This window comes from Arachis hypogaea, chromosome 6 (genome assembly GCF_003086295.3).
Source record: "Arachis hypogaea cultivar Tifrunner chromosome 6, arahy.Tifrunner.gnm2.J5K5, whole genome shotgun sequence".
Lineage (NCBI taxonomy): Eukaryota > Viridiplantae > Streptophyta > Magnoliopsida > Fabales > Fabaceae > Arachis > Arachis hypogaea.
The window spans coordinates 8,184,371-8,306,266 of NC_092041.1; the positions used below are offsets into that span (position 1 = coordinate 8,184,371).

The following is a 121,896-nucleotide window of genomic DNA, read 5'->3' on the forward strand; positions in this document are numbered from 1 at the left end:
CTTTTGTAACCTTGACTGCCATGAAATAGCTCCCCCTACAAATTTGACCAAATAACCTGAAGTAGACTTTCGAGAATCAATATCTCCTGCCATGTCTGCATCAGTAAAAGCTAACTAGCAAAGGTTTCTCACCACCAAAACTCAAACTCAAGTTAGTTGTACCTTTGAGATATCTCATAATTCATTTAACAGCATTCCAATGTTCTTTATCTGGATTAGAGAGAAAATGACTCACTGTACCAACTGCATGAGCAATGTCTGGTCTAGTACACACCATAGCATACATCAAGCTTCCAACAGCTGAGGCATAAGGAATTTCATCCATTGCTTGTTTCTCCTCATCAGTGGTTAGACACTGCTTGGTATTCAACTTAAAATGAGGAGCAAAAGAACTAGCAACACATTTGGCATCATTCATGCCAAACCTTTGAAGCACCTTCTTTATGTACTTCTCCTGTGACAAATAAAGCTTCTTGGAATCTCTATAACGAGTAATTGTCATGCCCAAAATTTGTTTGACAAGACCCAAGTCCTTCATAGCAAAGAACTTGCTCAACTGTTTCTTCAACTCATTAATCCTCAAAGCATTCTTGCCCACAATCAAAATATCATCCACATAAAGCAAAAGAATGATAAAATCATCATCAGAAAATTTTTACACAAATACACAATGATCTGAAGTTGTCTTACGGTAACCATGCTCCCACATAACAGATTCAAACTTCTTGTACCACTGTCTTGGAGCTTGCTTCAACCCATAAAGACTCTTCTTAAACTTGCACACAAAATCTTCCTTTCCTTTAACAACAAAGCCCTCCGGTTGCTCCATGTAGATCTCCTTATTTAAATCACCATGAAGAAAAGCTGTCTTCACATCCATTTGCTCAATCTCCAAATCAAGAGATGCTGCTAATCCAAGTACAGCACGAATAGATGACATCCTCACAACAGGAGAAAAAATCTCCTCATAATCAACACCTTTTCTCTGGCTAAAGCCTCTAACAACCAATTTAGCCTTATACCGAGGCATAGAATTGTGTTCTTCATTCTTGATTCTGAATACCTATTTGTTCTTCAAAACTCGCATACCCTTCGGTAGCTTCACCAACTCATAGGTGTCATTCTCAAGCAAGGACTTCATTTCTTCTTGCATAGCTTCAAGCCATTGAGCTTTGCTTTCATCTTCAACAGCCTCTCCAAAGCATTCAGGTTCCCCCCCATCAGTCAACAAAACAAACTCGTGGAGAATACCTTGACGAAGGCTTTCTTTCTCTTGTAGACCTTCTAAGTGCATTTGCAGGAATTTTTAAAGCTGGTTCTTCATCTTGATCATCATCACCAACTTCATCAAGTATCGGATCAACTGTTCCATCTTCACCTGCACTTGTATCATGCTCATTATTTTGAGCTTCAACTCTACTATCTTCTACCATAGGCATAGAGGGAGTAATATCCAAGTCAGAAAAATCATCACTAGGCTGAACCATTGGCTTCTCCGCATGATCAACATTCTTCAACGTTTGGTCTTCAACAAAGACAACATCTCTACTTCGAATCACCTTCTTGCTAACAGGATCATAAAACCTGTAACCAAACTCATCCATGCCATAGCCAATAAAAATACACTGCCTAGTCTTTACATCAAGTTTAGATCTCTCATCTTTGGGAATATGAACAAAAGCTTTACATCCAAAGACTCTTAAATGATCATAAGAAACATCTTTAGCTGACCATATCTTCTCTGGCACTTCAAATTGCAAGGGAACACATGGTGTCCGATTCAAGACATGAACAACAGTGCTCAAAGCTTCACCCCAAAAGGATTTTGCCAATCCAGATTGTGACAACAAGCACCTAACTCTTTCAACCAATGTTCTGTTCATCCTTTCAGCCAAGCCATTCAACTAAGGAGTCTTTGGAGGAGTCTTCTGATGTCTTATACCATGCTCTTTACAATAAGCATCAAATGGACCTGAGTACTCACCACCATTGTCAGTACGAATTCATTTCAACTTCTTCCCAGTTTCTCTTTCAATTGAAGCTTGAAATTGCTTGAACACATTCAAAACTTGATCTTTGGTCTTCAAAGTGTAAACCCATAATTTTCTTGAATGATCATCAATAAAGGTTACAAAATAGATAGACCCGCCAAGTGTTCTTGTCTTCATCGGCCCACATACATCAGAATGCACCAAGTCAAGTATCTCCGACTTCCTTGAAGGTGGATGGCTTTTCAAAGAAACCCTGTTTTGTTTCCCAGCAAAGCAATGGTTGCACTTTTGCAAAGCAATCTTACAACCAGATAAAAGATTTCTCTTGGATAACATATTCATGCCTTTCTCTCTCATATGACATAATCTCTTATGCCATAAATCAGTTTCATCAATAAACTCAGCAGTATTAACAACATCTTTCACAATTTTTGCTTGAGTTAAATAAAGAGTAGAGTGTCGAGTACCTCTAGCAACAACCATGGAACCCTTGGTGAGCTTCCAACTATCACGAGAGAATGAGCTATCAAAGTCTTCGTCACACAACTTATCAACAGAAAGTAAGTTCAACCGAATATCTGGAACATGCTTCACACGCTTCAAAGTCAACTTGGTACCGTTGGAGGTTTCTAAACAAACTTGTCCAACACCGGCACATTTTGCAACACCTTGATGAGGCATTTTCACATCACCAAAATCACCAGGAGTATAAAATGTAAACAAATCCCTCCTAGATGTAACATGAATAGAAGCACCGCTATCAATCACCCAACTAGTGCTATTATCAACAAGGTTAACAGATTCAAACTCCTCAATAACAAGAAAATCATCATGAGTTACATTAACCTTGTCTTCCTTGTTACCATCATCTTTACTTGTGCTCTTGCCTTTACTTGTCTTGGCTTTCTCCTTCTTTAGATGCCAACAAAATTTCTTTACATGTCCCTTTTGACCACAATGATGACACTCAATATTCTTATACTTTCCCCGAGACTTGCTTCTGCTTTGATATCTACCTTTAGGACCTCGACTTTTGTTTCTCCCCCTAGACTCAGAAACAAGAACATCTGAATGTGTAGTCGATGTACCTTGTGACTTTCTTCTCATTTCTTCATTCAAAACACTGCTCTTGGCAAGATCCATAGAGATTACACCATCAGGAGCAGAATTAGACAATGACATTCTGAGAATTTCCCACGAGTCTGGTAAGGAGCCAAGAAGTAACAATCCTTGAACCTCTTCATCAAACTTGATACCCATGGAAGATAACTGATTCATAATTCCTTGAAAATTATTCAAGTGATCTGTCATTGATGTCCCATCTGTATACTTCAAAGCCAACAACTGCTTGATAAGAAACATCTTGTTATTCCCAGTTTTTCGAGCATACAACTGTTCAAGCTTAATCCAAAGGGTCCGAACATGTGTCTCTCTAATAATATGGTTCAACACATTATCGTCAACCCACTGCCTAATATATCCACAGACTTGTCTATGCAACAAAGTCTAATCATCATCAGACTTATCATTAGGCTTCTCTGTACCAAAAACTGGTTGATGAAAATTTTTGATATAAAGCAAATCTTCCATCTTTGACTTCCACAAATCATAATTAGGACCATTAAGAGTGATCATCCTACTAGTATTAGTATTAGCTTCCATTGTTCACAGAATCACAAGCCCAGAAAAATACCAACAAGCTCTAATGCCAGTATGAAAGAGCCTAGCAGCGGAAACGACACAAATGTCCAACACAAGAACAATATGGAAGTACTCACAACACAATATGGCAGCAACTATAACAAGCAAATATAGCAAGTAAAGCAATAACAAGAACACACCGAGATTTTAACATGGAAAACCCCCTCAACGTGAGAGGTAAAAACCACGGGTCATCCAGACCAATGAAATAGCTCCACTATAATCAAATGAGATACAAGAGAGTCTCAAACAAAGCACAAAAACGTGCATATAAACAGCCAAAACATCAAAGCACCAAAGCTCACAAATAAGAGGCAAGAAGATAAAATATATCCAAAAAAATAGAGCTGCTGTCGAAGCCAATTTCTCCCTCTGCAGACTTCCAATTAAAATCTTCACCGTCCAGAATGAAGAACAAGATGTGAAAAATCTACAGTTTAAATTTCATGTCGATCCAACGTTGAAAGAATGAGAAACTGCTGTTCCAAAATTGCTGCTCTGTGTAAAAACGGGAAACCTAATTTTTCTATTGCGAAGCCAATTTCTCTCACTGCAAATTTCCAATCAACATCTCCACTGACCAGAATGAAGAACAAGATGATAGGAACACGCAGTTTAAATTTCAAGCCGATCCAACGGTGAACAACTGAGAAACTACCATTTGAAATTTGTTGCTTTAGACAAAAATGAAAATTCTGTTTTTTCCCTTCTTTCTCTCTTTTGGTGGTTACTATATATCAAGGTTTTTTCCTTACCTTCTGGTCTGAGTGCCACTTCCATCTCCTCTGCATAGGTCCGAAATTGGGGATGATATTTAAGGTATGTGCTGCGGCCTTCAATTCAGTCTTTGTTCCTATCTTTCTATATGTGCCGGACTCTCTTTCTCTCGAAAAACCTCAAAAAATTGAATTAGGGTTGTGACACTGGAGTGAAAGAATACACCTCCAAAATGTTGGATTTAGGCCTCACAAAAGAGAGAAAAAAACCCAACAATGTGCCAATGGTGAAATCCAATAAAAAATCCTCCTCAATGCTTCTCTCCACTCTCCAGCAAGAATAGGATCACAAACAGAGAATTCAACACCTTTTCAGTAACTTACAATTAGACTAAAAAAAATCACCATCCCCATCATGCTTCAAACTTTTGAACGGTCTAGAAACATGAATAGCATAATTTTCACTATTGGGATTTTGATCCAAGGAAAAAACAGTGGCTGAAGCTGATAATAAAAACATGGTTGTGCTAATATATTTATCTTTTGTAAAAATTTAGCATTGGAACTTTTACCTGCGTTCAAATTTTTATTCGGCCACTTCATGAAAAAAAAAAAAAAAAAAACATTACAATTTTAATGGAAAAATGATGTTATTGGGTTAACGGATTCATTATATGGCATCAGCCTAGTTTGACACAGCTGAATATTTTCATTTCCATCAAAATCACCCTAAAATATTGGAGAAATTGATAAGTACTTTAAGAGTATATTAGTGTTTTTATTTTATAAATTAATTTTCTTCCACATCAGAATTATGACTCATTATTATTTTTAATTTAAATTTTAAAAATATTAATAAAATAAAATTTTAAATTCTAAACCTTAACACCTTAGATCCTAAATCTTACAACCCAAATCATAAAATAAAACTAACGTTAAACTACCAATGTCTGAACTCTGAAGCTCATCCCCTTAGACGATTCTCCTTTTCTTCGTAGTTATTGTTTAGACCACTTTGGAGAATTCCAGATTCTTGATGTTGTTGTGCTATTTTGGAACAGAATAAAAATATTTATTTTTTCTAAAAACAACCAAGAAATTGTCTAAAATATGTACATAGTAAAATTAAATTGAACCATTCAGATATATTGTACCAACCGTTCCCCTGTTTTTCCCCTGTTTTCTGGCATCAAATGAAAATAATAACACTGCACAAGAGATATATATTGTGACTGTTGTTGTGATGTTCATCCTTGGGATTCGCTTCAATTCAAATATATCAAACAAAGCAATTACACTTTATATAATCAAGTAAGATAAGATAGCAGAAAAAGTAGACTTTTATGAAGAAATATGTATATTTAAATGATGAAGCACCTTCCTTAGGTGGCAAGAGTCCTGAAATTCTATACAACTAGATTGAACGCTGTTAAGAGAGACGTGTCCAACTAACGCAAGTAGCAACCACGAACGCTAAATGGTTGAGGCACCACATGATTCAGATCAGACTCAACATTCTACAGTAAAAACATCCGTACTTTAAATCAAAACGAAAACAATTAATTTGTTTCCGTATCGACTGCCATGTCATCATGAATCTTGGTGAAATTGCATTGCAAGTTGCAAACATCCTCACAGTAGTCCGTAGTCCACACCGAAAGTGTGGTGTACTCACCTACACGCTGCAAAACTTCTTCAGCGAAAGAATCCGATGATCCAACCCTCTCTCCTCTTCCGGAATCTCCACCACCACATTCAACGGCTTCCTAGGGCACATCACCGGCGGAGGAAGCGACGAGCAACCACCAGCTTCCACTTCAACCGCTAATTCAACTGAAACCGGAATCGAGCACGCTTCAACCGGTGTGGTAACCCGTTTAACCGGTGACCGGCAGAGAGGGCAGTTGGAGTGAGATGCGAACCACGCGTCGATGCATTGGCAGTGGAACGCGTGGCTGCAATTCGGCAGCACACGGCCCTTGTCTCCGTCTTCGAACTCCGAAAGGCAGACGGCGCAGTCTTGCAGGGGGCGGTGCACGGCGGAGGAGAAAGTAAAGGTCGGTAGGGACTTGAGAATGGTTGGATCCAGTCGGTCGTTGAAAACAGGGGCGGTGGCGGAAGTGGAAGAAGCTGGAAGAGTGTGAGGGAAGAGATGGCGGCGGCGGCGTGCGCAGAAGTGAGCATAAGAACGATATAGGATGATTACGAGGATGAGTATAACGAGAAGAATTGCAGATCCTAGCATGACCTTGCTGTTGTGAACATACTTTTCTTCAATATCTGGGTCCAATGCCATGAGAGAGAGTTGTTATGTTGAAAGTTGAAACAATGGGTGGATGAGATGTCGGTTATAGTGGTTTGTGTTTGGATCATATCATCTTCATATCTTTTTTTATATATATATAGTACTATAATTATGAGGCTACTGTATAAGGATTATTATTATTATTACTTAGAATCAAATAACATCGTGTAATTAATTCTAGATAACATTGTCGTTATGTTCATTTCTTTTTTCTTTTTTATCTTGGAATGCTTATCTGGCACACACTTTTAATTTCTAATGCAATTTTGTAATTTTTTTTTTCTGCCACTGCTGCTACTTGATTGCTACTCATCTTTGAATTTCTTTTCATTTCCACGTGATCGTGTATTTAATGGATGATTCTTTCTTTTGGCATCTGGACAAAGAAAAATCGAAAAGGACTTATAATTATGGAGGAATCTCTCCATGCGTGTCCTAACAATACTTGCTGCTCAATATAAAATGTCGAAATTTTATTTCCCTCACATAAAAGATAATTAACACAGATATAGCACAAGTATCAATCATAAATGTAATCATTTTCATGAGAAAAGGCGTTACATCTTATTTGGTCTTTATGCCGTAAAGAATTTGGATAATTTATTTATGGATTTATAATCTAGATAACAGAAATTAGAACGTTTTATTTAAGTTTTATGGTTAGATACTTGGGCCAACTTCTACTACTACTACTACTACCATTTCCTCCTTCATTTTTGTGTAAAAATTTCGCAGAAACAAGTAACTAAACGTGATGAACCAATTGACAAACTAAGTAGATTTTCGTAGTACAACAACACTCACTGGTCACTAGGGCGTGGGTTTTTGGCGACTAAAGATGAAAAGAAAAGAAAAAGACAAGAAAACAAAAAAGATGGATAAACACATCCAAATTAATTGGTCGGATACATGTCTAGGCTAATTTTTTTTTTTGGTTATAAAAGTAAAAGTGGTGATATACCTTAATATTATAATTTTTGGTGTTTTTTAAAACTATGAAAAGTACAAATTTTCTAATTTTTCTTAATACAAATCGGGTCCAATTTGTGTACTTCTAGAAATCGGACAATCGGATTTTTGTATCTCTAATAAATCGGACGGTTCGATTTCCGCTTTTTTAATTAAACGATTTCACATTTGAGAATAACACTTCAACAATCTACATTTTAAAAAAACAACACTACCACTTCAATATTAAAAATAAAAAAAGTAAACGAATTATTCAAACTAGTTTCGTTTAATTCACAAGTTAATCGAACTAGTTCTATTGAACGTCTTATATTTACAAATTTATTTTTTTGAATAAAAAACCCATCCATTCAAAGTGATTAACCAGTTGAAGGACTCGGAATTTCGCCTAAATAGCATACTACGCATGCATTAGGAGTACAGTATATGGACTTATAATTATACAAGTGTTTTTTATTATTATTATTGAAGAATATTGAAATATACAATAGGAGATGATTTAAAATAATATTGCATCGCAAAATGCCCAATTCATGAGATGGAATTATCAAAAGCAGGAAGCTAAAGGATTCAATTCCAAGAAGCACCTTTATTCGTCAATTTTAATTTGTAATGAAAAGAGCAATCAAACGAATAAAGTATTCACTCTCTCTTTTTGAGCACCTTTTTAAAATTCATATTTAAAGTTAATGCAACAAAGATAATGAACCAAACTTTAAGCCTTTGGCATCTCAAACACATCGCAATCTACATATATATGCATCCACGACCACCAACTGATAGATTAACCAAACTTTAGAAAGAAACATCAACGATCGTGAATGTCTTATTCGCCTAAAATTAAATAACCTGGAAAAAAAATAGATTATGTGATTATTAGGCTGATATGCCACTAATCCACTTTAATGAGAGTAGCCACCCGTTGAATATTAAATCCAAAAATGAACCAATCGACATTGTTTTCTTCCCATTAATTTTTCCGTTGAATTATTTAATTTAGTTGGTTCTTTTGCGGCAAACTAGTACTAATACTGGCCAATAGCCATACAAATGCAAGTTGCACACTAAGAAACAAGAGGGTATAGTATAGAAAAGATTATTGTGATTGGGGAAAATAAAAAAATAAAAATAAAAAGAATAGAAAAGATTTTTCAAACAACACAACTTGCATTTGCTAGTGAAACAAGATTAGGATGGAAGCAATGCAATTTGATTATTATGTTACTTTTGGAAAGCACAATAAATTAGGCAGCCGCATTAATGAATTATTCAAACATTCTTTTAGAAGTCATAATCAACTACCAATGCTACCCCACAAACTCCATCCTAAGCATCCATGATGGTAATCCATGATAGATTGTTATATATTCTTGAAAATATGTGATGTGTGATTTAAGAACAAAGACAATTATTTATTTTGAAGTTTAAAATATAATTTAAAACATGTATATTGAGAAAGACAGCTTTATATACCCAAGTATTGAAGCATGAAGTAGTGGTGTCACAAATGCACATAGTGGTTTTCATATCTGTACAAATTGCTAATGTCCATCAAATCATTAATCCAATTGGACTATACTAAGAATTATGTTATGGACAACAACTGGAATTATTATATCTTGATTAAACCAACTCCTGTTCTACCCTTATTGCTGATAATAATAATTTAAAAACCAAAAACTGTTGAGAAAAAAACATCAGAGCCTGAAAGTGAGTTGACAAATAAATAATGGAGGAGTAGGGAACATTGAGAGGGTGCATCCTAAGACCTAATGAAAAGTAAGTAGTTAGAAATCGAAACAAAAGTATAGTTCCAAATTATAACAAGCCAAGAACTACGTGCTCAGGTAGGTACCCTTCTATTGTGGATAGGATACTCCTACCTAGCTATATAAGAAAAATTAATAAGCATCCTACAATGCATTCCTATCATACACTGAAATTCGTTATTTGTTTTCGTTATTGGAATTTATTTTTAGGGTAGTTCTTTGGTGGCCAAGGTTACAGTGACTAAGAGTGGCTAAATTTTGACTGACTAATAAACACATGATATGTGTAGAGTTGGGTGAAAATTTTTAGTTAGAGTGATAGGCTTTATTGTTAGTGAGTAGTAAGGTAAAAGAGTAAATAGAAGGACCAAAATAATGTGTATATCATGTGGGCCTTTGTTTTGAAAGAAAAAAATATATTAGTATTTTTTTAAGTGGATAATTCCAAAACTTTAATGATTGGGTTTTAGTGTGAAAATCTATTATAATGTTAGATCAATAAAAGGTCATGAACTATTAATAATGAAAGTAATAAAAAAATAAGAACTAAATCATGTAATATTTATGTGAGCTCTTATTATTAATGTATTTGTGGCATGATTATATGAGAATATAAATTTATAAAGTGTTAAAATTTATAAGAAAATATTTTTATTTTGAATAAAAGTAACTATTAAACAATATTATTGATATTATCATAGTTATTATTATTTTTGTTCTTGTTATTATTGATATTACTATTATTATTATTGAAAATTGGTAATTTTTAGTAGTTTTGTTCATTTTTTGGTGAATATAAATACAAAATTATTTTTAACAGATAAATTTTATTAATTTATATGTTCAAACTCTACAAATTTTGAGTGTAAATGGTAATGATTTATGTGTATGTGCACAATTTTAATAAACATATGTGTAAATTGTATATTTATTGTGTACAAAATCTCTATAAATATAAGTACAAATTATTATCGACTAAGTGCGGACAAAAAATGATAATATTTGTTAGTCATATAGCACTGCTCTTATTAAAAATCTTCATAATAGTTTTATTAATAAGATTTACTTTTTTACTTTGTGAATTCACTAAAACCAACATCCGTAAATCTTAAATGTATAATGCCATATCTTCTATAACTTATTTAAATAAACTAATTGAAAATCAATTATACCAGATTGTCTTAAAACTATGAATTTTGTTTTTTCTCTTAATATTTATATAAAATGTGGTCCTTGTATAAAATTTTAAAGAAACGAATATAAAATCTGCAAAACCACCATGATTTGTGAAGTCAATTTGTTAGTTTTTATCAACGTTTATGGTTTTTTACGATATTAATTTGTTAATTTTTATTTAACTAAAAATTCTTTGTTTTTTAATTTGTATATCCATGATTATACATATTATTTGTTAATTCCATGATATAACTTTTAAAACTAAAGAAGAAATGGACATTGACAAGCAGAAAATGTAAAAATATATAAAAAAAGAGTCATTCGTATTTTCTTAGGATATTCATGTAAGATTATGGTAAAAGATATTTTAATCATAATAGTGTATAAAATATTTTTGTATTTAGATTACCAAAGACGGATCTAAGATTTTTAATATGAAGGAGTTGAATTATAGACAAATTTTTTAACCTTTTTTTTAGATTTTTTCATTACATAAAAGTAATTTAAGAATAATATATAGTTATTGAATTGATTTTATCCAAATATAAAGAAAAAATCTTATAAGTTATTTTTTATAATATCATTTTTTATATGACAATTACATAAAAGAGACAACAATATCGATAATATAATATGAAATTATGATGGACCAAAAATTTATAGTGTATTTAGTTACAAAAATTATTAATTAAAATTACTTAGAAAAATCATAAATTATTAATTATTTGAAAGGTATAACACTGTTATCAAATATAAGATACGAATATTAAAATAAAATGATAGCTGAAATTAAATAAGTTAAGATAAAAAAAAGTTAGGTTTATTTTGTTTTTTTTAGAATGTAAAATTAAAGGAAAAATTGAACATTTTTTTTACAAGAAAATAACATCTAAGATGCACAATATAATTACCATAACATAATTCTGTAAGTCATTACTAAGATTTTATATAATAATATAAATGCTAAATATGTTATTATTAAAAGAACAAACAATTTTTTTTAAAATTAGATATAGAGATAAATACATAAAAACTAATTTGATAAGTACAAAAATTTGAGTGTATGATATTAAATTGGTTAAGTAAAAAATATTAGAGATATAAATAATTAAGATATAAATTTATTACATAATAAAAAATTAATACATATAAAGCTACTAAATTACATAATATTTTTTATTTCCTTAGACGTATATCCCATATGTAGACATAAATTTTTAAAATATTTAGATGGTCGAAGGTGCAACTATCTCCTACATGTTACAATAAACGACAAAAACAGAATAAAAATAAATAAAAACTGAAATTCATATTTTATATTTGACTGTAACTCAAATAAAATTGTATATCTACAAACATATAAATTTAAACTATAAATTTCGTTTTCGAAAAAAATAATCTATATATAACCTTCTAATGTGGTATTTTAGTATAAATTTTTTACATTTAAAATTTTAAAATAATAAATAATTATAATAAAAAATTTTATAAAAGTCTAACCAAATTTATACAGTATGATTCTAAAAATATTAGGGCATAACATTAATAAAATTATTATTTCTCTTTTAATAATAATAATAATATAAATAATAACAAGAACAAAAATAATAATAACTATGATAAAATCAACAATACTATTTAATAGTTATTTTTATTCAAAATAAAAATATTTAATTATAAAATTTTAATGCTTTATAAATTTATATATTCATATAATTCATGACACAAATATATTAATAGTAAGAGCTCACATAAATATTACATGATTTAATTCTTATTTTTTTTTAAATTATTCTCAACATTAATAGTTCATGACCTTTTATTGATTCAACATTATAATAGATTTTCATACTAAGACCCAACCATTAAAGTTTTGAAATTATCCACTCAAAAAATTCTAACAGATTTTTTTTTTCTTTAAAAAAAAATCCATATGATATACACATCATTTTGGTTAGTTTATTTACTATTTTATCCTTTAATAATTACTAATAATAGACCCATCATGCTAACTACCAACTTCCACCTAACTTTTTACATATCATGTGTTTATTAATCAGTCAAAACTTAGCCATTTTTAACCACTATAACTTTGCTACCAAAGACCTACCCTTATTTTTATTGAGTTTAGCAATGTATAGATAATGGAAATGGATGAGAAAGTGCATAAAGCAAAGGAAAAGCATGGGAACAAATATCATGTAGTAGCACGATGTTGGATTCAGATTCTCCAAATTAATCAAATAATACGGCATGTTTATCAGAGAGCCCAATGATGTGACTCATTATTCTTGCACCAACTAAACTTTTACTCCTGCTCCCTTGGTGGATTATTATCTTCAAATATACTAATAACCTTACCAACACAAGTAAAAAAAATATATATCAAATATGGATATCTTTTCAATTTGGAAAAGCGTTTTCATCTTTCTCGGCTCTACATACTATGGAAGCCGTGACACCCTTAGATGTTTTTCTATTTGAAGACGCATTTTAGGCTAGCGTTTTTAGTTTTTACTATAACATGCTAAAAAATGACGCCTAAATAAACTGGTTTAAAAAGAATAAATATTTTTTTAATAAATTTTTCATGAAACAAAAAAAAGATGGAAAATAATGATTGACAAACGATAAATCAAAAGAAGAGAGTTGAGCCCCTTTTTTTTTTCTTGAGAAAGTTTAAGAGACTATTATTTTTATTAAAATTTTATCAGCACTTAACCATTAAAAAAAATGAGTAATTTTATATTATTAGATGTAATTTTATATTATTAAAAATATTAATAATAACTAATTGATAACTATAAATTACAAAACTTGTTAGTTTTCTAACATTCTTCTTTTTTCTTTGGGTGATAAGTTGGTCAGTCACATTTTTAGACACTATATCATAAATTTCGCACATTACACATTTATACATTAAACTTTTTAAGGATTTCTATCTATTATTTGGTCTCAACCAAATGTCATATCCAAATGTGATTGTTCTCAAGGTAAATGAATTGTCACTATGCCAAAGCCTCGACCACAGCTGAGCCGCTTGTGTTCATTGTGATCGGCTGCAACTGCAATAGTGCTACAGGCCTATATTTGGGTAACATTTTTAAGGACAACATCGAAAAAGTAAATGGGCTGACCCAAATAATTGAACCATAGCCTTTGAACCAAATAAATAGTTTCAACCCAAAAATGGAACCAAAAGAATCCCAAAGGAGGAAGCCGAAATATAAAGAATAAGATAGTCATTCACCGACTAATTTGAATTGGTCAAGTAATTAGTTCACTTATTTGTTTAAAGGTAAAAATTCAGGTGCAGTCGACTTCACATTAAAAATTGTTAGATGATTTGACTAATTTAACTAAATTTTCATTTAACAATTCTGATATATCAATTTCAGGTGAAGTCGACTTCACCTGAATTTTCATCTTATTTAAATAAACATCGGAAATTCAAATACACTTCTTACATAAACCCAAGCTAAAAAATACATATGAAAAAAAAAATCCTTGACCAAAAAAAAAAAGATAATCACTTGCAAGTTGCAACTAGTTAAGTAAATTACGGTAACGAATCACAATGGCCTGAGCCGAAAGTAACGCATTCTCCAACAAAACAACATAAGTATCTGATTAGTGATTACAGAATTTATTAACCCTGAAAGAAAAATATCGGAAGGAAAAATTATTCGTAGTTTTGTTTCTAGAAGGAAAGCTAATCAATTAGCTTCGCTCTCAGAACAGCAAAATTCTCTCCCCACCGACAATTAGACTAACACAAATTCTGTTTCCACTTAACTAAATTCCTTCTGATATTTAAAAAAATAAACAGAATAATATCGCATTTGCAATTAAAAAAAAAATGACAGTAAAAGAATAAGCCTATAAAATAGGTATTATAAAAAAAATGAGTAGTCAGTTAGAAGTTAAAACTAAAATATCTTTACAACTTGAAATAAGTTTTACACTAGAGACCCAAAAAAGTTGCAATATATTAATTAACCAATATACATATACAATTGAAAAAAAAAACTAGTGATAATATTGTTAGCCAAAGAGAAAAAAAATAATAAATAGGTCTTAAAAATATTTTACGATAAATTTATAAGTTTTCATAAAAACATTAACATATCAAGCAAACTTTTTTAAAAAATGTGTTATATAGATTTACAAAAAAAATAATGGTAAATAAGTTTTTAAAAAATTAAAATACATATTTTATATAAATTTCTGAAAAATTAAAATATTGGCCACAATTTCTCCTGTATTTCAATCTTTCTTAGAATTTATTTAGTATTTTGTTAAAAGATTCATAAATCTATGGCAAAATTCATGACATGTTATTTTATCATTTTAAAGACCTATCACTTTAAAAAAAAAAATGGCAATGAATAATGACCATAAAGTGGCACCATTCATTTTCTAAAAGAGATGTTAAAAGGAGTAAATTTATATGTAATTATCTTTATGTGATGTTGATAATTAAAAGTTATTAAATAATAATTTAAATATAAATTAAATGTGAGTGTTTATAAAATAAAGAATAAATAATTATTTTAGTACTTAAAAAATTTAATTTTTGACAAAACGAATTTCAACATGTATTTTTAACAAAATAATCTTTAAAAAATATATTTTATTCGATACAATGATTTAAATATTTGGTCAATAGATTATTTATTCAATCAATAATTAATTTTTTTTATAAAAATACTAATTTATTTTTGTCTTCTCCTATAAAATTACTAATCTACTTTTATGATGTTATCTTATTATCATTATCTATCCGTAGTCTACTTCCTCCATCATTTTCATCCAATCACACTCCACAAACTCTAAATTACTCTCTCATTCACCGTTCACAGTGCCTCACGTTCTTGTTCTGCCTTTCACGATTAATCACACTTGGACGTTCGATGTCTGCCATTCTCTGGGCTTGGAGTTTTGCCGTCCACAATTTCCTATGCCTAGAGCTTTGCTGTTCACGATTTCTTGCATTTGGAGCTTTCTTGTTCGCAATTCATTAAATCTGGAATTAGAGGTAGCAATATGCACTCTATTCGCATATACTCTGAATTTATCCGATTAAATAGAATTGCTAACTTAATTTATAACGGATAGAGTTTTCGTGCGAATCGGTACGGGTGCAGATTCAATTCTACTCGATTAACTCACATCTTAAACATGTATAAATACAACAAAATAGTAGATTAATAATTTTATTGAAATTTAATAATTGACCGAAGGAATAAATCATTGACCAAACTGCCTCAAATAAAATATATTTTTTGGGAGTTATTTTATAAAAAAAATAAATGTTGAAATTGGTCTAATGACTATTTAGTATTTACTCTCAAATTAAAAAAAGAGTAGAGAGTCAATGGTTTTGACTGAGCAATCTTTGTATTGTATTGTATTGAAGGCAGGAGAGGGAAGGGCAAAAGCGATAAACACTAAACGGTGCATCATCTTCACTCTGCATCATCTTGCTAGAATTCTCAAAGATGGAGAAGATAGAACACACGTGGGTCAACACCAACGGTATTAAAATGCACGTGGCATCCATAGGTTCAGGCCCCGCCGTCCTCTTCCTCCATGGCTTCCCTGAGCTCTGGTACTCATGGCGCCACCAGCTCCTCTCCCTCTCCGCCCAAGGCTACCGCTGCATCGCCCCCGACCTCCGCGGCTACGGCGACACCGACGCCCCTCCTTCCCCCTCCTCCTACTCCGCTCTCCACATCGTCAGCGACCTCGTCGGACTCCTCGACGCCCTCCGCATCGACCAGGTCTTCCTCGTCGGCCACGACTGGGGAGCCGCTATGGCTTGGTACTTCTGTTTGTTCAGGCCCGATCGGATCAAGGCCTTGGTCAACATGAGCGTCGTTTTCCGTCCCAGAAACCCTAAGTGGAAGCCCCTTCAGAGTTTGAGGGCTATGCTTGGCGATGATTACTACATCTGCAGGTTCCAGGTCAATTTTCTACCCGAATTTAATCCTCTAAATTTGTCCTTTAATTGCATTGCGACTACTTATGCACGTTCTGCTTAGGTGAATTAGTTTTTTAATATATGTATAATGCTTCAACCTTGTTTGAGTTCTTAGTTCTCACCTTAATTTCACAGCAACGTCCGTAATTGTCTAATATACGGTTCGTATTTGGTTTAATAATCAGTCTAAGTTCAGAAAGAAATGAATATTGGTTATTTGTGCTCAAAAGATGTTGGGGACTAAATACTTAATTTGGTACCTTGTACTATGCTAACTAAATATTGTCCCTTGTGCGTGTTAGTTCTTCTTTGACTCAACTTTTTCTTCCATCGTTTTCCTGTTTTGAGTTCCAAACAATAATGAAGGCTTCTTAATGCAACCTTCACAATTAAGTTCCTGATGTTCATGGATAAGTACCTGTCGAATCGAATTCAGAATTGACCACAAGTTTAAATACACTTTTATGTCTTATGGTAAAAATTGCTAGTTCCATGCATCCGTATACAGGTTAATATGTTGTATTTGGTGTGCCGCAGAAACCTGGGGAGGCCGAAGAAGAGTTTGCCCGAGCTGGAACTTCAAGAATAATAAAAACATTTCTTGTGTCGCGCGATCCACGCCCACCTTGTGTGCCCAAGGAGATCGGATTTGGCGGTTCACCTAATCTTCAGCTTGCTTTACCTTCATGGCTGACTGAAGAAGATGTCAATTATTATGCTAGCAAATTTGACCAGAAAGGCTTCACAGGCGGGCTAAATTACTATCGAGCTATTGACCTGTAAGCTTCTTCTAACTCTTACTGTTAAACATTAATATACGTATATTGTAGCTGCCTGGAGTTAAAATTTTCATTCATGTAATGGTACCAAGTCAATTCTACTACCTGTTGAGTCTGTTCTGTTTTTTTGGTTTTAGTTTCGGTCTGCATCCACTCCTTCATTATATTCTCGAATTCCTTCCGCGAACTGTGACAGAACGTATGTTGTTTTATGGATATATGCGTTATCAATTTTCATAATCATATTACTTTTCTTGTTACTCTAGAATTAGTTGAACTTGCATCAATGATCAAGTAAAATTTGTTTATTGTGTACAGAACCTGGGAGCTGACAGCACCGTGGACTGGAGTACAGATCAAAGTTCCAGTGAAGTTCATTGTGGGAGACCTGGATGTTACCTATAACACTCCGGGTGTTAAGGAATATATACATGGCGGTGGCTTCAAGAAAGAGGTGCCATTCCTGCAAGAACTGGTTGTAATGGAAGGAGTAGCTCACTTTATAAATCAGGAAAGGCCAGACGAGATCAGCGCCCATATACACGACTTCATAAAGAAATTTTAATCTCCATTATCCTTCGTACATTCTATTTTCAGTATTTTGGCTCCAAGGATTTCGCTACCTCTTTACTTAGGTTACGTATAAAAGAATAAGATTACGCGTTAAAAACCATCCGCACCCAGTTCGAGCATTGAGTCATTCCCACATGACCTGGATCTGTAATGATTTCTAGGTGGGGTTCTTTTGGCAATTGTGTATTTATGCCTTCTGTTCTAAGTAATTCAGGAAACTGAATAGCTTTCGAGTGCGGCAAATAGACGTGTTTTTACGTTAAAATACAATTCATGTTCAAAACAAGTTAAAAAATATTCAATTAGACAAGCAAAATTCAACGATCACGAACAAATGAAGAAAATCTACTCATTAATCCTTTCATAGAGTTCATTAGAACAGTAGTGATAAACCAAAATTGTTGAGCGAGTTCCAATCCTTTTTCCCCTTTGAGGGAAGGAAAACTGAACTAAAATCAACTGTTTTAACGACACAAAAAGAAGGAAAACAATACAGAACGGTCACATGATAAATCGGAAAATCCTTCATCTTTGAGCTCCAGAACTCAAACTCTGAAGCCTCTGCTATTCCTTCTTCCTCTAGCACGCTCAAATTTCCGTCCCTTTGCACGACCGTAGGGCTTGGTGTGACTATGGGGCACACCAGGTGCTGGTCCAAAGTGCTTGACAGCCTCGCGGGCATTCTTAGGGCCTCTAAGAAGAACCTGAAACAATATCCCAAATATAATTTCATTACTTTTTATACTCTGCTAACATTATTCCTTCCTCCATAGAGAACTAGTTGATTTGAAAAGAAATCATTACTTTAAATACAAGGTAAATATTTTCAAAACAAATAAATAAGTTTCAAATCATAATTTCCTTTTATTTTGAAACCCTAAAAATGCACCTAGCAAAACAGTAGAACAGAAGTGCTAGTTATATTTTCTGTTCCCTCTACAGCTATCCTAGCAGAAATGCAGAACACAGACTAGGGCCCTAATAGCAACTGTCATAGTGGATCTTAATTAACTGGGATGAAAGTTGCTGGAGACAAATAATACGTTATTAAACAAATAGAAAATACAGTGGTTTGAGGGGGTGAAAATGTAAAGATCGTCCAGGGATCAAGCAAATTATGTGCCAAGTACAAGAAACTCAGTACTCCAAATATCACCAATCATCAATGATATTGAGTGTTGGAATAGCAATGGGGACATCCGCTAAGACGATAACCATAACGAGTAACTAATTGGTCATTACAAGGGTAAAGCATTCGTAATATGAAATCTCAAAGACAGAAGAGAAGAGCACACAATACAGTTAAGTAGAGACAAGAGCTGAATTAAAATCCATACTGTGTTCTGGCCAAGAGGAGCTCTAAGAGCAAGCTGATCAAAGGTAAGACACTCGCCACCAGCCTTCTCAATCCGAGCTCTGGCAGTTTCAGTGAATCTCAGGGCAGTTACCTTCAATGCAGGCACTTCGTACACCCTAATATCATCTGTCACAGCTCCCACAACTACAGCTATCTTACCCTCCTAATCCATCCAACAAACAAAAACAAAAGCTTCTTTAAACTAACATCTCAGGTGATAGTTATTCAGTTCAAATGAATTGAAATAAAGAAAGGGGCATAGAATTGCAACCTTTCCCTTCATGTAACGGATCAAGCGGGAGAGAGATAGCGGTGGCTTGTTGACTTTGCTCATGAAAAGACGCTTGAGGATGACGGCGTTGAAGTTACTACCAGTCCTCCGAACAAGGAAACGGTATAGCTGAAAATAGGGCAAAAATTTGAATAACGTAAACAACAGAGGAATGTGCAAGTGATGATGATGAAGAAAGGTACCTTGACGAGGAGCTTGAGATAGATATCATTGGATTTGGGGGCTGTACGCTTGGTCTTCTTCGACTTACCTCCTGCTTTCAAATCGATGCCCTGAAACGAAACAAAAATTCAGAGTTGAGGTTAAATCTACAGAGAGTAGGGTTGGAATCGTTGAGAAGCAATGTTGGACATACCATGGTGGATGGAGCTGCTTGCTGCTGAGGGAATGGAGCTAGGGTTTTGTTTTTGCTTAGGGTTCATGTTTTTATCTGCCCTTTTTTCCGTCAAATATTCAAAACCCGACCCGTTGACCCGATTCATTTCTTAGAGGGGCACATCAAATTAAATCAATCTTTGTAATTCTTTCTTCTTTTTATTTAACTGTTATGGTCCTTTTACTCCTTGTCAAATTTTACATCTCACTCTACCAACGCTTGATTTTGAGTAATACTTTTTTAAGATGTATCTGGAATTTTAACAGATACAAATTTTTTATTTTATTTTTCATAAATTAAAAAGATTATCCACTTGTATTTATAATTTTTAAAAAATAAAATATTTAAAAATATTTAAAATATAATTTTTAAAAATAATTTATTTTTATTAACATTAAAAAGTCTAATATAATTTTATAAATTAATTAATTTTATATTTAATTCTTATATTTATGTATAATATAGTATTTTTAAAATTTAAAAAATATTTTATCAAACACAATTATTTTCTTTCAAAGATATTAGAAACTTTTTATATTTTAAAAAGCTGAATTTAAACCATTCAAATTCTTTAAAATTAGAAGCTTGAAATTTAAAATTAAATTATTTTTTTCAAATAAATTATTGTATTACCATTTATTATCATTTACTATTTTATTGGTAATATTTTAATAGTAGTGAAAATTGTAAATATACTAGGGTGTGTGTATGAGTGCAATGCACAAAAAATCATATATTTGTTGTATTTATACCTGAAAAGTTTTAAAAATAAATATTTTACGTACATATTTAACTTATATAAAATAAATTTATATTTTTTGTCATTTATACAATTGCTAAACAATAGTATAAATTAAAAAATTCACAAAATACTTAATTTTTTTAAAAAATATAGTATAATAAATAAATATCTCAGTATTTATAAGAAAATATAGGTATATATTCTTTTATAAACAACTAATGATTTAGCTTATAATATGTGTCCTTCACACTCTTAGACCATATCTATAAAAAAAATTTAAAAAAATAAAAAATATAAATAAAAGGTCCAAATAACATTTCATTAAATGTATATATTAAACTAAGATAATATATGTAACATTCTATTATTCTAAGTTTTATTTTTAGCCATAAAGCAAAAGATAATAAAGCGTCACGACAGTTCTAAAGCTTATACAATAATATATATAAAAAAGAATAATAATACTAAAAGTTCGATAAATAAATAAAAGTTCGCATAAAATGAAATTACAAACGTAAAACGTTCACACACAATAACTAAAATGCATAAACACAAGAACAGAACATAATATACAATCTTATATAAAACTCCAAAATATAAGATAATAGCTAATAGATAAACAATTTTTGTGTGTTTGTGTGTGTGTTTTATTGTAGCTATGGTGACCATAAAAAAATTGCTAATTGATTGTGAATACTTAATTTTTTAAAAGGAACTTTGATTTTGAGTGATTTTGTATTAAATATGATAAAAAAATTAATGATAAGGATAAGCATTTTAAACGGTGATTTGGGAAAAATAAAATTTTTTTGTTAGAAAATAAAGAAAAAATAGATGTTAGTATATCATCTCAATTTTAATGATAGAGTATCATGTGATATATTTTGATTGTTAAATTAATAATATAATATTGTTATATTATAATTTTAATATTTTAATTTTAATTTAAATTTAATTATAATTACAGAATGTTATGTTGAATATTTTGATTATTAAATTCGTAATTAGTTATTGATAATGATATATAAGAAAAATAGAGTGGGTAAAAGAAAGTGAGAAATATAAAAAAAAAAGAAAAGAGAGGAGGAGAGAAGTATTTAATTTTGGTGGAAAATATTTGATTTCAATTGTAATGAAAAAATAATACGTGGTATATTTTAGTTGTAAAATTAGTAATATATAATAGATATCTAAGATATCTAAAATTATTTAATATAATTATTCTAATCATAATTAATAAATATTAAATAAGATAATTTTAAATTATCTAAGTTTATTTTTATTGTATTTTGAATTGTAAATTATAAATTTTAAATATGAATAATTGATATAAATTATAATAAATAAAAAAAATTAAACTTTATTTAATTGATAAAGAGTGCAACACTTTTTATTTAATAAAAAAATTTTAAAATAACTCTTTAATCTAACATTTATTTTTGGAAATTAGTTATTTTTTTTCCTAATGAATCAATATCTAATTACAAAAGATTTGCGGGTAACAAAAATTTCTCTCTTTTTGTTTTTTTAATTTTTTATTTTTCTCAAACCCATTTGACTTTGCCAATGGGTTTACACATTCAAGTTGGATCACAAAATGACGAAATTACCACCACAATAAACAAGTACAAGTTACTGCACTTACTTTATTGCTAATTCTTATTAGCGCTCCATTGATAACAGAGACAGCCACATATTACTTTTCTATTGGCAAGTCAAATATTAGCCACCAGTAGTCACTATATATTAGTAAACTATTTCTATATATATTAGTAAACTACTATTTCTATCCATAAAAATTGAAGATGCTGATATATCTACCCATAAAAGATAAAAATTACCATTTGTACCCATAAAAATTGATTTTCGTAAGCAAAATTACCCAAACCCTAAATAATTACATAAAATCCCCAAACTACCCATTTATCTTCTCTCACGCACGCACCCACCCTCACTTACTATCTTGAGCACCCTCCCCTTTCCACACACTCTCTCTCTCTTCCTTCTCCTCTATCTTCTTCAATCGTCCTTCTCTCTTTCTCTCCTCCCTCTTCGCACTTTTCTTCTTCCTCTTTTTCCCTTATTGATGTCTCTCTCTTCTTTGTCGTTCTTCTCTCTCCTCTTTGCATTAATGGTGATTTCTCCTTTTGCCGTTGCGAGCTCCATCTTCTCCTTCCCTTTTCTTATTCTTCTTCTTCTTCGGGAGGTTTTTGGCTTCAGGAAGTAGCAATTTTGAGTCATCTATTTTTTGCAACCACAACTTCTTCAATGTTGAGTTCCTTCTTTTTTCAAATGTCATATCTTTGTCTTCTCCTTCTCTCGGTGTCGCTGCTCTCTTCTCCTCATAGCGATACGTTTTCATCATCTCCTCCCTGCGTCGCCAAAATCGAATTAATGTTCTGTGTTATTTGTAACGAAAATAGTGATATTGAATCTGAGAAATTGACAATTTTTTGTGAAGGTTCTAAGAAATTAGGATTTTATTTTGAATCTATGCATGTTCTATTCTTCAATTTGATCTGAGTTTGTTCTATTTTGTGATTTTGAAGAGGATAGTGGCTAGGCTATGTTGATGTTCAAGAGGTGAGAGAGAAAAAGTGAGTGAGAGAGAGAAAGAGAAAGACATAGTAGGAAGGGAGATGACGCTACGACAGTGGTGGTTTAGGTGCTGCAGATAGTGAGTGAGGGTGGGTACGTGCGTGAGAGAAGAGAAGGGGGTAGTTTGGGGATTTTATGTAATTATTTAGGGTTTGGGTAATTTTGCTTGCAAAAATTAATTTTTATGGGAAGAAATGGTAATTTTTATCTTCTATGGATAAATATGTCAGCGTTTTTAACTTTTATGGGTAGAAATGGTAGTTTACTCATATATATATATATGTCCAAAAGGGGAATTAGCCATAACTTGCAAAGTTTAGGCCGACTAGTCAAAAGATACAACAGAGTGATATAAAATGTTTACTTCCTATCTCTTTAAGTTTAAAGCAAAAGCTTCTAAAGCAAAAAAATATACAAAAAAAATCAAAAGTGAGAGAAATCTACAACCAAAATGAACAAAAGACCAAAATGCGATCCATGATCCGCTCTGTCACCATCCGCAAACTCACCAAGGTGGGTTGCGACCTCCATCTGAAAACAACAACATATGGTATGAGAATCGGAGGTTCTCAGTATGGTAACAGTGTCTAATAGATAAGATATAAGGTTATGGAAAGCCAAAGATAATTCTATGACTTCATATCGATACAGATATTTAAGTTTAACGAAATATATGAATTAAATCATAAACAGGGTAATCTAATTTAAGGGATCTCTAACTAAACTAGTCACCGCTGTACCACAGCCTTCACCAACCTATCCTCTATGCGATTCCATCGCCATCGCCTACTGCACCTCCTCAATCTCAACAGAAAACACAGGTAATGCAAATAAGTAAAGCACAAATGATATACATATACAATAAGTAAATCAAATAGCAAGTAGATATGTGATTCATTTAGGCATAACAAAAGTTAAGCAAAACAAACAAGCACATAGAAAATACATATGATGAATGCATGTCCTATTGGCTCGTGATATTACTTGTCGGTTCAACTGCCAACCTGACACATCCTTTCGAATGTAGCCTTTTTGCCACACCCAGGGATATAGTGTCCTACTCACTTTTTCTTGGCACTTCATGGTGTGTAACGTCTAGCCCACTTATTTTTACGCTCCGTGGATATAATGTCTGACACAGTCTTTCGGGTTATAGTGTCCGAGTTTACTCTTGCAACAGAGAAGGTTATGTGAGTGGGAGACTACCACATCCCCCACATCTAAAGGTAGGCGAGAGACTGCCACAACCCCTATGCTGGCGCCGCTACCTCGACAAGCAGGATTCACCATCGTCCTTGCCGAGGCACATAGCGACTTACCAAACCAATGTATTTTATATGAGTAGGCGACTGTCACAACCATCACATCTGATCATTGGCGGGAGACCGCCACAGCCCCTATGCCGGCTTACCAAATTTCAACATATCAATAATATATAATCCGTGTCAGTATTATGGGTCCCAAACTCATCATAAGTTCTCAAATTCATATTCTCATTCCATTCTCAAATCATCATCAATGTACTACTCCATAACTCAACTCTCACTAATTTCATCCACCCGTCTTCTAAAATTAAAGTATCATCAAACCCCGATTTGCCTAGCATAAACCGGAGAAAATTCTATTCAACTATATTATAAGTTTTAGTCATTTCTAATTTAATCGCCACTTTTGCTTCTAAGCTCTACGGTTTTGTTGTAAAATAATGCATGTACTTGTGAGAAATAAGAATATTATGAGAAATCAATCTATCCTTTATCAAAGTACTCTAATTAAAATTTACTAGTTTATTCATTGTACTTTGAAGTCTATAAATAAGAATTTTAGATATAAATTTTTTATACAACTGAAAAAAGATTAATAGATCCCACCTAAGTCATAGAATTCACATCCAAAATTTTAGAAATGAAGTAGATATGGATGTGATTAAAACATTTGAGAATTCTCCCACCTAAGAAAGCTATATAAAGCTTAGAACACATTCCTACTATATATGTTCTAATAGTATTGAAACAATTTTACAATTTGCTCTATTCAAAGATGCACGTCCGAGTTATAGTTTGTGGGCCTTCAACTCCTCGGGGCGTTGATGAACCGCTGAGGTTGATCCTCGGAATAGGAACTCTGGCGTGAAACCTGCAATAAAGACTTTGACGCTCAAGTTAGTAAATTCATAAAGAGCGGAGAAAGATAAAGAATAACTAGTAGTAAGACTAGAGTTGTATTTTGTGAGATAATAATGTTGTGCCTCTGGGGAGCTAAGTGATCCCGTTATATAGCCACTATGAGGTTAGTCTTCACAACGGCTTGCCGAGGTGGTTCTCGTATTATTCGGAAAGCTTATTGTTGTTTTTGAATATTTGATTTGACACGGGAATCTCGGTTGTTGGCGCTCTTGCGAGGATTTCGTCAGTTACGTGGTGTACTCGGTCAATCTTTTCGTACCCGAGGTTGTTATTATGGTATATAGCCCCTAAACTTATCCTGTAAAAAACAGGATGAGCTTTAGATATCCTCGGCGTGTTTGTGTAAGAGGATTGACCGTGTGAGTCGTACGGTGGACGCCAATGTTCTGCTCAAGGATGTACGTCCGAGTTATAGCTTGTGGGCATTCAACTCCTTGGGCGTTGATGAACCGCTGAGGTTGATCCTCGGAACAGGGACTCCAGCATGGAACCTGCAATAAAGACCCTGACGCGCAAGTTAGTAAATTCCTAAAGAGCTAAGAAAGATAAAGAATAACTAGTAGTAAGACTAGAGTTATATTTTGTGAGATGATAATTGGGAAGCTAAATGATCCCGTTATATAGCCATTGTTAGGTTAGTCTTCACAACGGCTTGCCGAGGTGGTTCTCGTATTATTCGAAAAGTTTATCGTTGTTTTCGAATAATCTCGATTGCTGGCACTCTTCCGAAGATTTCATCGGTTGCGTGGTATACTCAGTCAATTTTTCATAGCCGAAGTTGTTAGTATGATACACAATCATTGTATCATTTTTTCTGATACTTTATGAGTGCACACTAAAAATCACTTTCTTAACTTTTTCTATAGATACTAATTTTAAAAGCCATCGATTTACGTTAGTTGTAATTAAACCCAAAGTTTGTAAAAATTGGATTCAGATTATTATGGTAGGTAGACTAAAACTATTTATTTAAAAAAACTTACTCATTTTTTCTATAAAAGATGTATATGTCGTTTATTCTCCTTGGTCCATGTTTTAATAATTTAATAAATATTGTTTATACCTTTTTCAATAATAAAGTCAATGCCAAAGTAGACAAGTCCAACTCACAAAAGAAAGATCTAGAAATTCTTTTCATATTTGTCCGACCTACATAAAGAGCGAATTTATTGGTCCGTACGTTCGAACTATATGCAGAATCTTAACTATATCTACATATTTGTCCAATAATTTAAATATAAAAATCTTAACAATTCTTAAATAAAAAGAGGAGTAACCATCTATTATTATAGGTGGTAATAATTTTATCTTTTTTATTGTATAAATATTTTATCAAATTCAAATATTTTTCGATCTCAATCTAATAAAAATTTTCTCACTTATCATATCTTGATAGACAACTTTATTTTCTAGAAGAGACGTTAATATTATCATAAAAAAAATCTAAACTTTACATTTAGATCTAAATCACCAATTTTAGATAATCAACAAACAAATATAATAATTTAGATCACGATTTGAAAATTCATTCTACACATTCAACTTTTTCTTTCCCTCAAAATATATTATTATGACAATTGACAAATAATAACACTTTCACATTGGTGGAGTTGGTGCAACGGCCTCACCATATGCATCCCTTTAACAAATGACGAAGTTAGAGTATACACAAAAATGTGCAATTGTGCGTTATACAATTCAAAGTATATCATTTTATTTCGAATAAACGGTAAAATTAGCTTTCTAAAATTTCATACATTAGTAAAATTGATTCTAAATTTTTATTTAAAAATTCTAACATCAATAAATTTTATTCTTACTTATATTTTTTCTCATATATTATGGATTTTGAAAAATAAAAAATTTAGATATTTTTATGACTTGTAATTTTTTATTTTTTTGGGTTCATTAATTATTTTATTTTATATCTTTTACCTTTCATTTTCAAACATTGAAGTTTTATAAAACTATATTTTAGATAACCGAATTGATTTACCAGAATTTTTCATATTTTATTATATTTTAAATTTGTAGATTTAAAGTTCTACAATAAATTTAAAATACAGCCATAATTTATTCAAATATTCAAATAAATGGCACAAATAAGTAAAAAAAAAAATGAAAATTGGATAAAATTAAACATATATAAATTTGATTGGGGTTAAAAAATTTGATTGGGGTTAAAAAACTTGAGAATTAATAAAATAAAAATTGCAAAAATTGGTTTTACTAATCAATAAATTTATGAAGCCATTTTTAACCATTTTCTTTCATCGGAAATCTCCATCCTCACTAATAATACATTTTAAAACTGAAATTTAATATTCATCTTAATTGCATATGTTCTCTCAAATATTTAAGATAGGTGGTCAAATTCATGTATCAAAAATCACTCTTTTTTAATTAAAGTGAGACTCATGCAATGCGTAGAGTAATAAATTAATTATATTATATCGTGTATTTTAATAAGTGTTATGTTATTTAGAGATTGATTAGATAATATATAAATTAATATTAAATTTAAATTGTTTTATACTAAAATTATTTTATAAAATATTTATTTGATCATTTATATATAATTTTTTATAATTGTTTAACTAAAATGTATTATAAATTAAAATATAGTTTATTATTTTAAAAATTTAAATTCATTTATTTTTAAAAAAAGTCTAGACTTTTTATATTAAAGTCGTATAACACTACATCTTCATTTGTTGTTTTTTATTTTTATATTTGTTTTAGTTGTCATATTTTATCTTCTCATGTAGTATTTTTTAGGTTGTAAATAATTAAAGAAAAAATTTAAAAAAATAAATGAGAATGAAACACAAAAAATATAAATTAGTTTTATAATCATGATATATTTGAATATACTTAATAAGGAGATGTGTCAAATTTAAACTCACTTGGTATAGAAAAATGAATAATAATAAAAAAGACAAAAAATATAAATATAAAACTATGAATTAATTTTATAATAATAATATATTTAAATATATTTAATAAAAGAATGTGACAAAGTTGAACTTGTTTGAAGGAATTTTCTCTAATTAGTATGAGAGATTAAGAAATAAAGAGTAGTAAAATCTTATATAGCATGTATAAGTAGATCAAATAATGTAGTAGTAAAGTAATAACATGTTTAAATTGTAAAATTTTAATATTTATAATTTTTTATAATTATTATTATTATGATACTTTTAATAGTATATTTATTGTATTTAATTAGTACTTTATATTTTAATCGAATAATAATAGATAATTTTTTAATTTTTTAAATATCTTTTAATAAAAGATGATTGGTTAATTTCTAAGTTTTGCCAAATAAATAAAATTGTTGATATAGTATTATTAGAAGAAAAAATATGAGTTAAATACAATATAAAAAAAATTTAAATATTAATTTTTATATAATAAAAATAGATAAATAAATAGATTGAATTTTAAAATTTTTTAATTAAATTTTTTATTTAAAATTTTAAATTAATTATATTAATCATATCATTTTGCATGTTAAGTGACACATATATATTAATCACAGACGGTTAACATGTGAAATTTATATAATTAAATCAAATTAATTTTAAATTTAATGAGATTTTGAATATTAAAATTTTTTGAATTTAATATTAATTTAAATTTAATTTAATTTTATAAATTTATTATTTTAATATTTAATTAAAAATATCAAATATATATTGTGATGCCATTTAATAATAAAAATAATAAAAAAATTAATATAATTAATTTAAAATATTTAAAAAATGAATTTAATTGAAAAAATTATCGAAAACCATTTGCAAAATAACAAATTTTCAAGAATGAATTTGTCATTTAAAAATTAAGTTGCAAAGACTATAACAAATGTTTATCGAGGACGAGTGAACGGTTTTTCAATTTCTCACACCATAATCCCTAAATTCGCTCCATTTGCTCCGTTAACAAGCACAACCAGGCGATGCACTCCTCCAAGCCCCCTCGCCGGAAAGTCGCTCCGGCGAACGGCGACGACTCCGGTGACAAGCTCGACCAACTCCTCCTTTCCTCTGCCATCTGCAACAACGAGGACCTCGGCCCCTTTATCCGCAAGGCCTTCGCCTCCGGTAAGCCGGAGACGCTCCTCCACCACCTCCGCCAGTTTGCGCGCTCCAAAGAGTCCGAGATCGAGGAGGTCTGCAAGGCACACTACCAGGACTTCATCCTCGCTGTCGATGACCTCCGATCTCTTCTCTCCGACGTCGACGACCTTAAGTCCTCCCTCTCTGACTCCAACTCTAAGCTCCAGTCCGTCGCGCGTCCTCTACTCTCATCGCTTGACGCCTTCGTCGAGACACGAAACGTCTCGCGGAACGTCAACCTCGCAATTGAATCGGTGCATACATGCGTGGAGCTGATGGAGGTGTGCTCACGCGCGAACCGCCACCTCGCCGGCGACAACTTCTACATGGCGCTAAAGTGTGTTGACACGCTCGAGAGGGAATACTTGGAGAAGACGCCGTCAACGACGCTGAAGAGGATGCTAGAGAGAAAGATCCCGGAGATCCGGTCGCACATAGAGAGGAAGGTGAGTAAGGAGTTCGGCGACTGGCTGGTTGAGATCCGAGTGGTGAGTCGCAACCTTGGACAGCTGGCGATCGGCCAAGCTTCAGCAGCGAGGCAGAGAGAAGAAGATCTCAGGATCAAGCAGCGCCAGGCAGAGGAGCAGAGCAGGCTCAGCGTTAGGGACTGCATTTACGCTTTGGAGGAGGAGGAAGATGATGAAATTGCCGCTGGTAGCGGTATCGGTGAGGATGGATACGGAAACGGAGGTGGAATTGTTGGTTTTGATTTGACTCCTTTGTACAGGGCTTACCATATTCACCAGACGTTAGGGTTGGAAGAGCGGTTCAAGCAGTATTACTATGAGAATCGGAAGCTTCAGTTGACTTCGGACTTTCAGGTATCTTCGATGACACCTTTCCTTGAATCGCATCAGACATTCTTTGCGCAGATTGCGGGTTTCTTTGTGGTAGAGGATAGGGTTTTGAGGACTGGCGGTGGTTTGATATTGAAGATGGAGGTTGAGAATTTGTGGGATATTGCTGTTAGCAAGATGTGTTCTGTGTTGGAGGATCAGTTCTCCAGAATGCAGACTGCCAATCATCTCTTGCTCATTAAGGACTATGTGAGCCTTTTGGGAGTGACTCTGCGGAGGTATGGGTACCCGATTGATGCATTGCTAGATGTTTTGAGCAAACACAGGGATAAATATCACGAGCTTCTGTTGTCAGATTGTCGGAAGCAGATTGCTGAGGCACTTGCTGCTGATAAGTTTGAGCAGATGTTGATGAAGAAAGAGTATGAATATTCCATGAATGTGCTTTCTTTCCAAATACAAACTTCGGATATTGTACCTGCTTTTCCTTATGTTGCACCATTTTCGACAACTGTGCCTGATTGTTGCCGCATTGTGCGGTCCTTCATTGAGGATTCTGTGAGTTTCATGTCTTATGGTGGGCAGCTTGAGTTCTATGAAATCGTTAAGAAATATTTAGACAGGCTTTTGACCGAGGTCTTAGATGAAGCTTTGTTAAAGCTTATTAATACATCAGTTAGTGGTGTGCCCCAGGCAATGCAAATGGCAGCAAATATGACTGTATTCGAGCGTGCATGTGATTTCTTCTTTCGCCATGCTGCACAGCTCTCAGGGATTCCATTGAGAATGGTGGAGAGAAGCAGGAGGCAGTTCCCACTTAGGAAAGCTCGAGATGCTGCAGAAGAGACCCTTTCTGGGCTACTTAAAGCCAAGGTTGATGGATTTATGTTGCTTATTGAGAATGTAAATTGGATGGCTGATGAGCCGCCACAGAGTGGAAATGAATATGTAAATGAGGTCATCATTTATTTGGAAATTTTGGTTTCAACTGCTCAACAGATACTGCCAACTCAAGTCCTCAAAAGAGTTCTACAGCAAGTTCTTTCTCACATATCAGAGAAGATAGTTGGGGCTTTAGTTAGTGACTCTGTCAAGAGGTTTAATGTGAATGCTATTATTGGATTTGATGTGGACATCCGGCTTTTAGAACAATTTGCTGATAATCAGGCCTCACTTTTTGCCGATGGAGATGCTGATGAATTGAAGATGGCGCTTGCTGAATCAAGGCAATTGGTTAATTTGCTATTAAGCAATCATCCAGAGAACTTCTTGAATGCAGTGATTAGGGAGAGGAGTTACAATACTTTGGACCATAGGAAAGTAGTGATTGTTTCAGAGAAGTTGAGGGATCCTTCTGATCGGCTCTTTGGAACCTTTGGTAGTCGTGGAGCCAGGCAGAATCCAAAGAAGAAATCTCTGGATACATTGATAAAAAGGCTTAAGGATGTTAGCTGATTAAGCTCAAAGCTGTATGTAAGCTCTTTCCCCTTCCCCTTGTTTCATCTTCTTATTTTGTCTTTAGTCCCATTTTGACTTTGTGAATTATTTGTTATCAACTCATTCATAAAATTATTTGGTTAAGGCCTGCTTATCTTCTCCACTTCTTTTGAGATTTTCAAAGAATTTGTTTGAAATGTATGATCCCAATGTTCAATTTTTGTGTTTGACTAAAATACTCATAAGTACTATCATATTTGTTTTGAATTCTTAATTTGGCTTTCATCAGTAGGTTTGTGAAACCTAAATTGGAACATATTCGTTGTTTTATATTTGGAAAGGCCTGGCTGAGGATTCATGGTCTTGCCAATTGCCAGAGGCTAGTAAATCTCCGAGGCAGCCTCCAAAGGAATATGAATGAGGTGGTTGGGAAATAAGGGGAAAAAATTGGATGATAAACAGCGAACCTTGTCATTATCCATACATCTCCCGTGCCCTCATTTATTACTGAGCTACCAAAAAAAAGGACCACATTCTGTTTTCATCTCTTTAATGTTTACATACTTGCATGGTGCATCTTAGTCCTAAAGTTCCTGCTGACCTTAGATTAATGCACATATCGTGATCATTGCTTTGACATTTATATCTTTGTTACTCGATGCCAATTTTGATTGTAATGCATTCTTTGACTGTTAACTCAGATTTATGAATATAGCATAAATTCATAATCATTGGTTTGAGCCTTCGTTGGTTGTGAACCTGTGATGAGATTACTTTTTGAATTCTGCTGCCATGGAACATGGATAATGAGACCCCTGCATCCAATAGGAAAAAAGGCCTTACATAGGTATTAGGGTTTAGAATTTCAAGTTGTAAGATGCTCCCCTTGTAATTCACAATGTTTAATAATGTAATTAGTATATCGATCAGTGAGCTAAATCAAAACATTGAAGCTCCAGAGCTTTGGAAGGAAATCAATTCCTAGCAAATTGGGACCCAATATACGACTGTGAGGTGTGATGCAAATCGAATTTCTTACTTCAAATTGAAACCAAACAAAAGGATGGGTTTCTATATATGGATTCCAATTGTTAATGATCAAAGAATTTAAGGGCTAATTGGAGATATCAGGTATGGGCTAGAACTTAGATGTGAAGAGAAGTCCAGGATAAGTGGGCTAATATAGTAATTTCACATGTCTTTATATGCCTGCATCTTTACTTGGTTACATGCTTATATTTGTTATTTGTATCTATTATGTCAACTAAATGGGAATGGATTATCTAATGTTTGGGCAGTCACAAGACCAAGTAATGTGAAGAGAGAAATAGATTATAGACGTATAAACTAGGTAGATGAAGGATTAATCTCATTTCTGACTTATCAAATAACAACTACTGAATATTATTGACAAATTCCTGCTGGATTTTCTCAAATTTTAAAACCGTGTAACCTAATTTATTAGGAATATTTGTCCATTTCCTATATCATGGAGAATATAATACAATGATCACTTCCTTTGTTTCTCAACTACCCCACGAAAAAAGAAAAGAAAAGGAAATAAACTCTGTTTCTCAGTTTCTCAATGGGAATGCAGTAACCTGAGGTAATGCCTCAAGTGTGCTTGAAGCGTGTGCGTGTTTGCGCTCAGTCTGTGTTTTATGATTGTGAGAATGAGAAGACTAAAATGAGCTCTAAATACTAGTTGTTCAAATTATCTACATTATATAGTTTGTTTTACACTTTTACTTATTTCTTGCATAATGATATACAGCGACAAAATTTTATCCCAGTAAAGGTCAATTATAAGTAAAACGATTTTATATAATTTGTAAATCAATCAGATGTGTTGAGTCCATTATATCACCATTATATACAAAAAATAAATAAATATTAATATATTTATACACTAACATTGTATTTAAAAAGTATTTTAAACAAATTAAAAAGCTGTCTATTAGGGAATAGGGATCAATGTTTTTAGGCATTGATAATGTAAAATATTTTATACATCATCTAATTAGATTTATTCATAATATGACAATATATTATATATATTCATGGAAAACTCTTTTTGAGTACGAAAATTAAACTCAATATAATAATCCAAATATTTTTCCTTCCACCTCGTCATCTTGTAGAACTCCTCCACTCTGAAGAACCTTGCCACGTGCTACGCGAGTTGCACGCATTATTAGAATATTGATATTGACCTCATCAAAGTGGCAACGAAAACATGCATGAAGTCGAAAACAGTAATGCAATTTAAGCAGTGCCACATAAATTTTGCTATAGGACATATATGTTCTGCATATATTTATGATGATCAATGGTCGTGTCTTGATCTCAACATGTCCACCCCTCAACCTATAAGGAAACAAGTTTTCGATTGTCATCAAACGCAAGCGATAATGAAATCCTCAATTGCACTCGTATGTGTCCTTCTATACGCCACAGTTTCACTCGCATCCCAGCAAGAAGATCAGAAGCTAACAGCATACGATGTTCTAGAACAGTACGATTTTCCAGTGGGTCTTCTTCCCAAGGGTGCAACCGGGTATGAGCTTGACGCAAAGACGGGTCAGTTCACTGCTTATTTGAATGGAACTTGCAGCTTCAGCATTGAATCTTACGAGCTCAAGTACAAATCCACCATCAAGGGAGTGATCTCGAAAGGTAGGTTGGCGAAGCTGAAGGGTGTGAGTGTCAAGGTTGCACTCTTGTGGCTCAACATCGTTGAGGTCACCCGTAACGATGATGAACTCCAATTCTCCGTTGGTATTGCCTCCGCCGACTTTGCCGTCAACAACTTTCTCCAATGCCCCCAGTGTGGATGTGGATTCGATTGCAACAATTCCCGGGAAAACAACGGTGATGTAGTTTCCTCCATTTAGTTTTTATTCGTAATATGCAGAACTATATCTTTCCGGTGCTTTTTTTTGTCAGGGTTCTGTTTCTTTAAGTATCATAGTGTTTTACATTTTTATTTTCTTTTTTTTGGGTGGCAACCCACAAAATATAGACTCTTAGCCCAAAACATAACATATTGGGCCTTTGGCACATATGTAACCAAAAAACAGAATAACCAACTTCGCTTAGTTGTGTAATCAATTCTCTCTTCATTTAAGTATTAGGATTTAAATTCTATTATATAGCATGGCCAAAAAAAAAAAAAAAAATTCTATTATATAGATATAGTAATTTGTTGGCCAGTCTCTTAATTAAAGTTTAGATTCAGGAAAAATTAATTTTTAAACTGTTGAACTAGCTGAGGTCTAGGGATACCATGAAAAATTAAAACAAAATTAAAAGATTTCTCAAATTAAGATGAATTTTTCGACTAAATTTTTAAAGTGGTCTCTCAAATTAGGTTTATATACTAATTTAATCCCTAGATTTTTAATTGTACCATTTTGAGACTTCAGATTGAACTCCGAGCTCTATATAAGTCTCCAAGCCCATTTCCTGCATGAGTTAGTGAATCGGAGTACTAATATAGCACAATCACTACCACACTAGACGTAAAGGACGACGTTGTCTAAAATTTTGGCATCTAGTGAGACGAAAATGTCACTATTTTAATTGCATGAGGAAAAAATATTGGAAACACATGTATTTTGATCATTCATAATTGTTTTTCTTTTTTTTTTGATGCTCAACACTTTGTCTCCGTCTTATTTTGACAATGACGAAGGTGGTGTGATTTGCGATTTTGATAATTTTGGGAGACTACTAGTGTCGTCGTTGAGTTCACTGAGTTCGTGTGAACAAGAGGAAACACCATTGTGGATGTAGTATACAGCAAAATTTTTTTTGCTAACCATATATATATGATTCATGGGTTTAGTTAGTATTCTTTTTGTATGTGATTGGGTGTTTTCATCGTTGTTGAAGCTTTCAAAAAAAATGAAAAATGAATGATGGTCTATTCTTCTGATAACAAAAATTGTTTGAATGATATTAATAAAAATATGTTAGAGATTTAATTTTCTATATTAGGAATTACCATAAAGAATTTGGATACAACAAGACAAGATAAAAAATTGTTGGTGACTTATTTTAAGTAGGAGTATGAAAGTTGAACTGAGAAGATTAAACAATGATGGGGAGTTAAGGGAGATATGTTTCTTTGCTAAGAAAAATAATGATCTTGTGGATGTGTTCATGAAGCATGAAGTATCAACATTTGAGATTCTAGAAAGAAAAGAAGTTGTGGTACGTCTTGATGATCAAGTAGGAGATATTAGTAAGGAAGTTAAGGCCATTTCAAACACTTCTATGAATCCTACTCCTGACATGTCCCTCCAGTTGTTAATCCTAAGCCATGTGCTGATCCGAGATCAAATGTGGAGAGCAATTCCTAGTCCAAGAGCATATCTTCTGTGCCTAAGAAACAAGAACCAAAACCAAACCTAAGTACATGATTTACTCTCCTAACGTGTGTAACAGTCCAGACCACCCGCTAGTATGATATTGTCCGCTTTGGCACACAAGGTCTCACGGTTTTGCCTTTGACGATAGGGATGCTAGCCGAAACCCCCACACTCACTCGTCAAAACGCGTCATGCTAGGGAGATGTATCCATACCTTTATAAGGCATACTTCGTTCCCCTCTCCAACCGATGTGGGACCTTACAACGTGCTTATCTTAAGAAGTCAAATATCACTAAAGAGCAGTTATCACATAATTAGGCTCACATTCTCAACCGCTCCACAATATTAGACACACTAAGTAACCGCACAACAATTCTATAAATACACCCACTCCTGACATGGAAGAGGTACACTATTCATTCTGAACAATTTGATATTTATCTTTTACTCTTACTAACTTGAGCGTTGGAGTGCCTTTGCAAGAACCCACCGCCGCCATTCTTGGAGAAAACCGACGTATCATCTCTCTTGTCCAAGGAAAAGCGAGTCCGAGCATCAGAAAAATGAGCTACACCTTGGAGTCGCCTATCCACACAAGAACATTCGGCGCCCACCGTGGGGCACGAAATTCATCTAACCCCACTATTTCCTTTACCGAGCTCTTTATTCTTCTTTTTTACAGGATCTCTGATCCTCAAGTATGGCTGATAATGGGGTCCATCAACCCACGCAAGCAGAGCTCCTAGCTCAAATTGCTGAACTCCAGGCGAAAGTTTGAAGGATAGCCGAGCTGTCCGTCCATAATAATGCCGGAAAGAACGAGGAAGAAAACTCTAAAGGCTCAGCTCAAAGTCACGCAGACCCATTGGGCATCAATCTGCCAAAAGAGAAGCTAACCTTAGACAACACATTCTCCGAAGAGATCACCAACTTTCAGATGAGAAAAAATTCGTGCTACCTACCACTCTTGAGCCATACAAGGGAATTGGTGACCCCCGTGCTCATGTTAAAAAATTTCAATCCATAACGTTTTTTAATGGCGCTAACAATGGACCTGTACTTTGCCGAGCCTTTCCTACTTATCTTGATGGTGCTGCATTATTTTGATTTTCTAAATTGTCTGCAGGTTCTATCTCCTCATTTGAAGAGTTGGCGAGATCCTTCATCGACTACTTCGCAGCTTCGAGGATATATGTACACGGATCATATTACCTTGGCACCATCAGACAAGGACAACACGAAAGTTTAAAGGAATACATGACTCGGTTTGTTGAAGCAACCATGAAAATACTAGATCTAGACCCAGCAGTCCACTTGCACGCCTTCAAGGCCGGCCTCCGACCCGGTAAGTTCCGAGAGACAATCGCGGTTACTAAACCGAAGACGCTGGAGGAATTCTGAAAAAGAGTAGCGAGACAAATGGAGATTGAAGAACTCCGTGAGTAGGGGCGGAGCTTAGTTGAGACAAAGGGGGGCCATGGCCCCCCAAACTTTTGTTGAAAAAATTAGTAATACTTCTTCAAAAAATAAAAAATAGTTCAGTTGGCTCAAATACTTTACTATGGCTTAAAATACCAAAGTTTAATCTTCATCTCTTGTTTTTATTGCACAATAATTTTTAGTTTTAAACATTCAAATATGTTGGATTTGGAATGAATTGAGTGTATTCGCATTTCGCAGCTCCTCTATTCAATAAGCAACACTCCCTCTACCTTTAAGTTCAAATATAAAAAATTAGGTATTTTTTATTTATGTAATTTAATATTATTTTATATTTTACTGTTAATTTAATTTATTTTTTATATGATAAAAAATATTAGAATATTCAATAAGTATTGATATTATTGTATTTGTATAAATTGATAAAAAAAATTTAGTAAATATTATAAATTTTAATATTTGTTCTTCTAACTTCTTTTTTACATATTTTACTAGATATATATTTAAATTTTTATATAAAATAATCATAAAAAAATCAAACAATTAATGTATTTTTTTAAGAGGAATGCTAATATTTAAAAAGGAGAACATATAACTTTTACAATATCAATATCTGTAGATAGTTTTTTTACTTTAATGAATCACGAAAAAAGTGAGATACAACATTCAAAAGTTTAAAGAGTTGCATCTGATGAGTTTGACCTTAATTCTTTGGAATGAAACCTAGAAAACGGCTTCAAATTTGGTAATATCACCAAAATCAGAGATGAAGTTAGACGAGTTTATCTTAAATGGGGTTCATATGAAAAGCATCTGGACAATTATCTTTTATCTAGGCTCCAAAATTTTGTTTCAAACTCCGCCACTGTCCGTGAGGCTAAGAGAATGGACAGACAACCACCCATGAAAGAAGAAGACAAGATTGTGAGATCGCCAAACAATAAGGAAACAAATAAGCCATTCAAGCTCATCCCAAAATTCGATACTTACACCAGATTCAACACAAAGAGAGAGAAAATAATCAAAGAAATTCTGAACACCAAAATAATAAAACCCCCTGCCCGAGCAGGAAGTTACTAGGATCAACGATTTGTCGACAAGAGCAAACACTGTGCTTTCCATCAGAAGTATGGGCACACGACGGACAAATGCGTAATCGCCAAGGACTTATTAGAAAGGCTAGCCCGGCAAGGCCTCTTGGACAAATATGCCAAAGGAAGAGGAAGCAAGGAAAACATTCGAGACTGAGAAGAGCGTCAACGAACCTCAGAAGAAAAGGATGACAGTAGATGGTCCAACCCTAATGCACTAAAGGGAGTCATAAACTACATATCCGGAGGATTCGTCGGGGGAGGCGAGACAAACGCAGCACGCAAGTGAAGTTACCGAGCAATGCTGGCAATCGAAGGAAGAGTACCACAAAAGAGTCGTATACCTTGGTCGAACTCGAATGGAACAGTTCTCATTAATGTTCTTGTCCAGTTTCTAGTTGAACACGAACAACTCGAGCTCCTAGCTGTGTGACTAGAACTCCCAATCATTTGGTATACCGTTGCGACCAATACCAGTGTTGGAAGAAGAAGAAGAAATAAAAAAAGATGGAAGAAAAATGCAGAAGTAGAAAAAAATGGGATTCAAACTGTATTTAAGGTTTATACATAAAGACACAGACTAAATTGGAGCATGGTAATCACATGTTCATGTCACCTAGTCATTAATAACGTCACCGTGAGAGTGGCTGTGCCAGATTAGTAGCTCAACTGTTGACTCATGCTGAAAATAAATTTGAGGACTTGTTTGAAGTCTATAGTTCAATATAAGATCTAAATAGTGCAATTGAAAGCTCAAAAATAATATTAGTGTACAAATCCAATCTAAAAGACGGCGTTTTAAACTTTTCCTATAAATTAATGAAATACAGTAACAGATAGTTAATTACTTTACGTGAAAATGTTCTCTATAGTGTTTGCCCGTTAGCTTAATTACTTTTGTGACTATGGTGTTTGCCACTAAATATGATCATGTCTGTGTTTATCAAACAGAGTCATAAATTTAAATCGCACACATTATGCAGAAAGGAGTTTTGTGTAGTTTTAGAATCTAGACGGAAATGGAGATGGCATCGTCGATGTTCGGTCTCATTATTCTTAAATGGCTTACTGAATGGCCCCTTTTCATTATGCATTTGCAATTCATGGTTACGCATGATCTTGCTTCATTATTAGATTAGAGCATTAGGCTTTAATGGTGTTACTGTTTATTGCGTGGCATGAATGTTGTTTGACTTTGAGCCGCCAATAATGAAAATTACTTGACCTTACTAACATAAGACTTGACTCTTGAGGTCGTGGTGCCTTGCGAATAAGATTCCAATATGATGATTAGACAATGAGACTTCTAAAATCTAGAACAATTACAATTGCAATTTTGCTGTGCCTTCTTTAGGCCAATTGCAAAATGAATTACTATTTGCTAATTAGGTATTTACTATTTATTTATACCGTCCGTACACAAACAATGTCTTTGAATTCAATAACATCATGAAAGATTTAACTATGTTATCTATAAAAAATTAAGGTGATTGTTATGGTGCCTAAAAAATATTGTGTAATTATTAAAATAGGTAAAATAATTAATTTTAAATTTAAAAATATAAAAGTTAAAAATTTTTAAATATTTTAAAATTACTAAAAAAAATAACTTAGGCAAAAATTAAATACCAAACAAAAGACACCATAGAATTGGCCAAAAATTAAACTCAATTGCGAATCAACATTATTTTTAGCTAGAACAAATTAGGAATACCATTATGTATATGATTTTGATTTTAGGAATAAAATATTTGAAAGGTGAGGATGGATGCTTGGTAGCAAAGGAGATGTCATGATTGTGAGTTGAAAGAAGGATCCAAGCAGAGCATAATTCCCGGCTTTAATTTTTGGCTGCTCTTTCTAGACACATGGAAAAGACTTTTCTTCTAATTTGCTCTCATTCTTTAATTCTTTATCAGATTATGGAGCGCGGCCTTTGACTTTTATATTACAATGTAATGAACGTTAAAATCTTCGTTTCCCTTCTTCAAATCAGGAGAGAACATGTATCCAAACGTGTTTCACACTTAAATCTAACAAAATATCCCCCGGGTTAGTAGGCTAAGTAGTCCCTTGGGATAAAAGCCGTTAATGTTGAAAGTTTTACTTACTATTTTGGCATTTTGCTTCTTCAAACTCTTCGTATAATACAAAGTAAAACAACGAATAAATTTCGAAAATTTATATTTTGGACAGTTTAATTTTTTTTTAAATTATTAATGAAAATTTTTAAGATAATAGATGCAGATAAATTAGTTTAAATTAAGATTTTTATTTTAATTATAGAGATTAATTTAAAAATAATATATTTATATTTACTATTTTAAAAAAAATATTAATATTTTTTTAAAAAATAATCTATCTAAAATATAAATTTTTAGAAATTTATCCTCTACTCAATACTATATTTCATGATGATCTGAATTTCATACGCCAAATGATAATAATTGAAGTGGCATTGTCGGCTTATGTACAGTAGTGTAACAGATTTATTTCATCATATATTTGAATAGTCTCACACTCACTGGGATCTTTATTGTCCACTCCTTTGTATGGTAAACATCGCATGCTTCCTTCTTGTACATATGTTTGTAATTCAATTATTAGGAAAGAACTACTTTTCAGGTAGCCTTTCATCTGAATTAGGTATAACATTATTTTTAGATCTTAGCTTCCACATAATAATACGAAAAGGAAAAGTTTAGGAGGCGAGCAATTTTATTAAAATTTAGTTAGTATGTAATTAACAAAAAAAAGTTAGTAATTTTATATTATTGAATAAAATCTCACATTATTAAAAATATCATTGATAATTATTTAATAACTATAAATTACAAAAATTACTAATTCCTAATACTCTTTATATAATAATTTAAGCACGAGTGGTGGTGGTGAATGACGGTGACTCATTATTCATCAATTTTCAATTCCATAAGTGGTATAATTGATCTCCAAATCTCGTTAGTTGGTTGAAATATCAATTAAAGAAATTTTTGAGACCAACAATTTTTTATATTTTTTATTCTTATTTGACGAGTATAAACATTAAATTGATTTTAATAAATAAATTTTATTAATTTATATGTGTAAATTTAAAAAAATATAAATGTAAACTATATTAATTTATGTGTATAAAATTTTAATAAATATAAGTGTAAATTATATGTTTATTGTATATAAATTAAAATACTTAATCATTCATCAATTTTCAATTCCATAAGTGGTATAATTGATCTCCAAATCTCGTTAGTTGGTTGAAATATCAATTAAAGAAATTTTTGAGACCAACAATTTTTTATATTTTTTATTCTTATTTGACGAGTATAAACATTAAATTGATTTTAATAAATAAATTTTATTAATTTATATGTGTAAATTTAAAAAAATATAAATGTAAACTATATTAATTTATGTGTATAAAATTTTAATAAATATAAGTGTAAATTATATGTTTATTGTATATAAATTAAAATACTTAATCATTCATCAATTTTCAATTCCATAAGTGGTATAATTGATCTCCAAATCTCGTTAGTTGGTTGAAATATCAATTAAAGAAATTTTTGAGACCAACAATTTTTTATATTTTTTATTCTTATTTGACGAGTATAAACATTAAATTGATTTTAATAAATAAATTTTATTAATTTATATGTGTAAATTTAAAAAAATATAAATGTAAACTATATTAATTTATGTGTATAAAATTTTAATAAATATAAGTGTAAATTATATGTTTATTGTATATAAATTAAAATACTTAATCATTCATCAATTTTCAATTCCATAAGTGGTATAATTGATCTCCAAATCTCGTTAGTTGGTTGAAATATCAATTAAAGAAATTTTTGAGACCAACAATTTTTTATATTTTTTATTCTTATTTGACGAGTATAAACATTAAATTGATTTTAATAAATAAATTTTATTAATTTATATGTGTAAATTTAAAAAAATATAAATGTAAACTATATTAATTTATGTGTATAAAATTTTAATAAATATAAGTGTAAATTATATGTTTATTGTATATAAATTAAAATACTTAATCATTCATCAATTTTCAATTCCATAAGTGGTATAATTGATCTCCAAATCTCGTTAGTTGGTTGAAATATCAATTAAAGAAATTTTTGAGACCAACAATTTTTTATATTTTTTATTCTTATTTGACGAGTATAAACATTAAATTGATTTTAATAAATAAATTTTATTAATTTATATGTGTAAATTTAAAAAAATATAAATGTAAACTATATTAATTTATGTGTATAAAATTTTAATAAATATAAGTGTAAATTATATGTTTATTGTATATAAATTAAAATACTTAATCATTCATCAATTTTCAATTCCATAAGTGGTATAATTGATCTCCAAATCTCGTTAGTTGGTTGAAATATCAATTAAAGAAATTTTTGAGACCAACAATTTTTTATATTTTTTATTCTTATTTGACGAGTATAAACATTAAATTGATTTTAATAAATAAATTTTATTAATTTATATGTGTAAATTTAAAAAAATATAAATGTAAACTATATTAATTTATGTGTATAAAATTTTAATAAATATAAGTGTAAATTATATGTTTATTGTATATAAATTAAAATACTTATAAATATATATAAATTATTGGCTTATTGCTGATAAAAAATAATAATATTTATCGACTATATCATATGCCTCATATGAATTATTATACCCTGTCAAACCAATACACCCTATTAAAAAATTTGTTTAAAGTGTGTAATTTAATTCTTAGCACTACACTAAATTCGGCAAATAGCAGTGGTGATGCATAGGATTAGCAGCGGTTTTTAACCGTTGTCAAATGGATAGCAGCGGTTGATATATCTGTTGAAAGATAGCGTGCGGCTAAACTGTTTGCAGCAGTTAATAGCAACCGCTGGAACAACCGCTATTAAATGGTATTTTGCTGGGGTATAATTTTGCAGCGGTTCGTTCCGCTACAAAATCATTCGAATATAACTGCTTGAAGATGGCAGCGGTTGTTAACCGCTGCAAAATGCTAACCGTTGAAATATTCTGTTAAGATATAGCAGCGGATTTAAAGCCGCTGCCAAATGTAGAGTTACACTTTTTTTTAAAAAAAACCCGAATTTACACTAAAATATGCCAATTCTTTTATTCTTTATACATTCTTCCACTCAGTTGTGTTACCTTATTAAAATAACTAACAGTCAATCAAACTACAACACACGAAACAAAACAAAAATTTATGCAAAAGAACAATCATTATTATAATTATTTGAATTCAATGCATCGATGACTGTCAACTACAGATAAAGTCACCAAAATAAAAAACTACAAAAAAATATCTCAAAAGTCATTATGACAGTGAAAAAATTAAAGAGTATTCAGATTCCAACATTCATAATTCAAATCGTTAGCTGCCCGCACATCATCTTGCATGGGATGAGGTTGGTGCACTTCTCAAAGAATCCAAATCTTCAGCTATTTCAGGTGGCAAACTACCTCCTTGTTCCTGGATTATGTATCTTAATAAATTTTCCATACTCTGTATTTTTGCCTTCTCCTCTGCCTCCAATCTCTGTCTCTCTGTCTTTTCTTCTGCTGCTGCTGCCTTAAGTTCTGCTGCCTCCGCCTTAAGTTTTACAATCTCCATCTGATACTCCTCAATCTGTACACCGTAGTCGGACTGCTGTGGAATGTTACGAAAATACTGACTGGGACATGGACCAAAATCGAGCCCACGAACTCTTCTAGGGTGCTCATTTCCAAGCACTTGTGCAAGGGAATCATTATGTGAAAATTCCTTGCTGGAGGGGTCTTGGCTCTCAATGTTTTCAATTGCTTCCTGCAAAAATGTGAGATCTGGATTTACACTAATTTAAATTCAACAGTCCTAATTTGAAATAGAAATATGAAAAAGTAAAGAACATGATTTACCCCAACCAGATGCGCATCTTCATTCATATACGAACCATTCTTTTTTTTATGATTCATGGTCCATCCCTCTCTTCTACCAATAGGCCTTCCCGGTCGTAGCTCCTATAACAATCATTAACACACATTCATATAACAGACAACACTATATTACCAGAAACACGTCACCATTCTGGAACTGAATTTAAATTAATTACTTCTTTGTGTCTCTTTCTTGCCATCGTTTTAGAACCTCCGATATGTGTGTACAGTTGTTTTGAACGATTAGCAGCATTTTTTTTACACTTCTCCTACACAAAAAATGACAAACATAAATGTTATCACATTAAGTTACTAAACTTTTAACGGTTTTATAAGTCAGGCATGTACGACTTCACGAAACACAAAAAAGAATAAGGTGATGAACTTTTTGGTAGTAGTTTTTCCACTATCACAATAAAATCAGCATATTTAGTAGTAATTCATGACGATTTAAAATCAAATACAATGAAATTTCAACTAAGCATTTGTTACCTTTGTGTCCTCGTTCAACCGATATTCAAGAAATTTTTTCCAATGATTTGCCTTTATTCCTGCTGGCTTACGCTTGAGGTTTTGGTCAAAAGTCAGTTTTTCGTCATAAACCTTATGGAACAAATGATTTCTTGCGTTCCTCCAGGAATTTTCTATCCTTTGTGCAATTCCCCGCTTTATGATCCCCTTTTCCATCGTCCTCATAGTGGAAGACTCGCTACAAGTAGTTCAGATCATAAGATAACACAATAAACATGATAACTATATTGACATAAGTGCTTTCACACCGTCATTCTAACTATTAACTTTAACTCCAAATCCATTCCACATCACAGAAGAATCTATATACACGATTCATCAACTCAAAACACAAACAAATTTGATTGAGAAATTTCCACAATGAAAACTTTATCATAAAGGATAAGTTTAAAATACAAGTTGCACCACCAATATAAGCATATAAATAGCATGAATCACCTCCAATATAAGCATGAATAAACACCTTCAAAGTATAAACCGAACCCCCCTTGGTGGACCAGCTTAGTAGTGATCAAATATATATCACTTCATTAAATAAAGATTGTAGTTACTAATACAATCTGTTAGAACTTTTTGACAAAGGAACCCTTCAAGTCCTATTAAAGGAATCAGGCTGAATCTCTTTTACAATAGCTTTCTACAAGCATGGACAACAATAACAAAGTTAAAATGTGAAGGTGTTTTTGGTCAGGAGGGTTGAGGAGGAGCATACCAATATAGTAAGACAAAGAAAATATATAATAATTAACCACCTCGAACAGACTTACATATTATCAAAAGACACATCATTAGACATGAACAATTCTCAGCAACAAAATTCAAAGAAGTCAACAAAAAGAAACCCAACATGCACTATCCTTCTCTACTTTACCAAACTAAAACAAACAAATAGAAAACCAAAGAAATCCACCTACTAATACAGAATAGCAGCACATAAAAACAGCAACCCCATAGCTAGCAAATAATTAAATAAATCTCTCAACAAATAATTAAAACCACAATACATTCCAAAATTTCAAAGTTAGGAAGGTAACAAAATCAACTTCTGCGAATGTGTTCCATATTTATCTTCATCTGACATTTTCATTTAATCGGAAATCATAAGCTATAGATACTCACTCTCTAATTCTTTACAATAGGAGCAGCTTTAACATTCTCCTAAGGTTTATAAGTTTTATCATTATTATTGTTATTATTGTTATTATTATTACTACAACTACTAGTTACATTGCTATACACGAATGACTAGATTAATTGTGACTTAAGTTATTTAATAATGTACTGCAATTTAAGATATTCAAAAAAAAAAAGCATTTGCGAACTAAGCATGGGTAACACCTTACTTTATACAAAAAAAAACTAAACATTACCTTAAACTGGTCAAAGGCATGCTCCTTGGAAGCCTTGCTCATTGTCTTCCAACTTTTTTCACCAATTGGCAATTGTTGAAAATCAGACGCCAATGTCCGCAAGAATTCGCTCAATAGGTCCGCTGCCTGACCAACTTGTTGCAACTTTCTGTTATGGTTTAGCACGATCTTCTTTCCAGGAGGAAGTGCTAATGGCTCTTTTACAATCAGCTCCATACAATAAGTCACACCATTAAAATAGAGTTACATAAACATAAAATCAAAAACTAATAAAGCATGAGTATTTAGTTAAATAAACAACTTCAAAAATCAGTTAAACAAAAGCATGCACATTCAGTTAAATAAATTGGGAAAATTACCTGGAAGCTCGACCAAATGTCAACGTTGATGGCTGGGACCTGAGCCACCGAGTGACCAAGGCAAGTAGAAGTAATGGAGCACCTTCACACCGAGGAAGGAAAATAGCTTGCGACAGCTCGGGTGCGCGAGGGAGGCTTCGCGGTGACAACAACGGCAGCTTAATAAAAGCACATGAGGGTTGCGACGGAGGGAAAGGTAGAGACCTGAGGACCATCGGCGGCGGCACCCGGTTATGGCTTGCCGCAGGTGAAGTGCGACGTGCTGGAGGAAAATCGGCGAAGACCTTTACGTGACGGCAGTGCTCTGAACTTTAGATGCTGGCTCTCTTCATTTCTCTTGGAGTGGGCTCTAATTAGGGTTAAATGTGGGCTGAACAGATTCAGAAAGGCGTTACTTCAGTGAGACGGCCAGGTCACAGTTCGGTTCGCCCGAATCGAATTTCGGCCGGTTAATCAGTTTAATTTCTGTTTTTAAACAATCCAAATTTTGCTTAATCAACCGCGTACATTTAGTAAAATAATAAAAAAGAAAATAAGAGTGTTTTAATATGCCAACGGTAATTTTTGGTTAATTATCTACTGTTTCTAAACATGTTATACTAAAAATGGTAATGATGGTCTCGATTTATATTTTTTTATTAATCTTGTTCTATATAAGGAAAAACAATAAGTGGGTTTTGTGTATCTTTAATACTGTTAATCTCTTTTTTCCTTTTAAGTGTGTTGATGTCAAATATGTTATTTAAAATAAAATATTTCTTGTTCATTTTTTTTATTTACTAACTTTTGACTTCTATTTGATACACAGTTTACAGATTTTTTTTTTTCTGCGTCTTTGACCTACAAACATAAGGTGCGTAATGAGTTATGTGCATATGTTATTAAATTTTCTATTTTTTTTAATATCATTCTGTATGACTCTATGTATCTTTCAATTTCATTGTTTTTTTTATAATTCTAATTACAAATTATAATTCAAGAAATTATAGTTTAGGTATTAATTTAATTTTTTATTCTCCTAATAAATTTACCTATTTTATTTTATTCTCAATTTAGTAATTGTTATTATTTAATTATTTATTTATATTTCGTTCTATTTTATTATACGTAATTATGTTGCATATAAATTTCTAAAATCAATTGACCAATTTACTAATTTAGAATATATATTTTTTATTTATAAAAATCATACTGAAAAAATATTTTAAAAAATATCTTTCATTCTATTTTATTATATGTAATTTTTTATTTTCTTATTCGAATAATTACTATGCATTTCTATTTTTTTAAATTTAAATTAATATATCTTTTTATAGTAATGTATAAACTTTTTTGCCCCCTAACATAATTTTTCTGGGTCCGTCACTGCTTATAGATACAAGATATAAGATATTTTTAATTTATTTTTTCTTTAAACAACGCAAATTTAGAGTAAAAATGATTATTTGATACAAGAACAATAAAATTTGCAGTACATAAAGTGATTACCTAAATATAATAACGTAAGTCATTTCAAACATAATAATATAAATATTAAATATAGTATTATAAAAAAATAAATGATGTTTCTAGAAATAAATATAGATTATTATATAAAAACTAATTTGAAAGGTACAAAGACTTGAGGGTAACATAGTAAATTAATTAAGTGGAAAAGATTAGTGAATTAAACTATTAAGATAGTAAAATTACATATAAAACTATTAAATTATTTAATATTCTTTTTATTATTAAACTAAAAATATCAAATATAAGTATAGTGTCTTAAATTTCGAAGGGGGGCTGAGTTCACTACTCGCCCCCTTTAAGAAAGATAAGAAAAAATAGCCATAGAAAATACGAAAAAAATTAAAACTAATGTCAAGATTTTTCATTTACATAACTAAAATAAAACGTAGAAATAAACTTTGAATACAAATAAGAGTATAGAAATTTTGAATTCCCTCCATTAAAAAGATTTTATAGGAGGAGTGTTTTACGAACAAAAAATTTTCGTAAGGTACTCCATGAATGAACTTATATGAATGACTATTATATTAAAAAATTCTTCTTGTTATTTTTTTGCCAAACAGTAATTGGCATAAATTTTATCGTCATATTATAACTGTGTTTATGTGGCGTATCTTTTATTTTATATTAGTTGTATATTCTACCTTTACTGCACATTTTAGTATAAATTGTAATGTTCGTAGTTGCCCACGTATTTTACAATACATGTTATGTTATTTAGAACGGTATTTCTTATATCATGCGGAATGAATACAGTACGATACTTAACATTATTTTAGCTTTGAAAAAATTGTTTCACATTAATTAGTAAACAATACATTTAGTGTATAATAGATATGGACAAAACCTGGATTCTTAAGCCACGAAATAGTATAGGATATAGACGAGAACTTAATAAGTTCCTAGACTTTGCATTTGCGAATGCATCGTCGGATAACATGATAAAGTGTCCATGCCCTCAATGTGGGTTTCAATTTATGCAAACAAGAGAGGATGCGTAGACCACCTGTTGATAAAGCCCTTTCCCGCTGGCTATACTTTGTGGTTGCGTCATGGTGAGAAACCAACTGAAGAGAGCTCTACTTACACAATGATAGTTGAGAACCCTACACCCGAGGTGAATCCATATCTTCAAATGGTGCACGAGGCATTTAACTTCACAATGCCTCCTGGAAGTGAGGAGACCACAACAGCGGATCCTGTAGAAGACGATGATATAGAGTTGCCGTACCTGTACGATGGTCCAAGTCGCGATGCACAGGATTTTGCCGACCTTCTTGCAAATGGAGCGGAGGAGTTATATCCCGGCTGCTCGAAATACTCCAAATTATCTTTCCTAATGAAGCTTTATCACATTAAATGTATGTGTGGTGTGAGTGACAAAGCTATGTCGATGATTCTGGACTTATTGCGGGATGCATTTGAGCAAGCCAAATTTTCGTCCACTTTGTATGAAGCCAAGAAAACCATCCGAAAGTTGGGGATTGAGTACAAAAAGGGAGATGCTTGCCCGAATGATTGCATGTTGTATCGGGGTGAGGATGAGGAAGCGACGAAATGCAAGCAGTGTGGGACTTCACGATGGAAGCAGAAGACGCGAAAGGGTTCCGTTACGAAAATAAAAATACCTGTCAGAAAAAATGGAAAGCCTCTCCCAGCGAAGACTCTCCGTTACTTTCCTCTTATACCACGACTGCAACGGTTATTCATGTGTAGCAAAACTTCATCTGACATGTTATGGCATAAAGAGGCAGATAATAACGATGGATACTTGAGGCATCCAAGGGACGCTGAAGCATGGAAAGACTTTGATGTAAAGTATCCTTTTTTTTCTAACGATGCTCACAGTGTTCGCTTAGCTTTAGCAAGTGACGGTTTTAATCCTTTCAAAAATATGAGTACCACGTATTCTATTTGGCATGTGATTCTTATTTCGTACAATCTTCCTCCCTGGCTATGCATGAAGCAAACATCTTTTATACTATCTATGATTATTCCCGGTCCTAAAATACCGGGTAACGACATCGATGTTTATTTGGAGCCCCTGGTGGATGAGTTGAAGCAACTCTAGGATGGTGTTGAAACTTATGATGCTAATAAGGGGACCACTTTCAAGATGCGTGCAGCGCTAATGTGGATTATTAGCGATTTTCTAGGGTTGGAAAATTTATCTGGGTAGAACACGTACAGTGGGTTAGCTTGTCCCACGTGTAACGTGGACGCTAAGGCTCATCAACTAACATTCAGTCGAAAATGGTGTTACATGGGCCATCGCCGCTTCTTGAATCAAGGCCATAAATATAGAGTAGACCGGAAAAGATTTGACAGACAAGTTGAAAGCAGAGATCCACCGATGAAGTATTATGGAACAGATGTCTTAAGGCAGCAGTCTAACTTGCAAGTATCGTTTGGGAATATCTCAACTCTGACAGCCAAAAGAAGACGTGTTAGTGAAGATGCAGATCAAGATGACTCGGTTTGGAAAAAGAGGAGTGTGTTCTTTGAACTCCCGTACTGGAAGGATCACATGCTGCGTCATAACCTTGACGTGATGCACATAGAAAAGAACATTTGTGACAATGTAGTCTACACTATTTTAAACGACATCGTCAAATCAAAAGATAATCTTAAAGCTCGCAAAGATTTACAAAGCATGGGCATAAGGCCTGAATTGTGCCCGGACGAAGGTGGTAAATATTCTTCAGCAATCTTTACAATGTCGAATCCACAGAAGAATGTATTCCTGAAGACTCTACAGAACATGGTCTTTTCAGATGGTTACTCGAGCAATATTGCTCGTTGTGTTGACATCCGACAGCGCAAGTTGTATGGGTTGAAGAGTCACGACTGTCACATTCTAATGGAACAATTACTTCCAATTTTGGTGAAAAATGCATTACCAAGTCCGGTATCGAATGTAATTGCGAATCTGTCCTCATTTTTGTGAGAACTCTGTGGAAAAGCTATAAATCCTATGCAGCTTGGCGCCCTTTAGAATCATGTTGTGCAAACTCTGTGTCAGATGAAAATGATATTTCCTCCATCTTTCTTCACTGTCATGGTTCACCTTATGGTGCACCTCATTGATGAACTAAAACTTGGTGGTCCGGTACATTATCGGTGAATGTATCTAATAGAAAGGTTAGCGTGCTAATAAACGCATTTAAGAATTCTTTTTCCAATTTTGTTACGTATATACTAAACGTTATGTCGTATTTATGTAAAAGGTACTTGGGACGATTGAAGCAATACGTGCGTAACAGGGCACAAGATGAAGGCTCAATTGCGGAGGGCTATTTATCCGAGAAGATTTTGACATTTTACTCCAGATATTTGGATAATACTGAGACTAGAATCAACCGTCCAGCGTGAGTTGATGATCGACCTGTTGATATTACAAACAATACAGGATGTACTATGTTTCCTGAAATTAGAAAACCTTCAGGGGCTGTATCACATTTTGCACTGAACCCAATGGAAAAAGATCAGGCATATCGTCATGTGCTAGTCAATTGCAAGGTCGTTGCTCCATTTATTGAGTAAGTATGCACGTGTAATCATTAAGCACGGTTATAACCAATTTTAAATACTCAGTCATTGGACTAATTTCTTGTTATGTCATAAAGTAAATTTAGGTCAAAAACCAAGTGAAAATTACGGGATGAAACAAGGTCACACTCTAAGATAGACCGTGTTGTGCATGCAGAATTTCCTCGCCGGTTCAAGCATGAGGTTCGTAGAAATTTAAGCTGACCAACTTATTTGTGCACTAGAATTATTTCTTGTAAATTCCAATTTTTAATACGAACAAACTCTAATTTATGGTCCTAGGTTCCAATGGACAGTACCGTACATTCGAAAGAAATGAAGTTGCTGGCATGTGGTCCCATGCTTCAGGCAAGACAGTTTGGGGCATACAACGTCAATGAGTATAAGTTTAGAGCTATCACAAAGGAAGACGGGCTGAAAACACAAAATAATGGAGTTTATGTCTCATCCAATACAAGAAGTTATACCAGCATGCGTGACAACAGAGTGGCTGTTGGTAGTGTTTCATATTATGGATCAATTGTTGACATCATCGAACTGAACTACAGCTGCCATTTCACAGTGGTTTTGTTCAAATGTATTTAGGCTGATACAACTACGAGCAGAGGAATCAAAGAAGACCATCTGGGCTTTACGAGCGTTAATTTTGCTCGTCCGATTCACACCGGTGATCGAAAAGAGGATGAACCGTACATATTGGCATCAGAAGCTCAACTCGTGTACTATGTACGTGATGAAGTAGATCAAGAATGGAGTGTAGTGGTTCATGTAAAACCACGAAACTTGTATGACATGGGAGGAGAGAATGAGGATGTTGAAGCTACTTTTTCTCCTCAGCCCGGGTTGAACATATCAGCAGCAGGTGACATCAGTGATTTACAGTTGACAATGGAAGATGATATAGAAGACCCAGTAGCAGATGTTTCTGATAACATAGATTATGTGGCATAGTAAAAATATGACAAAACATGTGCAGCATTTTTAGACTATCCGTGTGTGTTTGATAAGTTTAACAGTGTTTATGATGTATGCAATTTGCTGGTTACATTACTATCTATGTTTTCGTATTTGAATTAAGTTTTCATTTCAAGTTGATTTTCATGAATACCACCAGTTCCTCATTTCTTCCAACGATGTTTGATTTTAAAAGTTAGTTGTCAAGGCTTTGTTCTTCTCATCATCGTTGTTATTGTTCTTAACATCCGATAAAGAAAATTATGACATCGAGTAAATTTTCTTGAATTACAATATTATTATCATTGACAAATATAGTTAATATAAAATGGTGTTGTAACAGGAGAAATGAAAACAGAGAATTTCTCATCATGCTATGCAGACACAACATTCGCTAACAAAATGGCTATGGCCTCTCCGTTCTCTTCATTGGAACATGCAATTACGGTTGTCAGAGACATATGGTCCCGTAAGTTGAATGTTAGATCTTGGTTGGAGGCTTTATCAGGTCGATCTTGTTCTAATGAATACTTGGAAACGGCGAACGCATCTACTGTGCAGGTATGTTCATTAGCCGTACCCTTAAACACTTGAGTTAAACATTATTTGAAAAATAAGTTTTTTAAGTTGCTATATGCTTATGACATTTAACTAGTGATAGTTGTTCCGTTGATGCTAAAATTTGTAGAAACTTCATGAATGGGGGATCAAGGTACGAGGAGAAATTTGGCTATATTTTTGTGACATTTGTAGGTGGTAGGACATCTGAAGACATACTTGCTGAATTAAAGGTTGGAAATAAATTTCTAGCACAGAAAGTGAATTATAGAGACACAATATGTTTTACAAAATAGACCATCAACTATACATTTTATTATGGTGCAGATGCGCTTTAATAACTCGCATGGTGTTGAGTTGGAGATTGCTTCAAAAGAGGAATTGAAGTATATAGAATGTGCTATTAGAGAGCTTCTTTCCAAGAAATCTGTCCAAACTACTGACGAAGGAGACGGTAATAGTTAATTTTGTATTTATTAATTTTGAAAGTCCTCTTCCCATAATTCTGAAATTTTCTTTCCTTAATAACTAGAATGACTTGGAAGTTATCATTATCTTTTAACTATATTTATATGTTGTTGGTTGCATGTTCATATATTCAGTGTCAACTGAATATTCAGGCGAAATAGTTGCTGACACTCTAGATGGAGCAAACACTGATTCAGAAGATGATTTAGATGCTATCTCCTCCGGTGAATATGACAACTCCAGGGATGTTGAGCTTAATAGGGTTCCAGAAGAAGACAATAAAACTTTAAATACCCAACACAGAGAAGATGTCGTACATGCTGCAAAAAGAGGTTTCGATCTGAACAAGATGCCATGGTTTGGAAATGACTTATCAGATCCGTTATCACGTCACTGCAGCGCTTTTTTGACAGAATATTTCTGGCCAGGTCAATACGATGTTGATGAGAAATTTTGACTCAAAACTTGTTTGTCTACTTTAGTAATTCTGATTTTTATGCTCCATTGAACTTTGTTTTGAGTTAGTGAATTCGGACGTTTACTTGATTTTTATGTTACCAGTTATGATTAAATACAAACTCAAAATGGCTGATACTACAAGGGAAAATATGATTCTTAAATTCGGTTTTAGTTATTCATGTATAATTTTTTTAAGTAAGGAATTATTCTTTATGTAACATAAAATTGAAAATTTATTTAATGCATTAAGTTGCAGTATTTGAACCTTATTTTTTCATTAAAAAAATAGCGAGGATTAGAACAGTTATAAGAATGCAATAATGTTTATAAAAAAAATTGAAGTTAAAAAAATATTGCAGCGGTTGAAAAAAAAACCGCTACAAAATGAGTATCAATGTATTCAACAACTGGACATTTAGCAGGGGTTACAAAAAAATCGCTGCAAAATGAGATTATTTAACAGCGTCCCCTCAAACCGCTACAATAACCACTATAAAATAGGTTCATTTTGCAGCAGTTACTGGAAAAACGCTGTAAAATATGATCATTTGATAGCGTCTTCTAAAATTGCCACAAAAACTACTGGCATATTATATCTAACAGCGATTTAATAAAACTGCTACTAAATAATCGCCGCTATCTGTCAATTTTCTTGTAGTGATAGATTGCATCAAAATTTGTATTGAGGCTATCGCTAGTGATGAATATTGGAATTGGAATAATCACACAACATGACAAATCAGATCATAATATGGTCTACTCTCTATATAGGCAGATACGGTGTATATAACCAAGCAAACATAGAATGTGAGCACAAAAGTTAAACTACTCACTTATTGATATTATAGTAAATATTAGTGTTAGTTTCTTATAAACATGTGGTGGCAGATTAATCTCCTGTTGGACCAAGCAATGGCATACCACATATACCGATACCATCATATATATTTCTCAATTATTAATGACAATTCTGAAGTCATGATATTATTATTCATGTATAGTCCAATAATTTGAAGTAAGTAATTAATAAAAATGCAGAAGTAGTAGATGAGAGATTTTGTCGAATGTTTAGGCCACAAGTGGAACTTTAGCCACATGCATGCGCTGGAAAAAGGAATCTCATGGGACTATTATAATGGGGTTTTGTTTCTTGCTTGGGCGGTTTATTCAACTAAAGTAGACTGCTTCCAACACTCATTTGCTGTTATTATAAAATCCAATACTCATTCTTTTTCACAACATATCTTCTGAATGAATTAAGATTTACTTGCCACACACACTTTGTCTATTAAATGTTTTTTAATTAAAAAAAATCATGCATGCGTGTATTGGAAAATAAATGAATTCAGTAAGCACTACTTACCAACAAAATAGGAGTATGTAGTTTCCAATTTGCATTTAAACTCTTCCTCTGTCATTCTCGTGTTTTTTTCACACGTACGTAAAAGAAAGAGAAACAAAATCGTATACTACTGCTGTCAAATTCTTGTTTAAAATCATTGGCTTCACATAAATGGTGTAATCAAATTAAATAATCAAGTACCGTGATTATCATTGTTGCTACGTTGCTTAAACATTTAGACATGTAATTCACTTTGCGTGAGTTCAAAAATTAATGTTAGAATAAAATTATAACTAATGGGTCAATTATTGACCAGTGACAAATCCTTAAATGGAGTTCAGTATCGCGGTGGATTAGTCTTTAATCTGTGTCGGGTTGAAAGATACCGTGAGAAACAAAAAAAAAATTAATGTTAGAATAAAATTATACTAATGGTTGAATAATTAGTAAAAATATAAAAAATACTATTTATACACCAAAATTAATGACTAAAATTAATTATTAATATAATTATATATAAATATATGTATAATTTAATTTATTTTAAATATATATTTATATTTTAATATATATTTTATATTAATAGCTGATTTTGGTAAAAAAAATATAATCTTAAAAGCATAACATGCGAGTATAGCCATGTGTGACAATCATGTCCGCAGAAGGTGGTAGTGGAGCCAGCACCATTCATGGGTCATATATAGAAGGGTAATGCTAGGTAGACTATCAACATATAAAATTTTTAAAGTGATATCACTGTTGACTTTATAATTTTTTATTAATTCAAAAGTAATTAAATTCTCCTTTTTTTTCATGTTACAAGATTTCTTAAGAGCTTGATCCAACTTTTGTGAATGTAATTAATGTGATAAAAAGAAAACTATGGCATTGAATTGAAAGCAGAGAAGAGAACAGAGTGGCAGAGTGCGCTTTTCATATAATGAAGTTGATTCCATTAGATTTTTGCAACAATAGAAGAAACAAGTGGAAATAAACTAAAGGCATGGCTTTCATGTGAAGCAGAATCATTAAGCCAGGCATGAAGGACGAGTTTGTTAGTTAGTTGAATCATTTTTTGTTGAGAAGGGAGGCACGCAATTCGGCAACGTCGATCTCCTTGATGTTCTCGGGTTTGTAGTAGCCAGTGACAGGATCAGGCACCCATGAAACCTTCTCTCCCTTCTCTTCCCCTGAAGAAGAAGACTTCTTGCTTCTGATGGCGCTGGACGCTCCTCCTCCCCTTCTTGCTGCTACGCTTCCTGTTGCCGTGGCAGCGTAGCCACGGGAGGCGGTGAGAGCCTTCGAGATTTGGTTTTGAAGGAGGGATGAGAGAGCCTTGGAGTTAGCGAAAGAGCGTGCCATTTCAAATTCCAAGTAACCGAGGAAAGCTTATAATCTCTCTGAATGAATAAAGAAGAAAGAGAAAAGAAGCTCTCCGCAGTTGTATTGTGATTATTTGAGGGTAGAGGCGTAGAGGGAGTGTGTATATATATAGGGTTCAGAATGAGAAGGGTCCAGGAAAGAGAATAAGGCGGGTCAAATTAACAATGATAATAAGACGGTAAGACCTGGTCAAAATTGGAACCTGGTAAGTCGTCTGAGGTCAATGAACCAGTGAATGAGCATGAAATGCACTTGCCGACTTGCCTTTCTTATTATACTTGGTTTTATAAAACTTCTACTTTTCAAAAATTATAGTATCTATATTTAATAAATTAAATTAAAAACAGTTTTTAATAAATACAAAAAATAATAAATATATTTAGTAAAATAATTTTTTACAGTTTAAAATATTATAATAAATATTAATATAAGAATTAAATTTAAATATTAATTAGAAAAAATATCTTTTAAAATATTTTTGTGATTAAATTATATGTATTAAAATACTTTTTAATAAATTATTTTTCTAATGATTAAATTATATTCTTACTAAAATATCTTTTAAAATATTTTGTAATGATTAAATTATTTTTTACTAAAACACCTTTTAATATTTTTTTGAGTGATTAAATTGTGATATCAATGCATATCATTTTAACATTAAATTAAAATTTTTTTTTCTGTGAGACTAATAGAAAAATATAAAAAAATGTTAAACTAAACTTGTAAAATCATGTTTAGTAATATGTATTGATATCATGAGATTAACAATAAAACTTACTAAAAAAATTGTTGTTAAAAAATTTTTTGGTAAAATTATAGTTTAGCAACTAAAAAATTATTGAAGGATATCTCAATAAAAAATAATTTAATTATTAAAAAATATTTTGAAGGATATTTGAAAAAATTACAATTTAGTCACTAGAAAAATAATTTGTTAAAGAATATTTTAATAAATAAAATTTTATTAAAAAATAAATTTTTACTAAAAAATATTTTTGTAAAAAATAATTTATTTTTTCTTAACAAATAAAAAAATTGACAATAGTTAACACAAAAATTTAAAATAATTAATTTTTTAAAAAGTTATATGATAGAGAAATATACATTTTATAAATAAAAAATATCATTTTAACATTTTTTAAAAAAGAAAAATGAAATCTTTTTTTAATTAATATATGAAATTATATTAAATTTTTTAATTTTAACAAATACAAATTATTTTTAAAACACTTTACTTTAAATATTTTTAAAAACATCTTTATCTTATAAAAATTATAAGCATAGGGCAATAGGGCATAATCTTTGTAATTTATAAAAAAACATTAAGTTCTTCTTAAAAAGAAACTAAACGAACTCCTATTTGAGTTCTAGTTCCAGAGAAGGCCGGGCCCCACAACTTGCCTTGTCAATTAGTTCCAGTGCAATGCAACTAATACTAATGCAACATCCGTGAATTACTAGGTATATAAGGTAGTAGAGTCATCCACTTGCATCCCAATTCGTTTCGATCGCAATCGTGCTTTCCTATTACATTCATGTGCATGAACCACCGAAAGCCTGCCTACCCAGCTAATAGCCACTTATAACCGGCAAAATTCGCAATGGTCACCATCCATCTTTACACGTTCTTAGAACCTTCTCAATAATTCTCATCTCTGCTCATCGTTACTAGAAGCAAAACCCCTTTTACACGCACTTATTAGTTTCCAGTTCTGCGCGTCAAAATCAAAATAAATGATAAAAACCGCATACAAAAAATCTAGAATCATCGAATAATAAAAGGTATAAAATAATCAAACAATTTGACCGCGTCGACATCACAAGTTGCATATTAGTAGGCTATTAGCTTGCATTCTCTGTGATACAAAAGTCAAATTATAATTTATAATAGTTACGCATCCCAAGTTGGGTTTCACGTGAGTTCGTAATTGGACTCATATTGGCCCAACAAAACGTAATATAATAAAAATCCGGTTAGGGAGGCCCATATGACCCGGGTGGAAAAGCCCAGTGGTTTTGTTACTCAGCTTGGTTGTTGTGTTGGCTATTCATGGTGGCTTCGAGCACCGTCTCCGGCAGCGGCTTTAGCCTTAGGGTTTTACCATCTTCGCTCCTCACTTTCTTTTCCATCGGAAACAATCGAAATCGCAGGTGAAACAAAATGTCTGAACCCAATGCGATCGCTGAAATCCCTCAGAACATGACCATCTACATCAACAACCTTAACGAAAAGATTAAGCTTGATGGTACCTCACCTTCTATTCTGTTTTTGTACTTTTCATTCACGCATTTCCACTCTTTGTTCGATTTCAATTTCACTTTTCCTTCTTTTTTCTTTTTCCCTTCAGAGTTGAAGAAGTCGTTGCATGCTGTTTTCTCTCAGTTCGGGAAGATACTGGAAGTGCTAGCGTTCAAGACTCTGAAGCACAAGGGTCAAGCTTGGGTGGTGTTTGAGGATGTTAATTCTGCTTCCAATGCTCTTAGACAAATGCAAGGTTTCCCCTTCTACGATAAGCCAATGGTACCAGCTTCTTCCTTCAGTTCAGCTTTGATTTTTTTTTCTTATTTTGGTATATTTCGGTTTGTTACCTGTACTGAGTGCATAGCTGTAATTTTCGTTTGATTCGCTTCTGAACTTTTGATTTTACTGTTTGGCGTGCTTCGGAATTCTGAGAGCACTTTTGGAAATACTATACACTAGATTATTTATTCAATTTGCATGACATTGCTCATCCCTTGTGATGAGTGGCAATATTGGCTATCAGTTTTGTTATTTAATCAGTAGAAGCAGTTCCCTAAACCAATTAGGAAGAGCTTTAATTGGACCAGCCCTGTATCTTAGAAAGAAATAATCCATGACAATGAGAAAAATTGATGCTAAGAAATGGCCGAGTACAATATATCAATATTTGTTCTGTAGGTATCTCAGCTATCATAATTTACTAGGAGTCTAGTCAGTGGTTTACCATTTTAAAATAAACCAACACTAGGGTTTGGGGCCTTGTAGATAAATCCTATTCACTTTCAGTCCCAAAGGAATGTTATCACAATTAATTTTATTAAACAAGCCTCCATGAAAAGTTCACGAATCAAATCTGATTTTAGATTCATCTAGCAACAGATGAATATATTTCTGTTAGTGGTTATATAGCGAATCTCTCGCTCAAATGCCATAAAAAACTATTTGCTGATCATGTATCAGTTTGTCTTGGAATTTATCTTGAGAAATGGATATTATCGAAATTACACATGGCATTAAAAAAAAAAAAAAAGATTGCTTTGTTGTTTTCTTTGTGGAAAATGGAACAAATATGTTCAAGCAACTTGCTTGTTCTTTTACTTCACCTCCTTAGTTTCTGCTGCTGATTTAGATATGTTATAGTTTACTCTGTTCCTGTCAATGTTTTAGAACTTATTCTTCTGCAAGAAATTGAAATATTTCAACGTATGCAGAAAATACAGTATGCAAAGACTAAATCAGATATAATAGCAAAAGCTGATGGTACCTTTGTCCCGAGAGAAAAACGGAAGAGGCATGATGACAAAGGTACAACACTCTCCTAATTCTCTATTATGTTTTATGGATATTATATAATGTAAATTTAAAACTTTATGGCCGTAAAAACCTAAATTTAAAACTCAGGCATCTAAATGTAGTTATTAAATTTCACAAAATAGTGAACCTTTTTTTTTTTAAAAGAAACCTAAAAAATAAGCAAGGAACTGGATTCCTCTAGTTTTGACTTCTGAGAAACTGGGATGGATCAAAGCCTTTGCTGACAAGCTTGTGTAAAATTTGGCCATAGCAGTTTGTGTATGCACAGTCAAGAGTTGCATTTATATGCAGAAGGAATTTTTATGAAAATGACTCTGATACATTATGATGCAGGCAAAAAACGGAAGGACCATGTTGATCCTGGTTTAGCTGGAATGGGCGTAAATCCAGCATATGCTGGTGCCTATGGTGCAGCTCCTGCTGTAAGTTTCCTCACTTTCTTGTTTATTTTTTAGTCAATGATAATGTAAAACACCTACTAGTTTTCTAGTGACTAGTTGCACCTCAATTTACCAATTTCATTCGTGGTGTGAAACCAGCTGCATGATTTCTAAGACTAGAATATGGGTTGGTCATGTTTTGTAGAAAATTGAACCAAATCAGGAAAATTTTCTTCTTTGGTTTTCCTGGAAAATATATTGTTGGTTAAAGTGGGAGGAAAGAGATTATTGTCATTGCTTGAAAGTCAGAAGAGATGACATGCTGAAGCATGAACAATGTGTTTCATTGTGTTCCTGATCACCATGTCTACTTAGTTAGTTTTACTTTTATTTTATACTCTTTTTTCTAATATTGCTACTATCCCAGGTATCGTATCCAGGTGGTGCAAAATCTATGGTACCTGAGGCTCCTGCCCCACCAAACAATATTCTCTTCATTCAAAATCTACCCAATGAGACAACTCCCATGATGCTGCAAATGCTCTTTCTTCAATATCCTGGTTTCAAGGAAGTTAGGATGGTGGAAGCGAAGCCAGGAATTGCATTTGTGGAATATGGAGATGAGATGCAATCAACTGTAGCAATGCAGGCCCTACAAGGTTTCAAGATAACACCACATAACCCGATGTTGATAACTTATGCCAAGAAATAGATTAGCGGTTTCTTCAACTTGTGGTGTGAAAATGGCGTCTTATATCTTCAAAGTAGAATTGTTAATTCATCTCATACGTTATGTATCTGCATAATTGATGTTTACCCTAGGCAGCCATGTTTCTTGTATGATTGTAGTTAGGGTGATGACTTCTACATTGAAAAAGTTTCGTATTCAATACATCCCTTTCTGGTTCAAATTTAACAGTTACGAAATTATTTCACCTTGTCGAAGTTTTATTGGTCTTGTATTTGTGCCATCTTATGAAGGCTCGTCTTTAGTGACCAAGTCAACAACCATTTGGATTTTGGTGATCCTCCCTGAAAGCTTCCTCAAGTTTTAGCATAAACACTAATACCAGTGGGAAAAATAACGATTTTGAGCAAGGGTACACACAACATGCTTGCATATGCATTATATATGAAAATAAAGTTGGTAAATAGTATGCTGATGATCTGATACTCTTACCCTAATGCTCCTATTCTGGCCTGTATTGAAATATTTGTGAGTTTAAATTGTTCACATTTCAGTTTGGCTAAATGGAATTCCTTAATGCACTTTTGCCATTCCTGTTTAAAAAAGACTTATTGTGAATTGTGATATTGTATTGGAGCCAAGGGTAATGTAGACACACTACTTAAAATAGTATATTTTTATTCTTTTACTAAATAGACATTTCCTTTTTTTTTTTTTTGGTATTGAAACGGATTAAATAGACATTTCCTAATGGTTTAATACTTTAATTGGGCCAGTTAATCTGAGTGTTGTATTTCAAATACCAATACTTGAATAGCAGAAAGGGAAAACAGAACTGGGTGATGTTTGTCAAAAAGAGAGTGTATGTGTATGTATGTGGCAATGGTAAGTACCTTGTTTTTGTTTTTTTTCACTTTAGCATTGAAGACTTAATGAGTTCCCAAATTTAATGGACAAGGGAGAAGCCTTTTTTGTTTGATTGCTGTTCCTTTCTCCGAAGCAAGTGGAAAAACAGACATGAATTGCTGTAGAAATTTAGCTGTTTGGGAGGCATGATTGAGTTTCAAAAAGCCTTTGAATAATGGGTGTGTGTGTGACCAAATAAAGCTTTCACTGCATACCAAATGCAGGACGCACACGCCAATATTTAAGTCCCTTAGATTTGATAATGACCTCAGCCAGAATCTATGTTCTTCTTCCACAAGATAGACATAGAGGTAGAGAGGCATGGCCATTTCAAAGTGGTAACAGTTCCAATCCATCTTTTGTATCACACTAAAAGTACCCTTCCTTACATGGACATCACACGTAAGTATCCCTTATCAAATTTTAGGCATGCAAGCACTCTTTCACTTTTGGCTTTTGTTTTTTTAACCTTTGGCCTTTGCTTTGAGCACATTATTTCAACTTGTATGGCAATGGCAGTGGGTGACCGATTCACCAAATCCAAATAATGATGGCCAAGCTTACATGAGTGTGTCGTGTGAGCCATGTAATGTATGTATGACACTCTCTTAAATCCATATTTAACCTATTCTCCCACGCCACTGGTTTTTCTCATTCTCTGCCGCAATATAATTATCTGCTATCAACAGAACATAGTCGTCACCCATCACCAATAATTATATGTGGGTTATACAAAGAATCAAAATCTTTTATTAACACCCCAAGAGATATGAAATATTATTTAAGGCCAAATAAATACAAAAATATTAAGAGACACAAAAGTTGTTGTTATTATAGGACATAGATAAAAGGCGTAACTTTTATATTTATAATTTAACAGTATTAAAATAATAATATGTCCTGATCCAACAATGATTATGTTTGCTGAAAACCAAGTTTGCCTGGTGTGGAAGTTATGTGTCCTTCACTGTTAGTATTCACCCCATATTCATTGCTTTACCATATTTTTTTCTTTCCCTTTTTCTTCTGCAGGTTAAGTGTTTGAAATTCTTGCAGTTGTAGCCTCTGTTAAACCACCAAAAACTTTGGGGGAAAAGGGCAAAGACCCTATTGTATATAGGGAATGATATCTACCTAGGGAGAACCTCTCTCACTCTCTCACAAACACAAACACATGCCATACTCAAAAACTTGCGCCCAACACGCAAAGCCTACGTGCACTCATACATTATTCTTCTCCTCCTGCTGCTTGCACCATCCAATTCTATGCAAAGGGAAATTAAAGATGCAAGCCACTTACATGTGTATATTATGCATGGTGGGACCCATCAAAGGCTGCCATTGGAGTTAGTACAAATGGAAAAACAAGTGGCCTAAGTGTCTTTGTTCAAGTGAGAGTGAGAGTGAGAGTGAGAGAAGAACCTCAAATGAACAAAGGAGTTGTTGGCCCTTTTATGATATTAAAGCAGACATCACTCATTTTGGGTTTCCTTCGATATCCCTTCTTTGAATTTCTGTGTGTACTTGCCATCATGCTTTGCCAGACTCCCTTTCTTTTCTCTCTTCTCAGCAACCTCAATTCACTCATTACCACCTATAAATAGCCACCCTTCTCTCACTGTTTTTCTCACTTCAAACTAAACGAGTATGCTTTCTAAGTTCTAATGGATGAGACACTCCTTGTTGGAGAAGCAGGGCACGTGCAAATTCTCTTCACACATTCTTCCGAATGCCATTGATGAACACTTTGCACGCGCTCCCCTTCTCCAACACGGGTTTCTCACCCCTTAATAAGTGTCTGAGGTAATTGCTCTCTTCCTTTCTTTCTTCCTTTCTTTCTTTCTTGTTATGTATAAAACACCAGAGATGGCTCTTTTCTGTGTGTATCAGCAGAATCTGAACTTGAACAATTCAATGGAGACTTGAACTGAAAGTTATTATCTTGATAAACGCAACAACTAATTCAGAATTATTATATAATTAAGAAATTAAGAATGCATGCTAGCGTATTACTTAACGATATGCATTAGCAAAATAATAACCATGGTTTCATCATGAATTAAAATGATCAATGAATTATGACCTGATGAAAATTAAATTGATGCCTGTAAGCAGTTAGAGAGACTGATTAAACTATATGTGCAATTCTTATATACACATAAATTTAATATGTTATCTTTAAGGGGAATGCTAGGGGGACAATGACTTTATTGAACAATATGAACAATCACCAATCAAATAAAAACACACTACACCTCCAAATTAATCTTCTAAATTTTAATATTAAAATAACCATCCGTACACTAGTAAAATAAACATCCGATATATCTATTGTTTACATTGTTTAATATTTTCATTGTTCACCTATACTTTTCTTATCTTTAAATACAAGCAAATTTTGAGAAGAATAATAATAAAAGAACGTACACATGTAGATAGACAGTAGACACGTAAATAAATATTTTTGAAACCCATAAATAATTTGATGTATTTTAAATCAAGTCAGTAAGACATTTTTAGTATGCATGTATTAAAATTGATGGTTAAATTTATGTGCACAAAAATTTCTCTTATTATATTTATGTGAGAAATAAATAATGTAAGCTTTAGTAAACAAATATTTATTTATTATATTATTTTAAAACTTATACTTTAAGAATATTTATTAAGATAAACATAGTATTTACTATATCACTCAATCTCACACTTATTGTATAAATAGTCACAAAAAAGGTTTATTGTATAAACAATAACCAAGCTCACATGTGACATGTTTTGGAAAAACAGAAAGACAAGAATATTCCTGTAAAATAAAAAATATAAAAACCTTACATAACTGTAAATAAAACCACTTAACAGTATGAACTGTAGATGATAAGCTGATAATAGAATATTGACATTTTAGTTTTAATAGATTTATATTTGTAAAAAAGATTTCGAAAGCTAGCAAAAATAAAGACGTGCATTATTGATGAAGTAAATATTATTTTAATCTAGCAAAATGTACTACGAATGAGGATGAGATATATTGTAAAAAAAAAATTTAAAATTAAAGTATAATACTTTATTTAGAAAAATGAAATATTTTTCTTTGACATGGATAATTTTAGAATATATATATAATGCAAATGACAAAAAAATTTTGAAATTAAAAACTGTCAAGATATCAAATTTTACTTTTACCTATGTTCTTTTTAGACATTTTTCAAATAATTAAGCAAATGTTTTTTAAAAAAATTGAATGAAAAGCATAAACTTTTGTCATTTATTAAAAGAGTTTAATTTTAATATATTAATTATATAAAATATTTTATATAATTATCATTAAATTTATTTTTTAAATGACTATTTACATTATCAAAATTATTATTGCTGGTTACGTAACTGGATGCACCGATAAATCTACTTAGTGCATTAAAATAAAATTTAAAAATATAAAAAGATAATAATTTAATGGAGCGATTTCATTTAATCATTTTAGTTAGCGAAGTAGGGTTGTAGTGTGAGTGAGGAAGAGGATTGCCTCCAAAGTAACCGCCATTCCTCAGAAACCCCCTCGCGGAGGCGCAGCCATGCCGGTAACCAAGCGGAAGCACAGGGACGAAACCAGCCACCGCAGAGGCCACTCCAAGCCCAGCAGGAATGCCAAGAAGAAGAAGAAGACGGGCCCTCGTTTGCCCTCCTCGTTGCAGAAGCAGCTGGAGCGCTTAAACCCTACCGCTCCCATTGAAAGCGACCAAGATACCGATTCAGCTGACGGTGACGCCGCAGAACGCGATCTTCTCCCCCATGATTTTTACGAGTATGAGGAACAACAGGCCGAGGAGGAGTCCAAGAGGAACAAGCGCTACGATCCTGGTTGCGTCGATAACCTCCAGCTCCCTATTGACCGTTCTGATGAATCCGAGGTAAATAAGTAAATTAATCTGAGAAATTATTTTATTTCTGATTCATTATTTGCGAGTTTTGAATCTGTTAATTGTGCACCTCATTGTATGCATTTTTTTTTTGTGATTCTGTGAATGTGTTCATTGACATTGATTTGTCATGATCCTGTTGAAATGCTTTTAGGATGTTATCGTTAGTTCATTGGTTTGGTGATTGACAGATTGGTGAATTTAATCATTGGACTAATCCTCTTTGTGCTGGTTCATAGTCATTTACGTGTTCATTTGTATTCTTAGGATGAGAGTATACAATCTGATGATGATAACGAGGATGATGATGATGATGATGATGATGATGATGATGGGTTGAAAAGGACTGGAGGTGCTGCTGATGATGATTCTAGCGAGGAAGGTGATGGAAGGCATACAAGGATGTTACAAGGAATTACTGGTATGCCAAGTGAGGCTTTTGAAGGTAAGAAAATTGCATTATATTTATTTTTTTAAAAAAGACAAGTCTGGTGCTGGCATATTAGATGGGAATGACATTTGACTTTAGCTAGAAGCTTTTCTCACCCAAGAACTGTTTAGACTAGCTGCATTCACATGTAGGGAACCACTCTGCTGTTTATCCAAAGTTTAGCATTTTCTTTTTCAGAAGTTTGATTGTGAGTCTTGTCCAAAATGCAGGCAAGAAGAAGAGGAAGATGAAAGATGATGTTATACCAGAGCTATATCCGGAGTCTGAATATAATCCTAGTCGTGATGTTGTGGATGGTGATGGACAAATTAGCATCGATGACCTTTTGAATCCTCTTCAGGATAATCCTGGTTTTGGAAAACTTAGGAAAAGAATACAACAAATTGAGAACAATTCTAAACCTATACATGCACCACTTCGAACGGCAGATCAAGCAAAGGTGGAGAGGAAGGTAGCTTATGAAATATCAAAGAAAGAGGTCACGAAGTGGCAGCAAATTATTCAGAGAAATAGAGAAGCACCAACTCTTTTATTTGATGAGAATGTAGATTTAGGGTTTTCAACTGTAGGGGCAATAGCTTCTGAATTTGAACCCAGAACTGAATTTGAGAGGAAAATGGCTGCACTAGTTTCTGATGACAAAGTTATGGAAGCTCATAAAAAGGATGGTTCTAGGCTTCTTGAGATGAACATGGTAATGTTGTTGTCGATATAGGGCCAAGTATTAGGTTTATGTCATTTCAATTGTTAAATGTAGTTCATGATGCTTTACAGGTCTCTGTTGAAGAAGAAAAGGATAGGCAAAGCCGTATTGCTAAAATGCGGAGCCTTCTTTTCCGTCATGAAATGAAGGCAAAGCGTATCAAAAAGATCAAGTCCAAAACATATCATCGTTTGTTGAAGAAAGATAGATTGAAGAGCGAAGTTTCTAAGATTCAAATGGACCCTGAAGCTGCTAAAGAATTTACCATGAAACAAGAGCGCCTGAGAGCTGAGGTATAACATCATCCCTCAAGAAAGAACATTTTTTTTAAATAAATAGTTTATCAATTGATCAATTAGAAGAGGAAAATTGGTGTCTATTAACTTTTTTAATATCATCATGCTGGTTCTTTGATTATTTATTCCGTTAAAACATCCAACTTGAGGAGGATGCATATATCTTTGCATTATGTTACTTTTTAATCCTCGATTTACCAACTTGCTACAGGAGCGTATGACACTCAAACACAAAAACCAGAACCGGTGGGCTAAGCGTATCTTAACACGTGGTTTGAACAGCCAAGATGAAGGAACTCGTGCTGCCATAGCTGAACAACTTCAAAGGCATGCTGACCTGACAAGAAAAATGCACTCTATGAAGGATAGCAGCAGCAGCAGTGATGATAGCAGTGATGAGGATGCTGGAGATTCTGGTTCTGATCAGGATATGGCTTCCAAGGTTTTGAGAAAAGCAATAGAAAAGACAAAGAAAGTGATAGATGAAGATAATGAAACTCCCAAGTCCGGGTTGCTTTCTCTTCCTTTCATGGTAATTATACATTGGTTCTTAATTTTTCTTCAAAGAATTATTTTGTAATGTAACCTTTCATGAAATGCTAGTTATTCAATTATTTATTGTATTAAAACATCCAACTGTGAGGAAGATGCATATATCTATGTTTTGTGTATGTTTTAAATTTTTCAGTTAGGAGGTTTTCTTATTAATCTGCTGTATCATCTCCCCCCCCCCCCCCCCCACCTTTTTCTCTGCTTTAGAGGCGTGGATTGGAGAAGAGAAAAGAGGCAGTTGTTGAAGAAGCCAACCTTGCTCTTCAAGAATACAAGGATTCCAAGAATAAGCTGGAGAACTCTGTTGGCTCAGAAGAACCAGAAACCACTTCTATCAGTGGCAGAAGAGTGTTTGGAGCATCTAAAACCCATATCTCTGATGCAGGTAATAAGGTGAAATCAGATTACAATTACGGTGGCAGTGACAGTGAGGATGACATAAGGGCCAGTAAAAATGGCAATATAGAGACTGGGGGAAGTAACATTTTGGAGAAAGATGTGAACAGTGATTCAGTCTTGATTCAAGAAGACACTGATAATCATCAGGAATCTGTATTTAAGGTGATGAAATTCCAGTTTTTGGACCTATTCTAAACTTTGTTGCTTGATCATTAAATTTGATACGTTGCATTTTTTTATTGCAGGACTTTAATGAGATTGTAAAAAATCCTGGGCCAAAAACGACATATGAAGTTTCCTTATTTGTATCAGATACATGGAAAAAGGTTTGAATGCTTTTAGATCATGTTGTGTTTTGAAAATTGATATTTCTAGTATCTTTTTATGATGTAAAAATTTTGTATAATTTATTGGAATTCTGTACTGATGGACTTATGATGAGCAGGCTAAAAACAGAAATGAAGACGGCACAAATGGCAAGAAGTCTGCAATTGCTGCAGGACCCGTTAGGCAAGATATAAAAGTATGAATTATAAACTATTTACATTTGTTTAAACATATAAGCAATATTGTTGATATAGCCTGATTTATTTGTATATTTATTTTGGTTTCCTAGGATACTGTAAAAGAAGCTGAAGAGGATAGTGATACAGATAGTGAAGGACAGATGGTTGACGGAATTCTGACTGCTGGTTCCAATCTATCTTATGAGCTTCCTTCTCAGGAAGAGCTCATTCGGCAAGCTTTTGCGGGGGATGATGTAGAAGATGAGTTTGACAAGTATAAGATGGAGATTCTCAATGAAGAAAATCCCGAGCCAGAAAAGCCTGTATTACTTCCTGGCTGGGGGCAATGGACGCATGTACAGAAAAAGAAAGGTTTACCATCTTGGATGCTGAAAGAGCATGAAAATGCCCAGAAAAAGAGGGAAGAAGCTATTAAGAAGAGAAAGGATGCTCGGCTAAAAAATGTGATAATCTCTGAGAAGATAAATAAGAAGGTTAGTGGCACTATTGTCCAGTAATATATTTTTTTCTCAGAGCTCTCTGGTTATAGTTGCTCTATCTTTCAGTAGAACTTCACGTTTTTCAGACCTTCTGTTTCACGATTTAGTGATTGAATCCTATAGCTAGCTACCATTTGCATTTTGCTCCCGGTTATGTGCTGACTAGGTTCATGCTTATTGTTTTCAATTGTGTGGCATTAATGATTCAATCATGATGATTGAGGTTTCAATCTTATGTTTCCTTTTGGATATGGCAGGCTGAGAAACTCCACACAAAAGCATTGCCGTTTCCTTTTACTTCTAAAGAGGCTTTTGAACAGAGCATGCGTGTCCCCATTGGACCAGAATTTAACCCGGCAACTGCAATCGGACCTCTTACCCGGCCTGAAGTAAGTGTTGTCATTGTTGAATTTCTCGAATGCTGTAGTATCATGCTGTTCTTTGAAGTGGTGACCAGAGAACTATTTGAAAAATAGCTGTAAGATGCATTATGTGTTCCTTTCTCTCTCTCATATTGAAACAACTATTGTATGTGCAGGTGGTGAAGAGACCAGGTGTTATCATAAAACCAATAGAGTTTGAGGAAGTGAATCCAGATGGAAAACCAGAGCAACGGGGTGGAGATAAGCATAGATCCAAGAAAAATAAAGGCAGTGGTGGCAGATCCATGAAGAAAACAACGGTTTAGTGTAAAATTTAATCGTCAGGGAGTTTTGATTCCGTTCCCTGTTCAATTTATTATTTCAATTTTTCAGTATCTAGGAATACAATACAATGAATGTAGTGATGTATTTTCCGAGTTAAAAAAGGAAGAGCCCTATACAAAGAGAAACAGAAGAGGGGGAGGTGGGGCGGGAAATATCTCGTGTATTATTTATTTAGTTAAACTTTTTCCATCTAATGCTTAATGAGAATTTTACTTATTTGTAATTATGTATTACACTGCATGCTTTGGTAAAGAATCTGTTATCCATCTAAATGTCAAACGACTTTAAGGCTATGCTATGCCCTAAATTAGACAGATCTGGTATCATGTTTTCGATATATTTAGCCTTTACCGTTTCGAGGGTTTAAAATTTAGGATATAATTTAGAATTTTAAATTTAAGGTTTAAGATTAAAATATAAGATTTAAGATTTAGAATTTAGTGTTTAAGATGACTGATGGCAGTGGACAGTGGTCGCTGGAGAGTGATCACAGGTGGCTAGTGGGTGGCAATTGTCATGAAATTATTTATTTCAAAAGTTTAAGTTGATATCAGAAAGATAATATTAATGATTATATTTTTAATACTTGTTTTCAAGCACGAGTTTTTTTTTTGGATTTGTTTGTTTTTGCATAATTTTTTTTCTTTTATTTGTCTTATACTAATTTTTTTACTTTTGGATTTCACCAAAAATCGAATTTAAGATCTTTCGGATTTAGAGTTTTTATATTGTCATGAAATTATTTATCCTAAAAATTTAAATTGATAGAAAATAATATGAATGGATATATCTCTAATAGCAATATTAGAGGATTGCTAGCAGTGATTGGAGGATTGTTGGCAGTGAGAGGAAAATTATGGTGGTGGTGGATTAAGAGTGGTGTTAGGACTTAGGAGGAAGAAAAAGAAAAAAAAAAGATAGAAAAGGGAAATTATAAATATAAACAAATTACAAAAAGTTTGTTGAAAGTAGTTGCTAAAATTTAGATTTTGTTGGACTTGACGAAAACATATTTATTTGGTTCTTCGTTGATTAATTCAACAAAAACATTTGCTATCCAAACAAGTATTATGGGGCTGGATGATGGGTAGGTTATAGCTTCATTTAAGGAAGAAAGCAAAGTCAAAACAACGAATCGAAGTTTCTAAAATCTGAAGTATTTAACTCAGCTTTTTATTTTGTCAAACTCTTATTGCCAATAGAGTCAAAAAAAAAAAAAATTGCTAACAAATTAAACATGTTAATGGTGAGTTACATGACCAATGACAAAGTTATTTAGTCTAGTCAGTCTAAAAGTTTTCAGATACAATAAAAATTAGTTGAAGAAAAATAGAAAAGATGCATAAGAAAAAAAAAGACTTAGATTAAATTTGGTTACAAAAATAATGTTTAACTAATCTTTCTCAAAATCTTAATATACTGAATGCGTTAAAAATGTTTCTTTTATTTAACAAGTATCTTTTAACGCCACATTCACGAAACAAATTTTCTAATCTTGTAACTTAATGTTGTGTTCCTGATTATTTTGACAGGATTACGTTGCCAGAACAAATGAGAGTTAAGATAGATTGGGAAAGTAATAATATAACTAGACAACGGAAAATGTGAAATCCGTAGCTTTTTTTTCTCCCATAAATCATAATGCCTGTACCAAATGCGTTAAGGTGGTTTGACAAGAAAGGAGAAAAAGGTTGTCCATTTTCGGCCACTTTGAGCTTCTAGTACAGAAAGCTACAGTGACAACTATGGGGTTTCCACATTCAATCAGGACCTACAAAAATTAATAGTTATCATTCTCTCAATGCAAGAAAAGTGGGTAGAAGGAGCAGGACCACCTACAGAGAAGAAGATGCATACGTCAAAGGCGGTGTGGTTTGACCAATTTGCTTGCAGTTTCCAAACTATTCATGCTTTTCAAGTTTTATTTCGTGGAGAACTTATTTTCTTAGCATAATCTCAAACGAAAAGTATAGGCAGATAATGAAAATATTAAACAATATGAACAATGAATATATTAGATGTTCATTTCACTAGGTGTGCGAAAAATTATTCTAATATCAAAATTTATGTGAGTAATTTAAAAATATAGTGTGTTTTAATTTGATTGGTAGTTGTTTAGGTTATTCAAAAAAATTATTCATTAGCTAGCATTATCCAATCTCAAACGCTTTGTTCAAGTTTTAGTGGAAAACTTGTTATGTGGTTAACATGCAGGTAAACCCAGCCTGGCAACCTTTAATAGTATTATGTTTCTTCTAATATTTTTTTTTCGTAGTTAAAACGCGAGATATTGCTTTCATAATTTTAAGCGATATTGCATTTAAGGTTTTTTTTTCCAATAAGCATAATTTTCAATATGCTAAATTAAAAAAAAAAAACTTTGTATAGAAAGGTTATCTTGTAGGCTAAATTTGATGTGTTTTTATCGAGAGTAAAAGTGACCTCTATACGTCCTACACAGTCTACACTCTACAGAGTACAGAGTAGTACAGAGCAGAGACCACTGGATTTATTATGCGTACCACCATTTTACACCTATCCTTTTCCTGAACCATATTTACGAATCCATTATGTTGTGCAACTAACTACTGCTAGAAGTCAGGCTAATTTTTTTTATATTGTTTAAATATATATGTAATACATTATTATTGGAAGATTAGGTATTTTTTTATATGGTGTTTTATTCAAATCGGACGGTCCGATTTGTTTGAAGAGAAAAATAAATTACAAATCGGAGAGTCCGGTTTGTTTGGAGAAAAAAATAAACTACAAATCGGAGGGTCCGTTTTGTATTTTTTTTATTTTTTAAAATAAAAATCGGACGGTCCGATTTTAACATTAAAAATTTTTTTATTTTCGAATTCACAAATCGGACCATCCGATTTGTGATTGTTTGTTTGAAAAAAAAATAAAACAAACAAATCGGTGCCTCCAATTTGTACATCCCATACCAATGTAAAACACACTTTTGCTCACAGCTTCTTGTTATACACTTCTCTCTCTCCCACATAAAAAATAACAAGAGTAGAAGTCACTAGAATTGAGTACCAATTCCAAAGGAAAGTAAACAGTTCATCAAGCTCATTATTATTTATTTTTCGAAAATGAAACTTTATCATGTCATATATATCTACTATATATGTATAATTTGATCCTAGAGAAGACAATTAATATTATTGCTAATGTATGAGGGGACGTTACCACCGACCAGACCAGTGTGAACTAAAATACTTGTACAATGCAATCAAGGAATTTATATCTGGAGTTGAATACTTTGGGTAATTGGGTTGGAGGCGTAGGTGCTCCTTCCTTCAAATTAAGTCACCTAAATTTGAGCGTTAATGATAGAACAAGAAAATTAACTCCCTCTCTTTGAGGCAGAGACGTAGAAAAATATTAGATAATTACTCTTAACATTTTTTATTTATTTTATTTTTAAGTTAATATTAGATAAGTACACTTAACATTTTTTTTAAGTAAAAAATAATATTCTTCTTTAAATCTGCACCAACTGAATTGGCTTGTTATTGTTTATTACTATTTCTGTTAATATAGGAGAAAAGAGGAGAAAAGGACTTTTAATATAACAAAAATGTTTTGACATTATTTGAAAACTATAAATAGTCATAATTTTCTTTTTTTTCCTTTTATTTGTATTCATTAATTATTAAATATAAAAAATGTATAATTACAAATATTAAATCAAATAAAATAATTTTAAATTATTGTTTGTCTAACATTATTCTAAATTAATTGGTGCCAATGAACTATAGTTCAAATGACATAGTCTTTTCATATTCACATAAGAGGTTGTAATATAAGTTCTAGTCTCTTTATCTTTGATAAAAAAAATACCCATCAAAATTAAATCTTCATATATTTACAAGTCAATGAATTATACCTCAAATAACATAATCTCTTCATACTCACTTAAGAGGTCGCGAGCTTAAGGGTATCTGGCTTTGGTTTAAAAGAAAAATTTCTAAATTAATTGGTAAATTCAACGCCGTCTATGTATATAAGAAAGGGACCTACATCAAAATTCATGTGTGTAAGCGTATATACATATGAAAGAAACATGCTCTCCTTATTCACTTCCCTTCTACATATTTCTCTCTCAAGCTAAGCTCGTTCATGCCATCTTCATCATTATTATTCCTCTGATTTTGCTGCATGCTTTTTCTACTCATCAACATAACTTTCAGATCCATCATCACCTTGGTCTCTTGTAGCTACAATATAATTTAGTTTAATGGATTTAGAGTTTGAATATCAAGAGGTAAGAAGTAAGTAAGTAAGTAAATTCATATTATTATAGTGATAGTGATAAAAAATGGTGATATATTCATATACTAATAATTAAGTAGGAACGAACAGGAGTACTGGAGAAATTCAAGAGGAATGCAACTCTTTACATGCAAATGGTTACCTCTATCTTCTCCAAAGGCTCTTGTCTTCCTTTGCCATGGTATCATTCATTCACTTTCTTTAATTTCTGGTTATTAATTAGTGGGTGCATCATGTGTGTGAGTTGTGACTGATTTAACTTTGCCTCCTCCTCTTCATTAATTTGCAGGGTATGGCATGGAGTGCAGTCGCTTCATGAGAGGTAATAAATGTTCTTCTTCATCAATTACTCTTCTACTCTCAAACTCTCATCTACTTTAACTCACCTCTTTTCTCCTCTCCATTTTTTCCTTTTTCTTAATGCTATATATATCCTGAAAATAATATTTATTAAGGTTTTGGTCCTAACCTGCTGTTAGATTAATGAATCTTTTGTCTCATAAATTTTTCACTCTTTGTTATTCTTTTTAATATAAAATTAATTTTATGTCACCCTTGCAATATTAACCCTTGTTCATATAACAATAGATTTTTCATTTTTTAATTTTTTTTCTATTAATATTGTTAGGTGAGATCATATTTTACAACATTAGTGAGAGAAAAAAAGTTGAGAAAATGAATTTTCAATAAATTTAGAAATGGTCTTTTTTTCACTCACAAATAAAAAAGGAAAAAGTACGAGGAGCCAATGAAATATTTGTACAATGTATACGATGGAGGTTTATGGAGTATTAGAGATATAACTATTATTTTACATTTTCTCATCAGCTGAACATTTTAGAATAAGTAGTATCATGACATGGTATTAAAGTACTAGATCTGACATGGTATTAGTTAAATTTTTTGGGAAGATAGATTTCCACTTTGTGGTGCCAGTTGTTGAACCTCCAACATAAAACAAAATAATAATATATAATTAACTACATAGCCATATATTCTCCTTAATCAAAATTTACTTGAATCCACCTATCAGGTGCATGATTGTTTTTTCTAGCAACATAATTTAATTAGTTCCCCTAACTTGGGTTTATTAGCGTCTGGTTCATTTCTCAAAAACAAAATTAGTAATTGAACTCTCATCTACTTGATTAGTTAGGTTACCTTCCAATATAGTGCCATCTAGTCTAGCTACCGTTGCCAAGTGATGTTACGGTTGAACCAACTAAACCACGGTATGTATAGTTACGATTTATATGCAACATGTGGCACATAGCTATAGCGTTGGCGTGAGCATAGTTAACTCAAATTTATGAAGAAGCCTTTCCATGGGATAAAAGAAATTTTAAAAAAATGGAGGAAGATAACTTTGAGAAATGAGAATTGAGAAGCGTGGATCCACCAATATTAATTCACACAAAAATTGTTGCAATCAAAACATTAATTGCACTGTTGCCACTTTAGCTGTAGCCATATTACTAGGCATTGGTGTTATGAAATCACTTGTGGAGTTGGCGGTGGTCACATTATTTGTAGAAAGAATCATTTAATACTTTGAATATGTATATGATCTTCTGTCCTAATTTGTACTAGTATCCTGCTGAATGTGGAGATGTCTTTCCAATTTTTTTTTTTTGAAAAAGCGAAGTAGCAGTATTTTTATTAAAATTTAATTAATATTTAATTATTAATAAATAATTTTATATTATTAAATGTCATTTTATATTATTAAAAATACTTAATAAATACACATTACAAATTTTACTAATACCTAACATATTTTTTTCTTTTCTGTATTCAATCGCAGAACTTCGTTTGTGGTCTTGTCTATGTATGTAATCTAGTATTGACCATTTGACCGTACCAATTCATTTTGAAACAATCAATTTCTTTAGAGTTATCTTAAAGTGTCTTAGTCTCTGCTCATTAAAGATATATAATTATGAAAAGCTCCTTTTTGAAAAAACAAGTTTTTTTTAGGTTTTAAGAAAATAAATATTTATCCGGTTTTTGTAGAGTATAACAAGTAAAGTTTTAGTTATGAAAAATTTCTTCACTATTAAACTAAAATTCTTGAGGTTTTAATATAAGTGTTTGTTACAGTACTTAAAAGATATTGTCGAATTACTAAAATAAGTTAAATAATTAATTTTAAATTTAAAAATATAAAGATTAAAAAATTTTAAATATTTTAGTAAATATAAAAAATAATTTAAATAAAAATTAGACGCCAAACAAAAAATTTCGTAGAATTGGTCTTTAATATATTTAATTATTTATATTGAATAGAAACTGTAAAAGCTCTTTCGGAAAACCCAACCACCCAGTAGTGACCGAAATTAAAAATCAAAACCTAACCACCATGAGAGTCAATAATAATAATAACAAGAGGTATTAGTAAGAGAGATTTTAATTAGGTGGACAAATACAACTAATATGGCCGGCAACTTGCGAGTAGGTGAATCGTCTTTTGATGATTGTGCAATCTTTAATGTTACTGTTAAATATGTATATAATTAAGGGGACATCTAGTGTACAGATGCATTTGTAAAGATTTTTGTCTTTTATGGTTATTTGTTGATTTTAAAAGCGTGTCACTAAAAGTGTTGCTTAAAGAAAAAGTGTTACCCTTAATCGTTAACTTGGCTCTGATACCAATTTTTAAGATGTAATTTCTTTTTCAAAATTATTAACTCTTCATATTTTGCTTCGAATAAGTTTATGATTTGTATAGATTTGGTCGGTGGTACTTTGTAAAATATTGAGCATCTATTACTAAGTCTGATTTCATTTTTATAGTTTTTTTTTAATCTTGTTTTAGTTTATAATATTCTTTTTTGCATTGATCATTGTATATAAAATCTTTTATCTGTTTGTCTTTTTCTTTAATATAATTTTTCAAGTCCTCCAAAACTTCTTTTATTTCTACTCTTTCTGTTGTTTCTAAATATCTTTTTAATTTTTCAACTTCATTCTCCATTTTTTCTTTCAACAGCTTTAATTCTTTTAAGTCATAATATGGTGTTCCAGGCATTTATAAATTTTTTAAGTTTAGCTCCAACTTGTTTATATTTGTTCTTATTTCTATCCTTTTTATTATAAGGTCATTAATTTCGAACTGAAGACTATTTAATTCCCTTTTATACTCCTTTATTTTACTTTTTAATTTTTTCGCCCTATGTCTTTTTATTTTGTTTTCTGGTCTTTCAATCTTTGTATACTTCATTATTTATCTTAGAATTTCTGCAAATTCTATCATTGATTCATCACTATTTTCTAGAGATTCTATTAATTTTTCTAACTCTTCAACTTCTCCTTTCAATTTGTCATAGATTATTTTTAGAGCTTCAAATGCTCTTTGATTTATTTCAGAAAACTGTAAATAATTCAACCGATTTTCTCTTTCAAAGAGTTCTTGTTTTTTATCTTGATAGGTTACATATATTTTCTCTTTATTTATTGTCATAACTTAGTGTTTAGGGTGTCATTTAATTTTTTGACCTTTTTTGTTAATTCTTTTATTTCAGAATTTTCTTCTTTAATCTTTAACTTAGATAAACTTAAAGGGCTATTAATTTTGGATTCTCTTATTTGAAAATTTGATGAAACTAATTTTCCTGATGGTTCTTTTAGTAAAAGAACTGGGTTTTCAATAGCTTTGTATTTTGGTATTTCTGTTTTTACAATTTTCTGAAATAATTCATCGACATAAATTCTTTCTCTGTTTTTAAATATTATACTATGATGGCTATTTGTTAAAGCATAATTTATTGCATATGTAATTGAAAATGGTTCATCGTCTTGTTCCATTAGATTCTTTATGTGAAATTTATAAGCCAAACTTATAGATCTTCCAAGATTTTCAGTTGATAACGGTATAGCATATCCAAGATGGGCATTGAATTTAACATTTACGTTTGCCAAGTTTCCATGAACAATTCCAATTATTTGATCTATTGGGTCATCAGTAATTCTTTTGTCACAGATTGCTAAGCTTATTGGTGAATTAATTCCTTTCATGTATGTAGATTTGATTAAGACTTGTATAGTACTAATATGAATCCATCCAATTTTAGATCTTTTTTGTTGATCCTTAATTTTCTCAATCTGTTTACTCAATTCTTCATCATTTATCAAAGCTATTTCAAGTTCTCCATTAGCAGATTTTATCTTTATAGGGGCTTCAAGTTAAATTTTTCCATAGTATATTATATTTTTTCTATTAAAAACTTCTTTTAAAAGATTTTGTTTATTAAAATTTTTATTTGATTTGAGATTTAATTCTGTTTTTAGAACAGTCTATTTTTCGTTATCTAATAAGGCAGATAATCTATAATAATCAGATTCTTCCGTTAATTCTAAACTTTCTAAATAATTCATAACTATGAGATTAAGATAAAGGCGTACCTTTCTGGAGAAAAACTTCCTTTATTTAGAATATTTTACATAAGATGTTTTTATCTCCAGAGGGGAGATTGTAGATACTAACTCCAGAGGGGAGTTTAGAATTGGTTTTTCCTAAGGGAATTCTTCTTCAAACTATAGAATCGCCTCGGCCGCTTCCTCCTTGCTCTCCTAGCATATGAGTACTCCTAGCCTCCTGCTTTCTATTGTTTGATGCCTTTTACAATTGCCTAAGCAACCTATTTATAATGGTTGGGTCTGATGGACAATTCTCATCCTTACCCTTCTTATGACGTCATTGCTTACGTCATTGTTTACTATCTTGCACCAGCTACATCGTTGGTGCTCTATGACCTAAGCGCTTACGTCACTATGCAATAATGTTGAGAGATGCTTCAGATGTGCTGTCCTCCTCTTTCATCATGTGACCTTCAGATGCGTTGTCTTCTTCCTTTATCATGTGGGTTGATTCCGTTTCATTATTGCTTTCTGAGACACATAGCTGGCACTTGTGGTCTTCTCTGTCTTTTATCAAATAGCAGAGATTCCTTTTTATCCCTTCAGGGAGCTTTTCTAAGAGTCCAGATAAGTTGTAGAATGCTGATTCAAATTCTACTAAGAGTCTCATCTCTCTTTCCTCAATTTCATTTCTTTTACTGGACACAAGCAAAGTATTTCTGCTTTTATAATTGATTCTTGTGTGAGATTCTCTTGTTATCTTTTGAGTTCTTTCGAAGACCCTTGCTAGTGTGCTGGCTAGTCTTCCTTCATGACTGTAGATTGTTAAATCTTGAACTTGATCAATTGGTTGAAAATTTTCTGGGAAGACGGACATGAAGATTACTTGATGTGCTGGAACCAAGCATTCTTCTTCTTCATTAAAAATAGGTTGACTATTCGTAAATTTTAGGGATATATCCCTTGGATTTACGTTGTCAATCATATTTTTAAATCTCTTTACTGCATCAATGAATCCTGCAGGAAACTCACTAATAATTTTCAAATCATTAAAAATTAAAATTGTATCAATTAATCCATACTGGAAAAACTGATAGGTGTCAGATGGGGAAGCCTCTGGAAATATAACCAGCTTTGTTAGCTGTTCTTTCGCAATAGGATAATATCCCAAGATTGCCCTTTTTTCTTCAGTCCAATTCAGGACTATGTTAAGGGTTTCTCTGAGATTTGATCTACAGACCCTTTTCTTTTCCTTGATTTTAGCCCTTGTAGGAATGTTTCTTATTATCCCTGTTCTCTGGGTTTGAATTGGAGCTTTATCTGCTCTTTTTAGGGTTTGCTCTGAATGAAGAGTTTCATATTCCCTGAAGGATTCTTTTGCTTCTTCCAGTGTTAAAAACCCTCCTTTATGAATTATCCTTGATTGATGTGTAAATGGTGCTGCTTTTTCCCAGGCATCATATACTCCTTTCATGGGGCCATTATAAATTACATAATATTTTTTATCTTGGGTGGATTTTTTGATAATTTCAGCAATTGTTTTATTTTCTGGAATTTTTTCCTCACCTGATTTGTCCACCACGCTTAGCTGGCTGAACTCTGATGGTTTGGGTTGTTGTGTTGATTTCATTGCTTCGATGGCCTTCTTGAGGGATTGGATTTGTATCTTTATTTGCTGACAATGCTTGCACTTTTCAAGTTCTTGTTCGTATTTTTGAATTTCTTGATCTAATGCGTTGTAGACGAACTCCATTCTCTTGTTAATGTATCAATCGTCCATGATTATAATCAACTTTTAAATTATATCGTATAAAACCTGTTAGGTAACTTGAATCTGTCCTTAATGTAAATTCTTTGGGTAGTAAATCAATTTTCCATTTCTTAAGAGATTTAATTGCTGCCAGAGTTTCCTTTTCATGAGTGGTATATCTCTGTTCTGTTGGAGTAAAAGTTCCTGAAATATACCTGCAAAGTAATTCCTTTGGGGGATATTTAGAATCTAGTGATTCTTTTTCTTGTTCTAAGCTTTTTATAGCTTTCTTAGCTTTTAGACATCCTGACCAGGTTATGTCTGAGGCATCTGTTTCTACTATTAAGTAGTCATTTTCTTCTGGAATATAAAATTCTGGAAGTTTTTCATATAATTCTTTAATTCTTTGAATTTGCATACTATCTTTTTCATCCCATTTCCATTCTTTTTTAGTACTTATTTTTGGAAATAAGCTTTTAGTATATTCTGTTATATTTTTTAAGAATCCTTGATCAGAAATATAGTTTATACACCCTAAAAATCTTTGTAATTGTTTTCTATCTTCTATTTTATTAGGAAATAAGTTTACTTTTTCTAGAACATTTGGTTGAAGTTTTAGCTTTCCTTGAGCGGATAAAATTAATCCAAGAAACTCTATTTCTTGTTTTGCTATTCTTGCTTTCTTTTTGCTAAGAACTAATCCTTTTTCTTTACATCTTTCTAAAACTATTAATAATTTTTGAAGATGATCTTCTTTATCCTGTTTTGTAAAAATTAGTATATCATCAATGTACACTAAAACAAATTCATTTAATTCCTTTAGATTTTCTTCCATAAATCTTTGATAAATACCTGGGGCTTGTTTTAATCCGAATGGTAATACATTCCATTCATAGAGCAACACACTTGTTGATTCTTTTGTTGGGCAAGTAAAAGTAGTTAATTTCTTTGTTTTTTCGTCTAAACGAAGTTGCCAATATCCTGATTTTGCATCAAGAGATGAAAACCAAGTTGCTCCTTTGATTTTTTCTAAAATAGAGTCTTTTCTTGGAAGTTTATGAGCATCACCAATAGTTGCTTCATTCATCTTCTTATAGTTTATTACCATTCTTCGTTTTCCCCTTTTAATTTCATTATTGTTTTCAACGTAAAAAGCTGGAGCCGCATGAGGACTTTTACTTAATCTTATAATTCCTTTTTCCAAAAGATCTTTACATTCTAGTGAGAACTCTTCTCTATCTCTTGCGGAATAAGGAATTTTATTTGGAACATTTATCTCTTTTGTGGGATCTTTTAATTTAATGCTTACTAATTCGTTATTTGTATTTTTAATATCTAAAGGATTTTCAGCACAAATTTCATCCAAAAGTTCTTCTATCTTTATTTCAATATTATTTTTTGGAATGTTTATCTGAAAGTATAGATTTAAATAACATGTTTCTAGTATAGAAAATATTTTAAATTTTAAGATCTTATCTATAGTAGTAGTTGGTATTTTTATACGTTTTGATTTTTGATTTATTGAAGAATCGTGTGGAGCTTTTAAAACTATATATGTTAATTCTTGAATGAATAGATGATATAGCTTTAAAAAGTTATTTCCTATGATAAATTCCATTACAGAATCTAACATATATATAGATGGAACAATGAACCTATAATTTTGAATAAAAATTTCAACCATCTCTGCTTTTTGGTCAATTTTATGTATTGATTTTTAAGCTATTCTAACTCTTAATGGTTTCTTTAATTTTTTCCAATCAAGTTTTATATTTGAACTAGCAAAGCATTGTGTTGCTCCAGAATCTATGAAAGCATTTATAAATTTTTCTGTTATTTTTATAGTAATAAATGTAGCATTATTACTCAGTCTCTGAGTCTGTTTCTGAGACATATTCAAAAATATAATCTAAGTTATCATCAGATTCTTCTAATGGTTCCATGAAACAAGACTTAGCAATTTCTATTTGTTTAGTAAGATCCTTTTTATCCTTCTTTTTTGGGCATTCATTTGCGTAGTGTCCTTCTTCTTGGCAATACCAACATTTACAATTTTCTTTTTTATTCGGGCAATAGTTATTTCTTTGTCTTTTGTTTTTATTGTTATTTTCTTTCCTAAAATATCTCTTTTTTCTCCAGTTTGGATAGTATTTTCTTCTTCTAAATTGATATTTTCTTTTTCTTTGAAAATTTTTATTAAGACCATATTTTTGAGGTATTTCTTCGTTATCCTGACAGCAAATTCTAATTATATTTGCAAATCTTTTTTGAGTTGCTTCTTGTATACAACGTTCTTTTATTTCCTCTCTTATTGCAGAGGTTGCTCCACCAAAATTATTTTCAATTGTTCCTCTATTTATTTCTCTTATAAATCTTCCCATTATAAATTCATTAGCAGGATATGGCAGTTTTGTTATATACATACTGAGATAATGATTTTTGTCTTCTTCTTTTAATTTGTAATAGTGTATTCTATATTCACATATATAAGACTCCACATTACATAAGTCATATATCTGAATATTAGCTAAATGGTTTTTTGCTTCTTGATATTCTTTATTATAGACTTCTTGTCTATGATTTATAATATTTTTTCCAAAAAATTCTTTATATAGAATCATCATTATACATAATATCTTATCATAAGCTGTTGTTTTTGTTTCTAATTCTTCTATTACTTGGTTTTCTATTGATGTCATATAATCTCTTATAGTTCCTTTAGTATGAAATCCTATGTAATTCCAAATGTCTCTTCCAGACAATTCACTAAGTTTTGGATTAGTAAAGGCTTCTAATAAGAAGGAATTCAACCAGTTTTCAAAAATTTCTTTTTCGTTCTTTTTGCAGTCTAAATCGAGCATTCTTTCTCCTTCCATTTCCTGGATTTTAGGAACGTATTTTGATGGTATTTTTGTATATTTTGAATCTTTATTTATAAATCCTTTTTTAAAAGCATAATTATCAAAATCTGTTTCCCATTTATATTGAGATTGATTATCCTTAGATGTTCCAACTTCATTTTTTACTTGTATTGAAATTGCTGGTTCTTCGTCACTTGAATAATCTAGAATGTGTTCTTCATTTTCTATGTTTTCAGAATTTACTAATTCTTCTTCTATTTGAAAACCATGTTCCATAATATTATTTTCTTGAGCCATTTTTAATTGTTTAAAAAGCATTGTAACTTCTTCTAATTTTTCTTCAATATTCATAATTTCAATGGTAGTTTTACTTTTAAGTCTGTTATGTTGATTATATTTTGAAATTTTTCTTCTTTGGGATTCTCTTTTTCCTTATTTCTTTGAAATTTTATAGATAGTAATATTTCTTCAAGCATATCTACTATAGAATTTAATTGTGGGTTAAAAGTATGATGAAGATGTGGGGAATCATTTCCATGGTAGCATTTTTTAGAAATTCCATGTGAAAAGTAAGTTTTTTCAGGTTTTTGAAGTCCTTCAATAAAATTTATAGTAAAATAAAGATTTTGAGAAAAATCATTTTGTATTGATTTTAAGAATTCAGTGTCATTACAATTAACATTGGCCAAAATCATTAATTTTTGATCTATTAGTTTTGATAATTTAATTATTTCTTCTCTTAAATCTTCTAATTTACTTTTTTCCATTAGGTGACGCTTTTCTTTGTGAAGAGTTACGGTTTTAAGTTAAAAAGTGTGGTTTTAGAATGTGTAGTTTAGATTTTGCCATGTAGACACATCTTTAAAACAACATCTTTACCATATATTTCTCCATAATTAATAGCATGGTTGCAAAAGTAATTGCCTAGGCTACATTAATTTTGATGTTGAATTGAATATGGTTGGAGTGTAGAATGTGGAGTAAGGCTAGCTTGTGCGAGGTACGCCGTGTACGGTGTGGATTATGAAGGACATGGAAAATCCCAAGGTGCCCGTTGTTACATCAAGAAATTTGATAATATTGTTCACGATTGCTTTGACTTTTTCAGCTCAGTCACCAGTACGGACTTCAACCAACTCGTTGACTTTATTTATTTCATATATAAAATAAAAAAATTTTAAATGTATTAAAAAATATCGGTGTTCTAATTATTTTAGTTGTTAATCTTAATTATAAAAAATATATATAATATATATTAATTAAAATTAACGGTTAAATCGATATTTTCGATACACTTAAAACTTTTTTTATAAAATATGCAGTTAATTAATTAGTTTGATTAATTTGCGAATGCATTATCTCTGGTGATAGGGCTTGAAGAGTACCGTGGAAAACCCAGGTTCTTGTATGGGGAATCCATGGGAGGGGCTGTGGCCCTACTTTTGCATATGAAGCACCATTCTTTTTGGGACGGTGCCGTTCTTGTTGCACCCATGTGTAAGGTATGAATGTATATATAATCGCATGCTGCTCCATAATATTTCTTATTTTCTTTATTTCTATAAAAATATTTATTAGCATAAAATAGTACTTTTGTATGGAGAATATTAAGGAGTTAATGATTTTAGTGAAAAATAAAAATTTAACTAATAGAAAAAGTCTCAAGTACTTTTATTAAATTTGGTCACTATTTAATCATAAAAAATATATAATTTTATATTATTAAATATAATTTTATATTATTAAAAATATTAATGATAATTAATTGATAGTCATAAATCATAAAATGTGTTAACCTTTTAGTACTACTGTAAAATAAATATATTAAGAACACGACGATTAAAAATACTAATTATTTAATATTTTATTTTTATATCTTATGTCAAATTTATTCTATTATTGATTTTTTTGTGTCCATTTTTTTATTAATTATGCTAGTTTGAAAGCAACTGCTCGTATGAATTTTTTTTTATAAATATTTATAATTTAAGACGTTGTTTGTTTGGAGTAAAATAAGAGAAATAGAGGAAAGAAAAGAGAGATTATGTTTTTTTTGTAAATTGCACGTTAAAATTTAAAATTTATCCCATTTTTTTCTCTATTTCACTTCAAACAAAATAAGTCTAAATATTGACACGTTTTATTAAATTGCCTAACATAATAGGAATCAACTTATCTAAAGATGTTTTAGCTAGGTAAGTAATTGTGTGAAAATTGAAAGTAGTTAAAGAAATAAGTAATGCAGATATCAGAGAAGGTGAAACCACACCAGGTGGTGATCAATATACTGACTAAAGTAGAAGATATAATTCCCAAGTGGAAGATCGTCCCCACTAAGGATGTCATCAACTCAGCCTTCAAAGACCCTGCCAAACGAGAAAGGGTGACACATTCTTCATCCACAGTTAACTTAGATGCAGTTAACTTTATGTAAAATTAATAGTTGAAAGTCGTTTGATAATAATTTAGTTAAACATGCTAAATTATTTAACGATTCTCAATTATCAATTTCATATAAAGTTAACTGTACTTGAATTGAGTTTCTACGTATTGAATTCATGGCCTCCAATATTTTCTATATATCTAAAGGGATAGGTGGGTGCAGATAAGGAAGAACACGCTGATATACCAAGAGAGGCCTCGGCTGAAAACAGCACTAGAGATGTTGAGAACAAGCATGAGTATTGAGGAGAGTTTATACAAAGTGACACTGCCATTCTTTGTGTTGCATGGCGAAGCAGACACAGTGACTGACCCTGATGTGAGTGGGGCATTGTATGAGAGAGCAAGTAGCAAAGACAAGACCATCAAACTCTACCCTTCTATGTGGCATGGTTTGACTTCTGGTGAGCCTGATGACAACATCGACATTGTCTTTGATGACATCATTACGTGGTTAGACACACACAATACCAATAATCTTGCATCGTCCCATTCTACTCTTCAACCCTGTGCTACCACCGCTAATAAGACGACTACTACTAGCAGTGTTCTCCATAAAACACACATCATCAAGAGGAGGAGAAGCTATCTCTGTGGGTTGAAAAGACGCAATTCCCTGCACCATTCTGCAACTTAGACTAAATCCTTGTTCTACCTTTCAATATATGTGATCTGTATGTTAATAACATTGGGTAAATAAGCTGAGGTAGCTAGCTATTCCTGCTGTATGTGGAGTGTAAACAACTTATGTATGTGCCTAACAACATAATGTTTCATGTTTGACTTAACTACAAGTCCCAACAGCATAATAAGGTGAAAATCTCATATATTATGCGTAATAATAATAATAATATATGAACATGAAACCTAATAATAATAATAAATTTGAATATTCTAAAGTTTGAATTTCACTTTAGAGAATAAAGTGTGATCTTCTACTCTTGAATAGTTTCTCTTTTATATTTATTTTTTGTTCCATCTATAAAATAAATAGTGAGAGATCTCATTTTACTCTTTAAAGTGAAATTCAAACTTTAGAGGATCCAAATCCAATAATAATAATAATATATAAAGGTGGATTGTGTAAGCAAGGATTACCGAGATGTTCAAGGTTTTAGTGGTGAGTGAAAAGGCGGTGGCGGAAGTCAAACTTGCATAAATTTGGGATATTTGGAACCATTACAAGAGAGACAGTAATAAAAGTCTTGGCTAATATACACAAGGTTTTAATTTTAAATTTCATTCTTGCTAAAGTAGCAAAACAAAAAAATATCAGATTTAATAAAAGAAATGTTAGAATCAGTAAAATTTATTATTTTTGGTAAGTAATTAGACATTAATAGATGTTAAAAAATATATGTTAAAAATATATTGTTAAATTATCATATTAAAAAAATTGAGTTAATGGCAAAAAATAATAAATTCTGATGGTCTTTGAGTATTTATTTATATCAAAATATATTTTAAAGAGATTAATTAGAATTCATCATATTTTTTAGAGTGTGATTCGTCTGAACACTGAGGGGGCCGAGCTTAAGCGCTTCCGAGTAAATCGTTAACTGAGAGGAAGAACTTTACGTCGGCCAAGATCAAACACCGTGGCGGGAATACCTGCAAAATATACTCCGACGCTCAAGTTAGAGAGAGAGAGAGAGAGTAATTAAGTGAGAGTGAATAAGTGGATATGAAAACTAGTAATGGAACCTAATATGCTTGGCTTTATAGGAGTTATTTTACAGTTTATTGTGGATAAGTCCTGGTTTGTAGGTTGGTTATGATATTTCTGTTTTAGGCTGGGTTGAGCACGTTTCTTATCTTCAGATGAGTGAGGCTGTTACTGTCTGTTTTCGTGCCGAACATATCGGCCCGACGATATCATCTGCTCACGTGCCGAGCTTTTTGCGCGACCGAGGATAAGGGTGACGTATCATAGCCCCCAAGCTTGCCTTGGTTTGGACAGGATCAAGGCGAGCTTTCGAATTAGGAGTGCCGGAATCTTCGGTCGCTGAGTTGTCGTCATGTGTGCTCCTTACAGCCCCCAAGCTCGGCTTGGTCTTGTGTTAGAATTCAAAAAGTTTTTCTTTTGCGGTGGTGGCTTTGTTCTGCGCGCCATCGTGACATGATTGATGTGAAACTGTCCCACTTCTCAAGGTACCCCTGTCCGTTGGATTTGGTAGTGGTTTTAATGCTTGCCTCTTTTTTTGTCAAATGTAGTGAATGCATAACTTTGGTAACCGTCTGTTTTATAGAAGTTATGCTTTGCTTCATTTTTCTTTTTCTTTTCAAACTGCTGAGATTTTGGATAAAGTTTATTTTTCGCTTCCTGTCTGAAAGATGAGTAAGCCAGGTCAGTTGTGATTTTTTCATTTTCTTCCTTGTTTTCTTGCGTTCTTTCTTTTCTTGTCCTTGATGGAGAACCGTGATGTGGTAGATCCCTATGACTGGGTTGATGCTAGGGTAAGGGAACGCATGTCTCAGTTTGATGATGAGGAGTCTGTGAGGTTGCTGGGGTCCAACATTTGGGTTAGAGATGGTAGTAATGTGAGGATAGAATTGTTGCCTTGTGGTAGGGATGACCGGGTCTGTGACCGATTAGGGGATTGGTCCTTTTTCTATATGTATAGCTGTCTGTTTACTGAGCTCGGTGTCAGACTTCCGTTTACTGAGTTCGAGTGTGGGGTTTTATATTTGTTGAACTGTGCCCCAACTTAGCTTCACCCTAATTCTTGGGGCTTTGTTCGTGCATTTGAAATATTGATGGAGTTGCTAGAGCGTCCGCCGTCTCTTAAGTTGTTTTTCTCCTTATTTCAGGCGAAGGGGGTAAATAGGGGTTTGTGGGTGAACCTTAGTAGCTATCCACGTCGTGCGATTTTTGGACTGTATAAGTCATTGTTTAAGGACTTCAAATCTATGTTTGTGAAAGTTAGAAGTATACCCGAGGACTTCCCCTTTTACTTGAATGAGCATTTAGTGGAAAGGTTCCCCTTGTTCTGGTGTGCCGAGCCATATCAAGCACTGGATGTAGATGATAGGCTTGTTGATGATGATATTATAATGGATTTTTTGTTTAAGTCTTTGGGACCGAAGGGTTTATTGTCGGTTGCTGAAATGTTGAAATGGGATACCGATAAACAAGCTGTGTATGATCACATAGGTAAATTGATTTACTATGTTTGTTTCCTTTTTTGCTTTGATATGCTGACTCTGATTTGGCTGCTTTTGTTCTGCAGCCGAGAAAGCTCCCACCATTACTACTGCATGGTTGAAGTCTTACTTCAATCAACCTAAGAAAGGTGAGAAGGAAGTTTCTTCCAATGTGGGAAAAGGTCCTGCTGCCGCTGCTGTTCAGTATGGTCCTGTCCATAAGTCAAAACGCAAGAGGGGTCAAGCTAAGGGTAGTGTCGCCGAGGTATTGGAGGGTAAGGGTGAGTCTTCCATGATTCTCCAAATGGTGGAGTCTGCCTATGAGTCACAGAAGAGGCTTCATGGATATGATGAGAATGAGCATGGGAGGTCGTTGTGGGCGAAGCTTTATCCTTTTGGTACAATGGCTGACGAGCTCTGCTGTTTTCCGGATGACATGAAAATGATTGATGAGGTTGGTCGGGCTGGTGTTAGTCGCTATCTTCAGGTATATTTTTCTGCTTGTTTTCAGTTGTTATTTGCATTCTGTTGTAGTATTATTACTGATCATTTTTCCTTCGTAGGTGATTGGTGCTCAGATTGTTGCCGTTGGTAGGGCACAGGAGCTTGCTTTGGGCCGAGAGGAGAAAGAGGCGTTGCATCTTGAAGAGTTGTCTGGTCTTATTAAGGAAAAAGAGAAAAAGATCTCTGAGCTGTCTTCCTCCATGGAACAGGTGCAATTGGAACTTGAGGAGGAGAAGCGTGTCCATGTGTCTTCTTCTTCGCGAGTGAAGACCTTGGAGTCGGAAAACGGTCAACTATCTGCTCGGGTAAAGGAGTTGGAGGGTGAGGTGTATGAAGCCTTTGCTCAAGGCTTCGAACGTGCTGCTTCTCAGGTTAAGGTCCTGTTCCCAGAGGTTGATGCTTCAAAGTTAGACATTATGAAGGCGGTTGCTAACGGGGAGCTCGTGGATGATGAAGCTGCTGAGAAGGGTAGTGGTAGTTCTAGTATTGGGGATAAAGTAGATTAGGCTTTTTATGACTGTTGTGTTTTGAATTTTGGACTTGTATCTGTTTTTGGTTATTTTGAACAATTCCAAGTATTATGCTCGGCTGTTGATATTTTGCATCCCGAGTACATGGCTTGGTTTGACAGTGACTTGTTTTATTTATAAGATATGATATTTTTGCACAGTTATGATTAATGATATGCTGTGTTGTGATAACAATTGTGTGTATGTATTGATGATGGTTTGCGGCCATCTGGTTTGATTGCCAATGGGGAGAGCAGTAGCTCTGCTATAGGGGTTATGGTGGAATGATCTTTAGGATTTACTTGAATAACTTTATGTTTGTTGTATTTGTTTGTATTTTTCCCAGTAATATGCTCAGTATGCGCATTTTTGACTTCCGAGTATGAAGCTCGGGTTAGTTTGTTTATTGCTTTTGGGAAAAAACATTGACTTGCTTATATGGTGGAGGTTTTCCGAGGAATATGCTCGGCTCGCGATTTTAGGACTCCGAGGATAATGCTCGGATAATTTGGAGTGTTTATTAACTGAAATGTATGCTATCTGTCAGGATGAGAACTGTTTCGATTGCACAGTAAGTTATATGGGTATGATGATTTGTGCCGTCCGGCCTCGTTAAAACCCTCTCCGAGTAAAACCCATGTCTTTTGGGAGAAAACCTTCGGAGGGGAAAAAGAGTACCATCATTTGCGAATTTACAGATTATATTATGATTGATATCCCCTTAGGGAGGAGACATTCCATGTTCCTGGAAGTTGATCTCCTTTGAGGGTTTCTAGTTTGTAAGCCCCCTTTCCGAGATTTTGAAGAACTCGGAAAGGTCCTTCCCAATTTGCGGCTAATTTGCCATGTCCCAGAGGTTTCTGAGCTTCTTCTGTTCGTCTGAGTACGAGGTCTCCGTTGTTGAAGGACCTGTGAACTACTCTTTTGTTCTGTCTTCGCTCTATGTATTGCTTTCTGGCTCGCTGCTTTATGGCTGAAATATCTCTTTCTTCTTCTACAAGATCCAACTCGGCTGTCCGAGCTTGCGAATTGTTGGAATTATCATAGAGGTCGGTCCTTAATGTTGGGATGCTGACTTCTACTGGAATGAGTGCTTCTGCGCCATATACCAGTTTGAAAGGAGTTTCTCCTGTGGCAGACTGTATGCTGGTATTATAACTCCATAGGATTTCTGGAATGAGATCGGCCCATTCTCCCTTAGCCTCGCCGAGCTTTTTCTTTAATCCCTGCAAGATAATTCTGTTAGCCGATTCACCTTGTCCGTTAGTTTGCGGGTGCTCTACTGAGCTGAAATGATGTTTGATGTTAAAATTTGTTAGAAAGGTAGCGAGCTTATGATCTGTAAACTGTCTCCCATTATCTGAGATTATCTCTCTTGGGATACCGTATCTGCATATGATATTTTTCCATAAAAAAGATCGTACTTTTTCTGCCGTTATGTGTGCTAGTGGTTGTGCTTCTATCCACTTAGAGAAATAATCTATTGATACCAAAAGGAACTTTACCTGGCCTGGCGCTTTCGGGAAAGGTCCGAAGATATCCAGTCCCCGCCTATCGAAAGGCCAGCTTACCTCTATGGTGTGGAGTTCTTCGGCCGGGGTTTTGGAGAGTGTGGCGTGCTTTTGACAATTATCGCATGCCTTTACTTTTGAAATACAGTCCCTTTTTATCGTCGGCCAATAGTATCCTGTTCGCAATATCTTTGCGGCTAATGCTCGACCGTCAATGTGATTTCTGCAAACTCTTTCGTGTGTTTCTGCCATAACCTCCTCGGCTTCCTTATTGCTGATGCATTTGAGTAGTGGTTGGGAATGTCCTTGCCTGTATAGGGTGTTTCCGAGCACTGTATAGAAGCTTGCTCTTCTTCTGAAGAGCGGCAAGTTCGGCTCATCATTTGGCATGGTGCCTGTGTTGATGTAGTCGAGAAAAGGTGTTCGCCAATCTGGTACCTGTATGATACTTAAAATTGTATCCTGCTCAAAACTCGGTTTGTCAAGTGTTAGCTGGGACAGTGCCGATGTGTTTTTGGCTTGCCGAGTTGTGGCTAACTTAGATAACACATCGGCCCTTGTGTTTTGTTCTCAGCTTACATGAATAATATTAAATTCTTTAAATTTTGAAATTAGATCCTTTGTTATGAGCCAATATTTTTCTAACAAAGGATCTTTTACCTAGAATTCGCCCTTTATTTGATGTACCACTAACGAAGAGTCGCAGTAGGCTGTTATTCGAGGTATTTGCAGTTGTAGGGCGAGCTTTAGTCCAGCGAGTAGGGCCTCATATTCTGCTTGATTGTTGCTTGCGTTAAAGCAGAACTGTAGTGACTGCTCGGCCACCACTTTGTCTCCTTCCTTTAGTAGAATTCCTGCTCCACTGCCCTCTTTGTTTGACGCTCCATCCACATGCATGCTCCAACTAACCTCTGTATATTGTGTCTCGTTAGTCATTTCTGATATAAAGTCGGCTAGCAACTGTGACTTCAGTGTCTTCCTTGGTTCGTATTGAATATCGAACTCAGAGAGCTCGATCGCCCATTTTATTAGTCTGCCGGCGAGCTCGGGTCTGGTTAGTATCTGCCTTAGCGGTTGGTCTGTTCGTACTATGATTGGGTGGCTCTGGAAGTAGTGCCGCAGTCTTCTTGCCGTAGTGAATAGTGCCAGTGCCAATTGTTCTACCTTCGGGTACCTTGTTTCTGTTGGTTGTAGCACCCTACTGATGAAGTATACTGGATTTTGCTTTCTTCCTGCTTCTGTTACTAATACCGAGCTTATAGCATGGTTAGATACTGATAGGTATAAACACAATGGCTTACCTGTCTCTGGTCTTTGGAGGATTAGTGGTGATGTTAGGCTCTGTTTGAGTTCGGTAAAAGAGTTCTCACATTCGTCTGTCCAGGTGAACCTCTTGCCTTTAGAGAATGTCTGGAAGAAATGATAAGATCAGTTTGCCACTGCATGTAGGAAACGAGATAAGGCAGCTATTTGTCCTGCTAGTTGTTGGACTTCTTTTACCGTCTTTGGGCTTGTCATGTTCAGTACGGCTTTGCATTTTTCTGGGTTGGCTTCGATGCCTCGCGAGGTTAACATGAATCCGAGGAATTTTCCTCCTTGGACTCCGAAAGCACATTTGTCCGGATTGAGTCTCATGTTGTATGCTCGGAGTTGTTTGAATATTTCTACCAAGTCATCACAGTGTGACCCTTGTGCTGGTGTTTTTGCTACCATATCATCTACATAGACTTCCATATTCCGGCCTATCTGCTGTTGGAATACTTTGTCCATTAACCGTTGATATGTCGCACCTGCATTCTTTAAGCCAAAAGGCATTACCTTGTAACAAAAATTTCCATGTTCTGTTATAAAAGCCGTTTTGCTTTGGTCCTCTGGATGCATCAGAATCTGGTTATAACCAGAGTATGCATCCATAAAACTCAAGGCTTTGAAACCAGAAGCATTATCAACTAATTTATTAATGCGAGGCAATGGATATGCATCTTTAGGACAAGCTTTATTTAAGTTTGTAAAGTCGACGCACATGCGCTATTTACCTGAGCTCTTCCTTACCATTACCACGTTGGACAACCATGTGGTGAAACGAATTTCTCGAATGAAACCTGCGTTGAGGAGCTTTTTGGTTTCTTCTAGTGCTGCTTGTTTTTTCTCCTCTCCGAGGTTCCTTTTCTTCTGTGCTACTGGTCAGACTGTTCTGTCAATTGCCAGCTTGTGGCAGATGACTTCTGGACTTATTCCGGGCATATCATCTGGTGTCCATGCAAAGAGATCGGTGTTCTTGCGCAGTATCTGTATGAGTTTTGCTCGGTTTTCCCCTTCTAATGCTTCTCCGATGTATGTGCATTGATTGTCATCTGCCGTTAGTGTTATTCGTTGGAGGTTGTCCATTGGGCGAGGTCTTTCGCCGAGGTCTTCTCTTGGGTCGAGATCGGCTAGCACGGTGGTGTCAGCCGAGCTATGTATGAATTGGACCTGGGGCCGAGTTATCTCTCTCGCCTGGTCTTGCTTTAGACAAGCATTGTAGCACTGCCGAGCTTCCTGATGGTCGGCGTGAACTGTAGCTATCTTGTTTTTCTGTACTGGAAACTTAACACACAGATGTAATGTGGACACCACCGCTTTGAATATATTCAAGGCGGGTCTCCCGAGTATAATATTATAAGGGCTATAACAGTCTACTATTAGGTATTGAATATCGATGGACTTCGACATAGGCATTTCTCCCATTGTGGTCTTCAGCCATATATGTCCCATGATGGGAACTCTCTCTCCGGAGAACCCAATCAGCTCTCCCGAGGAGGGTTGTATTAGTTTTTCTGATAATTTCATTTTTGTAAATGTAGAATAAAATAAAACGTCAGCACTACTACCTGGATCCAACAATGTTTTTCTTACCAACAGTTCTCCGACCTGGATGGAAATTACCACGGGGTCGTCGAGGTTAGGGCTTGCCGATTTGAAGTCTGCTTGGTTGAAGGATATTGTGACGTCTGGTTCTTTGTCCTTCCTTGGTTGTATGGTTCCTTCGATTGCTAGCATCGCTCTGTAGCTTCGCTTTTTGGCTGAGCTTGTTTCTCCTCCGCCTGCAAATCCCCTCGATATGTGGTTAATGACTCCTCTTGGTGGATCAGGAGTCGTCCTCTCTTTTTTGTCGTCGGCCATTGCTTGCTTATGCTCTACCCTGTCCGAGTTTCCTCCTCTGCCTTTCCGGGTCTCGATATATTTGTCCAAGAGCCCTTGGCGTGCCAGCCTTTCCAGGAGGTCCTTCGCGACTATGCAGTCGTCCGTGGTGTGTCTGAACTTCCGATGGAAGGCACAATGCTTTGCCCTATCCGCGAACCTTTGATCCTGGTAGTTTCCCGCTCAAGCTGGTGGCCAGATGATTTTGGCGTTGAGGATTTCTCTGATGATGTTTTCCCTTCTGGTATTGAATCTGGTGTATGTGTTGTATTTTGACGTGGGCTTGGAAGGTTTCTTAGTGTCTCGACTGCCTGGCGATCTGAAAGTTTTTTTTTCATCCCTCCGATGTGGTTGTTTGTCTGATTTTTGGGCTTCTCGGAGTTCCTCGATCTCCATTTGACCTGCCGCCCTTTCTCGGAATTCCTCTAACGTTTTTGGCTTTGTTATGGCAATGGTCTCCCGGAATTTGCCGGGCCTGAGGCCGGCCTTGAGGGCGTGCAAGTGGACGGCCGGGTCTAAGTCCTGGATCTCCATAGTGGCGTCAGCGAATCTGGTCATGTAGTCCTTCAGGCTTTCGTGCTGACCTTGCTTAATGGTGCCGAGGTAGTCTGAGCCATGTACGTAGATTCTTGAAGCGGCAAAGTAATCAATGAATGACCTGGCAAGATCTTCGAAGGAGGAAATTGAACCTTCAGAAAGTTTAGAGAACCAGAGTAATGCAGCACCGTCGAGGTAGGTAGGGAATGCTCGGCAGAGAACGGGCTCATTCTTAGGGCCGTTGAAAAACATCATCGATTGGAACTTTTTTACGTGGGCTCGGGGGTCGCCGAACCCCTTGTACGGCTTCAGTGCGGTGGGCAGAGTAAAGTTTTTTGGCATCTGGTAATTTGTGATCTCTTCGGAGAAGGGGTTGTTGAGGGTGAGCTTCTCCTTTGGCGGGATGATGTTTAAAGGGTCTGCAGCACCTTGAGCCGAGCTTTTGGAGCTTTCTCCATTGTTCTGTGTAGACAGCTCAGCTATTCTTCGTACTTCTGCCTGAAGCTCGGCGATTCGAGCCAGGAGGTCATCCTGTGAGAGTTGTGGACTTTCCTTGTCAGCCATGTTCGAGGATCGGGAATCCTGCAAAATAGAGTAGAAGACTAAACGAAGGAAAAAGTGGGGTTAAATGTACTCGGGCCCCACAGTGGGCGCCAAGTGATTCGTCTGAACACTGAGGGGGCCGAGCTTAAGCGCTTCCGAGTAAGTCGTCAACTGAGAGGAAGAGCTTTACGTCGGCCAAGATCAAACACCGTGGCGGGAATACCTGCAAAAGATACTCCGACGCTCAAGTTAGTGATAATCGAGAGAGAGAGAGAGAGAGAGAGAGAGAGAGAGAGAGAGTAATTAAGTGAGAGTGAATAAGTGAATATGAAAACTAGTAATGGAACCTGCCTTTAGCCGAGCATATTAGCTCGGCTTTATAGGAGTTATTTTACAGTTTATTGTGGATAAGTCCTGGTTTGTAGGTTGGTTATGATATTTCTGTTTTAGGCTGGGTTGAGCACGTTTCTTATCTTCAGATGAGTGAGGTCGTTACTGTCTGTTTTCGTGCCGAACATATCGGCCCGATGATATCATCTGCTCACGTGCCGAGCTTTTTGCGCGACCGAGGATAAGGGTGACGTATCAGAGTGTATTAATAAAAATTTAAAGGTATACAACAATTCAGTTATATATTTTTAATATGTTGTTCTAAAAGTTATCTGAAACGTTGATTTGGGATTGAACGTAAGGTACAAGACCCTTTGGTGGCAGCGTCCGACTTGCTTGAGGTCGAGATGCTGCCTGTCCGAGTTCCTCGTGAAGAGGTGGGGGTACCTGCAAGAGACTCTGATACTTAAGTTAACAAGGGTTTAAAACAAGTTTTTAGTAAATAGAATGTAAATTCTACCTATGGGATGTCAGTGTATTTATTGTAGAGTCATTGACCACTCTTGTTGGAGTAGTTTCACTTTTATCGAGGAATAACCGTTCTCTTTATCTTGAGAGTTTGTTAACATCACCTTTCTAGATGAAGTGGAGAGATTCACGGAGGTCGTTACTTGCATTGGGCAAGTAGAGCTGAGCTCCCTTGATGATGTTTGACCTCTTCAAAATGGTCGGGTAAGCGTGGAGACCAACCCTTTTGGGTTGGCCCTTCATTCTTTAGTGGGTCTGGCTTTAAGTTTTGGTCCAGGGTATAAACAGTGCCTCTACTTAAGTATGAGCTTTTCAAGAGGTCGGGCTCGAGCATTTTAGGCCTTTAGCTTTCATGTTGGGTGCCCGACGTATTTTCAAAATTTTAAACGTTGCTACCTTAAATGGAGAGCAAACGTTACGCGGTAGTTTTTCCTTGGACTCCGCGCACGTTTTGGTGAGGGTAGTAACGGTTGCTATGCCCCTGTCCCCCTTTATAAGGTGCTCCCTCTTCTCCTTTTTCTCTTTTTCATATTTTTAGAAGTACTTTCTTTTACATTCTCTGTGAAACCCTTTTCATTTTCTTTTCAGTTTTTTGCTTTCCTAGTGCCTTCAGTTTCGAGGTTTCTTCATCTTGTTTCTTCTAAAGGTCTATCTTGCGGTATTTGAAGAGGAGTGTTCATATTTTTGCTGATTGACGTGCCCACCCTTGTTTCGAATCTTCATCAAGATTGGCTCTTTATTTGTTTTGCAATTTTAGCTTGAATACTTTATGTGTTTTTGAGTATTTGTTACTATGTAAAAAATTGTGCAAAAATTGCTTCTTGCGAGGATGCGATCCTTCTTTGGCTTTTTTTTCTTTTATTTTTTTCTTTGCCTAAATCTTTTGTTCGCTTTTTATAAAAACATCGAGACTGAAGCTGTTGCTTTTAGATTTTCTTGTTTGCGGAACATGTTTGTTTGGACTATTGGAAATCTGTTGGAATTGCTTTGTTTTTTATTGCTGTTGTGAAGCATGTTGTTGTCCCCCGAATGGCGTCGTTTTCCTTAATTTGGAGAGGGGTGCCGTTTGCGAAACCTTGGTATTTCAAAAGATGGATTTTTTTTATTATCGTTAAAACTGCTCGGGCTGTACCTGACTTGTCTTGTCTGGCGTCTGAGTTGTTTGTAGTGACATTTGTTTCTATTTTGTTTGTAAGTATAGCTTTTATGTCGTGCTTTGTTATTACAAGTATGTCAACCAAAGTTCCTCCTAGTCTTCTAACTTGGGTAGACACATCTGCCTTTTCTTGTGTCCCTGTTACTGATAAGGAATATTGTGAGGAATTCCGTAAGCACCATAGCATATGTGAGAAACAGAGAAGATGAGAGGAACTATGAGTTGGTGGTGCTCAATCCAGAAGAGAGGGTGTGTTTTCCTCATCTGGAAGAGTTTAAGCAACCTTTCTTTTATGCCTATGACTATTTCTTTACTAGGTTAGGTCTGAGGTTTCCTTTTATCGACTTTGAAATTAATGTGCTTTGGTCTTGTAACTTTGCTCCTACACAATTGTATTCTAACTCTTGGGCCTTTTTGAAAATATACAAGCTCCTATGTCGGGTACTGGATGTCCGACCTTCTCTAAAGGTGTTTTTCTATCTATTTGTTTTGACCAAACCATATAGCTCCTCAAAGAAGTCGGGATGGATATCCTTTTGAGCTGTTCAAGGTTGGAACGTTTTCGCCATCTTTGATGATTTTTTTCATTATTTCAAGAATAACTTTTTTAAGGTTCAGAGTGTTGAAGAGGTCAGATCTTTCTTTTAAGATGACAACCAGGAGCCTCATTTTTCTTTGTATTGGCAAGATAAGCTTGTTACCCTTAGGCATGATGTAAACGCCTTAGATGACCTTGAGAGGAGTGTGGTAGATTTCTTTCAGGATACTTAGGGTCGAGCTCCTTACTTTGATACAAAGAGATTTTTAGGGGACCTTAGCCTTCTACAGTCCGAGCTGGGTAGATCTCTTTCCCTTTACTTATTTGAATTCGGTTATTATCATTGTTGTTATTAACTTAGCTGTAACTCATTTTTGCAGAGAGTATGGCCCCAAAATTCGCTGCTATGAGAACACTCTAGAATACAACAAAGTATGTTGTGGCTCAAAACATTCAGCAAAAAGAGCTCGGTACATCCTCTGTCCGATCTTCTCCAAGGAAGTCGGAGTCTGACTCTCCTTTTCATTCTCCCTCCTTTGTTGAGCCTCCTCCTAAGAAACAGAAAGTAGCCGAGGGGGATAGCATATATACTAAAAATTTTGATGCTTTAGCTTGGGTGAAAAGAATATTCTCCCCCACCATCACGTGAGCATGGATGACGTCTTCCTCCAAAATCATCTCCAGATATTGGCCCGAGGCAGGCTTCGCACAGTCAGGGTGTGTGCATCCCTAGTTAGGGAGCTGATGAGCACTCCGATCCAAGCCATGACCAGTGCTCTTGTGGCCGCCCAAGATCATTTGGAGAGATTGAATGAGATTGAGAAGGATCTCGAAGGGGAAAAGGATACCTTAAGGGCCGACTTGGAAAGAGCTCGGGAGAGGACAAAGAAGTCGGAGGCTGCTGCTGCATTGGCCGAGGGGGACAAAGAAGAGAGCTGAGGAGAGCTACACCCGTGTCTTTGGGGAAAAACTGGATCTTCAAGAGGAGTTGGAGAAGATGAAGGAAAAATATGTCGAGCTTGAAGAGTTGGTTGCCGAGGGGATTGATGAAATGTTTGAAAATCTGGAGGCTTAGGTCAAAGTCCTCACTCCCGACCTTGATCTCTCCCTTTACAGCACGGACAACATAGTGGTGGATGGAAAAATTGTTCCTGCTCCCGAAGATGATGAGGTGGTTCCTCGGCCCGATCCAAAGACTTTGGGGGTAGAGGTCGGTCAGACCTCCCATGGTCCCGAGGTAGTTGTCGCTAAGCCTCCTTCTTCCCCGGTCTGGGTTACTGATGTTGTCTTGCTCTCAGTTCTCCGTCCGACTCCTACGACTTAGGGTGACGATATGGAAGCCGGTGGGGACCCGAACCCTCTTATTGGTCCTAAGTCTTAGTTTTTCTACTTTGTTGTTTTTTATGATGGCCGGTTTGTGGGTCTTTAGACGATTTCCTGTTTTTGTAATAACTATTTAGTTTTTGAATACTTTATTCATTTGTATCAATTAACAACTTTTTGTATTCAATTATTTTTGAAGCTCTCTCTCAATCTTTTCCACTTTATTTCTTTAGAAAAGGTTGGTTTTGTATATCTTAGTAGCTTTTGTGTTGCTGTCTTGTATAAGTAAGATATTTACAAGTTTTCTTTCTGAGTTTCGACTTCGTGTAGTCAGACTTTATTAAGTTACTTATACAGTTCATTTTTTATCCGACTTATAATTGAAGTCAGTTCTCACGAGTTGTTTTTATAACTTCTTACATTACTTTGTACCTTATCGCTTCATCTTGCTGACCCTTTTAGGTTGTGCAATAATTTTTGCGGTTTATCGAGCATAAATTAACGCATTTTTAATAGAAAACTTTGAAAGCAAAATAGAAATTTTATTGATAAGTGAGAAATTCCTTTACATAAGCCTATTTACTAAGGACTCGGCTACCCTTAGTCCCTTACTTTGGTGACTTGTTAAAACCCCTCTTTAGAAAAAATTCTCTTGAAAAAAATTCTTAAGGCTGGAAAAAAGAATACACCAGAGAGCAAGGCTTACTTTCTAACGATAGTACTTCTTCAGGTTACATGCATGCCAAGACCTTGGGAGCTCCTGCCCTTGAAGGTCGGACACTTTGTAGTAACCTTTACCAAGGACCTCAACTATCTTGTAAGGTCCTTTCCAGTTCGCCGCTAGCTTCCATTCATCCAAATTCTGAACTCCGATGTCGTTTCTAATCATGATGAGGTCGTTAGTGGTGAAGCTTTTTTTTTATTACCTTTTGGTTATACCTTACAGCCGTCTTTTGTTTCAGGGCTTCCTCTTTGATTCGACCTCTTTTTCGGATCTCGGGAAGGAGATCGAGCTCTTCATTTTGTGTCGTAGTGTTGACCCTTCATTGTAGAATATAACTCTAAATGACTCTTCAGAAATTTCAATGGGAATCATAGCTTCCATCCCATAGGCAAGTCGAAAAGGGTATTCCCCCATTGTCGAATGAGGGATTGTCCGGTATACCCATAAGACTTGAGTGATTATAAATTTTTATATCTGAAGTTTATATTTTTCTTGATAATTGTCATGACTACTAGATTATATTCTAACTTTGAGTTTAATATAATGTTAATTGTAATTTGTACATTAGCTTTTTACTTACATTCTTTTGTCCTTTTATTTTATCTTAATTTTTTTGTAGGTATGATTTTATTAAGGATCTTAAGGTAACATCTAGATATAAAATTTAAAAATTTAAGGTTAGAATAATTTGATTATGGAGTGTCAAACAATTTAAAATATATACACAAATAGCTCTAATCGAAATTGTTCTACTTGATAAAGACGTAATATAGAATTATATATTATTTTAAAATTAATTTATTATTTATTATTTTTTATTGTGATATTATTTTACAAGGATCCTCATATACAATGCATAATAAAAAAATTTCAACAATATCCCTATTTGAAAAAAAAAACATTTGAAGGAAGTGTTTATATTATGACTAATCTTGGCATATGTCAAAATAATATTAGGTTTAAGTTAATCGGGCATGAACATAAGGTTTATTTTAGAAAAAATACTATTTTTCATTCAGTTGAAGACTTCTTGGTTTTAGTAAGTTCGTTTTGCTTTGAATCGTATAAAGAAATACTAAAAAAAAAATAAGAGAAGACTCGTACTTGATAGGTAAAAATTATATAATTCATATTAAAATTGATAGTATCAATTTATTTTAATAATTTTTTAAAATAATAACATTTTGTACATTTAAAATTCTAAATGTAAAAGAAAATTTAGAGGCCTCTAGTAAATTTGAAAATTTTGTTCTTTTGTTATACTAGAATTTGATGAGATGCAATACGTTAAAAAAATTGCAATAGTTTTATTATTTTGTCTTCTAGATGTAGACCTAAATTGATCATGCACATTGTGAAAAAAATTTATAAGACAGTTCATTAAATACATGTAAAATCACTCAAATAGTTGGTATATTATTATACTGCAATTTAAAAATTTTAAGAGTTTTGATGATAAATATCTATTTTTTTATAATATTTTTAAACATATATATTTTTAAATAATATATTATTTTATAATTTTTTTAAATAATTTGAGTTTCAAATACCAATTATGAATCCACACTTTTTAATAATGGAGTTTTTATAAAGTATAGGAATTTAGAAAAAAAGGTATATAGACATAAAAGATATTTAAACATGAATGGTATAATTTTATTATCTCACAAATTATTGTATATTATATATTTTTTAATTAATATAATTAATTTATGAATTTTTTATTACATACTATTATTTAATATTTACATGAATAAAAAAATTAAATTAGACTTAATTTAAAATTAATATGTTAAACGATATATTTTTTTTAAAAAATGCTTTAGATGTAAATAAAATATACACTAATATAGAAAGATTTCATTTCATTTTATTTCAATTATGTTTGTTTCATGTGGCTTATTTTATTTTCGTCTTGTTGCACTTGGAATGTTTCTAACATGAAGGATTAGATACGGAACAATGTAGTTGTGTGTGGAATGTCCATGTCTATAGTTTGCATTATCTTGTCTTCTTGATCAGCTCTTTAAGTCCTGCCCTGTCAATGGAGTCACTCTTCGCAATTTTAAGGAGAGGTATTATTTGTCTGAAATTGATCTTTTTGTTTACACATGTACTATAATTAAAGCTATATATTAATAATAATATTATAAGTTAGTATATGTAATTACGAACGGATCTATAAATATTATTTTGGAAAGTTAATAACATATATAATATTAAAAAATTATACAAAAAATTATATAATGTAAAATATATTATAAAAATATATCGATAGAGAATATATTTTAAAATAAAAAAATACGTATGTACTTTTTATTAATGAAGTAGTCGATTTTTCGTATCATAAAAATCATCGATTAAAAGATCTGTGTCAAATTTTTCAACAATTTTTTAATATAATTAAAAGACAATTAGCAACAAATTTATTTTTTCATTTTGTTTATGAGTTATTCTTCACAATATTCATAATTGAAAAAGATCTCTCAGTTGTAATAGTTGAAACAGAAAGAATTAATACCAAATGAATCAAGAAAGAGGTTCACAAAAAAAATTCACTTTATGAGATTTAAAAAATTTTATTTAATTAAAAAATATTAGTAATAATATCTTTTCAAATTTTTTAAATATTGTTACTTACTTTTTTGGATATTAGAAATTATTAATATTTAGGTTAGGCTAGACTTTTATTTATATTAGACTAAATACTAAATAATTTTTTAAAAAAATTAAATCGTATTTAATAACTTATTACTATTAATTTTTTTAAAAAAGTTGGAGCCGACGCCTCCACTCACCCGTATATCCGTCCCTATATGTAATTATGTAAATTTAATTAGTATTTTATTTTATTAATTAAGTACTCTTTAAGTACTCTAATTTATATAGGTGTATATATATAGATGATGATAATAAATTAATAATAAAAACATGTGATTTCATTCTTAATTATCTCTTTTTTCTCTTTCAGAATCCTTTTCTCGAGTGTGCTTTCCAAAAAATCCTCAAATATATTTGGAGTAATTACAGTATTGAGCTTTATTTAAAAATTTATCGTTAGTTAATGAATTGTATATATAGAACAGAATTAATAATAATATTAATAATAATATTATAAGTTAGTATATGTAATTATGTAAATGTATTTAGTATTTTATTTTATTAATTAACATAGTTCTAAAACCGAATCGGACCGGTCAGTTCAACCGAAATAATCGAAAACCAGTCACTTAATTAGTCCGAATAACGTTAAAAACCGACTGACAAAAAACTGGTGAAAAAACAGGTCAGACCTACGGTTAAACGGCAAACTGGGAGAATCATCCAATTTTTTGGCGGTTTTATGGTTTGCAACCTGAGTCGTTTTGGCTTTTTTTTAAAAAAAAAAAAAGAGAATGGCGTAACGCGTACTCCAATGCAGTAAGATTACCTTTTCCCTTTCCAAGTGCATTCAGCCATTCACCCACCATTGACACCAAGTTCCAGATTCCAGAAACTACCGAGCCACCCACAGCAGCCGCGACTACCACCGTATTCTGCTTCTCGCTGAACCCGCCTCCTCGTCGTTGAACGTCGCCGAGCCCGCCTCCTCATTCGCCGTCGCCGCCGCGTCCTCACTCGTAGCTAGTAAGATTCTGTTCTTGTCTTCTTGATTTATTTGCTGCCTTCTAGACTTCTGGGCTCTGATTATGATTTATGAGCTCGCCTGCTCTATGCTTGAACTTGCTTCCTTCTAAATTCTGATTATGATTTATGAGTTCTATGCTTCCTGTGATTTTCTGTCTTGCCTCCCTCTGAACTTGCTGCCTTCTGATTATGAGTTCTGTGCTTGAACTTGCTATCTTTTGAGTTCTGATTATGAGTTTTGTGCTTAAACTTGCTGTCTTCTGAGTTCTAATTATGAGTTATGTACTTGATTCTTTACTGATTTTGATTTATTTGCTGACTGATTTCGATTTATTTAGTTGCCTTCTTGATTTTGTGATTTCGAATTATTTGCTGCCTGCTTGATTTACTATTTTATTTAATATTTAATTAAACCAGTTGAATCCCAGTTAAATTCTGATCGAACCAATAAATCATTAAATCAGTGACCTATTTATTAACTGATTCGGTTCTCACAACCTTGTTAATTAGGTACTTTTTAAGTACTCTAATTTAATTTATATATGTGTATATATACGGATGATAATAATAAATTAATAATAAAAACATGTAATTTGAGTTGTTGTTATTATTATTTTTTTAATTATTGATATTGATTCTTATTAATTTAATTATTGTTATGCTTATATGACTGCGGTAACTGACTTATTGTTACTGTCATTATTAAACAGATTTTTTGGACAACCAACCTGAATTGAATTGCGACGCGCGCACCAGCGGGGAGTGTGCGGGCGGAGGTAACAATAGAGTAGAAGATGTATGTTTATGATTATTAGCCAATAAATTTTTGTATATACAAATCGATATTTAAATTTCTACACTTATTTAAGTAGACTAGTGATTAGTGAATTAATAACTAAATCATTTCAACTTAATTATTGAAACTATATATTAATAATAGTATTATAAAATTAGTATACTAAATGATGTAAATTTAGATAGTATTTTACTTTATTAATTAGGTACTCCTTAAGTACTCTGGTTTATTTATATATAGGTCAATTTTATTGTACCCTTCTTATAATAACATGTAATTTAGTGAATTACTCTTTGTAATATATCATTTTTTTAATTGGTTGTTATGTTAACTATGGTTAAACTATTTTAAAATTAAATTATAACCTAAAATAGATAATTATATAATTTACTAAAATATTAAAAACTGAATCTTTGCTTCTTTCCCAAATCATGCTTTCAGAGAACTCTAATTCAGGGAAGGCATTAGTTGATGCAGTGAAAATAGCAGGACCAACTCTAGGACCTGCTCTACTTTCAATGAGTAAATATTTGATGTCTAGTTTCAATGAATCCTACCAATCTAGGTTCGTAAACTTCACTTTTCTAGTCCACTCTTTGGTTGGATAACAAGCTTGTCTTAAAAAAAAAAAAGAGAAAAGAAAAAACAACCAATGAATCATAGTCTTTCGATCTCATAATATATCTAAGCAGGGAAGTCCAGATATCTAGTTCTGTCCCATAAAACTTGTTTAACGAAAAATCTATCATCGAAGGTGCATAAATTGCATTCCAGTCAAATACATGTATAAATTTTCTAAAATAACTAAAATGAAAAAAAATTAAAAAGGCGAAAGTAAAACTTAGCAGGAACGAATTTGAGTAGGAAGGAATAGTGGAAGGGAATAAATGTTCTTTACTCACCAAGAAAAGTGTTCTTCAACGGAAGGGTGGAACGATTAAAATTAGGTAATTTCTACTGTACCCTTCTTATAATAACATGTAAATTATTCTCTGTGACATGTTGTTATTTAATTGGTTGTTATGTTAACTATGGGTGTTATTAGCAAGGTTCTGAAAATCGAACCGATCATCGAACCGCTCTAGCTACTGGTTTACTGGTTTATAGGTGCAACCGGTTCAACCGTGGTTGAACCAAAAAACTATTTTATAATAAAATAATAAATATAATATAAATAAGCACATGAAAATATAATTATAGTTTAATGTAAACTTTAAAATATCATTCAAATTAAAAGTACTACATAAACCATAATATTATAATCTCATTCAAATACAAATTCAAAAGTCAAAAAATAAAACAACCAATCAAACATAACATAGCAACATCAAAATGATCCAAGTTTGTCATCAATCATCAAAATCCTCCATAACTTGCTGCAGATTTGCGTCATTGATATCATCACCTTCATTTCCACTACTTGGACTAGAAAAAGCAAGTGGTGCAGCATAAAATGTACTACTACTACCACCACCACCACCTTGATCCAAATGCTTTTTCATTCTATTAATTCCCCTGCCCCCAAAAATACTCAAACAAAATAAGCATTGGTAATGCGGTTTTCCATTTATATTTTGTAAAGCAATGGATCTCCAAGCAGGATCAGTTTTCCCTCGAACACTAGAAGTTTGTGACTGACTTTCGTTAGTCACGGGACGAAGAAAACGGTCATTCGAAGTAGAATTATTTTCAACATTATTATTCCTAGGTAGTTCTTGGTTGATACTTTCATCCATACCTACACATTACCAGCAATCCAACCCAATAATCTCAACTCTCAAGTTCAAAACAAACAACATCCAAAATTATTCAAAATTATTCACAATTATTCAACAAACAACAAAATCCAGTTTAGTAAACAAAGTAAAATCAAAGAGCTACTCAATCAAAGAGTTCATAGTTTAGCAGTTCATCATGTCACAAAATCCAGTTCAGTTTAGCAGGATCAGTTCAGAGTTTACAGTTTCAGAGTTCATCATGTCACAAAATCAAAGAGCTACTCAATGAATAGAGTTCACAGTATCAGAGTTCATCATGCAACAGTTATTCAATGATTCAATCAAACAATCATAAGTTCTACTCAATGAATAGAGTTCACAGTATCAGAGTTCATCATGCAACAGTTATTCAATGATTCAATCAAACAATCATAAGTTCATAACTAAAAAAATTACCTGGAACTCTGGAAGCTCGAAGGCACCTTCAAGGCTTCAACAGAACATGCAATAGGGAGAGTGGGAGACAGCGACGCTGAGTGGTGCTGGTCGAAGGAGGTGACTGCGCGACGAAATTGACTGCTCGATGGAGGTGACTGGTCAAAGGAGGTGACTGCGCGACAGAGGTGACTGCTCGACGGAGGTGACTGTGCGACGGAGGTGACTGCTCGACAATGAACCCGTGTGGCCGTGTGAGACTGTGAGACTGTGAGATTGTGATGGCGTTCTCTCACTTATCTGATGCTGAAGCTCGATGAGAATGGTGGACTATGAAGGCAATTTGGGATCAGAACATTGATTTAGGGTTTCAGTCAATGAAACGGCAGCGTTTTGCTGTCCAGTCCAAAAACCGGCCAGGTGACGGTTCGATTCGACCGACCGGTTATTGGCCGGTTCACCAATTCAACTCCAATTTTCAGATTTTGCGGTTTTGTTGATTGCTCGAACCGTTTTTATGACCGGGTCACGGTTTGACCAGCCGGTCCGAACCGATTTTCAGAACATTGGTTATTAGTCCTTTGGGCTGCGTTTGTTTTCAGAGATAGGACAAAACATGACACTGACATTAATGTAATGTCCAGTATTATGTTTGGATAGATATGGACAAGACTAAAATATTATATGAAATGACTAAAATAGCCATCTGATTCCAAATTTTTTACATCAAGTACAAACTAATTTAATAGAGAATGAGAGTACGTAGGAGTATAGACGGAACTTGAAAAAAATATTTGAAGAGACCAAAAATTTTAATAAAAAAATATATAATAGTATTTATATTAAAATAAAATTTATAAATATAATTATTTTATTTTTAAATTTATTATTAATATGTAGGAATACATATGGTTAAGATTAACAAAAAAATAAATCTAAGTTTGATTAATAAAAAATTTTGTCTAGGTTAGTAAGCCAAATTAGTTTTAAATAAAAAATCAGTTTTAAAAAAGAATCCGTTTTTACATGAAAAAAATAGTTTTTGCACATAAAAATCTATTTTTATTTAGAAAACAATTTTTTTTATCTAAAAACTGATTTTTCTTTTTAAAAAACTATTTTTTCTTTAAATTATATAAAATCAATTACAACTTATAAATTATTTTTAGTATTTTAAAAGATCAATTTTACTTTTGATAATATTTATCTTTCAAAAGTTTCAAGACTAATTATTTTTATTATTATTTTTATTACAAATCAAATAATATAATACAACGGTAAAATGATATTGAAGTAAAAACGATAAGAAAGAAAGAATTATCCACCCCAATAAAAAATTCTACAAAAATGAGAGAGTACCTGAAAAAGAAAGAGATAGAGAAAGAGCAGGAAGAAGAAAGTACCTCCTAAGAACAACGCAATAGAAAAAATAAGAAGGGGGTAATAGCAGAATAATAAAAAATATCTCTAGACAAAAAGGAAAACAAAATTTATAAAAAAGTCCGTATTCACTCTTCCAAATCCCTTGTCCATCATTGTCCTTCGTAAAAGGGTAAATACAAAAGTATAAAAAACTCTCGTAGACAATGTGTTCAATGTCCATGTCTCTTCTTCCAAACACTTTTTAAACACGTGTTGTCCATGTCTCTGTGTCCTACCTCCGAAAACAAATGCTACTTTAGTAACATCAGAGGCTATTCATATATATAGTCATGCATGACTATCAAGAAGAGACAAGAAGAGGTAGTTAAGAACTAAACTACTATGCAATACAAAATCAGAAACTATCACAACCGTATTGACTTTACTAACTAATTATTTAATCTTAGTACTCTTAACATCCCTCCTCAAACTTAGGTGAGGTGAATCACTCATTCTAAGTTTGTTTCTAAACTTATCAAAGAGTCTTATTGACACTGATTTTGTCAACATATCAGCCACCTGATCTTGGGCAGGGATGTGTACCACAAAAAGCTTCTTCTGGTTCACAAATTTCCTCACAAAATAAAGACTCAACTCCATGTGTTTGTATCTGCTGTGCAATATGGGATTAGCTGCAAGTTGACAAGCACTTTGGTTATCACAATAGATAGTTGGGGGTAATTTTTTAGCAACATTCAACTCTTGGAGTAGCTGCTGCACTGCCACCACCTCTGCCTGGGCCGACGTAATTGCTCTATACTCAACTTCGGTACTACTTCTGCTAACTTTGCTCTGTTTTTGTGACTTCCATGCTATTAAGTTTGCTCCAAGATAGATGCAATATCCCGTAACGCTCCTACGATCATCAAGATCAGCTCCCCAATCCGCATCTGTAAATGCAATAATCCTATAGTCAGAACTTTTTGAAAATAGCAAACCTTGTCCCGTCGTACCTTTGATGTATCTCAAAATTCTCTTCACAACTTTCCATTGCTCAGCTGTAGGATTATGCATGAATTGAGAAGCTTTATTTACGGCATATGACAAGTCTGGTCTAGTAGTTGTTAGATATTGTAGGCCCCAACGATTGATCTATATAATCCAGGATTTTCACAAGGTTCTGAGTCATGCTTGTGCAGCTTCACTGATGAAATCATTGGTGTAAGCATGGCGTTAGAGGTAGACATCCCAGCTTTCTCTAATAATTCTGCAGCATATTTTTCTTGAGATAACAAAATGGAACCATCATCTAAGTATTTCACTTCAAGACCAAGAAAAAAATTTAGCTCCCCTAAATCTTTCGGAGGAAATATCTTGTTTAAATTTGCAATGAGTTCTTCAATTTCATTCAAGCTACTTCCCGTCACAACAATGTCATCAACATATACAAGAAGATATGTGATAGAATTTTTCGTATTTTTTACAAATAATGAAGTATCCGATTTAGTATTAATAAACCCAAAATTTAAAAGAGTAGATTTGAGTGTCAAAAATCAGGCCCGAGGAGCTTGTTTCAACCTATATAAAGCTCTGTTGATCTTACAAATCTTGTTTGAATTCTTACCCTCATACCCTTGAGGTTGTTGCATGTAAACTTGCTCTTCAAGCTTTCCATTAAGAAAAGCATTATTGAAATCAAATTGTCTCAACACCCAACCTTGGACGAGAGCAATTGTTAACATAATTCGAAGGGTTGAGGGTCCGATCATTGGACTAAAAATCTGTTCATAGTCCACACCTTCTTTTTTATGATAGTCTTTGCCAACGAGTCTAGCCTTATATCTCATAATTTCTCCTTTGCTATTTCGTTTTATAGCATACACCCACTTGCTTCCAATTATGGTAGCATTGAGCGGTGCATCCACCAAATCTCAAGTGTGGCAATTTATTAGAGCCTGGTATTCTGCATCCATAACACACGTTTTGGTGTGTTCTGATATAAGTCCAAAGATGCTGAGGTTGTGTAGGCTCTTGACTTATGGATACCAGCCTTTGACCTTGTTATCATGTGATGAATGTTGATTGGTGTAGGACTTATTGGTGGCAAGAAAATTTCAGTTCTAATGTTTGAAATTGATGGTGTAACTTGATGTTGCTGTAAGTCTTTGTGATTCTGAGTTGAAATTTTACATTGGACTTCTAGTGCATTTAAGGGTGCTGTCATCTCAAAGTCAGACATGATATTAGTAGTAGTATGAAATTGTTCTAGATAATGAGGATCTTGTTGTTTTGTAACCACAGGCAAAGTCATGATAGTTTCATGAAAAATTACATTCAAGTTATTTGCATTAGATGATTGTAATTCAGTTGAAAATAAATCATGATAAGAAAAGACTTCTTCATTAAAAATAACATGTCTAGACACAAATAATTTTCCAAATTTTATCATGCACTTATAACCATGATGTGCATTGTCATATCCTAAGAAAATGCATTTTTCAGTTTTATATTCTAATTTATGCTTATGATATGGTCTAAAGTATGGAAAGCATAGGCAACCAAGACTTTAAACATAGTATAAGCAGGTTTTCTTTTAAAAAGAGTTTCAAAGGAAGAGATGAAATTAAGAGTTGATGTGGGTAATCTATTAAGTAAATACACAGCTGTTCCAAAAGTATCCTTCCAAAATTTCATTGGGAGAGATGCGAGTTAATACTCAAAATGACCCCTGAAATTTAACCTCCAACTCAATTTAGCCCTTGAATTACCAATTGACTCAAATTGTACCCTGAAATTTTAAGATGTGGCTCAAATTGGCCCTTCGTCTATTTCCGTCACCGAAAAGCTGATGTGGCACATGTAATTGACACCTGGCAGCCTCAACGATTGTCTGACGTGGCGAAATTCTTGTATGCATCAATTTAGCCCCCAATAATTTGAAAAAAAAATCCTTGCATAAGTCTTCTTATTAGACTTCACCTCTTCCTTTATAAACCTTGTACAATTCAACTTCACCCCCTCCACTATGCCTTAGATCCCTCATACCTTTCCTGTCACCACCATCATCTTCTTGACCATAACCACCATTTTCTTCTTCACACACATTTTTCCTCTGTCTCTCATATCTATCCTTATCCTTATCCCTACCCCTATCGTTCTCTCTATTCCTTCCCCTTCTCCTAGAATCCCCTTTTCATTATCGTAATAATCATTATCTCTATCTCTATCTCTATTCCTATCTCTATGCCTTTCATCTCTATCATATTTATCATACCTGTCTCTTCCTCTGTGTCCATCTTCACCGTGTATTTTTCTGTCTCTATCACCACCATATTTCTCTTTGGCTTCAGCTTCAATCTCCTTCTGCGGTACATTGTCACCGTTTCCGGTGTGCGACTCCATTTCGGTGCAAACCTTCGAAACAAGAGACACGTACTCGAGCTTCTTCAACAAATCTTGTGGGTTCTCCACTACCATGGGTCTGATGAAGAACCGAAGCGCGAATGACGAATTGGGAATTAGTGTGGATTCGTGGTGTTATGTGAGTGTGAATTACTGGCTTGTGTGTGGTAGTCAGTGTGTGAGTGTGTTGGCTGTTGTGACCGGGTTGTGTGAGTGCGAGGCGAGAGAGTTGAGAGACTGAGGTGAGATTGTGGATAGTCTGAGGCTTACCTGCTGGAACTACCTGAGGTTTGGTTGCTGCTCCCCAGCTCACCAAAAACGACTATGATTTGAGAGAAATGGGGTTGCTAGGTTTTTTTTTTTAATTATTGGGGGGTTAAATTGATGCATACAAGAATTTTGTCACGTCAGACAACTGTTGAGGCTGCCAGGTGTCAACTACATGTGTCACGTCAATTTTCCGGTGACGGAAATAGACGGAAGGGCCAACTTGAGTCACGTCTTAAAATTTCAGGGTACAATTTGAGTAAATTAGTAATTCGAGGGCTAGATTGAGTTTGAGGTCAAATTTTAGGGGTCATTTTGAGTATTAACTCGGAGATATGCCGTAGCTAACAAAGACAAACCCGTTTCAGTTATGGTCTTGTGCCTCCTTTCAACACATTCTTGTTATTGATGTGTGTAGAGACATGACAGCCTGTGCTTTATACCATACTGCTTCAAATAGTCAGTAAAAGTATTTGATAAGAACTCCATTCCATGATCAGATTGGAGAACTTTTAAAGTACAATTTGTTTTATTCTCCATTAAAGATTTATAAGTTTTGAAGGCTGCAAAGGCTTGAGCTTTATTAGTCAATAAAAAAATACTGGTATAGCGACTAAAGGCATCCACAAAAGTAATATAATATTTAAAACCAGATCTAAAGAGTATGGGAGCTGGCCCCCAAATATCCACATATACTAGTTCAAGAGGCATAGTATAAGAAGAGGTTGAATTAGAAAAAGGCAATACATGCATCTTGGCAAGAGAGCAAAACTCACAAACATTATGCACTTCTAAACTTTTAGGGACAGTAACGCCACAATCTTTTAGAACGCGTATCACATTTGGAACATTAGTATGGCCTAAACGTTTATGCCATAAATTAATAATATTGAGTTTTGTAGCAGTGAGAGCAACACTATTTAGAGGCATTGTGCAGGAATTTATAAGAGTAGTAGTAACAATAGGTGCAGTATTTGAAAAAATTTGATGGAACAGAATGTAACTCTTTTGATTTATTATCAAAATGTAAATTGTTACAAGATTCTATATTTCTAACGGGTACATCATTTTCTTGTAGGCATGAATTAAAAGTATGATCAGTAGCATATTTCTTAGTACCGGGTGAGGTATTGAAAGAACAACACAAACATGTAGCACCATTCTTCAAACAAGAAACATTCTTAGGTACAATTAGGTGATAAAAAACATAAATTCCCCCTCTAGTGTGGCCTTGGAAAAGGAGTTGGCGAAAAACCTTATCACGAATAAAGCACTTTTAGGACAAAATTCAAAGAAAACATTATTGTCCTCTGCAAACTTTGAAACACATTAAATTTTGAGTAATATTAGGCACATGCAAGAGATTTTGTAAACGATAGCTAAAGTTATTAGATTTATCAATTAATATTGAAGAACCATAATTTAAGATAAGGATACCTGCACCATTACCCACAAAGAGTTGATCTAGATCAGGAGGACCTTGAGAAGATGTTAACAAGTTGGTTGCATCGGGGGTAACATGATGACTCGCACCAGAGTCTGGGTACCAGGCTGATTCACCAATTGAAGAAGGTGCAGTGAGATATGCTCGAGGTTGATGGAATGATGGAGATGGTGATGGTGGAACGGTGTTAGAAAAAGGTATCTGTGGTGTGTTTGATGTAGAATTTAGTTGATAATTTTGATCAAAACGATAGTAGCAATTCCAGGCTATGTGACCATTGCGTCCACAAATTTGGCAAGAAGAGCGAAGATTATGCCATAGATTCCTTCCTCCTATTTGGAATCTTCCACCACGACCTCTCCGTGCTCCGCTTCGGTTATTGGAGTTAAAGAAGGATTATGACAAATGCGCAATGAAAATGTGAGTACTAGGGTGTTTGAAACGATCAAGCATATCATCATATGCTTGTAGAAATGATTCTGCCTCAGCCATTATGAATGTACCAAGTCTAGACATGACAGAAGTGATATAGCCATTATAGTCCTCTGGAAGCCCATCAATGATGGCTTGAATATGATCATCATCACTAATCTGATGGGCAATCGCAAGAAGAGATGCAACAAGTTTGTGAATCCGGCCAAGATAATCAGAAACGGTAGTCATTTTCTCGACACATTTTAGTTGTGCTTTGAGACTTTGAATCGTTGTCTTTGATGTAACAGAAAAGAAATTAGTGATGGTGTTCCATGCTTCAGCAAAGGTGTGACAATATAGAACTTTATTCTTGAAGGAAGTAGATACTGAAGAAAAAAACCAAGTAGTGAGTGCAAGATCATTCTGACGCCATTCTTTGTATGCTGTGGATTCTTGAACCTGTGTTGTGGTTGTTGTGAGAGCAGGTGATGGTGACGGTGATGGTGTTGTAGCAGGCGCAGCACCCGGAGTGGTGTTTTATGTGGTAGAGGAATCTTGATTTGAAGAAGTTTCAAGAAGGGTTGTTTGCACATATCTTGCTAGTGTTTTGGTGGGATCCAAATGATGCTCCATCTCAAGAGTCTGAATCATGAGCCATGCTTGATGTTTTCATGTATTATAGTTGTTGTCTTCAAATTTTTTAGCAAGAGAAACTAGTCCTGGTTTTGTTGTGGTAGAAGAAATGCTTAGAAGCAGTACCATTTGTTGAAGGAGATGAATGATTAAGGAACAAGAATCAATGAAGTAGAGGAGGAAAAAAAAAATTCAATGACGGAAGAATAGTGGTTTTGAGGCTTTAGACACCATGTTGAAATCATAGTTGTGAATCATAGAGAGATTGTAAAAGACTATGACTGAAGTGTATTGAATTATTAGTCCCTTAATTATATCAGAAGATATTCATATATATAGTCATGCATGACTATCAAGAAGAGACCAAGAAGAAGTAGTTAAGAACTAAACTACTGTGCAGTAACAAACTCATAAACTATCGCAACCCTATTGACTTCACTAACTAATTATTTAATCTTAGTACTCTTAACAATAATAAATTAATAATAAAAGCATGTAATTTTATCTTTAACTATTTTTTTCTTCTTTTAGAATTTTTTTCTTGTATAGTGCTTGCTCCAATTTTTTACTATTCTTTTGTTATAGATGATGTGTGAGCATCTTTTTTCTCTTTTCCTAATAAATTTACATTTTAATTTGTTAAGTTTAATAAAAATTTAAATACTTTTTAGCCACTATGAATATTATTTTGAGTTGTGTGCAATTTAGTTTATTTCATATAGTATTTAGATAAATTTGACAAACTTTTGTAACAAAAAAAAAAAAGTGAATGGTATTATCAAGACTAACTAATTTTGTTAAAATTTAGGCTCCTTTCTGTAGAGTCTAAAAATGCTGAAGTATATTTTTGGTAGCGCGATTTTCTCAAGAACAAAGTTAGATCGGACTTTATGAGGAAAATAAACTCCTTGCCATAATTAATGAGAATATCAAATGCCTATAATGCTCATGAGGAGCTAAGAGCAAAGAAGAAACTATCCGAGGCTGGTATTATTGTCAAGCTTCATCTTCATCAAGTAATGTTATAGCCTTTAATTGATCATCCTACAAAATTAGTATACATGCAGATAATAAGTTTGCCTAACGTGTAACTTCAAGAAAACAAAGGATAATACTATTAATATATTACATAGATAAATATTTATTTGTTTATTTTTAAAATTCTAATTTTTTATTTTAGAAGTTATTTTTTTATTCAATTATGCTATAAATAATAAAATTTTATTTTATTTAATATTTAGTAAATTTAGACAACGGATGAAAATTTATGTGTATCTGACCTATTTGACAATTTACACATAATATTAAATCGTATTAATACAAAATAAAAGAAGAGAGTAAAAGTTTTTTTTTTGTAAAAAAAAAAGTAACAGTGAACTTTTTTTAAAAAAATAAATACAAATAAAAATTAAGAATTAAATAAAAAATTTAAGTTTGTTTAAAAATAATTTTTTTAAATCAATGAACATTTTAAAAATTAAGAATTACTAAGAAAGTTTTTATAGCTTATTTTATATTATTTTATTAATTGCAAATAAAAAAATACAAGAACATCTAATAAAAAATAATTTATTAAAAATATTTATCATATTTTATATATCATGACGTCATTACTTATACATAATGTCATTACTTATAAAATTTAGGGTTAATTACTAATTTGATATCCGAAAGATTCAGTCGCCGACAAATAAATCATAAAAGATGTTATCGACTAAATAGTTCCTGAATGATTTAAAAATACGACAAAAAGAACTAATAAATATCATAAGTTTTATAAATAACAAAAAAAAATTATATTTTCTAAATTTTTGTGGCAACATTTGAATAAATATTTAGAATGTACACAAAAATTTAGAACAAAATTTGATTTTTATTTTTCAAAAAAAAAGTGAAATTTTGACAATGATTTTTTTTAAAAAAATTACTTGACAAAAAATTACCAAAATTCAAAGATGAAAATATTTTTTTTAATAATGATTGTAAACAGTTGTTGTATTTTTAAATTTTTTGGGCCTTATTTGTAGGGTTAGCAACATGTACTTTTTTTGGACCTTATTTGTAGGGTTGGCAACATATATTTTATCCGTGAGTACCAAACTCAACCTAACCTGATCGGGTAGGGTTGACTAAATCAATCATAGTAGGTATTGAACTCACAACTTCCTTTTTGTAAAAACTCAAATCAACTATTAAGCTAATCATTTAAATTATTAATTTAGTATGTTTGTTATTTAAAGAGTAATTCTGTAAAAATTTGGAGTTAAAAGAAGAGTGATAAGATATTTATCTTTGTTTGTGTTATTTTAACTTTATTAAGAACTTTATGATTATAATATTTGTAATTTTATGTTTAATTTTTTTAAGATTTTATTATTTTTAATTTTAATTTGAACTTAGTTTTTATATTTTCTGTTTTATTAATATGTATGAAATATGAAATAATTGAATTTTATATTTGCTTAAAAAAATTGATTTTTTTACTGGTAGGGTTGAGTAGTGTAAGATTGAGAATGTTGAATGCATGTAGGGTTAGGGTTGAGAGAATATCAACCCGCGGATAAGGTAAAATTGAATTTTAAAAAAGTTTACAACTCGCAGGTAGGATTAGGGTAGAGTTCAAATCTACCCTATTCTATCTTACCCTATCTATCATCAACATTATTTATTTGTCGTTAGCATCTTTTGAGGTTCATTTTATTAGCAATGCAAAATTTTAGGTATCATTTTAATAGTTTACTTTAAATTCTTTTTTTACTATTTAAATATAAATGACAATAACATACTTAAATGTAAATGATAATAGCGACACTTATATTATATATGATGTCAACAAAAATAAATAAAAAAAAATTTAAAATAGACAACAACATAGAATAAAAAGTATTATTTTTTTTTTACAAAATTTGTTACATATAATATACCTATTTAGATTTGCATGTATAATAATATATCAACCTAACAGATTAGATTGAGATTAAAATAAAAAAGATAAATTTAACATAAAATATCAACAATAAACACTAAAATGTACATTTTCTTTAAAATTTCAACTCAAATATAATAATAAAGATAATAAAATTTAAAAAATAAAAAATAAGAGAGTAGTTTGGGAGATTGAAAAAAAGGAGATAGTTATTAGTAATATTATTCTATAAATATTACTGTTTTAATAGTGTCTTAAAAATACTTATTAAACAATTTAAATTTTTTATTTTTAAAATATTTATAAATGTCAAAATCTCATCCTTTTCATAATTTTTTAAAATTTAATCATTCATAAATTCTATATATAAAAATAATTTTATATATATATTCAATATATATTGTTAAGACAATAAAAATAATTTTTATTTATTTTATACTGCGTAAATAATTATAAAAAAATTAATTTATCTTTTTACTGTTTCAATATTTGTAAGACAATGAAAGCTTTTTAAGATTTAGATCTATATTTTGACCTAACACTTTTAAAAAATGAAGATAAAGATAAATATCTATAATATTTAAGTATAATTTATCTTTTGTAAATAATTAACATATGTTTTGCTTTATATTTATTTTTTATTAAAATAATATTATAATCATTAATTTTTAAACTATTTATTTTTTAATAAAATAGATATATGTTTATTGTGTATTTTTATAATTTAATATTTAAAAGTATTTAATTTTTTAGTGATTTTATTTTTTAAAAAATAATAATATAAATAAAGTTACAATAATATTAAAATGATGAAAAAACTTAATTAACAAATTAAACGATGAATAATATACTAAAAAATAAATAAAATTAATTTTATAAAAATAATAAAAAAGCGACCGAACGGTAACAGTTAAGCCATTAATTCATCTCTAAAATTTCTTGCATACTACTAAAACTTCTAAGTATTGATTCGATCCTAATGGCTACTTATAATTCATATATGATCACTTTGTCATCATAAGGTTTCAGAGATTTTCTAATAGTGTTTTAAAGGAAAAAAAACAATTGTTATTTTAAACGTAAAAACCATTTTTAAATAATGGAATCACTTTGCTTGAGAATCTGCTTTGTTTTTTCTAGCCCTTTTGCTTTGTTCCTTTCTTTAGACAACCAAAAGAAAAAAAAATATATTGCCACTAAAATTTAAATTTAAGAATTTAATACATATTGCTCAAACATAAATGGAAATCTAAACTGTAAATAAGCATTTCTTTTCAAAAAAAAAAAGTTATGAATGATACTTTGTTTCAAATGTGTATTAGGGTATGGTGTGTACTGTGCTTTAGTAGGTACTACTGAGTTATATATAATGAATTGTTTTGACTTGTTTTGGGTGGGGTGGTCTTAGTGGTTGATCCTCTTTATAGTAGATTGTCCAACATCTCATTAGTCATTACCGAAAACATTAAAAGGTTTGACCACTTAATTACAACACCAAAGGCATCGGCCAAGAGTCAATGAGAGTTTCTAGCTGCCTTATCAAAGATCTTAGAAACACTCTTTTTAAATTCAAAAGCATCATATTTAAATCGTTGCTCATATCATATTAATTCTATATTAATATTAAACGTGACATTGGTAGATGAGAAGGAAAAAAAAAAGAACAGAGAGAAAGGAGTACCATTTATGAGTCATTTGAGCAACAGAACAAACAACATACCATAGTTGCATATAGTCAGTATACTCAAATCATTCACAAATTTCACAAGACAGAATTACTAAGTAAAAGATTTTCAACTATTTATACAGCTTGTGGGATAAATTTCATTTCATGATCATATTTACACAAGCAAGCAACACCTAATTCATATTTCTTGCTGAAACCTTAATTACTAATAAGTATTCAAACATATAACTAACAGAACATTATTTATTTCTTCTTATAGTTCCCATTTGATATAGACAAAAACCAAAGAAAAATAAAGAAAAAGTATATGTATATTACACATGTAGCACAAGTATCTGTTACCCAATTCAGGACTTGTCTTGATCAACGAAGCTTTCAATACCTGTGGTAGCAAGCTTGTTAACAAGAGCTAGAGCATTGCTGGTTATGTAAGAAACATTCTGGACCCTCCTCTGCAGCAACTTGATCTGCTTCTTCTTATTATTGTTATGATTATTATTATTATTATTATCTTGGACTTGAAATGAAAATCCATCAAGGCAAGTGTCTTCATCGGTTAGGGCGGCGCTAATCCACGTATTGAGATCCCCCATTTGTGTGCTAAACGTGGTTTTGCTAAGCTTTCTTAGCACATCAAGTGATCTATGAAGCTCATCAAGTGCATCATCAAAAACCTCAGCACAATCTGAAAGTGCAGCTCTGTTTCTTCCTATGAATCCTCCATTTCTTTTCAACTGTGCCAAGTATGCTCGAACTTTCTTTACCTCGCCAATTGTCACTGATACCCCAGCACGTGCCCATTTGCTAGGACTTGTTCCCGCAGTGTTGGAGAATTGTGCTAGTGAATGAACACACAAGTCTTGGTACCTTGTTACACTGCAAGCTTCTCTAACATAACCATTTTTGTTCCCTTTTGCAAGCACCATTTGGCCACTGCTTGCTAGGAATGATGAAAGGAACAATAACAATAATGCATGGAGTAACATAAGGCGTGATATTATGACCATTTTTTTTTTCTTTTGTATATGGTATGGTGCTATAAACAAGAGAATGAAGAAAAGAGTTGTGAGGAATGCTTAGATTGTTGTATCTTTATAGTGAGATTTGGCTTAAGAAGGTAGGGGTGGTGGGGACTTTAAAAAGTACCATGTTATGTTTTACTTTTTGGACTTGTTTTAGGGAGAAGCTGGTGCATAGGCAAGGGGCTAGTGAGTGCAATTAAAAAAAGGGATAAAGGGTGGTAATCTGAAATTAGCTAGATGGGAAAAGTATGTAACATGTGAGTTCCTCACTAGTCTGGATAAGAATAAGATATACTCAATCTTTCTTACTGTGAAATTTCTCTACTTTCTCATTCATCAATATCATATCCGATTTTATTAGATAGATAATGATTTTTGTAAATAATATGAATAATGGGCTATAGAATTAATCTTATAAAGTAAAAAAAATATTTTACCTTAAATTACCTCCTAAACCCTACCATTAGGATAATCATACGTACATCCAGTGAATTAAATATCCAGTCATTGTTAATTGTATATGAACAAATCAAATCAAAAGAAATAGGGCTGCCAATGGGTAGGGTAGGATAGGGTTTGGACCATACCCTAACCTTACTCGCGAGTTGAAAATTTTATTAAAATTCTATCATATTCTACCCGGGTTGAGAATCTCTCAACCCTAACCCTACCCACACCCTAAAATTCTAAACCCTATCCTACCCTACTCTACTTTACCTGCAGAAATATCAAATTTTTTCAAAATAAATATAAAATCCAATCATTTCGAATTTTATACATACTAAAAACCTAAAAAATAAAAAACTAATGCTCTAAATTACTAAATTAACTAACTAGTTTAGTAGTTATTCACTTATTGTAAGTCATTATATAAGGGAGGTTGTGAGTTCAACTCTCATTTTTTTTACTATAAGATAGGATATAATTAATATCAATCACTAGTATAAAATACATAAAATATAAACACAAATTATTATTTTAATAATTAATTTTAATATATATCTAACATAATTAAATATTTGTTACAAATTAATTACCATCTGTAATTAAATTTCTTTTTATAATATTTTTAATTTAACTGTCTGAAAATTAATTTATTATAAATTTAAATTTTATTTAAAAATTTAAACATTGACCAATAATTTATTGTACATAATCACTTTACCAAC

At 33.0% G+C, this 121,896-nt stretch overlaps 11 protein-coding genes and 1 long non-coding RNA gene across 20 annotated transcripts; 8 read left to right on the forward strand and 4 right to left on the reverse strand.

Annotated features, from left to right (window-relative positions):
• Window positions 1-6,083: 6,083 nt before the first annotated feature.
• On the reverse strand, window positions 6,084-6,704 carry LOC112805252 (RING-H2 finger protein ATL5). Its single transcript, XM_025847652.1, has one exon. It carries the CDS (start codon window positions 6,702-6,704, stop codon window positions 6,084-6,086), a length of 621 nt encoding a protein of 206 aa, XP_025703437.1.
• Window positions 6,705-15,536: 8,832 nt separating this feature from the next.
• LOC112695785 (epoxide hydrolase 1) lies at window positions 15,537-18,062 on the forward strand. 3 transcript variants are annotated; one of them, XM_072197958.1, is made up of 4 exons: window positions 15,537-15,665; window positions 16,047-16,593; window positions 17,148-17,389; window positions 17,708-18,062. In XM_072197958.1, the coding sequence occupies exons 2-4, from the start codon at window positions 16,129-16,131 to the stop codon at window positions 17,952-17,954; spliced, it is 954 nt and encodes a 317-aa protein (XP_072054059.1). In that variant the 5' UTR covers window positions 15,537-15,665; window positions 16,047-16,128; the 3' UTR covers window positions 17,955-18,062. The 3 variants fall into 3 exon arrangements, with proteins under 3 accessions (XP_072054059.1, XP_025604044.1, XP_025604045.1); XM_025748260.3 differs by lacking the exon at window positions 15,537-15,665 and adding an exon at window positions 17,527-17,588 and having other exon boundaries at window positions 15,974-16,593; XM_025748259.3 differs by lacking the exon at window positions 15,537-15,665 and having other exon boundaries at window positions 15,956-16,593.
• A 216-nt stretch (window positions 18,063-18,278) lies between these two features.
• LOC112695786 (large ribosomal subunit protein eL18) lies at window positions 18,279-20,086 on the reverse strand. Its single transcript, XM_025748261.3, has 5 exons — window positions 19,967-20,086; window positions 19,794-19,883; window positions 19,591-19,719; window positions 19,300-19,482; window positions 18,279-18,666 (listed from the first exon to the last, which is right to left on the reverse strand). Exons 1-5 carry the CDS (start codon window positions 19,967-19,969, stop codon window positions 18,508-18,510), a joined length of 564 nt encoding a protein of 187 aa, XP_025604046.1. The 5' UTR covers window positions 19,970-20,086; the 3' UTR covers window positions 18,279-18,507.
• Window positions 20,087-29,331: 9,245 nt separating this feature from the next.
• LOC112695787 (exocyst complex component SEC15B) lies at window positions 29,332-32,839 on the forward strand. Of its 5 annotated transcripts, none has more exons than XM_072197960.1 (2): window positions 29,332-31,901; window positions 32,796-32,839. In XM_072197960.1, the coding sequence occupies exon 1, from the start codon at window positions 29,472-29,474 to the stop codon at window positions 31,881-31,883; it is 2,412 nt and encodes an 803-aa protein (XP_072054061.1). In that variant the 5' UTR covers window positions 29,332-29,471; the 3' UTR covers window positions 31,884-31,901; window positions 32,796-32,839. The 5 variants fall into 5 exon arrangements, with proteins under 5 accessions (XP_072054061.1, XP_072054060.1, XP_025604047.1 ...); XM_072197959.1 differs by lacking the exon at window positions 32,796-32,839 and adding an exon at window positions 32,155-32,647; XM_025748262.3 differs by lacking the exon at window positions 32,796-32,839 and adding an exon at window positions 32,207-32,647.
• A 915-nt stretch (window positions 32,840-33,754) lies between these two features.
• On the forward strand, window positions 33,755-37,915 carry LOC112695788 (uncharacterized). Its single transcript, XM_025748263.3, has 2 exons — window positions 33,755-34,736; window positions 37,366-37,915. The coding sequence occupies exons 1-2, from the start codon at window positions 34,106-34,108 to the stop codon at window positions 37,638-37,640; spliced, it is 906 nt and encodes a 301-aa protein (XP_025604048.1). The 5' UTR covers window positions 33,755-34,105; the 3' UTR covers window positions 37,641-37,915.
• Window positions 37,916-50,754: 12,839 nt separating this feature from the next.
• LOC112805253 (uncharacterized) lies at window positions 50,755-52,991 on the forward strand. Its single transcript, XM_025847653.1, has 6 exons — window positions 50,755-51,399; window positions 51,514-51,611; window positions 51,719-51,859; window positions 51,926-51,980; window positions 52,323-52,532; window positions 52,626-52,991. The coding sequence occupies exons 1-6, from the start codon at window positions 50,755-50,757 to the stop codon at window positions 52,989-52,991; spliced, it is 1,515 nt and encodes a 504-aa protein (XP_025703438.1).
• Window positions 52,992-56,889: 3,898 nt separating this feature from the next.
• Window positions 56,890-57,183, reverse strand: LOC112695789 (indole-3-acetic acid-induced protein ARG2). Its single transcript, XM_025748264.3, has one exon. It carries the CDS (start codon window positions 57,181-57,183, stop codon window positions 56,890-56,892), a length of 294 nt encoding a protein of 97 aa, XP_025604049.1.
• A 1,519-nt stretch (window positions 57,184-58,702) lies between these two features.
• On the forward strand, window positions 58,703-62,059 carry LOC112695790 (U1 small nuclear ribonucleoprotein A). Its single transcript, XM_025748266.3, has 5 exons — window positions 58,703-59,453; window positions 59,556-59,728; window positions 60,661-60,754; window positions 61,097-61,185; window positions 61,571-62,059. Exons 1-5 carry the CDS (start codon window positions 59,369-59,371, stop codon window positions 61,853-61,855), a joined length of 726 nt encoding a protein of 241 aa, XP_025604051.1. The 5' UTR covers window positions 58,703-59,368; the 3' UTR covers window positions 61,856-62,059.
• A 4,046-nt stretch (window positions 62,060-66,105) lies between these two features.
• On the forward strand, window positions 66,106-71,040 carry LOC112695791 (U3 small nucleolar RNA-associated protein 14). Its single transcript, XM_025748267.3, has 11 exons — window positions 66,106-66,645; window positions 66,922-67,099; window positions 67,315-67,799; window positions 67,880-68,101; window positions 68,316-68,636; window positions 68,864-69,217; window positions 69,301-69,381; window positions 69,501-69,578; window positions 69,672-70,055; window positions 70,319-70,450; window positions 70,600-71,040. The coding sequence occupies exons 1-11, from the start codon at window positions 66,310-66,312 to the stop codon at window positions 70,747-70,749; spliced, it is 2,721 nt and encodes a 906-aa protein (XP_025604052.1). The 5' UTR covers window positions 66,106-66,309; the 3' UTR covers window positions 70,750-71,040.
• Window positions 71,041-74,815: 3,775 nt separating this feature from the next.
• On the forward strand, window positions 74,816-87,255 carry LOC112695792 (caffeoylshikimate esterase). 3 transcript variants are annotated; one of them, XM_025748269.2, is made up of 7 exons: window positions 74,816-75,047; window positions 75,146-75,236; window positions 75,345-75,377; window positions 84,998-85,144; window positions 85,397-85,527; window positions 86,271-86,408; window positions 86,631-87,255. In XM_025748269.2, the coding sequence occupies exons 1-7, from the start codon at window positions 75,021-75,023 to the stop codon at window positions 87,102-87,104; spliced, it is 1,041 nt and encodes a 346-aa protein (XP_025604054.1). In that variant the 5' UTR covers window positions 74,816-75,020; the 3' UTR covers window positions 87,105-87,255. The 3 variants fall into 3 exon arrangements, with proteins under 3 accessions (XP_025604054.1, XP_029154715.1, XP_029154716.1); XM_029298882.2 differs by having other exon boundaries at window positions 84,998-85,072; XM_029298883.2 differs by lacking the exon at window positions 84,998-85,144.
• A 17,146-nt stretch (window positions 87,256-104,401) lies between these two features.
• Window positions 104,402-105,727, forward strand: LOC140173327 (uncharacterized). The gene is made up of 2 exons (XR_011861944.1): window positions 104,402-104,621; window positions 105,332-105,727. It is a non-coding gene; the product is annotated as an uncharacterized lncRNA (long non-coding RNA).
• A 14,066-nt stretch (window positions 105,728-119,793) lies between these two features.
• LOC112695793 (pectinesterase inhibitor 6) lies at window positions 119,794-120,849 on the reverse strand. Its single transcript, XM_025748274.3, has one exon. The coding sequence runs from the start codon at window positions 120,710-120,712 to the stop codon at window positions 120,053-120,055; it is 660 nt and encodes a 219-aa protein (XP_025604059.1). The 5' UTR covers window positions 120,713-120,849; the 3' UTR covers window positions 119,794-120,052.
• Window positions 120,850-121,896: the final 1,047 nt, after the last annotated feature.

What these genes read in the sequence shown, in the direction of transcription:
- LOC112805252 (XM_025847652.1), bottom strand. Translation starts at nt 6,704, where the DNA reads ATGGCATTGGACCCAGATATTGAAGAAAAGTATGTTCACAACAGCAAG.
- LOC112695785 (XM_072197958.1), top strand. Translation starts at nt 16,129, where the DNA reads ATGGAGAAGATAGAACACACGTGGGTCAACACCAACGGTATTAAAATG. An exon ending in ACTACATCTGCAGGTTCCAG is followed by an intron (nt 16,594 to 17,147) that starts GTCAATTTTCTA and finishes GGTGTGCCGCAG; the next exon opens with AAACCTGGGGAGGCCGAAGA. An exon ending in TACTATCGAGCTATTGACCT is followed by an intron (nt 17,390 to 17,707) that starts GTAAGCTTCTTC and finishes TATTGTGTACAG; the next exon opens with AACCTGGGAGCTGACAGCAC.
- LOC112695786 (XM_025748261.3), bottom strand. An exon ending in ATCTCAAGCTCCTCGTCAAG is followed by an intron (nt 19,720 to 19,793) that starts GTACCTTTCTTC and finishes CCCTATTTTCAG; the next exon opens with CTATACCGTTTCCTTGTTCG. An exon ending in TCCGTTACATGAAGGGAAAG is followed by an intron (nt 19,483 to 19,590) that starts GTTGCAATTCTA and finishes TGGATGGATTAG; the next exon opens with GAGGGTAAGATAGCTGTAGT.
- LOC112695787 (XM_072197960.1), top strand. Translation starts at nt 29,472, where the DNA reads ATGCACTCCTCCAAGCCCCCTCGCCGGAAAGTCGCTCCGGCGAACGGC.
- LOC112695788 (XM_025748263.3), top strand. Translation starts at nt 34,106, where the DNA reads ATGAAGTCGAAAACAGTAATGCAATTTAAGCAGTGCCACATAAATTTT. An exon ending in CAATTCCCGGGAAAACAACG is followed by an intron (nt 34,737 to 37,365) that starts GTGATGTAGTTT and finishes AATTGTCTGCAG; the next exon opens with GTTCTATCTCCTCATTTGAA.
- LOC112805253 (XM_025847653.1), top strand. Translation starts at nt 50,755, where the DNA reads ATGGGCCATCGCCGCTTCTTGAATCAAGGCCATAAATATAGAGTAGAC. An exon ending in AAAATGCATTACCAAGTCCG is followed by an intron (nt 51,400 to 51,513) that starts GTATCGAATGTA and finishes ACTCTGTGTCAG; the next exon opens with ATGAAAATGATATTTCCTCC. An exon ending in TGCGTGACAACAGAGTGGCT is followed by an intron (nt 52,533 to 52,625) that starts GTTGGTAGTGTT and finishes AAATGTATTTAG; the next exon opens with GCTGATACAACTACGAGCAG.
- LOC112695789 (XM_025748264.3), bottom strand. Translation starts at nt 57,183, where the DNA reads ATGGCACGCTCTTTCGCTAACTCCAAGGCTCTCTCATCCCTCCTTCAA.
- LOC112695790 (XM_025748266.3), top strand. Translation starts at nt 59,369, where the DNA reads ATGTCTGAACCCAATGCGATCGCTGAAATCCCTCAGAACATGACCATC. An exon ending in CGAAAAGATTAAGCTTGATG is followed by an intron (nt 59,454 to 59,555) that starts GTACCTCACCTT and finishes TTTTCCCTTCAG; the next exon opens with AGTTGAAGAAGTCGTTGCAT. An exon ending in CCTATGGTGCAGCTCCTGCT is followed by an intron (nt 61,186 to 61,570) that starts GTAAGTTTCCTC and finishes CTACTATCCCAG; the next exon opens with GTATCGTATCCAGGTGGTGC.
- LOC112695791 (XM_025748267.3), top strand. Translation starts at nt 66,310, where the DNA reads ATGCCGGTAACCAAGCGGAAGCACAGGGACGAAACCAGCCACCGCAGA. An exon ending in GCCAAGTGAGGCTTTTGAAG is followed by an intron (nt 67,100 to 67,314) that starts GTAAGAAAATTG and finishes TCCAAAATGCAG; the next exon opens with GCAAGAAGAAGAGGAAGATG. An exon ending in GACCTCTTACCCGGCCTGAA is followed by an intron (nt 70,451 to 70,599) that starts GTAAGTGTTGTC and finishes TTGTATGTGCAG; the next exon opens with GTGGTGAAGAGACCAGGTGT.
- LOC112695792 (XM_025748269.2), top strand. Translation starts at nt 75,021, where the DNA reads ATGGATTTAGAGTTTGAATATCAAGAG. An exon ending in TCTTGTCTTCCTTTGCCATG is followed by an intron (nt 75,237 to 75,344) that starts GTATCATTCATT and finishes ATTAATTTGCAG; the next exon opens with GGTATGGCATGGAGTGCAGT. An exon ending in TTGTTGCACCCATGTGTAAG is followed by an intron (nt 85,528 to 86,270) that starts GTATGAATGTAT and finishes TAAGTAATGCAG; the next exon opens with ATATCAGAGAAGGTGAAACC.
- LOC112695793 (XM_025748274.3), bottom strand. Translation starts at nt 120,712, where the DNA reads ATGGTCATAATATCACGCCTTATGTTACTCCATGCATTATTGTTATTG.